Here is a 121,896-nt window from a genome sequence, read left to right on the forward strand (position 1 = left end):
TGTTGGGGAGGGACTTGCCCAGAGGCCAATTTAAGACTTGAGTGCTTAAGGCAGGTGCCAGCTGAGGTGAGGGGTCTGGGGCTGAAGGGCAGTCCCACTGAGACCTGTCCCTTGTTAGCTCTGGTTTGGCTTTTTCTGTGGACTGGTTCCGGAAGTTGAGGCTGATGGGGGCCCATCCATCTCTCTGAGTAGTAGGTCTTACCTTCTGGTCAGGGTCACACAGGTCTCAGCTGCAGTCATCACTGGGGACATTCTCCTGCTGCCTCAGTTTCCCTGAGACAACATGGCCCATGCAAGTCTTTGTTTAACATGCATGTGTCAGGTGGGCACCAAGTCCCAGGGATAGTAGGGAGCAAAGTCATCCTGTCTCTGCCCTCAAGAAACACCCAGTCCTGGGGGTAAAGGGGAGATGGTGATTAAAGTAACACAGTACTGATACATACTCTTCCTGGGATAAAGGGCCAGGCCAGGCCTGAGCCGTTTCCCTCAGGAAGTGACTTGTGGGCTGGGAGCTGAAGGATAGGGATGAGAAGCTAGTCAAGAAAACCCCTTCCTTAAAATGCCTCTTTCTGGGGACCATTCTGATGACCCACTAGAACCTTTGGCCCTTCCTGGACCAGGCAAATGGTCAGATGGGAAAAGAGTGAAAACAAACACCCGCCACCCCCATCCAAGCACGCAGGCTTCTGCAGGCTTCTACTGAGATCTGCCGCCTTCACTTGTGTCATCTGGGGACGTGCCCACACTGCGTCAGAGCCCCAGCCCCAGCTCTGGGGAAGGAGAAAGAACTTTCTAGGGAGGCAGCCAGGAGAAGCCTGCCCCTGGTTCAGAAAGGCCTCAGAGGGGCAGCCTCTGGGGCCACCAAGGAGTCTTGCAGTCCCTCTGCAAAGTGGGCCAGGAGTAAGCCAGTGGTTCTGAGGGCTCATGGAGCAGCCGAGGGCAGAGATTCTGGAGTTGGGCTGGGGACCCACCCCAGCTCTGCAGCTTGCCAGCTTTGGCAAATTACTTAACCTAAACCTTACTCTCGTGCCTATAAAACAGGGGCGATGATAATAGCACCAATCTCACAGGGTGGTTCTGAGAATTTAGTGAGCTAATACGTGAAACACCCTGGCACACAGTGGGCACCGAATAAACATAGCATTATTACAGATTCTTTCATTAGTTCCTTTACTACCAGGTTCTGCCAATTCAGAGCTAAGGAAACTGAGACCCAGAGAAGTTAAGTAACTTTTGTCAGGTTCCAGGATTCAAACCTAGGTTCCTTTGACTCCAGAATCTGTGCTGCTGGGATGTGAGGGGGTGGTCCCGGGTGCCCTGGCCATGGTGGGATCAGAGCAGGCAGCAGTGGGGAGGCAGGAGAGAACCACCCTGCCCCAGGGCAGGTGGGTGCTGAGGCCACCTACAGAATGCTGGCATGCCTTCTTGCCAGCCTGAGCCACACATCTCTGCTTACCTGTGAGCTCAGGAGTTTGTGGTGCTCGCTCCCTCGCCCACTTTGGCCCTTTGGGCTTGGCCCCATCCTTCTCTCCCCTTCCTTCCCGAATGCAGTAGTCTTCACTACCGGAAGTGACCACAGCAACTCTGGCCTGAATGTGTATGACACTGATGCTGGCCGGGTCTGGCCCAGTCAGTGTGCAAAGCTGAGCTCAGGCCCCTTCCTTAGTGCCACCTGCTCTCCTCCCCATGAAACACCCAAGCAGTAGGTGGGGGTAAGGGTGGAGGAGCAGTAGAACCTTCCCGGGCTCACCTGCTTCCTCCCCAGCTCTGAGAGGGTGGGCCAGGAGCTGGGGCAGAACTGGGCTCCAGGCCGAAGAGGGATGGTGGGCTGCAGAGTGTAGAAGACGCTGTCCTGTGGGCCTCGGGCTTGGGGGTGAGCCAGCGTGAAGGAAGGGAAATGTTGGCTGAGCTTCCTCCACTCTCTGTAGGCTCTGGATTCAGACAGACCAGGTTTGAGTTCTCACCCTGTGCATGAACAACTGTGACTTTGGGAAGTCATTTCACGTGTCTGAGCCTCAGTTGGCTCAACAGTAACATGGAACTAATTAAACTCTCATGAGATTTGTGGGGATTTAAAAAGAAAATGAATGAAAAATGCACGAGTAGAGATACCCAGCAAGCCCTCAATGCATGAATGCATGACCTCTGCCGCCGCTGCTGCTGCTGCTGCGCTGGCAGGGGTGCCGGTGAGAAGACAGTTGTGCAGAGTCTGGCCGGCCTCCTGGGGGTGTCAGCCAGGTCACCTGGGAAAGGCTCTGTTCCTGCCTGGTCCCACTGATAATAACACCAGGTCACTGGGCCTGATACAGGAAGCTCAGAGATTCTGGAAGGGAGTCACCCTCTCCCACTTCACCCACTGACAGCCTACCCCCACTTACCAGAACGTGGGTGTCCTGCCAGCCTGTGAGACGGGACCCCTTAGCCTGTGGCAGCCTGATTTCTCTTCCTTTCCTCTTACTGCTTCTCTGTCTTTAACTTTTGTCAGTGCCAGAGACCTGCTTTCCTGAGACAGCAGGAGAGAGGAGAAGGAAGGAGCTGGGGGGTGGAGTGAGGAGACACAGGAGCTTCTCCAATGTTTCAAGAGGAAAGCTCAACCTCTTATCTTTTAATCTCAGGCTGATATTGGGGACATTAGGCAGTGTATTTAAAACATCTGTCCCCACACCTTGCCACCCCCTTAGGAAAAGAGCTGTCCTCAAAAGCACGATGCTATGTGCATAATGAAAGTCCTTAACAAAGGAATAAAAATTAAGAGCATCAGATGCAGCAGTCCAGTTGGCCACTCTACACCCCATTTCCAGGCCTGGGGGCTGGTGCTCCCATATCCTAGCCTATGTCCTGCCCTTCTGCTGAGAGCAGGCTGGGGATGGGCCTGGTGGAGGGGAGCAGCGCAGGCTTGGATTCAGGTGGGAGCTGAAATCCTGCACTTCAGCCCTTTCCCAAAAATAATCGGCCTGAGCAGAGGCCCTTGAGAACCAGGGATCACTCCAAAGTCAGGTTCCTCAAGCAGGATCTTTCAGCTCCTCCCGCAGATGGGGCTCCAGGCTTCATTTCCAAACTCCTCCACTCCATCCCTACCCAGTTCCCCCAGAATCTGGAGATGGAAAAAGCCTGGACCTCCAGTATTCTGAGGGTCTGGAGAAACCCAGAGGACCTGGAAGTCCCCACTCCAGTCTTGCCCGAGGGAGCAGGCAAACTCGCCCCTGGGGTCAACCCTGGGTATGAAGCCTCCAGGCCTCTAGTGCTCTCGATCTAAGCTCCGATTAGGCTGGAATGTTCCCAGTCTGGTTCTCAGTGATGTCCGAAGGGAGATGGTGTGAGGGCGTCTGGCTGTCCCAGGTTCCTCAGGCTTGGAAACTCATAGGCCTTGCCTTGAAGGCCTGTGAATTCTCGCTCATACAATCCTCTTGCCTCTGCCCACCTCACCCCCCATTTCTCAGCAGTCCTTGAAGGACTTCGGCTTCCCTGAGCCCTGGTCATAGCGCCTGCTCTTCCCCTACCACCTGTCATCTCTTTTGTCTCACTAATTAATTTTTATTCTTTCTTTAGGACTCCCTTCCAGGAATCCTGGTTGACCCCTCCCAGTCTCAGGTTAGGCCGGTTGTCCCTCCATGTCTCTGTCTCTAGAGTGCTAAGTTTCCGTCCCCTCTCACCACGGCAGCCTGCCCTAGGACAGGGACAGTGCCACTGCTGGGCCCCGGGACACACACACACACAGGACCTGCATGTGGAAGGCACTCAATTGGAGTCAATCAATGAGTCAACCTTGTAGCTTTGAGTCCATAGTTCATGGGAGATGCAGGAGTAGGGGGGGCATGACTCCTGCCCTCCAGTGCTTTTTCCACGCCAGAGGCTGCCTCTCCCCTCGGTGCGTCCTGGATTTTAGGCCCCCTTTCACTTCTGCTCAAACCCACCCACCTTGTCACAGCCTGATAAGGGCTGTGGAGGCAGTGCAGCAGAGGAGTTAACATGGGGCCACCTGCCAGCCAAGGGACCTTGACCCAAGTTTCCTCTTCTGTAAAATGAATAATTTCATCACCTTGTTAGGGTGGCTTTAAGGAGTAAATGTAATAATCCCCATAAAGAGCTCCTTTCCTCCCCTTGGCCACACGGGACAAAGGGCAATTCTCTTTCTTAAAGGTCCATGATCTCCTCTGGATAGGGGAGGGCAGATTCGGGTACTGGCTTGGCATCCTATTTGCAGTTCTGTACCCCTCACCTCCACCCCATTTCCTTCCACAATGCAGAAGACAGGAGGGCAGTTCTAGGAAGTGGCGGTGGTGTCCAGGGGGATCTCCTGGGCACACAGGACAAGCGAGTGGCTTCAGTGGCAGGTTCTCTGCCCACATGTTTGTTTGGCTTTGGGTTCAGGGGGTGCCTCTGGCTTTATGGGCATGTCCTCAATCTTGTGACTGACTGCTTGCAAGGTGCCAGAGCCTGGGAAGTCACTACTTAGGCCCAAGGTGGGGATGAGGGTCAGCCCGGGCATCTGTGAGCTTGGCCATCAGAAACATGGAATCTTTGAGCAGGCCAGCTGTTGCCTTGACATCAGGAGGCCTCATGGCCCACCCCTGGGCCACCCTCCCCAACACAAGGAAGACCATCTGTGCGAAGGCAGAATAAACTTGGCCAGGAACAAGGCCGGCCTGGCACTTGCCCCTTCTCTGCATGATAGAAGGCACGAACCCTGGAGGCAGACAGGTCTCAGTTTTAATCCCAACTTGCTGTGTGTGACCTCAGGCACATGACTTCATTTCTCCAAGCCTCAGTTTCCTGAGCTATAAAATGGGGATAACAACAGCAGGTCTTCCTTAGAAAGTGATAAAGATTAAATAATAAAATCCATGTAATGCATTGAGCTCAGAGTGCACATACTACATGAATAACAACTGGTAGTACTGCCATTATTATTATCTGTCCCTTACCGTGTGCCTAGCACCTACCCAGGATACTTTAATGCTGCTGTCTAACCTAACAGAGTTTGAATCTGTTGAACATTTATAAGACCTTAAAGAGGAGCTCAGTTAACTGCAATGAGAGGAGAGAGGCCCACCAGGTTCTAAGGAAGGGGCTGTTATCTTCTTCTGCCCCCACCCCACACTAGGGCCCCATGTGCTCCTGCTGTTTGTCTTTGCCTCTTCATGTCCAAAAGCTCAGGGGGGTCTTGCTGCATCTTCCCCACATGGAAAACTCAGGCAGGTGGGCAGTCCTGCCACCTGAGGACTGAGTGCCCTGGCCTGGAGGCCATGGCCTCTCCAGATGCTTGAGAGTGGGGAGGGCGCATGCCTGGCCAAAAAAAGTGATGACAAGGATCACACCTCAGTGTTATCCTTCAGTCCTTCCAATGAGGATTCTCGAAGTTTTGTCTCCACAGAGCTGACTCATGGGCAATGATACCAGCAGCAGCAGTAGTTCCTTTCTCTATGCTGGGGGGCTACAGGGGCAACCAAATCCAGCTACAAAGCTTTGTAGCCACTGTAAATGCGGACTGTCCGGCAGAGGAAGGGAGAGGCTGAGAGACCCACATCCCCAAAGGCCTGGGCCATGGAGCAAAGCAGGTGCTACGTCCCGGGCACTGGCCTCACCATATGGAGTCATGCAAGGGGTATCACAGCCCCACCCCCAATACACACACCCCAGTCTCATCCACATCTATTAGGACAAAATGAAGCAAAATGCAGTAAAGCTGCCAGAGGGTCTAAGCTCCTTCGTCTCCATAGGCTGCTGCTGGTTAACCTGTGGCAGCAATATGGGCACTTAAGTGTCAGCTGAGAGACCCTGGTGTTCACAGGCAAGCCACCCTGGAGTTCTCTCCAGATGAGGCCAAGAGGAAGGACTGAGGCCAGTTGGTGGCCCTGGCCACATTATTGCTCCTTAAAGCTGAGGCCAGAGTCAAGCTCTCCACAGTGTACAGCACCCCCCTACACACACACAACCACCAGCAGGTGCTGGCACCGTGGTGAGGAACTGGCCCTACTGAGGGGCCCTGCACCCCTACTCAGAGGGAGCATAGAGATCCTCAGCCTTCTGTAAGCCATGGGTGCGGTGGAATGGAGTGGCCATGGAGGGGCTGCCTCCTGCCTTAATATTGGTGTTCCCGGGTAAGGCCCCCTGGCTGCCTGGCCAGTACAGTTCTTACCTGGAAGCAGGGTAGCTGTCCCCCCCCAGACCCAGCCAGAATGTGGGAGAGAAGCCAAAGTCAAGTGAATGCAGGCGTCTGGGGTGCCTGTTCAGTGGGATAAATCCCAGTCTGGGGGTTTTGCTGCCTCACCCCTCTCCTGAGGGATGAGGCAGGGGACCGAGCCTGGTCAGACCTGCATAGTAAGAAGCCAGAGAATGAGTGGAGTGGTGGGGCTGAGGGCTGAAGGGTGCGAATGTCACTGTGCCAAACCTCTTCATATTTTTCCTCGGGTTCTTTCATTAAATGCCCCAATCCCAGATCTTCCCATGGAGGTCAGGAGGCCAAAGCGGGCCCCACAGCCAGAAACCCCACCGCTTGGCTGTCCTGGAAATTTCAGTGACCACATGGGGCACTGCAGACTCCTGCCACCAATCCACAGGCAGCAAGGAGAGGTTCCTGGCGTCCTCACAGAGGGCCACAGGGAGGGGCTGGCAGATTTCCTGGGGGAGGGGTTAGGGGTAAGGGATAGGATATATGGAGGGAACTTCTTGAATCTCCGAGGTCAAGTTTCAGGAGGAAGATAAGCACCATACCAGGTTCTGCCGGGTGTGTGACCCAGTCGGTCCCCTCCTTCGGCCCCTCCCACACAGACTGGTTCCTGCTCTGCCCCCATTCCGTACGTGTGCTCGAAGCATCCTGTGATTTTCTTTACCATGGTTTATAATTCTGTATTTGCTAGACGGTTTGATCATGTCTGTCTCCCCTACGGACTGTGAGTCTGCAGGGTGGTACTAGTGGGATGGCTGGGTTTATGCTTATTTTCATCACTCTCTTCCTAGCACTTAGCACAGGGCCTAGCACATAGGAGGTGCTTAATACACATTTGGTGAATCAACGAGTTAAAGAATAAATTCCTCCATCAGACACCATGAGCTCTCCAAGGGCAGGGACCGCTTCCTATTCATTTTGGTATCCCTAAACCCTGGCACAGTGCCTGGCACAAAAACAATACCCCTAAATTGTGCGGGGATGGAGGACTCATTGGTTGTAACGGCGGACCACAAGAAGCCTTCGCAGGTATGTTCATGGGACTCATGTCTCTATCACTTCCCACCGCTGATGCCTTCTCTAGGTAGCTCTCCTGGGAACAAAGGGGTCCCCAGCAGGGCTGAGAAAGGGGAGGGGTAGTGCCAACTCTAGAAGAGGATGGGAGGTGAAGCCTCAGGTGGGCTGAACCGGAGGTGCTCTTCCAGGCTGGTTGCTGTATTCAGGTGAATAGGGAAGCTCTGTGGGAGTCTTGCCTGGCAAGCATTCTCCACCCGGAAAGCTCCCAGAAGGTGTAGGGTAGGCAACAGGGCTCCCCCAAGTGCCACTGTTTAGACACGAGAGCCTTGTGGTCACATGGGGCTCCGGACTGTAGGCCACTCCTTGCCTTCACCCGGCCAGGATGTCTCAGACACAGGGAACTGAAGCACAAAGGGCACTGCTGTGGGGTCTTCAGCTGGGCTCGGAGTAGACCCCCTGCACCGTTAGCAGGCAGAGGATAGCTGGTGCCATGTGCCGGGAGGTGAGCAACAGTCACCCAGGGCGGTAGTCACCCAGGCCCTCTGACCTGAGGATAAACTTCTGGGCCCTTCTTCCACGTCCAGACGGCCTGAAGAGGAGGTGGCATCTCCAGGACCCAGGTCTGGAAGTCTGAAGTCTGGAGTCTGCAGCTCAGCCCTGCATGTCAGAGTTTGAAAGAGACCTAGGCCGTGCAGGGATGAGCCCTCTCAGTGGACACACCAGGTCCTGTCTCAGGGATGCGTAGTTGGCAGGGCGAAGGCCGGTTAAGCATGCCCTCCCCCAGGGGGCTGTCTGAGCATGGACCCCACCAGCAGGGATTGGAATACAGACTGGTACAGATACCAGCCCTGGGACACCTGCTGCTGAAACCTGGGCTAAATGTTAGGGCTTGACACCAGCGCTTGAGACATACTTTAACCTTTAGCTGTTGCTTTGAGGTTGCAAAAATCCCCAAACCTAATTCAACCAAATCAAAACAAAATGCAAGTGACTGACTGGCAGTCAAGTGGAGGCGTACTATTTCAGACTCCCCTTGAAATGAAATATAAACTTGACTTCTTTTTATTCAATGGTAGATATATTTGCCTAGAATAGATGTTGGCTAGTGTGTGGGAACAAAGAGAGTTTTTAAAAACTCACACAAAAAGGTTTATCACCAACTCTGGCAGCCCCACGTTTGGAAAAAGTCTGACTTGGGTTCCAAAGGACGTAATCATACTAATTTCCTATGGAAACGGCATCTCATCAAGTCGAAAGATACAGTGCCCAGGGCGGGGACTCAGGGAAATAAATAATGGTGGGGTGGGAGAGGTGGGGAGCAGGTCTGGTCGGGGTTGCAGCCCTAGAGACTTACCGACTTACAGTCCTCATCACGAGCTGACCCAAAGAGGAGACAACAGATACAATTGTAAACCTTTTTTTTTTTTTTTCTGTTTTGTTTTCGTTAATCCAAATGTGGCCCTTTCAGTAGGGGACTGCAACCAGGGTGGTGTGGATCGTGGAGGTCGGCTCGCTCACACCAGGTAGAGGCGCTCTGACTGGTGCGGGTACGGGGTGAGTGCGTCCGTCAGGCCTCTCGCGGGGTCGGGGTCTCTCCGCAAGCACCGCCGACCAAGCCCCAGGACGCGGAGACCTGCCTGTGCACCTCCCGCTGCCGCTTTTTCGGCTTGGCTTCTCGAGGTGGGGAGAAGGCAGAGAGCCAAGTTGTCTCCTCTTTCGCCTTCTCCTTAAATTCCTCCATTTGCGGCACCCCGGGGCGCGGCCTACTCGATCTTCCGCCCTAAAATCGGGGGCGGCTGTGAGAGCAGAGCCCGGGCTGCCAAGAGGACTGTCCCGCGTCGCGGCGGGCCCGTGGGCAGTGTGCCCTGTGCGCGCCGAGCAGGCTTGCTGTTGGCCGGGCCATCTGTGCAGGCGCACGGAGGCTGCGCCCTTGCCCAGGCCTGGGGTATCCGGAGCCACCAGGCTGCCTAGAGGGCGGGGCTGGAGTTAGCGGCCCTGCGGTTCTGACGCGTCTTCCCTGGCTGGGCCTCTTCGGAGTGTAGCGCAGCGCAGCGCCTGCAAGCCAGGTGTCCCAAGAGCCAATGGGGACCCCATTCGCCCCCTGGCGGCGCCTGGGACCTGCCAGTGGTGCCGCCGCCCTAGCCCCGCAGCTGCAGCCACCGCCACCACCACAGAATGAGCTGTCCACAGCAGCACTGGGTGCCGCCGGGGTCACGCCACGAATCTGTCCTGGAGCTGCAAACTCGGAGGCAGGACACCCGTAGGAGTAAGGAGGGACGGAGGAACAAGGCAACCGTAAGGTCAGGGGGTTCCTCTGGGTCCACCTCCTCCATACCCTGCATGGGCTTCTCCACCAGTGTGATGACTGATACCCAGGGACCTCATTCCAGGCTGGTCCTCTCTCCTCTCACTCAACCTCCCTGGAAAGAAAAGCCTTGTTTACACCCATTCTGGGAAACGTCCCCATATCCTCCTTCCTTCTGCAGTGACCTGACAATGGTACTCTTGACAGTGGTACCCAGTCACATCCAGACCTGCCACTCCTCAGAGGTGGGCAGGCAGAGGCCTCTGAGCCAATGCTAGCAGGTCATTAGAGAGGGTCAGCATTCAGCAAGTCCAGACTGCCTACCCAGGCACAAGGGTTTGTAGGAGGTGAAAGTCCCTGCCCTGCAGGTACTTCCAATCTCAGAAGGCAAATGCACTCAGGCTACTGGCCCAAAAGTGACCCAGCAGCAGGAACCTTGGGGGAGGGCATGGTGGGGATGGGCTGGAACATGAACACTGGGGCCATTAGAACTTGCCAAGTGGACAGGATTTGGAAGTGGGGGACGGGAGAGAGAAGGGGTGAGGGAGGGAAGGTGGGAGAGAGATGGAGAATATTCTTGGTCCAGGCTGGAGTGCAGTGGAGGAATGGTGTCAGGACTGGGGTGGAGTGGGGGGGGGGGGTGGCAGGGATCAACCAAGAGGCCCACCCAGTAAAGGTGGGGTCTGCAACAGGAGAGACCGGGAAGCAAGAGGTGGAGGCTGGAAGATCCTCTGGGAAGCAGCAGCAGAGTCTGCTCGGAGGTGCTGGCTGCGGGAGGCTGCCACTTGCACAGCTCCAAGGGCAGTAGGCACAGGTGGGAAACCCAGGCTTCCTGAAGAGGTTGGGTCGTATGCTACCAACCCCCCAAAACAAACAAACAAAACACATGTGGCTTAGATTCAGAGGTTTTTGTCACGAGGAAGAAGCCCAGGCTATGGAAGGGAGAGGGAGCAGCTGTAGGCTAGACCCAAAGGAAACAAGATTAAAAAAGTGTTTGTGTGTATGTGGTAGGTGGTGGTGGTGGTGCTGTCGTGAAGTAGTTTCTGGGACCAAAAGGACCAGTCCGCCTCCAGGGGAGGAGGTAGCCAAAGGGTGGGAACCTGTCTGAGAGGCCAGCAGGGGGCCTTAGAACCTGTCTCACCAGAGCTGGCAGTAGCTGACAGTTTGGCCGTGTCAGTTTCTGCCCATTTCCCACTCCATTTTCCTTACCCAAGTCACCTCAGATAACTGGGGAGACCCTTCCCACCCAGCCTCTGGCCTTGTGCAGATGTGGCAAAGCCAATGAAACTTTCAGGCTTGCGCTCCCGCCCAAATCTGTCCAGGTCTTAAGGCTTGCTTCTGTCTTTGACTTAAAAGAACCAATGCTGTCTTTGGCAGCTGGAGACAGACAGCATTGGGTCCTGTCTCAGTAGTATGTCTTCCCTCTTGGCCTTGACTTCCAGAATGGCCTGTCCACACCTGGGGCTGGGCTGCTTAATGGTAACCCCCTGCCTTGACCCTGGGCAGAGATTAAGGAGCCCAGATATCCGGGCACTGGCCATGCTGGCACTTCCACAGGGAGTACTGACACCCAGTCGATGAGCCCAGAGTCAGGGGCTGGCTGTCCAGAGCTGGCAACCGCCAAGAGGACTTTGGGCAATGGGACTCTCCTGCAGCCCAGTGGTCAGACAGGACAGGCTGTGAGATGCTCATCGGCCATGGCAGCCCCAGAGGAGACAGAGGGAGAGGAAGAGCACTGTCACCGTATCCTGCCACAGTAGTGGTTTTGTCAGGGTGCTCCAGAGGAGAGAGCCGAAGGAAGCACCATTTGGAAGAAGGGCTCAGATCTATACCAAACGTCTTTGGGTGTAAGAGTGGGGTGGGGCTGTGTGTAGGGATGGGGTGAGAGGAGTGGGGAGGGGTCCTGGCATGGTAGAAACCGCATAGGCCAGTGCTCCTTTGCCCAGGCCAGGTTTCCTTCCCTTTCCAATACAATCACAGATGAAGGACAGCCTCCATTTACTCAAGGTCTGCTCGAATTCCTCCAAGGTCAGCCACTCCCGCTTTCTCCCTCTTCTACCAGGGACCTGGTGAAAACAGGGAGAAGCACGCCTCATCTCATCTGTGAATGTGCCTGAGGGTCTGTGTCCCCTGCAGCACCCGCTAACCATCACCCTTTGCTCCTCTGGAACGTGCTCCAGAGGTGAAGACTGTCTCCCAGCCACCTCTCCCTGCCAGTCCACTTACAATTTACAAACACAGCTATCACTTTCCAAGTCCCTAATATATGCCAGGAACTGTGGTAAGCGTGCTAGGTGCTTGGCCCCATGTGCTCCTCACAGCAGCTCAGAGAGCCGTCGCCTCCACTTTTTGACTGGTTCTGCTTCCCAATCCCAGCCAGGCACAAGTGTTCCCTGAGCTGATATGGAGGACACAATCCAGTCTTGGCATCACTGTGTAGTGGCTCAGTAAATATTAATTAACTCTGAGGACAAGCTACACTTAGACTCACCTCTGGCTAATTAAATAAACCTGCCATGTAAATCAGCAGAGGAGAGAGAAATTAGATTGTGCTGAAAAGAAATTGGGCTGAGGGACAGTAGGACTACTGACCTTCAAGTAGAAATCGACCTTGACCTGTGTTAGGACCAGAGTGGTGGGGATAAGGAATGACTCACCTCTCAGATAAAGCCTTACCTGTGAAGTACTGGAGAACTGGGAGGAGGGAAGCGGAGTTCACATGCCCACTGGGTCCTGCATGCCTGCAGGACTTGAGAATTCTTTAAGGAACTAAGACAGAATTCCCCCACCCCTGCCACTCCCTCCCAATTTCTGAGGCATCATGTCCCAGTGGGCCTGGGTCAGCGGTGGGACACCTGGGGTCCAAGAAAGATGTGGTGCGAAAGCGTCTTCCAATGGTGCCTGGAAGTTTTAGACTGTCAGGGCTGGCAGGTACCTTACTGGGCTCTGCTTCCTTCTACTCCTTCCTGAAGAAAATGAGCCATGGCAATGTCTCAAGTCCCCCAGGGGCCCGGCTCCCTCTCTGACCAACTGGGAGGCCTGGAACAGGCCACTTGACCTCAATGAGCCTGGCCCCTACTCTGTCAAAGAGGGAAATAGCAATGTCAGTCTTGCAAGGAGGCTGTGCACAAAGTAAAAGGTCAGTAAGTGCCAACTATTCCACGATGGTGAGGATGATAATATTTAGTTTGTAACAACCTCTTGTATTCCCCAATAATACTGGGCTGTCTTGAGAGATAATCAGGAGTAGCTACTGTGTTTGTGCCTAAGCTATCACTTTGAAGGTAGCTATTCTCTGTATGGAAAAAGAGAGAACATCATCTCAAAATGTCATGGAGTTAACATGTAAGAGTGAGGGCAAAGGCAGGGTGACCTGCTGAGAAAGGACGCAACAGTGTGGCAGCACGCCTGTGCCTCTTCCGCTCCCCACCCAATCCCACTTTGCAGCTATCTGAGTGCCCTACCCGTCAGAGCCCTCATCCCTTCTTCTCCCCTGGACTAGTGTTCTGAGCATGGCTCAGAAGGTTAAGACCGACTCTGGGAGCCTGTGGCTTATAGCAGGTAGTTCCCCACTCTCCCCTTTCCTAAGGGAAGTCATAAATGTCATCACAGTGGGCTACAGGAACCCTGCAGAGTCCCCTAGAGCTGCCAAGCAGGCACAAGACAAGGATTTACAGTCAACACATTGGAACAGATCAAATGTGGTTCTCAAAGAGCTTAGACCTGGAAGCTCTGGAGAAGACCCAGGTTTGGCTCCTTTTAACTCCCAAACAAATTCTTGTGGGATGTTGCAATTACTTGTGACAATCCCTTTCCCTGTCTGGGACTTTGATTTCAGATTTAGACATGCAAAACTGGGTGGCTGGCTAAGTCTTGAGCAACTTGGCGGTGGGGTCAGGGAGGGTAGGTGTGGGATGGCCAGGGAAAATTCTTCACAGCTTATTGTGTTTGGAAGTGAGATCTCGAGGAACCAGACACTGTAGCTCTGTTTGTGTTACCAGAACTTTTTAGCCACTGTGGCAGATTTTCTGCCCCTGAAATTGGTTCACTCTGCTGGAGTGGCTCATTCTGTCCTTTGAAACTCAAATGTCTAGCAATCATTTTCTGTAATAGTTTTATGGTAAGGTAACTTTCCAATTGCTGTAACAAATTCCACAGTCCTTACTCAAAATCTTAAAATCGAAGCAGCAGGTGAAGATTTGTCAAGACTACGGGGGATATATTAGTGGTAACTCAGGCTGATCTGGCCCCAGAGAAGCCTGGAAGCCGACGAGGTAATGCAGAGACAGCCAAATGGATATAGAAACAGGAGAGGAACATGGCTGGGCCAGCATGTTTGGGTGGCAGGGTTCTGTGGCCTTTCTGGGTACTTGTGTGTATATGCAAATGCTCTGGGCAAACCGCCTATTCTTTGCATTGTTATTGTATCTGACCTAAAAGCACACTTAGCTATTCTCCTGGAGAGGTGGGGACCTGGACCCTGGTTCACATTCTTGTTTTCCTACTTTCTGGCTACCACACTGGTCTGAAAGCCCATACAACTCTAGTTCTGGCCCTTCTGACTTTCACACTGGCAACAAAAAAGGTGGATACTGCTGTTCCTGAAAGAGATTTGAACAGAAGAAGGGCTAGGGCCTTTTTGCTTCAATCCTCGGTCTTTGGCAGTCAGCCTGACCTAGAGGCCTGCTTCTTGAGGCTGATGCACAAGACAGATACCAGGGATCAGAAATGGCTAGGAATTCCTAGATTCTCTGTGGAGTTCAGGCTGGTGAGTAGAATCATAGGATGGTACCCAATGGCAAATCTGGGATGATAAGCTCATGCCTTTAGTGAGGGCAACTGGTGTATAGAATCACTAACATTGCTATTCCCTCGAATACCCTGTGAGCTTTCCACTCCTTCCAACATATTATCTTGTATGGATGAAGCTTATAAATTACATGAAACAGCCTGGCCAGTGTAGCTTAGTGGATTGAATGCCAGCCTGCAAACTAAAGGGTCAACGGTTTGGTTCCCAGTCAGGGCACATGCGTGGGTTGTGGGCCAGATCCCAAGTAGGGGGCACATTAGAGGCAACCACACACTGATTCTCCCTTTCTCTCCCTCCCTTCCCCTCTCTATACATAAATAAATAAAAATTTTTAAAAATTACATGGAACAAACTGAAAAGAGAAAAGGTCAGAATGAGGGATTATGTTTGAAGCTGACCAGATTCTCAGGGAAGTCCAGACTAAAGACAACATTGAGCTGCCCTACTCTAGATCAGAAATACTGGGATTCCTGAGCAGGCAAGATGAGAAGGGCGATTCTGAGAATGGGAAGTAAAGGCTGGGGAAAAGAGACAGAACAACTCCCCTGAAGTTCTTCTGGGTCTTGGAAAGATAAAGCTTGGAATTGCTGATAAAAAGCAAATGCTCAACTGTTTCATTCATCTCTGAGTGGAAAAAGGGGATGAGTAAGCTAGAACCACAGGACACAGTAACACAAGGATCGGGTGGCTCACTGCCCCGGACAAAAACGCTGAGGGACTGCAAGGGTTAGAAGTGAGTATGTCTCTCCTACAGGCCTTTGGGAACATAGTTGATAAAGCACCAAAACCTCTGACTCAAAAAATCTGTGGGGATGGTGGCAAGATAAACTCCCAGCCTCACAGGAGAATTCGTTGGAGAGACCCACAGGGTCCTAGAATGTACACAAACCCACTCATCCTGGAATCAGTGGCAGAAGGGCCGAATTTGCTTGTGGGTAGTGGGGGAAGTGTCTGAAAGCTAGCCAGAGCACAGCAAGCGGCATTTTTCCCTACCTGACCCCTCCCCCACATACAGTGCCACAACACAGGGTTACCTGGTGAATACCTAAGGCTCCACTTCTTACAATGTAATAGGCCTGCCCCAACAAAAAAGTATGGCCCAAATGAAAGAACAGATCAAAGCTCCAAAAATAAAACTAAGTGATGAAGAGATAGCGAACAATCAGATGTGCAATTCAAAACACTGGTAATCAGGATGCTCACAGAAATGATTGAGTATGGTTGCAAAATAGAAGAAGAAGTGAAGGCTATGCTAAGTGAAATAAAGAAAAAAATACAGGGAACCCACAGGAAAGGGAAGGAAACCGGGACTCAAATCTATGATTTGGAGCAGAAAGAAGAAATAAGCATTCAACCAGAACAGAATAAAGAAACAAGAATTCAAAAAAAATGAGGAGAGGCTTAGGAACCTTCAGGACAACTTTAAACGTTTCAACATCCAAATCATAGGGGTGTCAGAAGGGGAAGAGGAACAGCCATCAGTGGAAAACTTATGTGAACAAATAATAAAGGAGAACTTCCCCAATCTGGCAAAGGAAATAGACTTCCAGGAAATCCAGAAAGCTCAGAGAGTCTCAAAGAAGTTGGACCCAAGAAAGAACACACCAAGGCACATCATCATTACATTAGCCAAGATTAAAATGAAGGAGAGAATCCTAGAAGCAGCAAAAGATAAGGGGACAGTCACCTACAAAGGAGTTCCCATCAGACTGTCAGCTGATTTCTCAAAAGAGACCTTACAGGCAAGAAGGGGCTGGAAAGAAGTATTCCAAGTCATGAAATCCAAAGACCTACATCCAAGATGGCTCTATCTAGCAAAGCTATCATTTAGAATGGAAGAGCAAATAAAGTGCTTCCCAGATAAGGTCAAGTTAAAGGAGTTCATCATCATCAAGCCCTTGTTATATGAACTGTTAAAGGGACTTATCTAAGAAAAAAAAGATAAAAAAGGAACAGTAAAATGACAACAAACTCACAACTATCAACAAATAAACCTAAAACAAAAACAAAAGAAACCAAGCAAACAACTAGAACAGGAACAGAACCACAGAAATGGAGATCACATGGAGGGTTATCAGGTGGGATAGGGAGGGGGCAAAATGGGGAAAAAGTATAGGGAATAGGAAGCATAAATGGTAGGTACAAAACAAATAAACAGGGGGAAGTTGAGAATAGTATAGAAAACGGAGAAGCCCAAGAACTTACATGTATGAACCATGGACATGAATTAAGTGGGGGATGCTGGTTGGAGGGGGTTGTAGGGTGAAGGGGAATAAAGAGGAGGAAAAAATGGGACAACTATAATAGCATAATCAATAAAAATATATATATATATTTAAAAGAACATAGTTGAGACATCCTGTTTCTAGATGAGAAGACTCAATGTAAAGACATCTACTCTCTTCCAATTTAATTTATGTAATCAATAAGATCCTAACCGAAGTCTTAACAGGACTTGTTAAATAAAACTTGACAAGATGATTAGAAAATACATCTAGAAGAAAAAAATATGTAAGAATAATACAACAATTTGGGGGAAACAAAACAAAGGAGAAAAATACACTGCATCAAAACATACTCAAGCCCTGGCTGGTGTGGCTGAGTGGATTGAGCATCAGCCTGCGAGCCAAAAGATTGGTGGTTTGATTCCCAGTCAAGGCACATGCCTGGGTTTTGGGTCAGGTCCCCAACAGGGGGTGTGTGACAGGAAACCACACATTAATGTTTCTCTTCCTCTCTTTCTCCCTCCCATCCCCTGTATAAAAATAAAAAAAATAAAATCTTTACAAAAAATAAAAAGTACTTTAAAAACATACTCAAAAGCTACAACAATTAAAATGGTGTGGTTCTGGTATAAGGAATATAAAAAAGTTTAATGCAACTGAATAAAGAATCTAGAATCAGGTATTTACAAAAGTTTGAAAATGAGAAGAGTAGTATTTCAAGTCGCTGGAGAGAGGGTGTAGAATAAATAATTCTGAGCAGCATGTAACCCTCTGCAAAAAAAAAAAAAAAAAAGAGTTAGATTCCCTAATTTACATCATACCTGAAAACAAATTCCAGATGGATTAAAGAATTAACAGAAATACAACTATAAAAGAAATACAAAAAAAAAGTACAAGGAAATATGGGAGAATGTTTATTCTGGGGAGATAGAAATCTTTAAAAACTATAAAATACAAAGCCATAAAGGAGAGGACCTATACACTTAATAAAAATAAAAAGCCTCTGTATAGCCCATGGAACCATTAATAAGGTTAAAGGACCAGCTGGCTTGGACTGAGGGGTGGCTTGTTTTGCCTAGAAGCAGAGTGGAGACCAGATGGCATTGAAGGCCTGTCTTTTCCTTCACAATTCCTTCTCAGAAGATCAGGTTCAGGAGGAAGTAAATAAGCACTGGAGGGTGACTATTCCCTATTCATCATCCCTAGAATCCTACAATCAAGAGATAACTCAAGTCATAGTTATTAAGAGCCAGTTCAAAACAGTTGGATTAAGTGGTACAAGGTGCATGACAGGAGTGTTGAAGCAAGATGTAAGGAGTAAAAACAGTTTTGCTGGTTCTGGGTGAAGAGTGGGAGGAGGGCTGCCTCTCTGTCAGACATCATAGTCTCCAGTCCTTACGTCCATCTTCACAGAGCAGATGTGGCTCAGGCAGCTCTTCCTAAGACCTCATTTTCTCTGTGTAGAGAGCTTTTGGGAAGAGCATATGGGTTTAATCACCTCCATGAGACCCCTCAGCTCCGTGTGGATCATTGCAGCCTTGGGATGATATTTCTTTCAGATATCTTCCAGGATTTGTAGGCTGAGGAGTAAGGAGTAAATAAGGACAGCTGGGGATAAGACCAAGGCACCTGACCCCTCATGAAAGGATGCTACAGAGGAAAGGAGAAGCTACTGGCCTCTGGGAAGTTAAAAAATGGACTATGGAGCTTAGATTCATGTGTCCAAAAGGAAAGGAAACAACTCCATATCAATGCACAAACTGGCTAAATATCAAGTAGGTACCAAGCATTCAAATGAGGGCAACATTAAAGAGACCCCAGTGAAGTCACCCAACCCTCATTCCTACCTCTGAGATGACACCAAACCAGTACCCCCCTCCAATCTGGCACAAAATATGGCAGTTTAGAGTGCCTTTTAATATTGAAATCAAATTTTGGGCAAAATATGAGATAGGTCCAGTACGGACGGTAACTCTCTTTCCTTGAAGCTTAAGCAACTAATAGTCCTGTTGATCAATGAGGCTGAAGGATGCAGCCTCTTAGAGACTCCTTAGGGGAGGGTTCCATCTCTCATCTCAGATCAGGACCTGTGATTTTGAACTTATTGGGGCTGTAACTTGAAAGTTTTGAAGAAAACTATAGATCCTCTTCTCAGAAAACTGTACCTTGAACATAAAGGTATACTCTTATGAAAAATTTTAGGAGCTTTATACACTGCAAAAAGCACAGGTTTAAGGATTTCTGCCATAGGCAAACCATTCCTTTTCTTACGCAAGACCTGTTTCCTGTAGCTGATTAACTGCTATCTTAGATGACCAACAGGTGAATTAATATTCAGCATTGACCTCTAGTCATCCCACACCATTGGCAGATGGCAGAGTCTATGCTGTTGCATGTAGCCAGAAGGAAGCAAAGTCCCTAGAATGAGACCGAATTTTGTTTTTCAAAAGAGCACTCTCTTCAGTCACCAGACAACCTCAGCCACCCCAGGCCTGGAACAGAGACGCTAAGTGACAAACCAAAAATAAATCAGGTCCAGTATACAACTAGGCCTGTGGAGAGAGAACCACAGACTGAATCTTCCTTGGGCTCCCAGGAGAAAGGTATAAGGGTAGGCCAAAAGTTGAATAGCAAGGGATCAGAATGGGTCCCCCTCCCTTCAGTCTAATGCAGACTAGTTAATCATTCTACAGAGGCTTCTGCTGCTTTCCTGGTTCTTCCACTGGGAATGCATCGGTTGCTGGAGGCAGTGTACCTATTGACCACTCAGGTTCCACATTTGTCTTCCATTTTTCCAACAAGAAGGATAATGATGAGAACAGCATTTGTTGAATATTATTCTGGGCCAAGAACAGTGCTATAAGCTCTTGACAAAAATTATTTCATTTAATATTCTGGACACTCAAATGAGGTAGGCACTCATCCCATTTACAGATGAGGAAATTGAGAGTAGGGAAGGTTAGGTAGAGATATTTAAGGCCACAGAGCTAGTGAGTGAGAAAGCCTGGATTTGCATCTAGGCCTGATTTCAAACCCAATACTTTTATTTAATCTCCATCTCCATGCCCTTCTCCAAAAATCAGGACTCAAATTGAGGCCTTGGAAATCCTCCAGAGTGATGATCTCCCGGTTTTCCCTCTGCCTAACATGTAGCAGCCTGGTTCTCGTCAGGGACTCATTTAAAAATATATATTTATTTATGTTTTAAGAGAGGGAGAGAAACGTGATGTGTGAGAGGAATGTCAGTCTCGCACATGCCCCAACTGGGAACGGGGCTGCAACCCAGGCAGGTACCCTGACCAGGGATGGAACTGGCAACCCTTCAGTTTGCAGGCTGGTGCTCAATCCACTAAGCCAAAGGGCATCAGGGACTCACTTTATGGGGAGCTGGCTGGAAACTCTCAAACTCTATCTCCTCTCTCTGTATGACCTTGCTATTTAAGTTCATATTCCATAACCCTAAATTTATTGTGGAGCCTAAATTTGTATTAAAGATTTTATTTATTTTTAGAGAGAAGAGAAGGGAGGGAGAAAGAAAGGGAGAGAAATATCAGTGTGGGAGAGATACATTGATCAGTTGCATCTTGCATACTCCCCACTGGGGGCCTGGCCAGCAACCTGGGCAAGTGTCCTGACTGGGAATCAAACTGGTGACCTTTTGGTTCACAGGCTGGTACTCAATGCACTGAGCCACACCAGCTAGGGCTGGAGCCTAAATTAATTTTTTTTAATTTATTTTTTTATTGATTATGCCATTACAGTTGTTCTATTCCCCCCTTCATTCCCCTCCACCCTACCCCCCATCTCCACCAATACCCCCCCTTTAGTTTATGACCATGCGTCTCGAGTTCTTTACATTCTATATTTCCCATACTATTCTTGTCCCCCATCAATTTTCTATCTACTGTCTATGCTACTTATTTTCTGTACTTTCTCTCCCCTTCTCCTCCTCCCCCTCCCCTATTGCTAACCCTCCTTGAGGTCTTCATTTCTATGTTTCTGCTCCTGATCTAGCTGTCCTTTTAGTTTGCTTTTGTTTTAGGTGTGGTTTTTCATAACTGTGAGTTTGCTGTCCTTTCACTGTTCATGTTTTTTTAACTTCTTTTTCTTAGATAAGTCCCTTTAACATTTCATATAATAAGGGCTTGGTGATGATGAACTCCTTGAATTTGATCTTTTCTAAGAAGCACTTTATCTGTCCTTCCATTCTAAACGAAAGCTTTGCTGGATAGAGCAATCTTGGATGTAGGTCTTTGGATTTCATGACTTGGAATACCTCTTTCCAGCCCCTTCTTGCCTGTAAGGTCTCTTTTGAGAAATCAGCTGACAGTGTGATGGGAACTCCTTTGTAGGTGACTGTCCCCTTATCTCTTGCTGCTTCTAGGATTCTCTCCTTCATTTTAATCTTGGCTAATGTAATGATGATGTGCCTTGGTGTGTTTCTTCTTGGGTCCAACTTCTTTGGGACTCTCTGAGCTTTCTGGATTTCCTGGAAGTCTATTTCCTTTGCCAGATTGGGGAAATTCTCCTTTATTATTTGTTCAAATAAGTTTTCCACTGGTGGCTGTTCCTTTCCCCCTTCTGGTACCCCTATAATTCGGATGTTGGAGCATTTAAAGATGTCCTGGAGGATCCTAAGACTCTCCTCATTTTTTTGAATTCTTGCTTCTTCACTCTTTTCTGTTTGGCCATTATTTGCGTCCTTCTGGTCCATTCCATTGATTTGAGTCCCAGTTTCCTTTTCATCGCTATTGGTTTCCTGTGCAATTCCATTCATTTCAATTAGTTTCCCCTTCATATGTTTGTCTAATTTGTGGCTATAATCAACCAGTTCTGTGAGGATCCTGATCACCAGTGTTTTAAACTGTGCATCTGAGAGTTTTGCTATTTCTTCATTGCTTAGATTTATAGGCTCTGGGGCTTTGAGATCTTCTTGAGCCATTTGTGGTCTGTTTGTGCCCGTTAAGTATGAGGAGCGGAGCCTTGGACTCCCAGGTCGCTGGGTTGTGACATTGTGGGGGCCACGCCCCGCTGTCCTGAGCAGAACCTCACGGGCCACCAGGTCGCTGGGTTATGATGCTATATGTGGAGGCATGGTCAGAGTGGGGAAATGGCGGCGCCCTGTGCTACCGCTCGCCATGGTGCCTGCTCAGTCCTGTAGTCTCATGGCCCACTCCCTCCCTTGTCTATCTGTGCAGGAAAGCGAGACCACAGTCAACCCGCAGCCCTGCTCCCTCGCTATTTCCCTGCGGTCACTCGCTGAGTCACTTACTAGGTCCAACCCTGCGCCTGGGTTCCTCGCGCCCGAGTCCCCAGTTCTGCCAGCTGCTGGTTTCGCCCCTCTTACCAGTCAGGCTGAAGAATTTGTTGTTATCAGACTTCCGAAAAGTTCAATTTTCTGTGTTCTGGCTGTGTTTTCTGTTGCTAATATTTAGTTGTCTCTGAACTTGGTTGTGTGAGAAAGCACGGCGTCTCCACCTATGCCTCCATCTTGACGGAATCCTAAATTAATTTTAAACTCAGCTGAGCGCAGGCAAATCATTTCCTCCTCAGGTTTGGAATCAAAGAGGAAGACTCTTTTTCACTTCCTCGGAAAGTTGTTGGAGGAGGAGCCAAGGAAGAGAGAGAGAAGAGCCAGGATATGGTGAAATGTCATCAGTGACATTGGTTGCTCTAGGGAGGCCATATTTCTCTACATACCTTCTGCCCTTCAGCATTCAGAAACAGGGCATATCACCCCTTGGATAGCTAGTCTCCTCCCTTCCCTCAACTAGTGGATACAGAGAGAGTAGGTAAGTGCCCAGCTTACCAAGGGAAAAGCCCAAAAGAATGCTGCCCATCATAGCCTTAGTGGCCAAGGGTCCCCTCGCCGCAAAGTGCATGCTGAATGGCCAGAGCCCCAATAAACTGTGCTTTGGGGGGCAGTTGGGGGCTGAGTGGGCATTTAGCTATCTATTGTGTCCAGGGTTATCACTGTTCTTTCCCCAGATCCTCATCTGAAGATGAGATAGCTACAGAGAGGACGTGCTTAGGCCCATACAGAGGTGGGAGATATAGGAAGCAAAGGAGGGTTGGCAGGAGGCAGAGAAAATCATCTCATATTCAGAGCCCAGTCTCTCCCATCTGTGGACCAAAGGTGAGATAAAACAGAACGATGGTACTTGCATTCAAGGTGGATGAGAAAGTCAGCTCCAGAGGCACAGCTAACTCCCAGGAATGCCCTGGGATCACTGGGGTCCAGTCACTTAGCGAACAGATGTTTATTGAGCATCTGCTGTGTGCCAGACCAGTCTGAGCACTGGGGATGTCTTAATGAGTCCCACTCTCACAGCATTAACTCATCAAAAGAAGAACACAGAAAAGACAATTTTGGACAGTGACAAGTACTAAGAAGACGACTGAATCAGAGCAGTGAGGGAGAGTGATTGGAGGGGCCACTTTAGTTTGGGTTGTCAGAGGAGGCCTCCTTGACGCAAGAACATGAAAGTTGGGGCCTGTTTATATAAAAGGGCCAGCCATGTGGGATCTGGAGGGAAATACATTCCAGGCACAAGGAAGAGCAAAGCCAAAGACCCTTAGGTGGCAATGGGCTCTGTGTATTCAACATACAGAAAGATGTCTAGTATGGCTTCAGAGAAATGAGTAAGATGATGAGAGAAAGGAGAGAAAAGTGGAAAATTAGGCAGGGGCCAGATCACTACACTTACAAGCTGGCTGCTGTATGAAGAATGGGTTTCAGGGGGCAAGCAGGGCAATAAGGAGACCAGTGAGGAGGCCGTTAGGTGAGAAAATGGGTGACCGTAAAATCTGTCATCCAAACCAGGATACTTGTGCAAGTGAATGGGGATGCTACACACAATTAATCAGGGACGGCAGGCATAAAACCAGGACTTGCCGCTAAGTTCTAGCTGCAGTCGACACGCCCCAGCCAGGACTGTCATGGGAAGTTCAGCAGTTTTTAGCAGTTCTGCCCTGACACAGAACTCCCAGCTTCAGGAGAAGGAATCACTTTTCTATTGGGTCCCAGGTTCCTGGCCTGGTGCCCCGTGCCTGAGCATTTGGTTTCTGTGTCAGTGCCAAGGGCTATAGTTACAGCACATACAGGGAGCAGCAAGTCCTCTTCTCTGGGCTGTCTGGCGCAGGGGCTGCCCACTCTCAGCGACAACCAACAGCACACAGAAGAACAAATGGGGAGTATGTGGTCACCCCTTCTCCAAGTGATGTTGAGAGGGTGGACGCCACAGAGCCTTGAATAATCTCTGCGTTCCAGAGCAGGGATTCTTAACTTTGACCTCAGGGGGTTTGTGAAGCAGGTGAGAGGGCCCCAAGCTTTCATCAGAGTCTCAAATCTGACTCCAAAAGAGATAACCTTTTCTTTAGGGAGCAGTGGTTCTCACACTTTAATGTGCATCAGAGTCACCTGGAGGGCTTGTTACAATGAAGATATCTGGGCTCTAACAGGCTCCAATTCAGTTCACTCTGGAGTGAGGCCCAAGCATTTACATTTTTAATAATTTCCAAGGGGATGCTAATGTTCTTGGTCCAGGGGCCACCTTTGAGAACCACTTCATTAAAGGATACAAAAAACATGAGGGGTTTTAGTTTAAATGATAATATTTCATTTTCAAACAAGAGTTCTAACAAATGCCACAACTCTTTAAACCACCCCTAAATCCCAAGGAATTTAATATTTTATTTTTGGAAAAAGCCCCTGGAGAACGACAGACTCTCTGGACCTCCCCTCGGAGGTCAGGAAGCATCTGGGAAACAGTATGTTAGAGGACGCAGAGAAATGCCTGCAGAAACATAAAAGCCCAAGCAAAACTCTGAGCTGGGAACTACAGGGCTGGTCCCAGCAGATCTGGGCAGACCCAGATGTTCTAGAGACTGCCTCCTAACTAAATGGGCCAAGATAGGAGGTCTGCTGTAAGGAAGGCATGGTGTCTGCTAGGGAATATAATCTGGGAAAAAGAAAGAAACCAACAACTCCACTAGACAGAATTCAAGAGCTCCATTCACAGAGCCCTTTGATCGGGCCATCCTAGTGAGGGCCGGAAGAGGCAGGGTCCATACTCAGGGCAGCGCTTACTTTAAGCAAGAGCAGTGGAAAGAGACCTGGAAGGGCCATTTGCCAGCTTTCTTCAGACCTGCTTTATATCACTCCCTCATGAAAGTGGAGGGGCAACATGAAAATGTGAATTCATTCATGACTCAAATTTCAAAACAGGAATTGTGGCTTTTGAGCTCTACAGCGAAGTCCTCATTTGCTACGGAGAACATTGGCTTTGCCATCCAGCTAAGTACACCCTGAGGTGAGCCAATACCAAAGTCAGGGAGACCCTACAAGTTAGGGGAAGAGGAGGCAGAACCTCACAGGGAAGGCAATACACTAGAGTGGTGGAGACCAATGATGTGCTTTGGTATCAGCCTGCCAGAACCCATGACCTGAATTCTGACTGTGTGACCCCTGGGGGGTGTTACTTAATTTCTCTGCCCTTTAGTTTCCTTTTCTGTAAGATGGGGATAATTAATAGTGCCTATCTCCTAGGGTTGTGGTAAGAATTAAAAGAAATAACCTAGACAAAACATTTAGCTTGGTGCCCTACATATTTTAAGCACCCAAAATCAGTTTAAAAAAAAAGGCGGGTGGGCTCGGAAAAATTTAGGATGGTGGCAATACAGATTCACCTGGGTGTGATAGCCAAAGCCAGGGAAAGAAAGCAGAGCTAGGTTGGAGCTACTGCCAATATCCCCGGGAGGCTGACGGAGAAATTCCTGCTCCCTAGGGAGAGTTTGAGGTATGAGTTGGGCACGCAGGGATAGTCAGGATTCTTAGGATGGTGGGGTTAACTGGACAACCCTGCTGGCTATACAGTGGGGATATCCTGCTTTTCTAAACGTTGCAACATTCAGCGAGTGTTTCTGTGACATTTTCTCACTGCCAACCTAAGTGCCAAATGACCTGATTTGAACAACTCAAGATGAATGAAAACCAATGTTGGTAGGAAAACTGGAATGGCATTATTGAAAATGCTCTGGAGATTTGCGATAATAAGGTAGAATCCTCATTTCCAGGGGGAAAAATGGCTCCTCCTCCTCAGGTTCTAGAAGGGTGTAGGGGATAAAGCTGTGGTGAACGCAGTTGTGACGTGTACTGGTCTTGGCGTTAGCAAGCAGTCAAAGCCTGAAAAAGAGATCTCTCTTAAATTGGATCCTGAATGAACAGAGCTGTGTCCAAATCCAGTTCCCCAAATCAAAAAGTCCCGCCTGCTTAGAAAGTTGTTACTGGAAGTGGGAATAAGGACATTTCTAAGAACCATGCAAAAGAGCTAAAAGAAACGACATACCACATACCTAAATAAAAGTTATCAACAGGAGGTGAGGGTAAGAAGATACTGACAATTATACCATTTTAGAAAGGAAAAGAGCTAAGTAAAAATGACAAATAGTTCTGTTGAACATGCTGGGCTCCTTACTTAAGGGGTCCCTGTGGCTCCACAAGCCTCACCCTATTTCAAGTCTGGGATGTTCCCCTGCAGACCTGTATTTGGAGTCTTTAAAAGATTAAGGCCATAGGACACTTAGGAAGGGGCCTGTCTTCTGGCTTTTCACCTGCTATATGTAACTGCAAATAATGGCTAGAATTTCCATTAAAAGCTCCTGTACTTGAGAGTCCTCTTGGACAGAGACCCAAGACAGAACAGGGAATCTAGTCTCCTCTTCGAGTACCCACCTGTCTTGAGTGTTCCCCAAAACCAGAGGCACAGAAAAACATAGAAAACTAGTTTCTTAGCACCCCACCTACCTCCCCAAAACAATGGTACACTTTAAGTTTTCATACAGCAAAATTTCTACATTATTTTTTATTGGAGTTCGTGGTTGTCAGATGTGGAAGCTAATCCAATAGCTAGTCTGCTATTCTCTACAAAGAAGGAACTTTAAAAAAAAATTATTGATGAGAAAAACAGAGATCAATTTGGTTTTTTACTTATTTATACATTCATTGGTTGCTTCTTGTATGTGCCCTGACCAGAAATCGAACCTGAAGCCTTGGTGTATTGGGAGATGCTCAAACCAACTGAGCTACTAGCCAAGGCAAGAAGGGATATTTTAACAGGAAAAAAACCCCAAAAGGATAACAACAGTTTCTTGGGATTCACCTGGGGAAGCCTGGAACTATGATACTGTAAGATACTTCAATGATCATGCATCAGTTTTTAGAATATAATCACTGTCATACACATTTAAAATAACACTGAAAAATTTTCCATAGTATAATTTTTGCAAGAACCCTACTCCTGCAATTACTTGTTCCAAGTCTTCCCATATCCAGCCTAAAGGTAAGTAAAAGCACCAGGAAAGATTAAATGAGAATGCCACAAATAACACTTTCAACTCCATTACTGAAGATCAAGGAAATATACATCTGAAGCCTTCACTGATTTTTTGAGTTAGAGGCAAAAACTGGGATGGTTCTTCCTGGTCATATGATCTAATCTTCTATGAAAAGGTCCCATTAAAATTATTCTGAAGGATCATCCTGTGCCACATTTTTATTGGTAACTTTAGTCACTATCTACCACTCCACTCACTAGAAAAGCAGTTTTAAAAGATCTTATTTTCAAGCACAACTTCTATTTTCTGCAGAAGATACTCTTCATCTCCTGTCATATTCACATTTATTTATTTTTAGAGAGAGAAGGAAGAAAAAGAGGGAGAGAAAGATATGTGAGAGAAGCATAGATCAGTTGTCTCTCGCACACCCCCAGCTGGGGACCTGGCTGACAACCCAGGCATGTGCCTTGACTGGAATCAAATCTGCAACCTTTCAGTCCACAGAACAACGCCCAACCCACCGAGCTACACTAGTTGGGGCATCATATACTCTTTTGTAACTCTTCCATTACCCCAAACCAACTTCAAATTTAAAACAACGGAAAACAAAAACCTTCCACTGGTAAAGAGGCATATGGGGAAAGTTTTTCTTTCTCTTCAAATTGTGACATGATTAAATCATGCCATCAGAGAATTTTTAAAACTGACTCAAGAAGCAAGATGAGGAAGCCATTCACATAAAATCTTTAAAATATAAACTTGTTTGAAAAAATAAGTTTTCCAGTCTGAGAGAGCACACTTAATGCTTATAGCCAATTAATTATCAGGCAAGTATACCTGTCACTGAGTCCTAAAAATGGTTTCCATCCATCAAATATTAAAAAAAAAACAAGACCCAAGAGCAATCAGACCCGCCCCCGCTCCCCCCAAAGGCACTGAAACAAAAGACTGATCTGTTTATATAGTCACATGAAAAATAAACATCTTTATTTTTTGCCTACTTTATTTCATTTTTTCAAATAAAATTTAAATCTGTACAAAGTATACTGTTACAGTATATATTTTGTAAGAATCAATGCCTAAAAGAATCACAATACTTCAATAAGCAGTACAGCAGACCTTGCTAGTTTCAGCTTTGATATTGAACAAACTCAAGCCAGCTGATGCACAACACATTTGCTTGGTTTCCACATGGTGAGTTCCCAGCACTGAGATGGGAGAACATGACAGCAAGTATGGTTTATATTACAGCCTGACACACTGCGCTTCTTCGTGTGATAATAACTGCACATATTTAATACAGAATGCTCAAATTTACTTTTTAAATTGCATTTGCTTACTTCTTAGTTGGCAAAATTAAGCATTCTTAATGGGGTCCCCAAACAGTGCAAATTAATGATATTCTACTGTATAATTGGCACATCTCCAATAAGGATTAACTTGTAAACTCAAAGAAGAATATCACAACTTTGTCCTAAATTTTAACTAATGTACATCTGGTCCATTTAACCAAAGTCATTTTGGAAAGATATTAAAGAATAATTCTATTTCTGAAAGGATATTGTTTTGACCATTCTTCAAAGAAGATTAATTTTTAAATTGTCATTAAAATGTTTCACTATAAAAATTTTACAAACTTGATTAGAAATTTCAAGATGATCCACAGCAGACAAATACAAACTGTTTATATTCCAACAATACCTACTTTTAGACTTTCAAATAGAGTACAACCATGTCAGCTGTGTTAACTAAAATTCTGAACAATGTACTAAATTTGTAAGTGGTGCTGGGTCTAGCAAGTGTAAATACACAGTATATTTTAATGAAAAGAATTGTCTTCTTTATACTTTATTTGTTTTCCCATAAGGAAACATTAATGTTTACATTCTTTAATAAAGTTAATCTTACATCAGAATATAACTTAATACTGTCAGCAACAGGAACCACACACAGTAAATAAGAAGCACATTTAAAATAAGTCTAAATTCACATAGATTAACATTTGTTGGTTAATAAAATATCGACAGTATTACAATCTTACAATATTTACAGTAAGAAAAATCTAGAGTAATATATACCTTTCACAGCAGGATTCCTTTTTTTTTTTTTAAATTTCTTCCAGTTTGGGATTGTGTATACACAAAAAGCTCAAATAAAGCAACTGTGCAATATAATCTTAAAATAATGGCTACTGGGGGGATTTCTATCACAACCATTGAAAATAATGGTGACATTTCACGGAGTCTGTGGCATCTGAGAACTCAGTTAATTAACCAATGTCTTGCTCAAACCAGCCGCAGTTACCCAGATTTAAAGCTGCAGAACTCCGGTCTTCCCTGACTACTGAAAACCCAACAGATTTTCTCAAAATGCTCTAAGAAAAGAGGGAAAATAGGTTTCAGCTCACACCTTATGGCTAGCACATTCCCCAACTTATGCTAAAAGAGGGCCAATTTCATCCCCAAAGCATTCCAAGAGTTTACCCTCCAACTACAGGGTACTTTGAGACGGAACTCGCTCATTCCTTAACTCTTATGCAATTAGGATAAGACATGAACTTGGCCTATATAATACATACCAGCATCTTAGAGACTTGGGACGGGGGCAAAAAAACAGACTAGGTTGGCTTGTACTGAGATCAACAGGGAAAATGGGAAGTGATGCACATTTCCAATTAGAATGGCAAGAAGACCCACATCCCTAAACTGGAATTTTGCCAGGGCATCAGAGTTAGCACCCCCTCTCTGAGTACCACAAGCAATTAGGATGTGTGCTCTGGGCCTCCTCCAAGAGAGAGCAACTACAGTAAGTAACACCATGTGGGACATTAGTTCAGTGATGACTCCTGAAAAAACAGATACCATTCTTGAAGCTGGGGCTGTCCACAGCACCTGAAGGCACTCATCTGAACTGTGACTGGTCCCAACCCTGCCTACTTTAAGAGATCTATCTGATGGGCACAGAGCACTCAGGGATACAGCTGCTGGCTACTTTGGACTCTAGATCTCACAGGTAATCAACAGGTATCAGAGACTGAATTAGCAAACTGTACCATAGCTCCTTAAACAGACACTGTCAGGTTTGAAATCAGGTGAAGTATGAATCTTCACTGTCAGGTCAAAAATCAAAGTGGGAGTCTTCCCACATCAGCCAAGATAATTTTGTCAACCTTAGAGGAGTTGGACAGTTTTTCATATTGCAAGTGATTAGTTTACTTATTTTAGTCAAGCTGGATTGGCAAACCAGACTGATCTCTTTAGTTAGCTTTGTTCTGATTCTATGTATGTGTAAACCCAAAACTGTTGTATTTGGGCTAAATACACTGACAGAGAAAATTCAAACAACAAAAGTTTTCAGCAAACTTCTGTGGCATTTTCTTTTTGGAAGTCAATGCAAGATCTAAAGGTATTTCTACCCAACAAAGTCTGTTTAAGTGTTTCATGTTATTTCATTTTTGGTCCTATACAGAATGTTATGACTTCTATATAGGTCTGAATGCTGCTCCATGTAGATTCCTTTTGTATATCTAAAAATATACACTTTTCAGTAGTTCAATACATGGTTAATCTTCCCACAGAGGAAGATTTTCATAATCACATGTTGCAAAGTAGAAAAACATCTCCTTTCTAAGAAAGGAAATATACTTTCCTATTGTACACTTTTGAATAAGCCCAAAGGCATGCACCAAAAATCATTATTAAAATTAATACATGCACTAAAATGGTGTAGAGTTACACTTAAAGTGCTGCTTCTCAATTTTTAAATTTGGAGAAGACATCCTGTCAGTTGTTGACTCAAAGATCTCCCCCCACTCCACCCACCCGACTCCATGGCATCGAGAGAGAAAAGAAGTATGAATAAATATTTAAATTATTCTTTACATTGGGGAAAGGACAGATATAATAGCTATCCTAATTGTAAACTGGATTCCCAGTTTTAAATAAAACCAATATTTACTGGTAAAAATTGTCAAAGCTAATACATCCAAAGAAATGTTACTAGTAAATAATGTTCTACATAGAGAATAATTTACTTTGGTTTTATGCACTTTCTCAAAAATAATACTGGTGTTCCATATATCACCAAACTGATGTGTTCTAGCAAAGTTGTAAGGCAAATCTTTTTTTTCCCTAGTGACATTTTGTTTCCAAACAGACAAAACTAAAATATTTTGGTGGGGAAGAGGTTAAGATAATGGCTAACCCCTTGGCATCCTGAGCATTGTGGTTTATCAAACTCTACCCTGCTAGAAGCTATCAGGCACCCTGACCCCTGCCTTGAACCAGGAATGGCTCCCATGTCTAGAGATGCCCTGACTCCTTATGAATAGCTCTCAGAACTTCACTTCTTTTTCCTTCTGTCTGGATGTTAAAATGTCTAACAAAGCTGGTTGCAATGTCACATTTTGCTAGTAGGGGCCACCATCTAACAATAATTCCAATCTGAAATGTTTTAGGCCAATAACTAGTTCCTAATTTTATCAATTAATTGCATAAAAATTTTCTCTATAGAGTTTACTTAAGAGCAGAGATCCTTAACTTGCTATTTCAGAAGATGGGTGATGCCCCTGAGGTTGTTTGCGAAATTATCCATGTGCATTTTTCTGGGGAGAGGGTCCATCACTTTCATCAGATTATCAAAGGTATTTATGACCCCAGAAAGGGGTTACAGGTACTTAGAGGGATACCCGTAATTCATTTTATAGCAGGATTGGGAAATGGGGGCAGAAAACTAAAAATGGCCTCAAAAAAGGGGGGAGCCAAATTGCTAATCTTTCCCCTTATTCAAAATAGTGCTTCAAATTAGGAAAAATAATTAAGCTGATTAAACTCTATTAAAAAATAAAGCCACTTTCTAAAAATTTTCTCTTTTTCCATATATGGTAAATTTAGTCTCCAAGAAAAGGTTTGGAGACTGGATTTTTCTCTTTCCTCAAAGGAAATTTATACATATAATGTTGATCATCATCCACATTTAAAGTTCTGACAACATAAAACTTAAGACAAGTCTAGTAATGTAAGCCTTTCATTTATGATTTTGAGTAAAGGTATCTGGAGTCATATACAACTCTGTCAACTCATTTCCCAAAATTGGTCCATACTTAGACAACTACTGGGCAAAACTCTACTAGGTAAGTCTAAAATCTGAACAATGGAAATTTAACTTTCTACCCAAATTAAAAGCAAAGCTAAAAGGTTCCAGCCACAAACATCCATACTATGTCAGAGGACTTTCTCATTTCAAATACATCACTGAATTTAACACAATTTACTGACATAAGATCCAGAACAACTAGCAAAACATACTGAGAAGAGCATGTCAAGAATTAAAACACTACCCCCTGCCCACCCCTCCCAAACCAGAAACACACTCAGGCATTCCAAAAATAAACCAGATCTAAAGAGAGGCCTCTCACTTGCTGGGTTTAAGTATGAAGTGCCTAAAAGGCTATGGGAAAGGGAATATAAAATGAAACAATTAAATAACTTACAAAAATAATTTTAGCCAAAACATTTCTGTTCTATTGACAAAACCATCAACCTTTTTTTTTTTTTGCAATTCTGAACCTGTTACACAATCTCACTAAGACAAAAAATATGTTCACACGTATATTTTTTGTTCTCTTATTCTTTCTAGAGCACATCTTGAGGTTATAAGAATGTCTCTAGTTAAAATAAAGTCTTTTATCCCTTGCCACGCCCCCTCAAAAAATGAGTCAACCTTGAATTCCAAAAAGGAATATTCATTTAATATAACTCTTTCTATACCAGTAATATCACATAGATCATGAGAAAACTCTATGAGCATTATGGAAAACTACATGAAAGAGAGAGTGCCACTTGCTACCCACTTCACTTCCAGATTTTAAGCCAACAGCCAGCTAGACTCAAATCTCATTGACTTGAGTGAAAACAAATCACTCCAAAACCAGTCCATCTCAGGCTGGAAGCTGGATCTCAAAGAATATATATATTCATTCATATATACATATATACACACACACACACATACATATCTCAAAGAATATATATATTCATTCATATATATATATATCCTAATCTTTCACTTTGTCTATTCAAATAGCTTAATAAAGCTCACATTTACAAAGGATTTTATTGGCAAATAAAGGCCCATATTAAAAACTTCATCAGAACAGTTTTTCTACATAGCTAACACTAAAAAATTCTTGGATTTATAAAGAATATTTAATTGCATATAAGCTTGCTTTGGGTGGGATATTGAAAACATAACTCTAAGAAATCAGAAAGACTAGAAACAAAAGTGAAAGTGATTAGTCTTAACTTCCAAAAAATCAAGTGCAAAGGTAAATAGTGCAAATAATGAAAACTAGAAAATTTATAGGCAATTTTACAGAGTTTTTCCTGTTTTTGCACTTTTACATATTGACAATTTTATAAACCCTAACAACTATGCAGCATGGAAATGGGCTATCACTTATCTCCATTGGCTAGATTCACAGAAGCCTTTCAGAGACATTTAAATCACTGGTTCTTGACACGGATTTGGGAATTCACTTCTTTTGAAACAATTACTAAGGGTGGGGGCTATTTAAGAAGGCTCTGGACTGACTTGTAACTATTATAATTTCAAATCTGATACATAATGAATTGTGAAAATTATATTGTCAACTCTACAAAATGTTATAAAAACAATTCTGATGTTAATAAACTTGACAAAAATTACCTTCCAAATACAAAATCAAAATTCTTCATTTAGCTATCTGTAAAGAGATTTTATCACTAATGTACACAGATTTGGGTAAAATTAAATTTGAAAGTAATCTGTCAAAACATGAGTTAATCTAAATATACTTGAATTATGTCACTTTAAAACAAATATTATAGAAATTCTTTATCTTAAATAACTTAAAAGGTTTTGGGAATATTGGGAATGAAAATATAAACACAATCAATTCACTCTAACAAAGGGCATAAGAACTCCCAAGATGTATTAAATTATATTATTAATATCTTCCACCACTGAACTCTTGGAAATTCTACAATTTTAAAGTAATAGAAGTGAGAATACAAACTTGAGTTTGGGAGGGGGTTATCTAATTTCAGAAATGTAGTATTCTGAGGGTCTCATAAGGTTCACAATTTTAAATGGTTCTCAGGAATGCAAATGTAGAATAGGAAAGATACCTAATATTGTAATTTAGTATTTTTTCTGGTTTGTTGTCCTCTTCTAAGAAATTCATGTGAACCAAAGGCTCAAGATTCTGTAAAAGCAAGGCATAATAAATATACTGTAGATCTCTGTGGATGGCAAAATCAGATGATTTTGATCTAAGGACCATTTTGAAAAGTAAAGATAAGCTCAGGAAAACAAATACTACATATGATATATATTCCTCATAGTTTAAAAATTATAACTGTAAAAGAGTTTGAAATTTTACCTTCTCTAAAAGTAGTAAGTCCCCAGTACCAATTTGCCATGACCAAAAAAGTTGCCATTCCACAATTATTCTACTTAATTTGTCCAGAAAAGAAAAAATCCTACATGTGAAAACACGTTTGTATAATGCATCATCATCATAACATCTAGTTACAGGCCAACAGCTTTCTCACAACCAACAAGGTACCCATTTTCTCTAGCTTTATTGAAACTTCCTTAACAAAAATCAGCTTCACTGCCCTTAGCCAACAACTCTTATTTAAGACTCTACCTTAGTATCTTTTCCTATCTCCAATAAAAATTTCTCCCACTTTTCCTCCAAACCTTTCCCTTATATACCTCTTACACTCCCATACTCCAACATATCAAACGGCTCTCCTTTTCTGCTCTCAGATTTCCAAACCAGTAAGTCTCAGTCCCCCCCAGTAACTTACCTAAAATATACATACTTCTTACTCTCTTCAATTTACAAATTTCTTAATGAACAATACTGCTATATTTCAAATTACTAACTTCAGACTACGGGGCAAACACCAGTCATAAAAACTGCCTGATTACCTCATAATACAAAAATGTTTCTGGGGTCAGTTAGCTGTTAAGGTAGGAGTCAGCAATTTCTCTACTTCCTTCTCAAGGAGGTAAGCTTTAGTGCGGCTGGCAGGCCTATGGCAAGAATAATAAAGGAGAGACAAACAGGAAGATGGGTGAGAGAAAACGCCAAATGTATTTTGTAGGGAGGTAGGTCACATGCCACCAACTACCTGCACAGAAAACTGTGAACCCACTCCAAGTGAATGGGAGTTTGACCCATTCCCAACACATGTCTAATAATTCATTAGCTGATGGTCATTACTGTTGGACTAAATCAAAGTGAATACATAAGTCACCTGTCCCATTAGTTTGACTGCCAGTTTACAATAAGGACATCTTAAGTCCTCTTAGGATCCTTCTGCGTTAATCCAGTTTAGACCAAAACACATGCTAACAAGAGTATTTCCATGTTTCTCAAGATTCTAGAACATAAAGATTTGGTCCTTGAACTTGGAGGCGTCTTGAATTATTAAAGTGCACCCTAAATCAAATAAATTAAACTTTTTAGTTTAAAATTTTCCCATGGAATGTTATAAAAATATAATAAGCAAATTATTAATAATCATTGAAACAATGTATTCATGAAAATGCAAAAATCTTGCAATTCTAAAAGGAATAAAATACTTTTGATCAGTAAGTAATTTTATTTTACATAGAGTATCACCACCATGTTTCCACCTGTCAAACAAGACAATTTTCCACAAAAGCAAAGCACATTGGTAAAAAAAAAAAAAAAAATATATATATATATATATATCAAACATAATATGGGGACAAAATAAAAATAAATGAGTAGCCATGAAATTCTTTTTAAAAAAAAATGTTTTTAACAGGTGACTTTTGCCACAAACTTTCCTAAAGATGTAAACTGCCTAGACTATTCAACATCAAAATTTGACAATCAGTTTAGCAGCTGAAAGATGACAAACTGTTGGCTTGAAACCAATCATCTTTCACTTTTCATCTGGTTGTTCTTGCATCAAGAAATTCTACTTGACTCATGCTAATTAATGCCAATCTAAATGATTTTCACTTAGCCCATAATAATTAGATTTAAGTTCAAAAAGAGCCTGTCAAATGACTTAGGCCTTGAATTTAGGTTTTGTTTTAGGATCAAAAAATTTTCAAACATTGAAGTCAGATGCTCTTAAAAATATATTATAAATTCTCTACAGTAATTAATGCTGTCAGGTGATTATTGTATAATTAATACAATAATACAGTTATTGTATTAAACAATAATTTTAATCGCAGTGGTCACTTTAGTTTTATAGGGTACTTCATTATGAATGGCCTCTATTCAGTTAACTTGCAATGAAAAAGACCAGAAATATTACAATGTCTGATTTAAAAACAGGTAAACTTTAACAACTTTGCACAAATAATTTCAGTATATTTATTCACTTAAGCAACTCCAATAATTATTTTCTATTCATTCCACCGTCATGTGGAAGTATATATCGCTCCAAATTATTAAGGTATTCAAATTTAGGGGTAATCAACAATAAATGTTATATTGAGTTATCACCAATTGTTTCAAATCTAGGTTTTTAGCTAAAATTCCCTTGTTTTAGCAACCTTTTAATTAGAAAGCAGGATCTCATTCTGATATTGAAGACTCTGAAAATGGAAAAGTAATTAGATTTGGTATCTTATTTTTGGGGGGGAAAATCCTAAAAATATGTTCACATGTATAATAAAATGAACTGTGAAGCTATGAAAGCCACCAGAGCAACAATTTCAGAAATTTCCATTCTAAACTCATCTGGAATGTATGTATAAGTAATATATAAAAAAATTAATGGGAATATTAAGAACAGAGGGTGAACCACTGAGGGAGATAAAAATAATCATGCCCATGGTAGGGTCCACCATGGCTGGCAGATAACTAAATGTCCTAAAAGTGTGTTTAGAAAGTTTCAACAGTGCCAAATGAAAATGTTAAAGCACAGACACAGTGAATGAGATAACCCCCACAAACATCAATTTCCATAAAAAAACAAGAACAAGAACATTGATGTAAGCATCTTTCTTAATATACCAAATCTTGACTGACTTAAAAATTACGTGAAGTGCTTGGGCCATAGTACCCACCCAGATTCTCATTATCAACAAACTTATCTTTTCCCCTCCCTTCCACCCAAATTTAGTTCAGTTTTCCTGCAGAAAAAGTACAGCATTCCTATAGTAATAAGAAATGAAAACAGTGAGTACAACTGATATAGATCCATTGACTTTTATTACAAATGTACTTGATCACTTGGCTTCAAAAAGTTTAAAATCAATACCCTATTTTCTGTATGCCAGTACAAAGCAAACTGTTTTACAAATTAAATACCTAAAAATTTGACAAAAATATTAAAATTTGATGAAAAACAATTATAAAAATCCTTAATCTCTCTTCAAAAAAGGAGGCAGTCTTCCCAGTCCTATTGTACAATATTAATAATATTCACCATTTTTAGAATAGGTAGCTAAATTATATTTTTCTGTTAGCATACAAAACTCTTAGACTAATAGATTTTATTTGTATATGCTCCAGTTAAGTTTGTGAATGCCATCTGATTGCAATATAATCAACTATCTTTGAGTCCTAATTTACACTTGTTTAATAATTTGCATAGTTTAAAAGGGATAAAAGTTATTCTACAACTAATTTTCATAGGCTATTACAGTGCTATTTTTCAAGGCAATAAGTATTTGCTCCCAAATGAAATTATCTGTCTTCTTTAGGCAGGGGTTAAAATTACTAGCAGCTTTCTCCATTACCTGAAAAACCAAATTGGAATAGTTATCCATCTGTAGATATGAAGACCTACAAAACACACTGATATATTTTCCACTTTGAGTCAAATTTCGAACCCTGCATGGGACAGCTAGAAAGTGAGACTTTCAAGGTTTTTTATTTTCCCTGTTTGTTTTGGTTTCTACTCTCCATGGCTTTTGAGAAGCTGGAAAAGTCTGTCTTTCCTGACTTGTATTATTGTTTTTTCCATTTGGCAAATATTCATTTACCTCCAATCTTTATCTAGTGGAGGAAAAGCCGACATGGCTTTTCTTATAAACTTCCTTTGTTGTCAAAGGCATGTATAATGATTTCTACAGTTCTGGTTAGTTAACTTTAGCTCCCTCTGTGGCTGGATGACTACTGCTTCTAACATCAGCATGATAAATAGGAGGCACAAATAAAAAGTAGCTTAAAAAAAGATTTGGTGATTTAAAAGAAAAACAAACAACACCAAACACACACACACACATATGGGCATTTTAAATCTGGTGGCTGATCTCTAGATTAAATTACTTGACAGTGTCTCTCATTTTAAAGAATGTCAATATTGCAATGCATTTCAAGTTTTCCTTTATACTTAGGCAAATAATAGTTTAACCAAGCTCTTGGACCTTAATTGTAAGACAAAGCAGATCATTAAAAATAAGGCATACTTGTCGGGAATTAAGTTTTGTTTGTTTGTTTTTTGGCACATTTGATCATACTGTCTTTTATGAATAACACATATGGTCAAATATACCAACCATTTCCTTTTTTTGTTTCAGCACAGAGTTTACCAACTAGTAAAATAAAAACAAGGAAAAACTCCAACATAAAACACTGAAATATAGACCTTGGTAAAGTACCGAGCACCTGGGGGAAGGGTGGGGAAAAGATGAAATAGTAGAGGGGAGAAGGGAAAAGGTTTGGGAGGGTGCTTGGGGAGGTAAAGTGAGATGCAAAAAAGAGCATCTTTACAGTCACTTTAGTCTTTTCTATGATCATCTCTTAAGTCTTAAAAGATCTGCATGTGGATTTGTTTTTAAACCCACTGACCATAAATCAGACAATGGTTTCAAAATCTTAGTAAGATTGTGTTTAACTGTTATAGTGTAAAGACAATTGCACAATACATGTGCTTCTTGATCCGGTAGGATTCCAAGCAGAATCTGAAGTCTATAGGTAAGAAAGGCTTCACTTTAGGTACCTCTGACCCTAAAGAAAACCTCATTAAAGAACTCACATCTCAAAGAAAGGACACTTTGCCTAAGTTTGCTGTGTTTTTGTTGACCTGCACTACTTATTGCTGGCTACTATGAAACACTGATCTAGGAGTATTCCAACAACCTGTAGTACAAGGCATAACTTTAAGAAGCTATAGTAAACAAGAGACAAAATCAAAGCAATTCTCTTTCCTAACTAGTAACAGCACAGAGAATGCAGTCTTTTCCATATCACAGTTAAAGTACGGTGAACAAAACAGCTCAACAAATCTTAAGACAAAAAAAGTGCAGGTTATTAATGTTTACATGCAGTCGATAAGCATTCCAAATGTCACATTATGCACTGTAAAAGCTCAACTTTACTATATGGAAATAAGAAAAATGCACCTTGGGGAAAGGGGGAAAGCAATTTAATCATTTCCAGTGATTTTGTAAAGAAACTCCTAACTATTGTACGGTCACCTCATATTTAACATTGTATGAGTATTAAAAACAAACAATTTAATGGGAAAATGCACAGTACAATGGAAATAGCTTGTTATTCAACACATACAGTAGATCTAAAAAACAAAGACAACACACTCAACCAGGGAGCTTAAAAATATCAAATCAAACCCAAAGAACCAGCAGAAAAAAAAATCCTTCAAAAAGACAACTGTTTCACCTTCCTAGGCCAATGCTTTACAATATGAGAAGCACTGACACCTTCCAGCTCCTACAGGTGATGTCTCCTACATACAGCAGTTAGATCTATATGTCTGGATTTGCCAAGAAACAATTCCATCCCCAGAACTCTCTCTGCAGACAAGATCTTTTTTTTTTTAACCAAAATACTTTCTACAGAATTCCAAACCAAATTGTACTGTTTAAGGCATCTTTTTTTATAACATTTTCTCTTCACTCAAAGATGATAGTCATGCAGCAGTTTAATGATAAAAATATATTAATATTTTACTATACAGCAGCAAGAAGTTAGTTGTCAATTAAAAGCACACAAACATTTTTAAATGAAAACCTGTAAAAGACTATCATTACAAACAATTTCAGTTTGGAGGACACCAGCTTGGTAAAGTGCTCTCCTAAGCTTTCCATTTTCATACCCTAACACCTTGAATATATGAATTATAGAACATACTTTTGATAGAAGGCTTGTACACTTGGGGAACACAAATACACTTAGCATATAATGTAGCCAGTAATAACTAGCACCACAGCTACATGGAAATCCTTTACATACACCAACTTAACTTGACTTTCTTTTTTAAAATGAAACTCAGAATCCATGGCTCAGTAGGATAACTGTAATTGTGTTGCTCTGCTTTTAACAGGTCTATATAAGTTAATAGCACTGGCGAAAACCAAAGGATAGCTTCGGACCTCTTACAAGTTTAGGAGACAGTGCTAGTGACCACAAATAGACTCACTACCTGATGTCCAAGTACAGGTTCACTGGAAATTGCTGCACGTAGGTTAAGTTTTTAAAATCCTTCTACACATAAAAAAAATATATTATGAACGATACAAGTACATCTCATATACACAATAATGACAAAACGCCTACTCAGTCAAAGCAAACAGATGCAGAAAAATATTATGGGAGATTTCCTTTTTCTCTCTTTCTTTTTCCTTTTGCTATTTGAATAACTTTGGTTCCAACCGTAAAAATCACAACTTAGCAAATTTCATTTAAATGCCTTTTTTAATAATTTCTTCATGTTCACAGAAGTTTCACTGACCATTTTTATATGTTTAAGGTCCAGATGCAATGCATATTGTATAAAAGAGAGCACTTATTTTTTACCTTGCATGAATTAAACCTACGTACCTTTAACTCTACAAACTTCTGCATAACATTTAGACAAAGCTCAGACACACGGCATGCCTAGCCCTCATATATATACACATCTCTAATCACAGGTATATAGGGTGTCAAATATACTATAATAACCTCCATGTAAGGTTTGAAATTTGGTAACAAAATGAGAAAAACTAAAAATATTATTTTACGTGTTCTAAAATATCTCTTTTTTTTGTGCTAAAGTCAAATGTTAGCTCAACATGAAAAGGACTTTTATATAATTCAGCAATATTATAATCTTGACCATTTTGCAAACACTTTTAATAATAATAGCTTAAACGTGTACAAAAGTTCTTGGTTAATTAGGGAAATAAACACTCAGTTCTTTATATTTTTTAATCAAGTAGGAAACACAGTTCATATAATGTTATTACTTTTTCTATTTTTTGTTTTTTGTTTTAGCAGCTGCTTACTGTTTTATATGGTGGATAAAGTGGACAACATCCAGCGATGGGTGGCAAGTCAAGAAGAGAAACTGTCAGTTGGTGGAGGTTCTGTGGGTGGTGCTCCCTTGGAGTTAAGTTTTTTTTTTAACTTTTTTAACTTTTTATTTTCTCTCTTTCTTTACAGTATATTTTCTGTGTGTGTGGCTGTGTGTGTATGCATGTGTGTGGGTTTTTTTTTTCCATTAAGTCTGATCAATCTTCTTCCCCTTCTTCCTCACCCTGCAGTAGCAGGGTGGCAGCGGCGGTCTCCTCCTGTTGTTGCTGCTGCTGCTGGTGGAGTTGCTCACAAGCAGCTCGCTTTTCCCTCTGCTTCTCTTGAATCTTCTTCATCTCCTCCGAGTATTTGCAGAAGGTGTGTCCGAACTTGGCCCACACCTTGTAGGGCACGGTGATGGAGTTGCGGTAGGTGGGCTTCACCTCGCTCACTCGCATAAACACACCGTACTTGTTGGAGCCCACATCGAAGAAGAAGCGCTTGTTGTCCACAGTCAAGGAGGTGCCCTCGGGCAGCTCGGCCGGCTCCTCCTCCACTCCGTAGTCGTCGATGAGCTTGGCCAGAGCGTCACGGAACTCGATGAGCCCCTGTGCGGGCAGCGCAATGGTCTGGCCCTGCGTGGAGCCCAGGCCGGGCCCCCGATTGACCGTCTGGCGGATGCGCAGGAAGCGGCCGCGCTGGTTCTCCTTGAGATCCATGTAGTACTTGCGGTTCTCACGCACCAGGAACTCACTCTTGAGCGCCCGGCGCGGCTCGTCCTGCGCCTGGGCCAGGTCGGGTGGCTGGCTAGGGCCCAGCTGTGCGTAGTGCTCGATGAAGTCGCCCAGGTAGTCGCGGAACTCCACGGCCACTGACATGGAGAGAGTGAGGCGGCTCTTGTTGCCGCCCGCGCCCACCTCAGCGATCTTCAGGAAGCGGCCCTTGGCGTTCTGCTTCACGTCCAGGTAGAAGCGCTTGTTCTGGATGTCCACCCGCTTGGAGGCCAGCTCCTGCGTCTCATGCTGCAGCCCCCCCGGGGCCCCTCCGCCGCCGCCACTGCCGCCGCCGCCCCCGCCGCCACCACCGCCCCCGCCGGAGCCCGAGCCTGAGCCCGGGTGCCCCAGGGAGCCGCCCGAGCCCAGCGCCGCACCACCCTGCTCGCTGCCGCTGTCTCGGTCCGCCATGATGCTGCGCTCCGCCGCCTCGCCGCCTCGCCGCCGCCTGCCGCTCCGCCCGCCGCCGCCTCAGTCGCCTCAGCCGCCGCTGCTTTCCCTCCCCGGCTCCGCCTGCTGCCGCCGCAACCCCCACAGCCAGTCAGCCACTCTCGCGAGATCTGCGGGAGAGACGAGACAGACGAGACCCGGTAACAGGGCACAGGCTCCCCAGTACAGTAGCAGGGTGCCCTACTGTACGCGCCCACCCGCTCGCCCGGCACGTGACCTGCGCCCCCTCCCCACTGCCAGCCCCCCCGCCCGCCTGCCCGCCCGCCAGGCGGCGCCCACCCGCTGGCCCTCACCCCACACCCCTGGCTGGGAAGGGGGGGAGCAGGACGCGCCGCGTCGCAGCTGCTGCCACCACCACTGTGGCAGTCGCTGTTGGCCAGACCCTGGGCGGCCTTGGCCCGGGGAGTTGGGGTGCTAGGGGTGAGAAGAGGGCTGCCATACTAAGCATAGGGAGTGGGCCTGAGCTCTGCTTTCTAGTGACTCCAAAGAGAGATATGGGGACAGGGGCCTGCGCACCAGAGCAGAGCCCGCTGCACAGAGGGACACCGAGTCACGGCCACCCCCTTCCCTGTCGGCCCCAACAAGACCCAGATCCAAACCCAGAATGGCCCACACGCCGCCAGGCTACGCTGTCTCCTACCGCAGAGCCCTGGCCGCAGAGGCGAGTGAGGAAGAGGAGAGGTGGTGCGGCAGTAACCCTTAGCTGCAGAAGGGGCTGCCCGCGATGAGGCTGGGGCGCCGGCAGCAGTGGCACGGAGCAGCAGACACCTAGCCGGTCCCTCCCCTCGCTCCAGCCGCTCCCCCTCCCAACGCAGCGACTCTGGCCTCAGATGATCCCGCTCCCCCCTCCCCCCAACCGCAGCCCCGCACTGTCGGGCGGGCGCACTCGCTGGCTGGGGGTGGGGGTGGGGGGGAGCTGAGCAGAGGATGGCAAGCAGCCGCACCAGGACCGGGGTGCCCGCAATGCCTGTTCCCTTGGGCTCTGCCCTTCCCCCCACAAGCAACAACCAAAAAGAAACCACACTCACCCCCAAACCTTCAACCAGCCCCCTTTGGGACCAAGACTGCGCGCCTGCCTCCCCCTCCTCCTTCCAAGATTTGGGAAGGGGGGCAACCCTGCTCGGGGCTGAGCCCAGCCTGGGTTGCCGGCCAGCTCTGCAGATGAACCAGGCCCTGCGGAGCCTTCAGCCCCTAGCCCACTCTTCCTCTTTGGAAGGACCCAGAAAGGAGGAGAAAACCAAGCAGGGTTTAGGATATTCACGAGCTAAAAATGCCAGGAATTTCCTGGGAAACGCAGTTCCTTACGGGATTCATTAACGCAGGTTCACTCATGCATTTTACCCCTCCTAGAAACTCCTAACTCAAGCAGAGCCCCCACCTCTCAAAAAGTAAAGCATTAAATGATCTCTGGTTTTTAGGCAGATAGCTAGGTTACCGACCATTAGTTAACTAATGAGTCTTTAGACAGTGACACCTGAAGGGGTTGTCGCTGGTCTCAGAAATCATTGATTTTTTTCTTCCTAGATATGAGGCGTAATCTAAGGCCTATTTTTCTTCTCCCAGATATACAGCGAATGCTCATAACTACCTCACTGCAGTCTGCAGCCCTAACAGCTGTGGGAAAGCTAAGGCCCATCTGCAGAGGACCCCCCCCCCCAATGCCCCATCACCTTCTTTCTACAGGGGTCTCAGAGGGTACAGCTCTCAGAGCGCTATACCTGACTTTCTCAAGCAGAGAGTGCTGCCTCTATCCTGAAAAGAGGGTGCCTATCCCATCTCTCCGTTCCATTCCCGTCTCACACCCTCCACCCCTCAAAGTACGGAGACGTGCCTCCTTCGCTCTTAGCCCCAGAGACAACTGAGTACATGGTTGCCCAAGCTTCCTGGAAAAGAGAGGGATGAAAAGAGGACTAATAATCAAGAAACCCAGACCAGTCCAAGGCATAATCGTTGTCAATACCTGAGCCCTCAAAGCCCCCTAATATTTCCCTTCACTTCCTGGACAAACCTGCCTGCTATGTATTCACAGCTTCCTTTTACTCTTAGCAAGGGTCCATTCTAACCAGCATTAGCTACTTCAGCTTTGGGCTGACGTTTACTACTCCTGTTAAAGAGCAAGAAACAAGGCAAAGCAACCTGGCTATCAAAATGTAAGCTGGAGTAGTCCTGTAAGTCAGCTCTATTATAACCCACCTGTCCAGTGGTCATCAAAACAACTCCCTAATGGGGAGGCCCACTAAGACGTAGAAATCCAGACATTGGGCACCATAAAGCATTTCTCCTTAGTTTGAGAGGCATTCTCTAACTAAAGAATTTCCCCTTAGTTTGAGGGGCACGTAGTACCCCTTCAGTGCTGATTTTTCCTGCAGTCCCTCCCATCAGGAAGGGGACACAGAAAACTGTTAGCGCACTTCACGCCACGCAAAAATAAATAAATACACGTGTAAAAAAGCTCCTTCAGGCTCCCATAGTAGCGATCAGGACCCTGGATAGACTCCGGCCCCAAACGGGGACGCATAGGCGTAGTGGCAAGGTCTCCGCACAGAATCCTGCAGGGCATTGCGGTTCCACTTATAGGCTGAAGCTAAGATTTGATGAAGTCCGATCTAGAAGAGCCGCTGCTCTTCCTCAAGGGTTTATCTTGCGCTGTATCAAGACTTTGCCCCCCCCCGCCCCGCCCCGGGAGAGGGCAAAGCAATAAGGCCAGTGGGACTGCAAAAAGTGGGCACGAGCCTGCCGGTCTGGCCATTCTTTCATGCTAATAATGATCTCTTCCCCATGACAAACAACAAACTACGGCTTTAAACTGCCAGCCTTCTTGGACCACCTTTGGAGTCTAAATTTCTTGCCCTCTGTCCCAAATGATCATGTCCAGAGGTTCTGACGTGGTTTTAGTTTGAGAATGCTCTGATTTTCTGATAAAGTGTCCCCAGGAACCGAGTTCTTAGTTGCCCAGTACAGAGGCAAATGAAGTTTCTAGACAAAACACAGGTTAAATATCATTTCCTCACTTAAACTGGGAATTTTACGCTCAAATCAAACAACGGAGACCTGGATCTCTCCGCAAAAATACATACTAATTTATTTAATGATATTTATTATATATGTAAAAATTTTCTGCTGTTATAAACTAGACTCTTATCTACTTTTTAAATGTATCTAACAAGCAAACAAGAGTAATGATGTCTTTTCCAAACTAATTCAATGATAAATTGGATATTTAGTGTATTTTTCACTACCCAAATAAGACTTAATTTCAGGATAAGCCTGTAAATCTGGGCTTTTGGTTAGATTGGGCGGGAGGTGGTGAAAAGTAGCTTTCCTTAGGTTACAGAATAGAGTAGCCTTAAAAGAGGCAGCCTGGGAAAAATGAATATTGACTCAGAGAAAGTCTTAAAACAAAAAGTTTAGATCCTTAAATATAATTTCAAAGTTAGATTTGCATCCTAACATTGAAAGTCCATTAGAAAATTTGTAGATTTAAATTATGCCTAACCATTTGTTAACTACTTAAACAATATACTACCTTGGTAAATGAAAAGCCAATTTTAGTGTCTAGCTGTTTGAATATGTAATTTTAAAACAAATAGTTGTAAAATTAAATTTATAATTTCAATACAATGTAAGAAGGAAAAAGGGAAAACGAAATATATTATTATGCAGCAAAATCTCCATATTGATAAAAAATAAAATATTCCCTTTCTCAGTTTGCTTACATTTAAAAAAATGATGTCTCTATATTTCTTGTGCTTTTATTAATACTACACACATATTTTGAAAAGAATACATTGCTTTATTTTTAATCCTATTATCTCGATGTCTTTAACAAACTCTTACCAACAAAAACTTGATTGAAAATGAAACAGACATTAGGTAGACAAGAAGGGAAAAAAGCCTCAATTTTCTTCAGCCTGAGCTACGGGTTCTGAAAAAACCTAATTCAGCTCTGGTTTTTAAAAGTAAAAATTAACACACATTTATAAAATCAACTTGGAAAGAAGGAATCTACTTCTGGGTAATAAACCCTTTTTGAATACAGTTTCCAGTAGAAACAATATGCTGATTAATATTTCACAGAATCACAGATTTCCAAAATAAAAAGAACAAGAATATTAAAATTTGTGTTTACGTGCTGCTCAGGTTAAATGCCTGTTTTAAACCAGACAATTACCTTCAGTACCTAAATCATTAAAACTAACTGCAATGTTTTACTAAAAGTGTTCAAAGTGGAGGAATTATCCACTTCTCATTGCTATCTACCAGAAAAATTAAGGGAAACTCTCAAGTAGATGTTATCGTTTAACGACAACAAAGACTAATGGTAACAGTATTTCCCCAGTCATTTTTAAAAATGTGTATCCCCTTTCTATAGCTCACCTGAACTTTAAAATTATGTCTCTTCAATGCTATTTTAATATTTAGGGTTAAAGATATGAATTAAACATTCAAAATGTGAAGAGAACAATCCAGGTGATACAATCCTCGCACTTCACAAAATGTTTCCATTTTAAGCATTTCCAAAAGAGTTAAATAAACGTATCATATACTCCAGAGTCTATAAAATTTTTTAGAAAACCCGACATTTTTTGTAGCCAAAAGGTCCAAACACAAGCGGAGCAAATGTCAATAGCTCCCTCTCTTCCGGCTGATACTTAAATGGTTTTACTAGTACTCGAAGGAATGAAATCAGCAACTCTCCACACACTAGCCAACATTCCAATTTTCAAAGCCGCAATTCGCAAACGTCAGTTTGGGAAGGGAAAACTCGGGGTGGGGGGGTCTTAAAATAATAAAAAATTCCTTTTTTTCTCTCATAGTCTACCAAAAGGTGTCAAGCCAAATTCTGCCTATTGTAATACACTGGGACCTCCCTTCCAAGGACACTGGACACAAACATAGACACCGATGCAAAAAGCTGCCCAAAGCGCCTACCTAATCCGACAGAAACGTAAACGGTCCAGATAAGAACGAATTAGAACCCTCAAGAAGGTCCGCAGAGACAGCGAAAAGAAGGTGGCATTTACTTGGGGGTAGACAACAACGAACCAAAGAAAGTTGCCCCAGTTGGGTTCTTGGGCCTTTTTCTAACCAAGTTCAGGCTCAAGGCAGATATGTTTGGGGGGCGGCGGCGGGCCCTTCCCCTACAGACATCTCTGCCGTCTCTGGCATCCATTGTCGCTCAAAGCCCCTGCAGCTCCACAACCCTTCCTTTTGGTCCCGGACTAGGGCAGAGGAGGCTGTTGAGCTGACCCAGCTCTGTGGGGCAGCAGATATGCCTTGCCCGCGCCACCCATCCTTGGGCCTGGCTTCATCTGCGATGTCAGCATCAATGTATTATTTTCAATTTTTACAATGCATCCTGGGCGGGTGTATACATCGCGGGGGGGGGAGGGGAGGTTGAACTCAGGAGAGGAGGGGTTGCTAGTGGAGCTTAGAACCCTCCTTCTTCTCCCCTCCTGCCAGGTTTGCTGTGCAGGGAGTGTCGGCCACGCTTGGCGCACTGTCCCAGGCCCCGGGCGAAGGTGGCCAGGGAAAATGGGGCTTAGGGATTGCTAAGCAAACGGCACCATTGGTGGTCTCCAGCGCCCGCGGAGGTAGGATTGTCTTCTTTCTTTTAAGGGGCGTGTGATTTTGTTCTTTTTTGGAGGTAGGAGGGAGGGAGGGAGTTCGTGCGCTACGGTGTTGGGGGGGGCGTTGCTGCACTGCCAGGGTCCCCGGAGGGAAGGTGCGGGGATATCTACAATGGTACAGTAATTATTCCTGGGGCGTAAGAGGGCGATTAGAGGACGGGGTGGGCAGCACCTCGAGCTGTGGCAGTGGCAACAGGAAAGGTCGCGAGGGGCTTACCCGGGCGGGCGGGCGCTGTCCTGCCGCAGGTGAGGGAGGGCGCGCGCTAGGCAGGCGCGAGGAAGGGGGGGGCAGAGAAGGAGGAGGGCGCGCGCGCGCGCGCACACACCTGTCCTGGACAGCGGCGCGAGTCGAGCTGCGCCTCACTCAAGCTCTGCTAGCCGAGGAGGGAGGAGGGCGGGCCGGCAGGCGGGGGCGGGACGCCGAGGGGAGGAGGAGGAGGCGGCTCGGATGGCTGGCTCGGCTCGCGCTCGTTCTCCCTCCCGCGAGCAAGCCACGCTCACACCCCGCTTCTGCCGCTCACTCACAGCCCCCTTTGCTCTCCCTCCTCCTCCTCCTCCTTCCCCTGCGGGATCCGCTCGCCGCCGCCGCCGCCGCAGACGGCAAGTCGTGGCAGCCAGACGTCGGCGCGTAACCCGGCGCTCCGTGCGTGACTCCGGGCGACGTCAGCGCGCGCTCCGCGCTACCCACCATCCCCCTCCCTCCGCAGCCCCCGCCTTCCGTGGCTCGCGCCCTCCGCCCTCGCGTCCCTCGGTGTTAGTTGCCGCGGCGGCCGCCGCGCGCGCTCCCTCCGCCCCCATCCGCGCGTGCGCGCGCCCTCGCCACCGTTGGCTCGTCAACAGTCGGCGGCCCAGGCCTCGAGGCGCGTCTGAGCAAGGGGCTGCTTGCGGCCTCTTTGCCCGCACTCCTTCCACCCGCCCCAGGTAGCGGACTCTGGAGGACAAGTCTCTTCTTGGGCTTTGAAGGCCGAAGCCAGGCTCAAGCAGTAATACAGCCCTATAGGGCCTGCGTCAGTTCCAGATTTGGGCCCTTGGCGTCGTAGTTGGTGCCGCTACCACTGCGTCACCTCCCCCCCACGCCCCTCTCTGGCCCTTGTTCCGCGCCCCCCCCCCCTTTCAGGAGGCAAAGGGCCTTTTATCTCCTGACAGGGTCTCACCTTGGCCTTCAGACTCCTGCCGCGAGGAGCTAGAAAAACAAAATTAGCATAAAGAAGAAAGTGGCTAAACCACATTCAGGCTCTTGCCTCAGGAATCCTTGACAGGAAGCGTGGGGTTGCTGCCCAGCCTCCCACGCAGTGTAGGTGAAACTGGGCCCCTTTGAGGGACTGTGACTAAGGACAAAACTCTGATAAATATTATTTATGCGTCCTTGGGCTAAGAAGGAGAAAGTAAAAGGGGAGACTTAATTTTCATAAGTTACTATGCGAAATGCAGAACTATAAAATGTTCTTAAGACAAGGTTTTTGATGCATGGCAACTTTTTCCATCGCTTTGTACACTGTCACATCTCCATTCTGCAACACTGAATATATAGAGGAGGATCAGTTAAAAACTATCGACTGCAAACTAAATGGAATCTCAGAGAAGTCAATCTGAGATTTAGGAAAACTTAGTCACTGTCATTTAATTTAGTGTATTTCAAGTGACTTTGCAATACACCCTAAGATACACTATTAGGCAATAGTAGACTTTTAAACTCACTTATGATAGGACCTTTTCCAAAAGCTTATCTAGTTAACCTGCGAGGCAAGTAGGAACAAAGTGACATTAACCCCATTTTATAGATAAGAAAATTGAGTTACAAAAATGCAACTTAATTCAGGTGCAAGCAGTCTGTCACTGGTAGAGGGGAAACACCCTATGTGTACTATCACCTACTTTATCCACTAAACCAGAAATCCCTCAAATGTTTACTTCCAGGTATCTATCGATGCCCTCCCCCCCCCCCCCGCACTATCTGCCATGGTAGGCAGTGCCTAATGTCTGAGGGAAAAAAATGGGGAGATATTCCTGACTTTAGATATCATAGAGTACTCTAAAAGGTTTGAAATTTTCTACCATTGAAAATTGCAGCTCAGCACTACAATTCAAACAATTGAATTGCAAAACAATTCAATTTCCATACTAACAAAATTTTTTATTAATCCCTAGTTAGACGTGAGAAAATGTTTGACACAGGTTTAAGAATGGGTCATTTCATTTGAATTGCTTCTTTATTCACCTCATCTTTAGGTGGCAGCACTACTTTATAAATATGTTTTATACTACAGTCTTCTACAACTTGATACCCTAAAGAATGTTTTGTCCTAAATGCTTCCAACTATATTGTGGAAATTAGAATCCAGTGAAAATAGGAAATCATAGCTGAAAATTGGAATACTTAGGAGGTTCTAGAAAAGGAAAAATAGAAAAGCTTTCAGAGTAATTATTTAAATGCATGGACATATTAAGGAAAAAGCAGAAAGTTTCTCCAAACCCCCTTTTTAAACTGTATGAGAAGCAAGCATTTTTTTTACTGTAATCCTAATCTGTCATTGAAGCAGCACAAGATTTCCTTCCAAAGCAAGTATAGTTTCTCTATACCGCATACTTATCAAGCATTTACAACTCTAAAGTTGCTAGTTGTATAGTTGCTCATATTTTAACTACAATTTAAAAATTTAGGTGCAGTTTTCCTCATTAAATTGCATAAAGCTTATGAAGATCCCAAACAGGACCTTATTGTTGAACCTGTGGAAGAGAGCTCTTCCTGGATTCTCTTCTCACTTCCTAAATTGTTCGTATACAAAGTAAAGGATCACTGAAATTCACAGCAGTGAGAACACAAGCTAAACCAAATGTAAAATAATAGCAATTTACAGATATTTGATAGCTTAATTTCTCTCACATTCTGAGGGTAATAAATTGTGATATATGGGTGTTATTTGGAGCAAAAACTTTCTAACTAGAACTTTAGCATAATTAATTTAGTTCTCCTGTACCTCTTTACCGAAGCAACCAAACAAAATTCAATTTACATGCATTACAAAATAGACTGCATTAGATTCACAGCATAAACATAACCATCAAGGAATATAGAGGTATGACTGTCAGGAGTGGGAAATCAAATTATTTCTGGATAAGAGGATAAGTCTTATTAAAGTCTTTCTTGATAGCAGCTTTCATCTTTCTCAAGTCATATTTGGGGAAGAAGTCTCAAGCAAATTGATAGAATTCAAGCTCAGCAGTATTATGTTAAGATTTTTTAAGCTGTCTGGTGCCAGCAAACCATGCAGCCTGGGGGCCTTGGCTCCAAACTTCTGCCAACTCCATTTTGGCAATAGTGTTCTGTTAAACAAAGTTTGCACGTGTTTGGGGTGTGAAGTGGTTCCTCAGGCATTTATCTGGTTTTATTCCAGTTTTGGGACTTGAGGACAAGGGTCAGAAACATGAGACTTGTATAGTTCATCTGTACCCTGACACAGACCATGCTAGTGATCTTGAATTTTTCATTTAAACAAGGGCAGCTTTTTCTTTGTTGGTGTAGAAGTTATTGAAGTGGACCTTTTGGTATACAACTTAAGTGCTAACATTATATTGAGCCAGTCTCAGGAGCAGATAAGCAGGACTCTTTCTGCTGAGGGTGTAGAGCTATGGAAACTGATTCCTCATCCTCCTATCCACAATACTGCATAAACATATTTATTCAGATGAAACTCACTAAATAATATGCAACTTGAGAACAAAGGGGCCAGTAATTATTAAAACTTCATCTCATTGTTAGATTATAACTATGAGCCTCTAATCTTTCTTGGTTTGAGTTGTCTAGCTTCATCTCCTTTAAACACATCCTAAAGTCATTGGTTAAGAAACAACACCTGGCCCAGATGTATGTGCACTAACTTGTCTTATTTCACGGGTCCCTTTTCCTGAGGGAAACATAATATGGTCTCAATTTCCATTATTTTTTCAAGTAATTCTAATAGAAAATCCCTGCATGATTTGTGGTAACATAGTTTGAAAGACATTAAAGTGCTATTAGAACATTCTATTATTTTTGTTTTTTGGGTTTTTTCCCCCTGGTTTTAAGAGCAATGAAAAGAAAAAAGTACAAAGTAAAAGTAACAGTCATTGAAATGATTATCTTACCTCTAACCATGATCAAAAGAATGCCAATTTTTAGGACACAAGTTAGTAATTTGAACATGGTAGTTATTCTTGATATTCTTTTTAAAGTATATTTTATTGATTATGCTATTACAGTTGTCCCATTTTTTCTCCCCTGTATTCTCCTTCGCTCTGCACCGCTACTCCCTCCAGCATTCCACCCACCTTAGTTCATGTCCATGGCTCATACCTATAAGTTCTTGGGCTCCTCCATTTCGTATACTATTCTTAATCTCTTCTGTTTATTTTGTACCAACAAATTATGCCTCTTTATTCCCTGTACCTTTTTCCTCATTTTCCTTCCTCCCCCTCCCCACTGATAACTCACCATGTGATCTTCATTTCTATGATTCTGTTCCTGTTCTAGTTGTTTGTTTAGTTTTTGTTGTCTTTGTTTTTTAAGGTTCAGTTGTTGATAGTTGTGAGTTTGTTGTCATTTTACTGTTCATAGTTTTGACCTTCTTTTTCTTAGATAAGTCCCTTTAACAGTTCATATAACAATGGCTTGATGATGATGAACTCCTTTAACTTGACCTTATCTGGGAAGCACTTTATCTGTCCTTCCATTCTAAATGAAAGCTTTGCTGGATAGAGCAATCTTGGATGTAGTTTTTTGGATTTCATGACTTTGAATACTTCTTTCCAGCTCCTTCTTGCCTGTAAGGTCTCTTTTGAGAAATCAGCTGATAGTCTTATGGGAACTCCTTTGTAGATAACTGTCTCCTTTTCTCTTCCTGCTTTTAAGATTCTCTCCTTACCTTTAACTTTGGGTAATGTAATTATGATGTGCCTTGGTCTGTGCTTCCTTGAGTCTAACTTCTTTAGGATTCTCTGAGCTTCCTGGAGTTCCCGAAAGTCTATTTCTTTTGCCACATTGGGGAGGTTCTCCTTAATTATTTTTTCAAATAAGTTTTCCATTTCTTGCTCTTCCTCTTCTCCTTCTGGCACCCCTATGATTCGGATGTTAAAATGTTTAAAATTGTCCCGGAGGTTCCTAAACCTCTCCTCCTTTTTTTTTTTTTAAATTCTTGTGTTTTCATTCTGTTCTGGTTGAATATTTATTTCTTTCTTCTGCTCCAAATCATTGTTTTGAATCCCAGTTTCCTTCCCATCACTTTTGCTTCCCTGTGTGTTTTTCTTTACTAGCACTTTACTAGCACTAGCATACCCTTCAGTTTTTCCTTTGTTTTGTGACCATACTCAACCATTTCTGTGAGCATCCTGATTACCAGCATTTTGAACTCTGCATCTGATAGGTCGGCTGTGTCTTCATCGCTTAGTTCTATTTTTGGAGCTTTGATCTGTTCTTTCACTGGGGCCATACTTTTTTTTTTTTTTTTTGGCTTGGAGTGCCTTATGTTGTAAGGGGTGGAGATAGTTAGGTATTCAACAGAGTAGGGCAACCCAGTCACTGAGTTGTGGTGCTGTATGTTAGGGAGGGACATGAGAGGGAACAATGCCACTCACTTGGCTCTCGCTCTACTTTCAGTCACTTCCACTGCTACCCACAAGCAAATTGGGCCCTTCTGGTACTGATTCCCAGGTGGATGGGTTTGTGTTCTACAACCTTGTGGGCTCTTATAACCCTATGGGCTCTTTCAATGGACTCTGCTGTGAGACTGGGAGTTTCTCCAGCTGCTGCACCCACCCATGGAATTTTATGACCAGGGGTTTTGAGGATTTATTTCCCTGCACCGGAACCCTGGGTTGCTCAGTCTGTCTCCCTCCCCAGTTCTTTCTAGTTTATCCACATGCAAATGTGGGACAGCCAGCTGCCGCCTGCCTGCCTGGTCCTCCAATCTCTGCCTTGCCACGTGTCCTCTGCCTTGCCACATGTCCTCTCTGCCCCTCCTACCAGTCTGGATAAATGTTTCTTCTTTAACTCCTTGATTGTTGGACTTCCATACAGTTTGATTTTCTGGCAGTTCTGGTTGTTTTTTGTTTTTAAATTGGTTGGTGTCATTCTTTTGGTTGTGCAAGGAAGCAAGCTGTATCTATCCATGCCTCCATATTGACTGAAAGTCCCCTTATTCTTGATACTTTTTCCAAGAGTGTGTTCTAAATTCTTACTGTACCTTTCATTTTTCTTTCCTTTTTTGTAAAAGCAATTCCCAAGTCACAACTGATATATGAAGGAGGTTAGATATGGAGAGGTTAGAGGTGGACCTTTCCCAGAGTGGGTCTATCTGAACTGGGAAGACTTGAACACTGTTGCACATTTTATGGTGCCATTTTACTATCTGGAGCATGACTAAATACATATATGTATAAGTAGGTATGTATACACAACAAGATACCACTGCTTTCTGAAGCTAATTTAGGACGTTTGTATAACTGAATGTACTAGCACTTTGCAAATAGATGAAGATCAGATAGTTGGGTTTCTTTCTATGGTGAGTAAGATGTTTTGTTAGGAATATGAAGTAAATTTTTTAATGTTTTGTGCTATAGTATTTTTCTCTTAAGTATATTTTTCTTCTTGTTTACTTAAATAATTAAAATCAATTATTAAATGTAAATGTACTATACATATAAATTTGATGATTAGCTTTTATTTCCTAGATAGTAAATCAATATTTACTTGATAAGTATGTATATAAAGAAGAAGTGTTTTTTAATTACTAGTTTGGAATGCCATTAATATACATATTACATAAACATACTATAGCTGATGTTTAGATGACTTTTTTTTGGCTTAAATTTACTTTTTGAAGTAGGTGTTACTTGCTATATTAGGACTAGTTCTTGGGACTCACTGCTGTTTATATCAGCCTTATTTTCTTGAGTCATTTATTGAATAGTATCTATCAAATGCCTATTTGCCAGACATTGTTCTAAGTGCTCAAGCAAAACAAATCCCTGCCCTGATGAGTTGCCAGTCTAGTAAGAGAGATAAATAAATATCTATTATAATTCAGGATAGTGTTAAGTTCTAAAAAGAAAAACAAAGAAGAGGTGAAAGAGTTTTATATGTGATTGTGTGTGAATGTGTGTGTGCATGCCCCCCACCCGGTATTTTAAATAGTGTCATCAAGAAAGCCTGTCTGAAGAGGGAGTGGCATTTGAGCAGAGACCTGAAATAGTCAGTCATAGGGACATATGGGGAGATGTTTCAGACAATAGGCATTGTGCACAATTCATGGCACATAAAATCCCGGAGAATAAACCAGGTAACAGAACATGTGAAAACTACATATACATCTTATTTTTTAAGAGAAAAAAACTCATTAGGTTTTCAGGGAAAAAGTTCATTTACTATCACTATTGCTCTATATTCCCCATTATTATTATATTATTTAATACCATGAAATTTGTGGCTCTACCGACAAAGCTTCACAATAATGTACTTGCAATTCCTAAATTCAAAGAATGTTTTCTTAATTTGGTGACAAAAACTGGAAATAGCATGACTCTAAAGTCTTCGTTTATTCTAGTTGGTGTGACTTTTGATGCATTTCATTGTGTTTGATTAAGGACTGAAATATGTGTTTGATTAAGGACTGCTGCCCAGGACAACACATGTTAAGTAAAATATAGACAGCATAATATATTAAATTCCTAAAATATTTTAAAATATTTAATTTAGAAACTAATCTGGCCCCAAGGATTTGGGATAAAAGATTGTATACCTGTGTCAGATTTCTTCTTTTTTAAAAAAATATGTTTTATTAATTATGCCATTACAGTTGTTCTATTTCCCCCCTTCATTCCCCTCCACCCTACACACCCCTACCCCACCATTCCCCCCCCTTTAGTTTATGACCACATGTCTCAAGTTCTTTAGATTCTATATTTCTCATACTATTCTTGCCCTCCCCCTACCTATTTTCTACCTACCATCTATGCTACTTATTTTCTGTATCTTATCCCCCCTTCTCCTTCTCCCACTCCCCTGTTGTTAACCCTCCATGTGATCTTCATTTCTATGGTTCTGCTCCTGATCTAGCTGTCCTCTTAGTTTGCTTGTGTTTTAGGTGTGGTTCTTAATAACTGTGAGTTTGCTGTCCTTTCACTGTTCATCTTTTTTATCTTCTTTTTCTTACATAAGTCCCTTTAACATTTCATATAATAAGGGCTTGGTGATGGTGAACTCCTTGAATTTGATCTTATCTGAGAAGCACTTTATCTGCCCTTCCATTCTAAATGAAAGCTTTGCTGGATAGAGCAATCTTGGTTGTAGGTCTTTGGATTTCATGACTTGGAATACTTCTTTTCAGTCCCTTCTTGCCTGTAAGGTCTCTTTTGAGAAATCAGGGGACAGTCTGATGGGGACTCCTTTGTAGGTGACTGTCCCCTTATCTCTTGCTGCTTCTAGGATTCTTTCCTTCATTTTAATCTTGGCTAATGTAATGATGATGTGCCTTGGTGTGTTCCTTCTTGGGTCCAACTTCTTTGAGACTCTCTGAGCTTCCTGGATTTCCTGGAAGTCTATTTCCTTTGCCAGATTGGGGAAGTTCTCCTTTATTATTTGTTCAAATAAGTTTTCCACTGGTGGTTGTTCCTCTTCCCCTTCTGGTACCCCTATAATTCAGATGTTAGAGCGTTTAAAGATGTCCTGGAGGTTCCTAAGCCTCTCCTCATTTTTTGAATTCTTATTTCTTCATATTTTTCTGTTTGGTCATTTTTTCCCTCCTTCTGGTCCACTCCTTTGATTTGAGTCCCAGTTTCCTTTCCATCACTATTGGTTTCCTGTGTATTTCCCTTCATTTCAATTAGTTTAGCCTTCATATGTTCCTCTAATTTGTGACTAAAATCAACCAGTTCTGTGAGCATCCTGATCACCAGTGTTTTGAACTGTGCATCTGAAAGTTTGGCTATTTCTTTATCACTTAGATTTATCGGCTCTGGGGCTCTGAGTTGTTCTTGAGCCATATTTTGATCTGTTTGTGCCTCTTCTGTATGAGGAGAGGAGCTTTAGGTGTTCACCAGGGCGGGGCCACCCTTGTCGCTGGTTTATGACGCTGTATGTGGGGGCGGGGTCAGAGAGGAACTAGGAGGGTTCCCTCTGCTGCTTCCTGCCACTGGGGCCTGCGCGACCCGTCTCACTGCTAGCTCCTTCACCGGTTTATCTGTGCGAGAATGTGTGACCTCGATCAGTTCTCAGTGGGTCCACCCGCTTCTCCACACCTGGGATCCGCCCACAGCTGCTGGCACCCAGGTTGGTCCGGTGGATCTTTCCTGCCTGACCCCGCTCTGCTGCTGGCTCTGCCCCTCTTACTGGTTTGGCTGAAGGGTTCGTTGTTGTCAGACTTCCGTGTAGTTCAATTTTCTGTGGTTTGGCTGCTTTTGCTAAAACTTTTTTTTTTAAGATTTTATTTATTTATCTTTAGAGGGGAAGGAGAGAGGGAGAGAAACATCAGTGTATGGTTGCCTTTCGTGCATCCCCTGCTGGGAACTGGCCTGCAGGGAACCAGTCTGCAACCCAGGAATATGCCCTGACTGGGAATCGAACCACGATCCTCTGGTTCACAGGCCTGTGCTCAATCCACCGAACTACACCAGCCAGGGCAACTTTGTTGTATTTAAACTTAGTTGTGCGAGAAGGTGCAGTGCTTCCACCTATGCCTCCATCTAGGTGGAAGTCCTTATCAGATTTCTTCTTGATTCTTTGATTAAATATTGCCATTGATGTTAATCTTTAGATAGCCTTTATTTAAAAATGAAATGTTTATATAATGCTCTTATTATGTACTTGGCACTTAGTAAATAGTTCACGTATTAGCTCATGAAGTCCTCTTAGCAGCCTTATAAGTAAGTTCTCTTGTTTTGCTGATGAGAAACTTGAGGCACAGAGAGATTAAGAAAACCTGCCAAAATCACCTATCCACTAAGTGGCACAACTAGGAATTGAACCTAGACAATTTTCTTTTATAGCTTGCACTCTTTACCATTAAACTAACTCTTCCTCTCCCTACCCTTGTCTCCCATACCTTGGAGGTTTTGAATATTAATCCTTCTAAGAGGATAGTTTTTTCCTCTACTCTGAAATATCACACATCAAAACTTTACATTTCTTTACAAATATCTTTCTTTTTTAATCTTTATTGTATTGTTTTTTCATTATCATTTAGTCACTTTAATATACCACTGCCCCCCCCCAAAATCTTTCAATAATTTTTTAAAATTTTACTTTTTTTGGTACTGCTATAATTGGAACCATTTTCATTTCCAGTTGAAATTGGAGATTTATTTATCCCAATTCTTAGTCTGATAAATTTTCATGTTAATATTGTGTTTTGCCATCCTTTAACTTTGCTCTGAAGATTCTTGGGTAATAATGAGGCACCTCCCTTATTACTGTGGCCTTGTCAGATGTCAGATCACTTTAAAAATTTGGATCTAGTTTAGTGAGCAGTAGCATTTGCTAAATATATCTCTGTCACTGTTTTGTGGGTTTCTCTCAATGAATTGCATAACTTGCTTCAGATCACTTTATTCTAAGCATATTAATTTAGCATTTTTGAGTTGGGATTGATTTTGTTTTCATTAGCTTGTCCTCAGGTAAGAATTCTTCCATAAATAACTAGAAACCAAAATAGTTTCTGTTCCCAGTTATCTGCTTGTTTTTGACTATATAAAAGCAAGATCGATTGAATATATATCATGAGGTTGGATGAAGACTCTATTATGTGTAACTGTATAACATAGATAAGGTCAATCTGAGCAAGTATAATATATTGAACTTTCCAAGCATCTATTCTTGATCGTCCCAGAGATTCATCATGAGGCCCTAAACAAATCACTTTAGTCATTCCCTGTGAAAATTAATGTGTTGTCCTTGAATACAAAGATGAAGGTTCTGACACATACTCAGCAAAGCATTATCTTTTGTGAAGTTGATAGACTTGTTCTGAGCCAAACACAGTTTCTCTAGGGTCATTTGACAACTCATGTTTGCTAAGTTTAGAGGTGCAGTTCATGGCCACCTGAGCTAAAAAGGAATTAAAACTATCAACTTTATCTCATTACCATATTGCTGAACCAAATGATCCCAAAAAGTCAGTTATTAACTTGCTGAGAAAAAAATAAAAGAGAGACAATAAATCTTATTGTCTTAGTGAACATACATCCACTGAGGTTGGCTATAAAACACATCAGTTTATTATTGGAGAAATCAAGGGCTTTGCTAAGGCTTATCTGAATAACTATCTATCTCTGCCTCCAGAGGGGTCAAAAAGATCAGATTTTTCTCCAAAGACCATGATCCTGGAGACACAGCTTTTCTATGCTAGTTTCTCTGCAATATTCTACATTCATAGTGTCCAGTACAAAACTGTTGAGGCACACCATTAATATTTACCAAGGTTTAAGAATATCTTGGGATAAAAATTTAATATTTACAATTTATCTAACCTGTATATAAACAAACTTTAATGAATTTATGTGATGACAACTTTTTCTAGCTCTTCTCTTTTTCCCAACTTTTATTTAAAAAATGCCTTGGCAGGTATGGCCCAGTGGATTGAGTGCTGGGTTGTTAACCAAAAGGTCACCAATTCAATTCCTAGTCTAGGGCACATGGCTGGGTTATAGGACAGGTCCCCAGTATAGGGTGTGTGAGAGGCAACCACACATTGATGTTTCTGTTCCTTTCTTTCTCGCTCCCTTCCCCTCTCTAAAAAGAAATAAAATCTTTTTTTTTTTGAGAACTGACTGTATTTTTATTTACATGTCTGTTTCCATCACAAAAAGTGGGCTCTGAGGTCAGAAAGAGCATCGTATTTGTCTTTGAACTCTAATTCTTTTTTTTCTTTTTTTAAATATATTTTATTGATTATGCCATTACAGTTTTTCTATTTCCCCCCTTCATTCCCCTCCACCCTGCACACCCCTCCCCCACCATTTCCCCCCTTTAGTTTATGACCACGTGTCTCAAGTTCTTTAGATTCTATATTTCCCCTACTATTCTTGCCCTCCCCCCATCTATTTTCTGCCTACCGTCTATGCTACTTATTTTCTGTATCTTATCCCCCCTTCTCCTCCTCCCACTCTCCTGTTGTTAACCCTCCATGTGATCTTCATTTCTATGGTTCTGCTCCTGATCTAGCTGTCCTCTTAGTTTGCTTGTGTTTTAGGTGTGGTTCTTAATAACTGTGAGTTTGCTGTCCTTTCACTGTTCATCTTTTTTATCTTCTTTTTCTTACATAAGTCCCTTTAACATTTCATATAATAAGGTCTTGGTGATGATGAACTCCTTGAATTTGATCTTATCTGAGAAGCACTTTATCTGCCCTTCCATTCTAAATGAAAGCTTTGCTGGATAGAGCAATCTTGGTTGTAGGTCTTTGGATTTCATGACTTGGAATACTTACTTCTTTTCAGCCCCTTCTTGCCTATAAGGTCTCTTTTGAGAAATCAGGGGACAGTCTGATGGGAACTCCTTTGTGGGGACTGTCCCCTTATCTCTTGCTGCTTCTAGGATTCTTTCCTTCATTTTAATCTTGGCTAATATAATGATGATGTGCCTTGGTGTGTTCCTTCTTGGGTCCAACTTCTTTGAGACTCTCTGAGCTTCCTGGATTTCCTGGAAGTCTATTTCCTTTGCCAGCTTGGGAAAGTTCTCCTTTATTATTTGTTTAAATAAGTTTTCCACTTGTGGCTATTCCTCTTCCCCTTCTGGTACCCCTATAATTCGGATGTTGGAGCGTTTAAAGATGTCCTGGAGGTTCCTAAGCCTCTCCTCATTTTTTTGAATTCTTGTTTCTTCATATTTTTCTGTTTGGTCAATTTTTTCTTCCTTCTGGTCCACTCCCTTGATTTGAGTCCCAGTTTCTCTTCCATCACTATTGGTTTCCTGTGTATTTCCCTTCATTTCAATTAGTTTAGCCTTCATATGTTCCTCTAATTTGTGACTAAAATCAACCAGTTCTGTGAGCATCCTGATCACCAGTGTTTTGAACTGTGAATCTGAAAGTTTGGCTATTTCTTGGTTGCTTAGAATTATGCGCTCTGGGGCTTTGAGTTCTTCTTGAGCCATGTTTTGGTCTGTTTGCACCTGTTATGTATGAGGAGTGAAGCCTTAGGTGTTCACCAGGGCAGAGCAACTCAGTCACTGGGTTGTAACGCTGTATGTGGGGGCGGGGGCAGAGCAGGGCAATAGCGGTCTCCTCTGCTGCTTCCCAATGCTGGGTCCTGCACGGTCTGTCCTACTGCTCGCTCCTTTGCTGGTTTATCTGCCTGCGAATGTGTGACCGTGGTCAGCCTGCTGGTCAGCCTGCTGTCTTGCGCCCTCAGTGGGTCTGCCCGTTGCTACTCCACACCTGGGATATGCCCACAGCTGCCTGCATGCCTGGGTTGCGTGCCCAGGTCAGTCTGGTGGATCTTTCCTGCCCGATCCCACTTCACTGCTGGCTCTGCCCCTCTTACCGGTTTGGCTGAAGGGTTCGTTGTTGTCGGACTTTCATATAGTTCAATTTTCTGTGTTTTGGCTGCGTTTTTATTACTAAAACTTTGTTGTCTTTAAACTTGATTGTGAGAGAAGACACAGTGTTTCCACCTATACCTCCATCTTGGCAGAAGTCAAGAAATAAAATCTTAAAAAAAAAAAGAAAGAAATCCCTCTTGTATAGTCAAGAATTGGACTAGGTAATCCAATCTTCTAGGTCCAAAACTGTACTTTCAAATTTCTATGTGACTTTGGGCAAATTACTTAACCTCTATAGGCTCCAGTTTCCTCATTTATCAAATGAAGATAATACCCACTTTCACATAGGTGTATTATGAGGATTACATTAGTTAATTCACAAAAAGCATTTAGAATAGGATCTGGCATGTGGTGAGCAGTCCATAAATGTGGACTCCCACCTGCTGCTGCAGTAACTCAAGCCAACTTCTCTCTTCTTTCTCTCTCTCTCTGCAGATTTTAGGCTCATAATTTTATGCCTAAGATTAAAATTGTCCTCTTCCTCACTAGATCTATCAACTGCATTGTTTTGAAAACCTCCAAGTACTCTTTCCTTTTCTCAGTATTGGGCCATTTTACTCTCTTTCTCTCTCTGAACATCTTTTTTATTGGTTCTTCATAGGAAGCAGTAAGTCTTCCATTTACACATTGAAAGGCTTTTCTGTGATAACTAGAGTATGAGTTCCTTGAGAGCAAGGACTGTGTCTTAATTATCTCTATTACTCCAGCTCTTTTCCTCACCCTGCTGCAAATCTATGCTAGAGAAAGTTTTGTTTAACAAATGAATTCATTTACTTAGCCATCGTAATTTTTGCTCACGTTATGGTAGATACTCTATTTTGAACTTCCCGTTTTCCTGAAAATTTCCTTGCCCTTTACCTCTGGAAATTTTAACTTCATCTGGTGATACTGAGATTCCATTCTGGATCATCAGGCAGGTAGGGGGTTCAGTTTACCACATACTCCATTCATATATTAGACAAAAAAAATCCCACTTAATTCACCTAGATTTATTTATTTATTTATTTATTTTTAGATTTTTATTTATGTATTTATCTTTAGAGGGGAAGGGAAGGAGAGAGGGAGAGAAACATCAATGTATGGTTGCCTTTCGTGCATCCCCCGCTGGGAACTGGCCTGCAGGGAACCAGTTTGCAACCCAGGAATATGCCCTGACTGGGAATCGAACCTTGATCCTCTGGTTCACAGGCCTGTGCTCAATCCACTGAGCTACACCAGCCAGGGCAATTCACCTAGATTTAATTGTACTTACATTCTCTTGATTCCAGATAGACTAATTATTCTCTTTAAAATCTGTTAGTAGCTTTGAGAGGGGTTCTATTTTGCAGGACTGTTTTTGAAGATAGGGCCATACCACCCTCAGTTGCTTTATACGCAGAATAAAAATCAGGCTCTCTCACTTGAAGGAAGTGAGGATGAATTTTATCCATCTTTTTTTAAAAGATTTTATTTATTTATTTTTAGAGAGAGGGGGAGAAAGAGAAAGAGAGAAACTTTGATATACGAGATATATCAATTGGTTGCCACTTGCACGCCTCCAGCTGGGGACCTGGTCTGCAACCCAGGCAGGTACCCTGACTGGGAATGGAACTGGTGAGCTTTCAGTTTGCAGGCCAGCACTCAATCTGATGAACCACACCAGCCAGGATGAATTTTATCAATCTTTTAAACGTTTTCTTTCTTTCCTTATTTTTTTAAATCCTCACCTGAGGACATGCTTGTTGATTTTGAAGAGAGAGAGAGGAAGGGAGGGAGAGAGAGGGGGAGAGAAATATCGATGTGAGAGGGAAGCATGGATTGGTGGCCTTGTACACGCACCTTGAATGGGACTGGACCTACAACCCTTCAGTTTATGGGATGACCCTCCAACTAACTGAGCCACACAGGCCAGAGCAAAAAGTTTTCTTTTTAATGTATACAAAAAATATACATAACACATGACATTTAATAATATAACGAAATACCCAACTTAAGGGCAAGGGCATTTCCTAGTAACTTGTGGGTACTTTTCTGTTTCTCCTTTATCTCTTCCTCCTGCTCTCAGAAGTAACCCTACATTTTGTGATTATCATTCCATTGATGTTTTCCTTATAATTTAGGTTTGTGACAAATGTACATATGCTAAAACAATATGTTGCTTAATATGTGTTTTTTTAAAGAGTAACTGATTTTTTAAATTGTTTTTAGAGAAAGGGAAAGGGAGGGAGAAAGAGAAGGAGAGAAACGTTAATGTGTGAGAGTCACATGGATCAATTGGTTGCCTCTCTCACATCCCCAACTGGGGACATGGCCCACAACCCAGGCATATCCCTGACTGGGAATTGAACTGGTGACCTCTTGGTTTGCAGGCCAGCACTCAATCCACAGAGCCATACCAGCCAGGGCTGCATTAAAAATTCTTTTTTAAAAATATTTTTTAAATTTATTTTTAGAGAGGGGAAGGGAAGGAAAAAGAGAGAGAGAGAAACATCAATGTGTTGTTGCCTCTTACACACCCCAAACGCGGGACCTGGCCCGTAACCAAGGCATGTGCCCTGACCGGGAATCGAACCAGCGACCATTTGGCTCACAGGCCTGTGCTCAATCCACTGAGCCACACCAGCCTGGGCTGCATTAAAACTCTTATGCAAGCCTCCTGGTCACACATGCAAGTGTTTCTCTTGGTCATATACTGGGAGTAGGATTGCTGGTTTGTGGAGTATGAGCATATTCAACTTTGTGAGATAATTAATGCCAGATATTTTCCCACTCTTCCACAGTTTATAAGAATTCTACTTACTCCTCAATTATTTGTTACTTTTACATTTAATTTTTGCCAGTCTAGTGGGAATAAAATGTTAGATACCTATTTTTTTTTGGTGGGGGGAGACTGGAAGAGTTATCTTTACCTAAAGCTTTTAAAACTTTTTCTTTTTCTATTAAGAGTTTGCTGCCTGATTTGACATTACTGTGCTAGGGATTCTGTTAAGAGGAAATTGTTTATTTGTGTGGTAGTTTGTGCTAAGGGTATAAAAGCTGATGGGTTGGTTACTCAGTAGAGACTGCTAACTGGGTTGTTTGAAAGTTGCTTTTAAGTTGATCTTATATAAATACCAAATTATACACAGTTAAAAATTTCTTTTTAATACTCCAGAGAAATGGAAATGTGTTAAATTATATTATTTGCTATTGGCCCATTAAAAATTAATCTTGTCTTGAGTTTATACCTGTCTGTAAAACTAGTTTCAATAAAAGTCTCCTTCAGTTTGTTGATCAGGAGTATTTTCACCAAATCAAGTTTAGTAAAGCTATCTTTATATATTTTCTTGTATTTTAATTGTATCAAAGAGATTCAACTTAACCTCTCTTGACACGATTATATGAGCCAACTAATAGACAAATTAGTCTCTCAAAAAACCCACAAAACTCCAAATGTTCATCTCACTACTGTTAGCCACTGAATTTATACACACATTGAACAGGAAAATAAACCCAAACAGAGGGTACTACTATATTGTGCCTAAAAATGTGTGGGGTTTTTTTTAATTGAAAAGCCATCTTGTGTATAATGGTTTTCATCAATAACTAAAAACACATGGAGACAGAGAAAGAGAAACCAAGATGAATGGCTATATATATATATATATATTTTTTTTTTTTTAGAGAAGAACTTTGATAGCTCCTAGTGTTTATTGTCTTTAAAAACAAACACTAGTTTGTCATTTGTCTATTTTTTCTTGCCTTTGAATGAAAGATTTTTCAAGGAAGGAGCTGTGTATTTGTTTTATGTTTCTTTATTGTGTTGTTAAGTATAGTGTCATATCCCAGAGGGGAACTCAGATATACATTGACTGCAAAAGTCCCCTTTGTACCATCGATATTTGTTGACTGACAAAATGACTGAGTGAATATTCATGACCAAAGCATAAAAAAGCTATAGTTTACTTTCTTTATAATCTGTAGTTATTATTGGAAATAATCATTCATTAGGGTGAATATATATATATATGCCAAATGGGTGCTTTTCAACTTTGTATAGCTAAACTGTGTTTAGTAAAGTTGCTATCAGTGTTTGGTTTCTTTTTATGTTCTCTTTTCAAGCCATGTGTTAATTCTTATTTCCTCATTCCCATAATGCCAGATATTCACCTCTATACTGATCAAGGAGCTGCTGAAGGAAGACTGACTCCTGCAAAGCTCCCTTCAAGTGGGGTCTTTTTCTTTCTATCATGCAGTGTAAGTAAGCTTTTTGTTGTTTGCTTCCTTTTGTTATTTTGTTGTTTGCGTGCTTTTGTTATTTTGTAAGGGGTTGTCTGTAAGATAGGAGGTTAAGTCTTTACTTCTCACCTGGATTGCAACATGACCACATCCTCACCATAGTAGGCAGCCTCCAAGAAGGCCCTTAGTGATTTCTGCCTTCTGGTATTACTACACTGTTATATAGTCCTCTCCCACATTCTATAAGCAATGGTCTGTATGACCAACAGAATACAGCAGAAGTAGAGGTATGTCGCTTGCATAATTAGACTTTGAAAGACTTCAAGGACACAGAAACCACAGTCCAAATTGGAACCTCAACTAGTTTTAAAGGGAACTGTTTCTGAGGCTGTAAGGTAACAACCCGGATCCCAAGCCAAGAAGGTCTGGGTCTTTCATGGATCTAGAAAAAGTGAGAGAGAGAAAAACCTAGACATGTAAATAGAAATAAATAGGAATTTCACTAACTGATAGTGGGGAAAAATAGAGAGCACCTAATAAAAAGACATGTTGTTATATGATCTAACATGGTCACACCTGAAAAACATGCTAAGTGAAAGAAGCCAGTCACAAAAGACAAGCTAATGTATGATTCCACTTATATGTAATGATTATAATTAGCAAATCTATAGAGACAGAAAGTAGATTGAGAGTTGCCTAGGACTGGAGGGTTGGGGGTGAAGCTGGGTGTGATGGCTTAGATCAGGATTTCTTTGGAAGTAATAAAAATGTTCTAAGACTGATTGTGGTGATGGTTGCAAAACTCTGTAAATATACTAAAGCCATTGAATTACATACTTTGAATGGGTGAATTGTACGGTTTATGAATTATATCACAATAAGGCTGTTTAGGAAAAGACTGTGGCTTCTATCTTGGGCTTTCTCTCTCTTCTATTGCTTGTTCTGGAGGAAGTCAGCTGCTGTGTCTCAAGGACACTCAGACAACCTAACTATGGAAAGACTTAGGTGGGAAGGAACTGAGGTTTTCAGCTACCAGTCAGTGACGATCTGAAGCCTGCTAAATAAAATAACCTTGTCAATGATCTTTGCTAATCCTGTACAGGTGGAAAGTGTTGTCTAATGGTTTTAATTTTTACTTTCCTATTAAGAGTGATACTAGGTATATTTAATATGTTTAAAGGCATTAAGCCCTGGCTGGTGTAGCTCAGTAGATTGAGCGCCGGCCTGCAAACCACACAATTGCGGTTCGATTCCCAGTCAGGACATGTGCCTGGGTTGCAGGCTGGTTCCCTGCAGGCCAGTTCCCAGCAGGGGACGCACAAAAGGCAACCATACATTGATGTTTCTCTCCCTCTCTCCTTCCCCTCTTCCCCTCTAAAGATAAATAAATAAAATCTTAAAAAAATAAATAAAGGCATTGGTAGGAGAATAAGAAATAAAAACATGAATGCCATCTTCAGTGACATGAGGAAACATCTTTAAACTCAAAGCATCAAATATGAAAGTTAAAAGTGGATGAAGAAATGACAAATGACTTAAGTTAGAGAAAGGTAAAAACCTAGGTACTGCAGAGGAGGAGAACACCAGCAATAAGAACACAGACTTGTCCCGTGGAACCTCAGAAAGCACAGGAATTAGAGTGGTAAAAAAATATGTGCAGGGAGGACTTCTGGCCAAGATGGAGGCATAGGTGGAAACACTGTACCTCCTCACACAACCAAGTTTTAGTTGTTGTAGTAACAACTAAAGACAACTAAAACTAAAACTTAGTAACAACTTTAGTAACCAACTAAAGACAACAAAGTTTTAGTAACAAAAACACAACCAAAACACAGAAAATTGAACTGTACAGAAGTCTGAAGACAACAACGAACCATTCAGCCAGACTGGTAAGAGGGGTAGAGTCAGTGGCTGGTGGAGAGGGGTTGCACAGGAAAAGGTGGCTGGCTGACCCAGGAGTGAAGGCGGCAGTTGGCAGATTCCAGGTGTGGGATGGCAACAGGTGGACCTAGTGAGGGTGCAAGGCAGCTGGCTGACCATGGTCACACATTCACATGCAGACAAAACAGGCAGAGAAGCGAGTAGTGAGACAGACCACACAAACCAGGGCCCCAGTGATGGGGATTAAAGCCTAAAAGCACCAACTGGAAAAACTTTTGGGAGTCGAGGTTCCAGGAGAGGCTCCCAGGCTCACAGAGAGTTTGTTGGAGAGACCCACAGGGTCCTGGAGGGTGCACAAGCCCACACACCTGGGAACCAGCACCAGAAGGACCCAATTTGCTTGCGGGAAGCAGCAGAGGGGACTGAAATCTGAGAGAGCAGAACAAATGCCACTGCCCTTCTCTGACCCCACCCCCACATACAGCATCACAACCCAGAGACTGGGTCGCTCTGCCCTGTTGAACACCTAAGGCTCTGCCCCTCATACATAACAGACACAAACAGACCAAAACATTATGGCTCAAGAAGAAGAACAGCTCAAAGTCCCAGAGCCAATACTTCTAAGCGACCAAGAGATAGCCAACCTATCAGATGCACAGTTCAAAACACTGGTGATCAGGATGCTCACAGAACTGGTTGATTTTAGTCACAAACTAGATGAACAAATGAAGACTAAACTAAGAGAAATGAAGGGAAATGCACAGGGGACCAATAGTGATGGGAAGGAAACTGGGACTCAAATCAATGGAGTGGATCAGAAGGAAGAAAAAAAATGACCGAGCAGAAAAGAATGATGAAACAAGAATTCGAAAAAAATGAGGAGAGGCTTAGGAACCTCCAGGACATCTTTAAACACTCCAACATCCAAATTATAGGGGTACCAGAAGGGGAAGAGGAACAGCCACAAGTGGAAAACTTATTTAAACAAATAATAAAGGAGAACTTTCCCAAGCTCGCAAAAGAAATAAACTTCCAGGAAGTTCAGGAAGCTCAGAGAGTTTCAAAGGTGGACCCAAGGAGGAACACACCAAGGCACATCATCATTACATTAGCCAAGATTAAAATGAAGGAGAGAATCCTACAAGCAGCAAGAGATAAGGGGACAGTCACCTACAAAGGAGTTCCCATCAGACTGTCCCCTGATTTCTCAAAAGAGACCTTACAGGCAAGAAGGGACTGAAAAGAAGTATTCCAAGTCATGAAATCCAAAGACCTACATCCAAGATTGCTCTACCCAGCAAAGCTCTCCTTTAGAATGGAAGGGCAGATAAAGTGCTTCTCAGATAAGGTCAAATTCAAGGAGTTCATCATCACCAAGACCTTATTATGTGAAATGTTAAAGGGACTTATGTAAGAAAAAGAAGATAAAAAAGATGAACAGTGAAAGGACAGCAAACTCACAGTTATTAAGGACCACACCTAAAACAAAAACAAACTAAGAGGACAGCTAGATCAGGAGCAGAACCATAGAAATGAAGATCACATGGAGGGTTAGCAACAGGGAAGTGTGAGGAGGAGAAGGGGGGAGAAGGTACAGAGAATAAATAGCATAAATGGTAGGTAGAAAATAGATAGGGGAGAGCAAGAATAGTATGGGAAATATAGAATCTAAAGAACTTGAAACAAGTGGTCATAAACTAAAGGGGGGAATGGTGGGGGAGGGGTGTGCAGGGTGGAGGGGAATGAAGGGGGGAATAGAACAACTGTAATGGCAAGATCAATAAAATGTTTTAAAAAATAAAAAGTCCTCCTGGCTGGTGTAGCTCAGTGGATTGAGCGCGGACCTGGGAACCAAGCAACCACAGTTCGATTCCCAGTCAGGGCACATGCCTGGGTTGCAGGCCAGTTCTCTCCCTCTCTCTTTCCTTTCCCCTCTAAAGATAAATAAATAAAATCTTTAAAAAAATAAAAAATAAAAAAAATAAAAAGTCTTGTGCATTTTGTTATTTTGTCAGCATTCTCATTTTTGCTGTCCCTCCATTCTTAACTTTTATCTTAGAAATAAATATTTTTATTTTTTCCTTTTAATTTCACATGAGTTTAAAAAATAGCAACATACTGGTTAAAATTGTGCTAAAATAAAAATCAATAAGCTTGAGCTGAGAGAATTCCATATGACAAAATGAAAGACATTAAAAACTTTTGACATCTTGTTTGGATGTTCAAGGGTTTTTTTCTTTTTTGTTTATTATTCTATTCTAGATTATCTAGTACACTATTTGATAATTAGAAAGGCAACATAGAGCTTTCTAGGTTCAAATCATGGCTAGCTCTGGGCTTTTGAATAAGAATCATAAATTTTCTGTGGCTCAGCAAAGTGAGAAATAATAATATTTACCTGTATATTTATATAAGGTTGGTACAAGGCATAAATGGTTTAATACATGGAAAACATTTAAAATAATGCCCGGAACATATTAGTACTCAATTTTGACTTTTGTTATTATTACTATATTCCCAGATTGTTCTTTGATGTTCTTTAAGTGCATGATGAACATAGACGAAGATAGATGGTTGAGGCCATATTTAAATTTCCTTGTATGTTATGTTCAGTACTATTATTTTTCTATCTTTTAAGTAGGGAGATTGAGTCATAGAGAAAGGAAGTGGTTTACTCAATTATATAAAACTGTTAAGGAACCATACACAAGACCCTATGCTGTTGAACTTTCTTTACAGATTGGTTTTTGATAGTATGTGATTATTGAAATACATTGAGCCCTGACTGGTGTAGCTCAGTGGATTGAGTGCGGGCCTGCGAACCACAAGATTGTGGTTTGATTCCCAGTCACGGCACATGCTTGGGTTGCAGGCCAGTTCCCAGCAAGGGACTCATGAGAGGCAACCATACATTGATATTTCTCTCCTCCCCTTCCTCTCTAAAAATAAATAAAATCTTTAAAAATAAATTAAAAAAAATAAAGTTTAGAAACCAACAAAAAAAACTAAAAAGAAAAAGAAAGAAATACATTGAAAACATGGGTTTCATAGCTAGTGGAGTGGTTTTAGATGTACCATTCATATGGCACTGTATTTCTGCCTCATTTCATTGGTTGTTGAAGTAGACAACAGTATCACTACTATGGATTCACTCATACCCATATTATCTTGACATATTATAAAGATGGACCATACTGTAAGAAATTCACTTGTTCATAGCGTAATGATTTCTGTCTCAAAGGCTACATATTTGAGAAGTACTAAGTTCTAGCTACAACAGAATGACATAGAGGGTAAGCACCCTATGTCCCAGAGCCTAAGAAGTCTGAGACATAATCTCATTTTTGCTCCTGTATGCTATTTTGCCAAAACAAATTACTCTTTCTGGTGATTTTCTCCCTTGAAAATTAAAAAAAATTATATGCACCAAATAACTTTTATTATGCCCCACATCTGTTTTAAAGACCTTTTCTTTAGTGGTTCCTCATAGGGTAAAGTCTTTACTTTTTATTTTTTAATATATTTTATTAATTATGCCATTATAGTTGTTCTATTTCCCCCTTCATTCCCCTCCACCCTGCACACCCCTCCCCCACCATTTCCCCCCTTTAGTTTATGACCACATGTCTCAAGTTCTTTAGATTCTATATTTCCCATACTATTCTTGCCCTCCCCCCATCTATTTTCTGCCTACTGTCTATGCTACTTATTTTCTGTACCTTCTCCCCCCTTCTCCTCCTCACACTCCCCTGTTGCTAACCCTCCATGTGATCTTCATTTCTATGGTTCTGCTCCTGATCTAGCTGTCCTCTTAGTTTGCTTTTGTTTTAGGTGTGGTCCTTAATAACTGTGAGTTTGCTGTCCTTTCACTGTTCATCTTTTTTATCTTCTTTTTCTTACATAAGTCCCTTTAACATTTCATATAATAAGGTCTTGGTGATGATGAACTCCTTGAATTTGACCTTATCTGAGAAGCACTTTATCTGCCCTTCCATTCTAAAGGAGAGCTTTGCTGGGTAGAGCAATCTTGGATGTAGGTCTTTGGATTTCATGACTTGGAATACTTCTTTTCAGTCCCTTCTTGCCTGTAAGGTCTCTTTTGAGAAATCAGGGGACAGTCTGATGGGAACTCCTTTGTAGGTGACTGTCCCCTTATCTCTTGCTGCTTGTAGGATTCTCTCCTTCATTTTAATCTTGGCTAATATAATGATGATGTGCCTTGGTGTGTTCCTTCTTGGATCCAACTTCTTTGAGACTCTCTGAGCTTCCTGGATTTCCTGGAAGTCTATTTCCTTTGCCAGCTTGGGAAAGTTCTCCTTTATTATTTGTTCAAATAAGTTTTCCACTTGTGGCTATTCCTCTTCCCCTTCTGGTACCCCTATAATTTGGATGTTGGAGTGTTTAAAGATGTCCTGGAGGTTCCTAAGCCTCTTTTCATTTTTTTGAATTCTTGTTTCTTCATCCTTTTCTGTTTGGTCTTTTTTTTTCTCTTTCTGATCCACTCCATTGATTTGAATCCCAGTTTCCTTTCCATTACTATTGGTTTCCTGTGTATTTCCCTTCATTTCAATTAGTTTAGCTTCCATATGTTCCTCTAATTTGTGACTAAAATCAACCAGTTCTGTGAGCATCCTGATCACCAGTGTTTTGAACTGTGCATCTGAAAGTTTGGCTATTTCTTTATCACTTAGATTTATTGGCTCTGGGGCTCTGAGTTGTTCTTGAGCCATATTTTGATCTGTTTGTGCCTGTTATGTATGAGGAGTGGAGCCTTAGTTGTTCAACAGGGCGGGGCCACCCAGGTCGCTGGGTTGTGATGCTCTATGTGGGGGTGGGTCAAAGAGAGGCCCACCCAGGTCGCTGATTTGTGACACTGTATGTGGGGTTGGGGTCAGAGATGGACAATGGCGGTTCCCTCTGCAGCTTTCTGCCACTGGAGCCTGTGAGGTCCATCTTACCTCCAGCTCCCCCACTGGTCCATCTTCGTGCAAATGTGTGACCACGATCAGATCTCAGTGGGTCCACCGCCTTGTGCTCTCAGTGGGTCTGCCTGCTTCTCCACACCTGGGATCCGCCCACAGCTATTGGTGTACCTGGGTCACACGCCTGGGTCAGTCCAGTGAATCTTTCTTGCCCAACCCCGCTCTGCTGCTGGCTCTGCCCCTCTTACCAGTTTGGCTGAAGGGTTCATTGTTGTCAGACTTCCGTGTAGTTCAATTCTGTGGTTTGGCTGCATTTTTGTTGCTAAAACTTTATTGTTTTTAAACTGGGATGTGGAGAAGGTGCAGTGCTTCCACCTAAGCCTCTATCTGGGCGGAAGTCCTCTTTTTTTTTTTTTTTAAGATTTTATTTATCTTTAGAGGAGAAGGGAAGGAGTGAAGGAGAGAAATATCAGTGTATGGTTGCTTCTCATGAGTTTCCTGCTGGGAACTGGCATGCAGCCCAGGCATGTGCCCTGGCTGGAAATTGAACCTCACTCGTGTGATTCACAGGTCTGCACTCAATCCACTTAGCTACACTAGCCAGGGCTTGTTTCTCTTTTTCTCTTTCTCCCTTCCCTCTCTCTAAAAATAAATAAATAAATAAATTTTAAAAATGGACAAAAAACTTGAACAGACATTTCTCCAAAGAACATATACATGTGCCAACAAGGACATAATAAGATGCTTAACATCATTAGTCTTTAGAGAAATGCAAATAAAAAAAGAGGTACCACTTCACAACCATTAGGATGGTCATTAAAACAAAAGAAAGAAGAGAAGTGTTGGTGAGGAGGTGAAGAAATTGGAACTCTCATGCATTACTGATAGAAGTGTATGCAGCCCACTGTGGCAAACTGTTTGGTAGTCCCTCCAAAAGTTAAATATGGAATTACAAATAATCTGATAATTTCACTCCTGGATATACTTCCAAAAGCATTGAAAACAGGTGTTTAAACAATAACGTGTACACAATGTTTATAGCAACCAAAAGATAGAAACAATCCAAAAGCCTAGCAATAGATGAATGGATAAACAAAATGTGGCATATTCCATACACTGGAATATTAGTCAAAAAGAAATTAAATACTAGTACATGCTACAACATGGATGAAGATTTAAAACATTCTGCTAAGTGAAAGAAACCAAGCATAAAAGCTGAAATAGTATATGATTCTATTAATATGAACTATCTAGATAAGGCAAATCTGGATACTGAGATAAATTAACCTTTATAGCCCAGTAGAAACAGAAAGTGTATAAGTGGTTGCCAGGGAATGAGGGAATGAGGGAGTAGGAAGTGACTGCTTAATGGGTACAAGGTTTTTGTTTGGGATGATGAAACAGTTCTGAAACTAGCTGGTGGTGATGGTTGCACAACCTTGTAAAATGTAGTTAATGCCATTGAATTTTATACTTTAAAAAGTTAAAATCATAAATTGTATGTTATATAGAGACAACAGTAGGTTTACATTTGTTCATTTGAAAAACAGTACAATAATTAATAAATAATACCAGAATAAACTCTGTTTTACATACTCACAACTGTAAACCTACTTTTGCCCCATGCTGTATGTATTTTACCACAATAAAAAAAATAGTACCTTATGCTTTGACCCAGAAATGTCCATTTTAGGAATTCACCCAGAGGAAATAATGGGATGGATACAAATATATACCCAAAAGGATGCTCTCTGATTGGTTATTTAGAGTGGTAAAAAAAAATTAGGGCAGTTCAGAAGTAGGGAGTTGGCTTAGTAAATTATGATACCTCCATATTATGGAAAAATACACAGTTATCAAATTCATATTGGATAATACCGTACTTATGGACATGGGGAAGTGTTCTGGATAATATGTCAAATAAAAACGTAGATCACAGAACAGATGTAATGATCATCTTTTTAACAAGAAAATAATCTGTAAAGGACAAAAGGATATACAGTGAAAGGTTAGCAATAGTTATTTTTGTATGTTGAGATTATAGGTGAACTTTGATAGTGTTTCTTTATGTGTTTTTCTAAGTTTTCAAGAAAAAAGATTATATTTATTTATTTATAGGGGGGGAAGGGAGAAAGAGAGGGAGAGAAACATTGATCAGTTGCTTCTTGCATGTATCCTACCAAGGAACCAAACCTGCAACACAGGCACGTTCCCTGACAGGGAATTGAACCCATGACCTTTTACTTTGCAAGACAATGCCCAACCAATTGAGCCACACCAGTCAGGGCTATTTTCTAAGTTTTCTGCTTTGAAAATGAATACTTTTGTAGCTTGATAAAAATAAACAGTGCTATTTATAGCAAGAAAAGTAGCCCGGGATCATTACAAAAATCTAGAAAAATAATTTTTGATGTAAAAAATAAAAATCATCTAGTATCCCACTACTTTATGAAAAATACCATAATTATTTGGTGTGTTTTATTTTTACATGAATTAGTGCTTACTCTTGCAGTCATACTGCATGTATTTATAATATATGTGAAGTACTAAATCCACATAAATATGAAGTATATTAATTACTTCAGATATTATATTACAATCACTATAATCTTTAATATAAAAAATTACATGGCCATTGTAAAAATTTAAATTATTACAGAAGTAATTTATGAAAGTCTATTGTTCCCCTAATCCTTATTCAATCCCACTCTAAATGAATAACTGCCAATATTGGCATTGTTCCAGAAATTAAAAAAAATATATTATATTGATTATGCAATTAGAGTTGTCCCATTTCCCCCCTTCATTCCCCTCCACACCCCTTCCCCCACCATTACCCCCCTATAGTTTATGTCCATGTGTCACAAGCTCCTTAGATTCTATGTTTTCTATACTATTCTTGCCCTCTGCCCTGTCCATTTTCTACCCACTATCTATGCTGCTTATTCTCTGTACCTTCTACCCCTCTCTCCTCCTCCCATTCCCCTGTTGCCAACCCTCCATGTGATCTCCATTTTTATGGTTCCGCTCCTGATCTAGCTGTCCTCTTAGTTTGCCTTTGTTTTAGGTGTGGTCCTGAATAACTGTGAGTTTGCTGTCCTTTCACTATTCATCTTTTTTATCTTCTTTTTCTTACATAAGTCCCTTTAACATTTCATATAATAAGGTCTTGGTGATGACGAACTCCTTGAATTTGACCTTATCTGAGAAGCACTTTATCTGCCCTTCCATTCTAAAGGAGAGCTTTGCTGAGTAGAGCAATCTTGGATGTAGGTCTTTGGATTTCATGACTTGGAATACTTCTTTTCAGTCCCTTCTTGCCTGTAAGGTCTCTTTTGAGAAATCAGGGGACAGTCTGATGGGAACTCCTTTGTAGGTGACTGTCCCCTTATCTCTTGCTGCTTGTAGGATTCTCTCCTTCATTTTAATCTTGGCTAATGTAATGATGATGTGCCTTGGTGTGTTCCTCCTTGGGTCCACCTTTGAAACTCTCTGAGCTTCCTGAACTTCCTGGAAGTTTATTTCTTTTGTGAGCTTGGGAAAGTTCTCCTTTATTATTTGTTCAAATAAGTTTTCCACTTGTGGCTGTTCCTCTTCCCCTTCTGGTACCCCTATAATTTGGATGTTGGAGTGTTTAAAGATGTCCTGGAGGTTCCTAAGCCTCTCCTCATTTTTTTGAATTCTTGTTTCATCATTCTTTTCTGCTCGGTCATTTTTTTTCTTCCTTCTGATCCACTCCATTGATTTGAGTCCCAGTTTCCTTCCCATCACTATTGGTCCCCTGTGCATTTCCCTTCATTTCTCTTAGTTTAGTCTTCATTTGTTCATCTAGTTTGTGGCTATAATCAACCAGTTCTGTGAGCATCCTGATCACCAGTGTTTTGAACTGTGCATCTGATAGGTTGGCTATCTCTTGGTCGCTTAGAAGTATTGGCTCTGGGACTTTGAGCTGTTCTTCTTCTTCTTTTTTTTATTAGGATTTTATTTTATTTTATTTTATTAAATTCTCAGTACTTTATTGAGAGATGTTTTCAGTTTATATCTGATTTTTAAAAACTTTTTATTGATTATGCTGTTACAGTTGTTCTATTCCCCCTTTCATTCCCCTCCACCTTATCCCCCCATCCCCACCATTACCCCCCCTTTAGTTTATGACCATGTGTCTCAAGTCCTTTAGATTCTATATTTCCCATGCTATTCTTGCCCCCCTTCTATTTTCTATCTACTGTCTATGCTACTTATTTTATGTACCTTCTTCCCCCTTCTCCTCCTCCCACTCGCCTGTTGCTAACCCTCCTTGAGATCTTCATTTCTATGTTTCGACTCCTGATCTAGCTGTCCTTTTAGTTTGCTTTCATTTTAGGTGTGGTTGTTAATAACTGTGAGTTTGTTGTCCTTTCACTGTTCATGTTTCTTTAACTTCTTTTTCTTAGATAAGTCCCTTTAACATTTCATATAATAAGGGCTTGGTGATGATGAACTCCTTGAATTTGATCTTATCTGAGAAGCACCTTATCTGTCCTTCCATTCTAAATGAAAGTTTTGCTGGGTAGAGCAATCTTGGTTGTAGGTCTTTGGATTTCATGACTTGGAATACCTCTTTCCAGCCCCTTCTTGCCTGTAAGGTCTCTTTTGAGAAATCCGCTGACAGTCTGATGGGGACTCCTTTGTAGGTGACTGTCCCCTTAGCTCTTGCTGCTTCTAGGATTCTCTCCTTCATTTTAATTTTGGCTAATGTAATGATGATGTGCCTTGGTGTGTTCCTTCTTGGGTCCAACTTCTTTGGGACTCTCTGAGCTTCCTGGATTTCCTGGAAGTCTATTTCCTTTGCCAGATTGGGGAAATTCTCCTTTATTATTTGTTCAAATAAGTTTTCCACTGGTGGCTGTTCCTTTCCCCCTTCTGGTACCCCTATAATTCGGATGTTGGAGCGTTTAAAGATGTCCTGGAGGTTCCTAATACTCTCCTCATTTCTTTGAATTCTTGCTTCTTGACTCTTTTCTGTTTGGCCATTATTTGCTTTCTTCTGGTCCACTCCATTGATTTGAGTCCCAGTTTCCTTTTCATCGCTATTGGTGTCCTGTGCAATTCCATTCATTTCAATTAGTTTCGCCTTCATATATTTGTCTAATTTGTGGCTATAATCAACCAGTTCTGTGAGGATCCTGATCACCAGTGTTTTAAACTGTGCGTCTGAGAGTTTTGCTATTTCTTCTTCGCTTAGATCTATGGGCTCTGGGGCTTTGAGATCTTCTTGCGACATTTTTGGTCTGTTCTCGCCCTTTAAGTGTGAGAAGCGGCTCCTTGGACTCCCAGGTTGCTGGGTTGTGACGCTGTATTTGGGGGCGTGGTCAGAGCGGAGATGTGGTGGCAACCTCTGCTGTTTTGCACCGCTGGGTAGGAGCAGAGCCTTAGGTGGTTCACCTGGGCCGGGCCACTCAGAGTCACTGGGTTATGACGCTGTATGTGGAGGTGGGGTCAGAGCAGGGAGATGGCGGCGCCCTCCACTGCTGCTTGCCACAGGGACCCGCCGGGCTCCGGTCCAACCACCCACTCCCTCACCTGTCCACCCGCACACAAATGCACGACCACAGTCAACATGCAGCACCGCTCCCCCGCTGTCTCCCCGGCGTCGCTCGCTTGGTGGCTCACTAGGTCCAACCCTGTGCCTGGATTCCACGCGCCTGAGTCCGTCTGACCGAGTCCTCCCGTGCAAACCCGCTTCACAAGCCGCTGGTTTCGCCCCTTACCGGTCAGGCTGAAGAATTTGTTGTTAATGGACTTCCGAAAAGTTCAATTTTCCGTGTTCTGGCTGTGTTTTCTGTTGCTAATATTTAGTTGTCTGTAAACTTGGTTGTGTGAGAAGGCACGGCACATCCACCTATGCTTCCATCTTGGCGGAAGTTCTTCTTCTTAAGCCATAATGTTTTGGTCTGTTTGTGCCTGTTATGTATGAGGGGCAGAGCCTTAGGTGTTCAACAGGGCAGAGCGACCCAGTCTCTGGGTTGTGATGCTGTATGTGGGGGTGGGGTCAGAGAAGGGCAGTGGCATTTGTTCTGCTCTCTCTCAGATTTCAGTCCCCTCTGCTGCTTCCCGCAAGCAAATTGGGTCCTTCTGGTGCTGGTTCCCAGGTGTGTGGGCTTGTGCACCCTCCAGGACCCTGTGGGTCTCTCCAACAAACTCTCTGTGAGCCTGGGAGCCTCTCCTGGAACCTCGACTCCCAAAAGTTTTTCCAGTTGGTGCTTTTAGGCTTTAATCCCCATCACTGGGGCCCTGGTTTGTGTGGTCTGTCTCACTACTCGCTTCTCTGCCTGTTTTGTCTGCATGTGAATGTGTGACCATGGTCAGCCAGCTGCCTTGCACCCTCACTAGGTCCACCTGTTGCCATCCCACACCTGGAATCTGCCAACTGCCGCCTTCACTCCTGGGTCAGCCAGCCACCTTTTCCTGTGCAACCCCTCTCCACCAGCCACTGACTCTACCCCTCTTACCAGTCTGGCTGAATGGTTCGTTGTTGTCTTCAGACTTCTGTACAGTTCAATTTTCTGTGTTTTGGTTGTGTTTTTGTTACTTAAACTTGGTTGTGTGAGGAGGTACAGTGTTTCCACCTTGCCTCCATCTTGGCCAAAAGTCTGTTCCATAAGATTTTGATTATAAACATACATCACACATACTGTATATATGTATATATATTTAGTTTTACTTAAATTGGATCATACTATTTATACTGTTCTGAAATGTATGTTATTTTATAATGTTGGAAATATTTTCTTGTTTATATACGTGTTATTCTGTTTAATAGTGTCAGAGTTTTTTTATTTATTTTTCTTTAAAAATATTTTATTTATTTATATTTAATTTTTTTAAATTTTTTTGTTGATAATGCTGTTACAGTTGTTCTATTCCCCCCTTCATTCTCCTCCACCCTACCCCCCATCCCCACCAATACCCCCCCTTAATTTATGACCATGTGTCTCAAGTTCTTTAGATTCTACATTTCTCATACTATTCTTGCCCCCCATCAATTTTCTATCTACTGTCTATGCTACTTATTTTCTGTACCTTCTCCCCTCTTCTCGTTCTCCCATTCCCCTGTTGCTAACCCTCCATGTGATCTTCATTTCTATGGTTCTGCTCCTGATCTAGCTGTCCTCTCAGTTTGCTTTTGTTTTAGGTATGGTTCTTAATAACTGTGAGTTTGCTGTCCTTTCACTGTTCATCTTTTTTATCTTCTTTTTCTTAGGTAAGTCCCTTTAACATTTCATATAATAAGGGCTTGGTGATGATGAACTCCTTGAATTTGACCTTATCTGAGAAGCATTTTATCTGTCCTTCCATTCTAAATGAAAGTTTTGCTGGATAGAGCAATCTTGGTTGTAGGTCTTTGGATTTCATGACTTGGAATACCACTTTCCAGCCCCTTCTTGCCTGTAAGGTCTCTTTTGAGAAATCCGCTGACAGTCTGATGGGGACTCCTTTGTAGGTGACTGTCCCCTTAGCTCTTGCTGCTTCTAGGATTCTCTCCTTCATTTTAATTTTGGCTAATGTAATGATGATGTGCCTTGGTGTGCTCCTTCTTGGGTCCAACTTCTTTGGGACTCTCTGAGCTTCCTGGATTTCCTGGAAGTCTATTTCCTTTGCCAGATTGGGGAAATTCTCCTTTATTATTTGTTCAAATAAGTTTTCCACTGGTGGCTGTTCCTTTCCCCCTTCTGGTACCCCTATAATTCGGATGTTGGAGCGTTTAAAGATGTCCTGGAGGTTCCTAATACTCTCCTCATTTTTTTGCATTTTTGCTTCTTCACTCCTTTCTGTTTGGCCATTATTTGCTTCCTTCTGGTCCACTCCATTGATTTGAGTCCCGGTTTCCTTTTCATTGCTATTGGTTTCCTGTGCAATCCCATTCATTTCAATTAGTTTCGCCTTCATATTTGTCTAATTTGTGGCTATAATCAACCAGTTCTGTGAGGATCCTGATCACCAGTGTTTTAAACTGTGTGTCTGAGAGTTTTGCTATTTCATCATTGCTTAGATTTATAGGCTCTGGGGCTTTGAGATCTTCTTGAGCCATTTTTGTTCATTTGGTCCCGTTAAGTATGAGGAGCGGCTCCTTGGACTCCCAGGTCACTGGGTTGTGACTCTGTATGTGGAGGTGGTGTCAGAGCATGGAAATGGCGGCCCCCTCTGCTGTTTTTCACAGCTGGGTGAAGAGCAGAGCCTTAGGTTGTTCCCCGGGGCAGGGCCACTTAGGTCGCTGGATTATGACGCTCTATGTGGAGGCAGGGTTAGAGTGGGGAAATGGCGGCGCCATCCGCTGCTGCCTGTTGCTGCGGCTGCAGGATCTCGTCGAATTGCCCACTCCCTGGCTTGTCTATCCACACACAAATGCGAGACCACAGTCAACACGCAGCCCGGCTCCCTCGCTGTTTCCCCGAGATTGCTTGCTGAGTTGCCCACCAGGTCCAACCCTGTGCCTGGGTTCCGCGCGCCTGAGTTGTCTGACCGAGTTTTCCTGTGCTACCCCGCTCTGCCAGCTGCTGGTTTCGCCCCTCTTACCAGTCAGGCTGAAGAATTTATCGTTATCAGACTTCCGAAAAGTTCAATTTTCTGTGTTCTTGCTGTGTTTTCTGTTGCTATTATTTAGTTGTCTCTAAACTTGGTTGTGTGAGGAAGCACGGCGTCTCCACCTATGCCTCCATCTTGGTGGAAGTCCAGAGTTTTACATAGTATGTATTTACCATAGTGTATTTAACCAGTCTGCTAATAATGGACATTATGTTACTTCCAAGATTTTTTTATATGGCTATTAGAACAGTGATAAGGGAGTCCTTCTGTTTTTTATATCTCCGCATTCTTATCATAGTATTTCTCTAAATGAGTATGACATTTTAAAGGAAGAAATGATAAGGCTTGGTGACAAATTGGTCAGAGGCTTGATTTTTGTCAGTTCAACAAAGAGTTGAAATAGGCGTCAATTCATACAAAGCTCTGAATTATAAACCAGAATGCTAATTCATTAAATTATAGTAAGAGGTGTATCTTTTTGAAAATGTATACCATTGTCCAGAGCACCCCCTTTTTGGTTAACAATTTTCCAACAACCAGAAAGTTGATTCAAGATCAAGGTATTTTAAAATAAGGAGGGTAAAAGCACTACAGGGATTTTTTTCAAGCTGTGAAGGATTGAGTCATCCTTCACTGAAGGGTGGAACTATCTACCTGTCATGCAGATTGCACAGTTCACACCCTCAGTTTCTCTTAGTGCAGGAGGCATGGTAACATCTTCTTACTTATCTGTTCTACTCTTTAAAACATCTCTATAATGAACTTGCCCTTGCTGTTTATGATATCAGGTTCCATCATTCAGGGTTACATCTCATTTTGGACTGGTAGTCCACTGTCTGCTAATTGTTTCTTTAGATGAAACTCTGTGCAGTGTTCATACCAGTGTACTCCTTTCCTTTCCTTAGTTCTTTCAGCTCCCAAAGGGGATGAGGGAGGATGAGGAGCAACCCTCATTCCTCTTCTCCCTTTTAATTGGTTCTTCATTCACTTCACCTCAAATGGAGAAATCAGTTAACTGGAACCATCAGACCTACCACCCTTTAAGTAGTGGCCTGAAGGAGGAAAAGATGGCAATTTCAGCTTTTAGGAACTCTTGGCTCTGATTTCTACAAGAATGGTAGAGGAAGGGGATGGCTATTTTAGTCATGAGTGATTATGTTCTTTAAGGCTAAGTCTATAAATATTAAACGCCAATTTTTGTGGCGGTAAATGCCACCAAATTAGATTGCCTTTAAAACTACACATAAACCCTGGCAAATATAATTTGAGCTCTTTTCTCACATTGTGGTATCCTTTTACTTACACCATACTTTGACAGAAAAAAGAATGGAACAAGCTTCATTTTGATTCATGAATGTTGTTTTTATTCTAAATGCCCCATGTGAGGGGAATGCAAATGGACACAAGATATATGCAAATTCACTTGCATACCCAGAGAAGGCAAATGAGGCTTAGTTCTTAGATTCCTTGATCAGGCTCCCTGGGTGAGAAGGCTAAGGAAAGAGGTGTCTGTAACTGAATTACACAGAACGTCATGTTTGAGGAGGGAGAGGAGAGATGTTGGCTGCCATACAGCTCCCAGCATTCCAGAACCTGCATATAAAAGTGAGTGCAGCTGCCAAGGAAAGTGAAGGAGCTCAATGAAAGAACGGCCTTCACTAGCATGAGGGTACCCAGGGTACAGAATACATAGAGCAGAATAAAATGGAATCTCCAACTTTTATGCTTTGGTTCTTGACCCCAAATCCCTGCAGTGTCTTTAAACCACTGATTATTTCTTCCTGCCTCCTCTCCTTTCTTACAGCCCAGGCCATGACAAGGGTGCAGTGAATGAGGCACAAAATTTAAGGGGAGCCAAAAATTCAGTAATCAAGATGTTTTAATGTAATCTTTTTTAAAATTCAAATTAGTGCAAAAAAAAAACCATGATGAAAAGAAGTCAAACTTTTAAACAGACAGAATTCTGTCCTGCACTTGTCACTTTACTCTAAACCTGACCCCAATTCCAATAAAACTTTATTTGCAAAGCAGGTGGCTGACTATAGTTTTCCAATTTGATTTTAAAAACTCCTGTATTAAAATATTATTTATCTTGATTACTGAAGGGTTTTGTTTTGGTACCTATGAAATTTGGTTCCCAAGGGAAGTGCACTACTTACCTTACCCTAGTTCTGACCCTGTTTGAATTTCTCCTTTTTTTTCTATTTTTAACATTATGATGTCACTGTGAACTAGCTCTCTGCTCAACTTTACTTAATAAAATCAGAACTGGGAATATGCAGGATGTACTAGTTTTTGCCAAGCTTTTTCATTTTACCTTCATTCTTTGCCTTTTTTCTCTGAAATCAGTTGCCTGATAGGGCACTTTTTTTTTTTGCTTAAAACAACAAAAATTTGTTGTCTCACAGTTTTGAAAGTCAGAAGTCCAAAATCAAGGTGTCAACAGGGCTGGTTCTTTTGGGGTCCTCTCAGGAAGAATCTGCTACATGCTCCTGGCAGTCTCTAGTGTCCCTGGGCTAGTAGATGAAGCAACAATGATCTGTCTCTGTGCCTCCTCTTCATCTTCTTTTTTAAAAAAAGTTAAGTATATTTTTAAGTATATTTAAGTATATTTAAATATATTTAAGTATATTTTATTGATTATGCTATTACAGTTATCCCATTTTTCTCCCCTTTATCCCCCCTCTGCCTTGTAGCCTCCAGCATTCCCCCCACACTCACACACACCTTAGTTCAAGTCCGTAGGTAGTACATGTAAGTTCTTTGGCTTCTCTATTTCCTATACTATTCTTAACCTACCCCTGTCTATTTTATGCCAACCAATTACGTGTCTTATTCCCTGTACCTTTGCCACATTTTTCCCTTCTCTCTCCCCATTGGTAACCCTCCATGTGATCTCCATTTCTGTGATTCTGTTCCTGTTCTAGTTGTTTGCTTACTTTTTGTTTTCTAGGTTAAGCTGTTGATAGTCATGAGTTTGTTGTCATTTTATTGTTCATAGCTTTTTATCTTCTATTTCTTAGATAAATTCCTTTAACATTTCATATAATACGGGGTTGGTAATGATGAATTCCTTGAACCTGACCTTATATTGGAGGCACTTTATTTGCCCTTCTATTCTAAATGATAGCTTTGCTGTATAGAGTACTCTTGGATAAAGGTCCTTGCCTTTCATGACTTTCAATCCTTCTTACCAGCCCCTTCTTGCTTGTAATATTTCTTTTAAGAAATCAGCTGATAATCTCATGGGAACTTCTTTGCAGGTAACTCTCTCCTTTCCTCTGGCTGATTTTAAGATTCTCTCCTTATCTTTAATCTTAGGTAACTTAGTTATGATGTGACTTGGTGTGTGCTTCCTTGGGTCCAATTTGCTTGGAACTCTCTGAGCTTCCTGGACTTCCTGGAAATCTATTTCCTTCACCAGATTGGTGAAGTTTTCCCTCATTGTTTGTTCAAATAAGTTTTCTCTTTTTAAAATAATTAAAAATATATATTTTATTGATTATGCCATTACAGTTGTCCCATTTTCCCCCCTTCACTCTCCTCTGTCCTGCACACCCTCTCTGACCCACATTCCCCCACTTTAGTTCATATCCATGGGTCATACATGTAAGTTCTTTGGCATCTATGTTTCCCATACTATTCGTACCCTCCCCTTGTCTATTTTCTACCTACCATCTATGTCACTTATTCTGTGTACCTTTTACTCCTCTCTCCCCCTCCCACTCCCCTGTTGATGACCCTCCATGTGATCTCCATTTGTATGGTTCCACTCCTGATCTAGCTGTCCTTTTAGTTTGCTTTTGTTTTAGGTGTTGTTAATAACTGTGAGTTTTCTGTCCTTTCACTGTTCATCTTTTTTATCTTCTTTTTCTTAGGTAAATCCCTTTAACATTTCATATAATAAGGGCTTGGTGATGATGAACTCCTTGAATTTGACCTTATCTGAGAAGTGCTTTATCTGCCCTTTCATTCTAAATGAAAGCGTTGCTGGGTAGAGCAATCTTGGATATAGATCTTTGGATTTCATGACTTGGAATACTTCTTTCCAGCCCCTTCTTGCCTGTAAGGTCTCTTTTGAGAAATCAGGGGACAGTCTGATGGGAACTCCTTTGTAGGTGACTGTCCCCTTAGCTCTTGCTGCTTCTAGGATTCTCTCCTTCATTTTAATCTTGGCTAATGTAATGATGATGTGCCTTGGTGTGTTCCTTTTTGGGTCCAACTTCTTTGGGACTCTCTGAGCTTCCTGGACTTTCTGGAAATCTATTTCCTCTGCCAGATTGGGGAAGTTCCCCTTTCTTATTTGTTCACATAAGTTTTCCACTTGTTGCTCTTCCTCTTCCCCTTTTGGTACCCCTATAATTCGGATGTTGGAGCGTTTAAAGATGTCCTGGAGGTTCCTAAGCCTCTCCTCATTTTTTCGAATTCTTGTTTCTTCATTTTTTTTCTGATTGGATGTTTCTTTTTTCCTTCTGGTCCACACCATTGATCTGAGTTTAAGTTTCCTTCCCATTATTATTGGTTCCCTGTATATTTTCTTTTATTTCACTTAGCATAGCCTTCATTTCTTCACCTAGTTTGGGAACAAATTCAACCAATTCTGTGAGCATCCTGATTACTAGTGTTTTGAACTGTGCATCTGATAGGTTGGCTACCTCTTCATTGCTTAGTTTTTGTTTTGTTTTGTTTTTTGTAGCTTTGATCTGCTCTTTCATTTGGGCCATTTTTTTGACTTGACACACCTGTTATGTACGAGGGGCAGAGCCTTAGGTGTTCACCCAGGCAGGGCAACCCATGTCACTGTGTTGTGACTCTGTATGGGCAAAGGAGTCCAAGAGGGAACAGTGGCGCTTGCTTCCCTCTCTGCCAGATTTCGGTCACTGCCCTTGCTTCCCACAAGCAAATTGGGCCCCTCTGGTGCTGATTCCCACATGGGTTGGTTTGTGTACATTCTAGGACCCTGTAGGTCTCTCCATTGAAATTTTCTGTGAGGTTGGGAGTTTCTCCTGGCACCTCAACCCCCACAGGTGTTTTCAATCAGTGGTTTGAGGCTTCATTTCCCCAAGATGGGTTGTGTGGTCTGTCCTGCTACCCAGTCTTACCTGGTTTATCTGTGTGTGAATGTGGGACCATCTGGTCTGCCAGCTGCCTTGCACACCGCACCCTGTTCCACAATCTGCCACCTTGCTTGGTCAGTCAGCTGCCCCGGGTCTTCCAGCCGCTGCCTTGCCTCCAGTCCTCTCTGCCCCTCCTACTGGTCTGGATGAATGTATCTTCTATAACTCCTTGGTTGTCGGACTTCCATACAGTTCTATTTTTGGTCAGTTCTGGTTGTTTTTTGTTTTTAAATTGTTGTTGTCCATCTTTTGGTTGTGCAAGGAGGTACAGTGTGTCTACCTATGCCTCCATCTTGGCTGGAAGTCTCAAATAAGTTTTCAATTTCTTACGCTTCCTCTTCCTTTTCTGGCAGCCCTATGATTTGGATGTTGGAACACTTAAAGTTGTCCCAGAGGTTCCTAAGCCTCTCCTCATTTTTTTTTTTTTTTGGTGTTGTTGTGTCTTTATTCTGTTCTGGTTGAATGTTTATTTCTTCTTTTTGCTCCAAATCATTAATTTGAGCCCTGGCTTTCTTCCCTTCACTGTTGGTTCCCTGTATATTTTGCTTATATCACTTTGTGTAGCCTTCATTTCTTCCTTTATTTTTTTGACCAAGCTCAATCAATTCTGTGAGCATCCTGATTACCAGTATTTTGAACTCTGTATCAGATACATTATCTATCTTCTTTTTGCTTAGATTTTTCTAGAGTTTTGATCTGTTCTTTCATTTGGGCCATATTTCTTTGTCTTGGCAGACCTGTGAAGTTGTTAGAGGGCGGAGCCTTAGGCATTCTCCAGGGTGAGGCAACCCTCTTTGCTGTGGTGCTGTTTTGGGGGGAGGATCAGAGAGGGAACAATGCTTCTCACTTACTCTGCTCTAGCCTCACTTTTCAAGAACTCTCCTATGAGGCTGGTAGTTTCTCCCACCTTCACAACTCCCACAGTATTTATAGCTAGAGGTTTTGAGTCGTTAGTTTCCTGGTGAGCCAGCTTCTCCTGGCCTGCATGGTCAGCCACCTTGCTGTGGGTCCCGTCCACTTGCCTGGCTGCCTATCTCCCTGCCCCTCCTACCAATCTGGATGAATGTTTCTTTAAGTCCTTGGTTGTTGCAGTTCTATGCAGGTTGCTATTCTGGCAGTCTAGTTGTTTATTGTTTTAAGATTGGTTGTTATCCTTTTGGCTGTGTGAGGAAGCAAAGAGTTTCTACCTACACCTCCACCTTGGCTGGAACTAGAGCACTCTTAATTGTCCTTTCCTGTCTTCTTTTTGCTTTTCTTTTCTTTTTCCAAACAGTGTCTCTTAAATTTCTTTCTTTCTTTTCTTTGTATAAAAACATGTTTTTCTTTATTAGGAATGTCCATTTAAGTTTTGTGTACATGATTCTATAATTCTTTAAATGACTATTTTAAATTTTTATTGTATTTTTTCCATCATCATTTAGTCCCCTTATACCCCCTCCCCCTACAATTACCACACTGTTGTTCATGTCCACGAGACCTTTTAGCAAAAATGAAAAAAGACTCCTAAATTTCTTGATTCCAGCTAGCTAAGATCTGTCATGTGTCATCTCAGAAAGCCCATCAATTTCTGTACTGACCTTAGACAACTAGGAGGAAAGAGAAATTTGCTCTGCTTGTGACAGAAGTTCTTATGCCTGAATCATGACTACCACTCAAAGGGTAGGGTAAGATGGCTTGCTTAGAAGAATAGGCATGTGTACATGCCATGTCAGAGACATGTCAAAATATCTCTGAGGTACTTATGCCTGTGCTGTGTTTAGAAAAGGGGATTTATTAATGGTTTTTACTTTGGATTATGTAAATGTTTATGTTCTGTTCTAGGTTTGCATTACAATGGAGTAACATCACAAGTATTTTTAAATTATGTATATTCAACTATACAAGGTGAAAGGGAGGGTGGAAAGGAGAGAAAGGAGAGGGAATTTAAATTTTGAAGATAAAACTGAGTCATTTCCCAAAATAAGGATATATTCCAGAGTGAGCATGAGAAGGGAGCTATGAATCTGTTGTTCCCTTACAAAGCTGTGTCTATAGAACTGTACTTGATGAACAGCTTTAAGGACTTTTAGAGTAATTTATCTATGTTTAGTTTTTTCCTTATGTGTTGAAAAAACACAATGCTATTCTATCAATGCTATTACAGTAGATAGTAACAAATGATTGTTGTGTTTTACTATCGTGTTTGTAATAGTGTTTTTCGCTTGTTTTCTCATCCCTAATATTGGGATAATACTAATACTGACCTCATAGGGCTATTAGGAGGATTAAATGAAATAATACATGTAACATGCCTGGTGTTTAGTAGGGATTTGATATACATTAGCCATGACTATACTAGGTCTGGGGTTGCATGTGTGGATGAAAAGAGGGACCACATACTAAAGTTGACAAACTCAGGAGAGGCCTGCATGGTTGGCCTTACAAATTCAGAGATGGACAGTAACCACATAGGATGGTCTGAACATAAAAATGGTGGGTCCTAGACTTGTAACTTCCTTGACAAAGGTAAATCTTTACATTAAGTGGGCCTGTTTATTGTCTTTTTGCATCTAAGAACAGATCTTTGAACTGTCAGAGTATTCACCTTTACAGAGGGGCACAACCACTGTAGAACCCCTTGTGGTTACTCGTTTTACCATATCTATCTCTATGTGCTGCTGCAGATGTTAATTATTAACTAACTTGTACCAATATAAAAAAATGTGTCTCTCTGTTTTCACTTTTTATCCAATCTGAGAGATTTCCTCACCTTTGCTTTCTCCTGCCTCCTTTTTCTAACACCAATAGATTTCATGTACCCCTCCTCACTTCTCCTTTTATTCTAATATATAAAATGAGTCACAAAATTGCATTCTTTGGAGTGATTTCTCAATCTGTTGAGACTTCGGTTCCCAGCAATTGTTGTCAATTTGGCTCAAATAAACTCATAAAAATTCTCTTCAGGTTTGGACATTTCTTACATAAACACCTGGCTGCATGGGAAGTCGATAGTTTGAGGAATTGCCACGAAAAACAATGACTTCTGACTATAATGCTAAGATCTAATCAGGCTTCCTTCTAACAGCATGTTATGAATTTTTTTCATAACATTCTGTTTAGTAAGTTTTTAGATCTGAACAATTACTAACTGTTAAGGGCCACAAAGAAAATGTAAAATAGAGCAAAATGTTAGGAAATAGACTCAAAGTTTGGGTCACTTTTTAATATCTATTAATAGTTATCAACTACATTTTAATTCCTTGTCCTCTTTCCATATATTAATGGAAAATATCTTCCTTCCATCCTTAACAAGCTTGCTTTGCATGTTTAAAACACCAGTTCTGGCACTGGTGCTCAAAGATTTTAGCAGTTTGGTAAAAAGACCCTAAGAGCAGTCTTCTCCTATTTTTGGTTTTCTTATTCTCTTATCTGGTTGGTACTCAGTCTTTATTCTATTAGATTTCTTAGGAAAAAAGTCCCATAAATCTTCCAAATGTTTAATTTCTCTTCTATTCTTGGCAAAAAAAACTTATAGGAAAATATAAAAAATCTATTTTGCACATACCCTTTTGTAATCAAGGATATCCTTGGTAGTTGGCTTTGCAGCAGTAAGCCGAGAAATCCCCCAGCTTCTATCACAATTTCTAATCATTGTTTAATACTCTGAAATAGATTTCTCTAGAACAGAAGTTGGCAAGCCATGGCCCACAAGGCCTGCTGCCTATTTTTATAAATAAAGTTTTATTGGAACACGGCCAGGTCTATTTGTTGACCTATTATGTATGGCTGCTTTCCTGCTATAAGAACAGATTGGGGTTGAGAACATATGGTCCAAAAGCCTAAGATATTGATTGTCTGACCCTTTAAGAAAATGTTTTATAGACCCACTACTCTAGAGCATCTAGAGTTTTCAGCTTTATGTGTAGTTATCTATTGCTGAATAACAAATTACCCCAAAATTTAGCAGCTGAAAACAAATATTTTCTGTTTCACAGTTTCTGTGGGTCAAGAATTCAGGAGTGGTTTAACTGAGTAGTTCTTATTTAGGGTTTCTTGTGAGGTTGCAGTTAAGATGTTGGTCAGGACTCCAGTTATCTGAAGATACTGGATTAACTGGAGCTGAAGCATCTTTCCAAGCTGGTTCATTCACATGGCTGCTTGTAGAAGGCCTTGGTGCCTTACTAGCTCTTGGCAAGAGGTCTCAGTCCCTTGCCACATGGACCTTTCCATAGGACTACTTGAGTGTATTCACAAAATAGCCATTGGCTTTCCCCAGGAAGTGATCTGAGAGAGACGAAGAAGAAGGCTGTAACATTATTTATGACCTAGTCCCAAATAGTCATACACCCTTATTTACACCATACTCAACTTGTTAGAAGAAAGTTACTAAATTCAGCCCACACTCAAAGACAGGGGGATTAACCTTCATATTTTAAGGGAAGGTATGTGAAAGAATTTATGGACATATTTTAAAACCACCAAGTTTGATTGCAAACAATTTTAAGGTATTTTTTAAAGCCCTAAACTGAGTTCATGATTTTTCAGTAAAGAGCCAGTTAGTGAGGTCTTTTGGCTTTGTAAGCCAAATGGTCTCTGTTGCAACTATTTAACTGTGTATCAGTAAAGTAGCCATAGATTATAGGTAAATAAATAGTCACGGCTGTGTTGAATAAAATTTTATTTACAAAATAGTCAAGGAGTTGTATTTGGCTTGTGGACTATAGTTTGCTGACTCCTAGGCCAGAAGGTTATTTTTCAAGAACACAAAAATGTCAACTCACATAGAAGACTCATAATTTAAAACAAGAGATCTGTGCACCTTTGACCCTTTCCTGTCAGTTCATAAGCTCCTCCAGGATAAGAACCATGTCTTATCCAGGGCTGTCCAACCTGCAGCACATGGGCCTCATATAGCTCAGGATGGCTATGAATGCGGCCTAACACAAAATCATAAATTTACTTAAAACATTTTTTGAGTTTTTTTGTGTGATCACATGTCATAGTGTATTTAATGTGTGGCCCAAGACAACTCTTCTTACAGTATGGCTCAGAGACACCAAAAGGTTGGACACTCCTGATTCTCCTTCAGTACTTAATAAGATTCTGGGCATGCAGTTGTTATTTAATTAATAAGTGTTTATTATTTAATGGGTTCATACTATTCCATTGTATGATTACTCTATAATACTTAATAAATTGTTTCTGGTCTTTGTTAGTACAAATAAGTTGCAGTGTATATGCTTCTATATATATATTTGTATACATGTGTGAGTGTATTCTAGGAGAGACTCACAGAAATATATTGCTCAAAGACCATGTGTACTCTTAATATGACAAATATAGTTTAAAATTAATGTTTAATTTATTTTGTGTACTACATGTACAATATTTTAAGACAAAGAAAAAGCTATATAAGGTAACTTCAACTTTCTTTGTAGGCTGTGATCTTTGTAGAATCCTGTATACCCTTTCTATGTAAAGTAGTACAGTGGAAAGCTTATACCAATGTACCTATTATTAACCTGGGGTCTGTAGGCTACAGAGTAGGCAGAAATGAAATATGTTTCCTATATCCATGGGAAATTTTGAAAAATTTCTTGAGATGCCTCATAGGAAGTCTAGATTTCCCAGAACATAATATAGAAATCACCACTAACCCCTGCCATACCAAAAATTCCAATCTTGGAAGTCCATGTTAAGATGCAAATATAGTCAGAATGCAGTGTATTCCTTTATCTGTCATGTCAGTGCATCCTATGGAAAGTCTCAAGGGATTTGCCTTACATCAATGCACCAAGAAAAGGATGACATTTTGAGTCATTCTCAACTAAATGAAACATTATTGTGGGGAAAGGGTGAAATGGAGCAAAATGTATTAAGTACTTACTAAGTAGAAAATTTTTTACTCATGTTTCCTGTTAAAGTAGATATCATTACTCTCTTTCACAGATGAGGAAACATATTCAGATGGTTTATTGACTTTCTGGTAAAAAAAAAAAAAAAGCCTAGTAAGTGATGGTCAGAGTTGATTTGCATTGAGGTCTTTCTAACTCCAAAGCTGGTTTTACCATATTATACTGCCTTCCAGTGTGTTCAGAATGCATTGATATCATCATGATAGAGACACAGAAGACTTCAGGGCTTTGATTCCCCTAGTCTGGCCTTAAGACATTTCAGGAAAATTGTAGTCATTGTTCTGTTTTGCTCTGGTCCAAGAAGAAAGAAGCAGGGGCCATCTATCTAAAAGCAGACTTTCTAGTAGGTAATGTGAGCTAGCAGAAGAGATAGATGGGATAATAAGAAGGAATGATCTTGACCTAGAGTTAAAAGAAATTATTTAATTCAGTCATATTCTCTGGTTATTATGCTATTTAGAGGAAATAAAAAGGGGAAAAGAAAGAGAAGGCAAATAGAAAGGAAAAGGGTGGTGATTGGGGGAATACCTGAGAAGAATGAAACTATTTGCTATTAATGGTTCCGATGTGACAAAATCAAAACTGAAACTTCTTTGCTGTGCCTCTTTATGATTTTAGTCTAGAAGGAAAATCTATTTCAGTGTAATTTAGCTTCTCTACCTAAAATACATACATATATATATATATATATATACACACACACACACACACACACACATACATACACATACACACACATATATATATATGAAACAACTTTTGTGATTTGAATATCTACTTCTCTCCCTGACCTAGGAGATTGTCCATGGACTGTATTTTTCTTAATATATAATATGTATAGGCAGAAATTAAAATATAATGAAAGGCCCTTCCTGTGCACACCCAGACCCAGCAAAGGCAGCCACAAGCTCCAAACAGGTTGCTGAGGGCCAGTCACAGGCAACATCTTACATTGGCCTGTACCACAGTCTCTCCCAAGAGGCCTAGAACTAACACACTCAGTAGCCAGCTTCAGATAACATGAGAGCAGAATCCAATAAGTTTCACAGGCAGCATATCCAAAGGGAGATCTCGGTAGGCACCAAACCCTACTAGGGTGAATTCTACTTTGTGTGATCAGCCCCTGCACAACAGCTCATACACCATGGTTGGTGTTGATCTTCACAGTCAGCCATCCTGAGGGTTGATCCCACACAAAAACAATCCATTAGCAATCAAGACTAAGTTACAACAAGAGGGGCCACACAACCCACACAAGGGACATTTCTGGAGCACCCAGCTTGGAAGATCAAGGAGACTGCACTACTGGATCCCACAGGACACCTACTATATAACACCACCCCACAAAAAACTGGTAGTCATAGCAGATCTATTTAATACATAGAAACCAACACAAAGAGGCAGCCAAAATGGGCAAACAAAGAAACAGGCCAGAAAGGAAAGGACATGGGGAATTTACAGAAAAAGGGCTAGAAGAAATGGAGGCAAGCAATTTATCAGATATGGAGTTCAAAGTAATGGTTATAAGGATACTCAAAGCATAGAAACCATAAAAAATTACCAGTCAGAATTAAAGACCTTGTGGTACAATGGTAGTGCATCTGACTCCAGATAAGAAATAAAAACTACAATATCTGAAAAGAAGAATACACAAGAAGGAATAAACAATAGGTTGGATGAAGCATAGGACTGAATCAGTGATTTGAAAGACAAGGCAGAAAAAATACACAATCAGAGCAACAGAAAGAAAAAAGAATTTTTAAAAATGAGGATAGTTTAAGGGACCTTTGGGACAATATGAAGCATAACAACATCCACATCATAGGGGTACCAGAGGGAGAAGAGACAGAGCAAAGGATCAAAAACCTATTTGTAGAAATAATGACCCAAAACTTCCCTAACCTGGTGAAGGAAAAGACACACAAGTCCAGGAAGTACAGAAGTCCAGAACAAAATGGACCCAAACAGGCCCTTACCAAGATGCATCATACTTAAAATAGCAAAGGTTAAAGACAAGGAGAGAGTCTTATAAGCCACAAGAGAAAGACAGTTAGTTGCCTACAGGAAGCCCACATAAGACAGTCAGCTGATTTCTCAACAAAAACATTTCAGGCCAGAAGGGATTGGCATGAATATTCAAGTGATGAAAAGCAAGGACCTATAACCAAGATTATTTTAAAGACTATCATTTAAAATTGAAGAAGAAATAGTTTCCCAGATGAGAAAAACTAAAGGAGTTTGTTACAATCAGAGTAGAATTACAACAAATGTTAAAAGACTTGCTTTAAGAAACAGAAAAATTAATAAATATGTACCTATAAATAATAACTTTAAATGTAAATGGCTTAAATGTTCCAATAAAAATATACAGGGTAGCTGAAAGGATAAGAAAACAAGACCCTTATATTGTTGACTGCAAGAGACCCACTTCAGAATGAAAGATACATACAGACTAAAAGTAAAGGGATAGAAAAAAGATATTTCATGCAAATGGAAATGAAAAAAAATAGCTGGGATAAGGTTAGTAATACTTATGTGTGATAAAAGAGACTTTATTTTTAAAAAATTATTGATTGATTTTAGAGGGAGAGGGAGAAAATTGAGTTACTGTTCCACATACTTATGCATTCATTTGTTGCTTCTTGTATGTCCCCTGACTGGAGATTGAACCTGCATCCTTGGTGTATAGGGATGATGCTGTAACCAATGAAGCTACCCAGCCAGGGCTGACAAAATAGAATTTAGAACAAAAGCTATCATAAGAGACAAAGAAGGACACTACATAATGATAAAGGAAGCTATCCAAAAGAGAATATAACCCTTATAAACATTTATGCACTCAACATAGGACCATCTAAATATATAAATCGAATCTTGGTGGACATAAAGGGAGAGATTTACAGTAAAACAGTCATGGCAGGGGATTTTAACATCCTGTTGACATCAATGAATAGATCTTCCAGACAGAAAATCAACAAGAAAACAGCAGACTTAAATGACACACTAGATAAGACAGATTTAATTAATATCTTCAGAGTATTTCTCCCCAAAGCAGCAGAATATACATTCTTTTCAAGTGTACATGGGACATTTTCTAGGATAAAACATATATTAGGACACAAAACAAATCTCCATAAATTTAAGAAGCTTGAAATCATGCCAAGCATCTTCTCTGACAATAATGGTGTATAACTAGATATCAATCAAGAAAAAACTGAAAAACACACAAAGACATAGAGGCTAAATAACATGTTACTAAATAGTGAGTAGCTTAACAATGAGGTCAAGGAAGAAATCAAAAGATACCTTCAAACAAATGAAAATGAGAACACAATAATCCAAAATCTATGGGATATAGCAAAAGCAGTCTTAAGAGAGAAATTCATAGCATTACAGGCCTACCTTAAGAAACAAGAAAAATCTCAAACAGTCTAAACTTATACTTAACAGAACTAGAAAAATAACAACAAAAAAGGCCAAAGTGAGTAGAATAAAGGAAATAATAAAGAGTAAAGCAGAAATAAAGACAATAGTTAAAAAAAACTTCAAAAGATCAATGAAACCAAGAGCTAGTTCTTTGAAAAGATAAGCAAGATTGACAGACCTTTAACCAGAATCATCAAGAAAAAAAGAGAAAGGACCCAAATAAATAACATAAAAAATGAAAGAATTTTCATTCTTTGCACCAAATAAATGCAAACGATTGTAAGAAAATATTATGAACAACTATATGCTATCAAATTGGACAATCTGGACAGAGTGGATAAATTTCTAGAAACATACAATATTCCAAAACTGAATCAGGAAGAATGAGAGAATCTGAATAGAGATTACAAGTAGTGAAATTGAAGCAGTAATCAAAAAATTTCCAAGAAACAAAGGTCCTGGACTGGGTGGCTTTGCAGGTGAATTTTACCAAACATTCAAAGAAAAGCTAACATATATCCTTATCAAACTATTTCAAAAAATTAATAGGGAAGACTCCAAAGCTCATTTTATGAGACCAGCATTATCCTAATTCCAAAACCAGACATAGACACTCCAAAGAAAGACAACTATAGGCCAATAAGCCTGATGAACATAGTTGCTAAAATCTTCAACAAAGTATTAGCAAACTGGATCCAACAATACATTAAAAAGATCAACACTATGATCCAGTGAAATTTATTCTGGGGATGCAAGGTTGGTACAATATTTGCAAATCAATAAACATGATATATCACATAAAATGAAGGCTAAAAACCACACGATCATATCCATAGATGAAAAAAAAAGCATTTGATAAAATCCAGCATCCATTTATGATAAAAATGCTCACCAAAGCTGGAATAGAGGGAACATACCTCAACACAATAAAGGCTACAAGTGACAAACCACAGCCAACATCATACTCAGTGGTCAAAACCTCTGGGCATTTTTCTTAAGATTGGGAACAAGACAGGGATATCCACTTTCTATCCACTACTGTTATTTCAGCATAGTACTGAAAGTCCTAGCCATAGCAATCAATTAAGAAGAAGAAATAAAACACATCCAAACTGGAAAAGAAGTATAAATGTCATTATTTGCAGATGACACGATACTGTATATAGAGAACTCTAAAGACTCCACCAAGAAAACTACTAGAACTGATGAGTGAATTCAGTAAAGTAGTAGGATACAAACTTTTATAACAGCAATTATTTATAAATGCAATTATTTATAGATGCAGTTACATTTTTATATACCAATAATGTACTATCAGAAAGGGAAACCAAGAAAAAAGTCCCATTCACAATTGCTTCAAAAAGAATAAAATACCTAGGAATAAATTTAACCAAGGATGTGAAAGATCTGTACTCAGAAAATTATAAGACACTGAAGGAAGAAACTGAAGAAGATACAAATAAGTGGAAGCGTGTACTGTGTTCATGGATAAGACTTAACATCATAAACATGCCCATACTATCCAAGGCAATCTACACATCCTATCAAGATACCAATGGCATATTTCACAGATCTAGAACAAATACTCTAAAATTTTATATGGAACCACAAAAGACCTTGAATAGCAACACCCATCTTGAGAGAGAAGAACAAAGTTGGAGGAATCACACTACCTAATAGCAAACTGTACTACAAGTCCATTGTAATCAAAAGAGCATGGTGCTGGCATAAAAACAGGTGTAGATCAATTGAACAGAATAGGGAGCCCAGAAGCAAACCCATACCTTTATAGTCAATATTTGGCAAAGGAAGCAAAAATATACAAAGCGGTAAAGATAGTCTATTCAATAAATGATATTGGGAATATCAGACAGATATTTGCATGAAAAAAAGAAACTAGACCACCTTCTTACACCATACACAAGAATAAACTCCATATGGATGAAAGACTTAAGGATTAGTCTCGGAACCATAAAAATTCTAGAAGAAAACACAGGCAATAAAATTGTGGACATTTCTTGTAGCAATATTTTTTCTGATATATCTCCTCAGGCAAGGGAAACAGAAGAAAAAATAAACAAGTGGGGCAACATTAAACTATCAAGTTTTTGCACAACAAAGGAAAACATCAACAAAATGAAAAGACAACCCACTATATGGGAGAACATATACACTGGTATATCTGATAAGGGACTAATATCCAAAGTTTCTAAAATACTTATAATTTTTGACACACATACACACACACACACACACACACACACACACACACACACACACTCCAATTAAAAAAAGGGTAAAGGACCTGAATAGACACTGCTCCAAAGCGGACACACAGATAGCCAATAGGCATATGAAAAGATGCTCAACATCACTAATCATCAGCTGAATGCAAATGAAAACCAGAGTGAGATATCACCTCTTATCTGTCAGAATGGCTATCATCAATAAATCAGCAAAAAAATGTTGGCAAGGGTATAGAGAAAAGGGAACTCTTGTGCACTATTGGTGGGAATGCAGGCTGGCGCAGTCACTGTGGAAAGCAGTATGCAATAACCTCAAAAAGTTAAAAATAAATCTGCTCTATGACCCAGTGATTCCACTTCTAGAAGTTTATGCAAAGAAATCCAAAACACTGATTTGAAAGAATATATGCACCCCTATGCTCACTGCAGTGTTATTCATAATAGCCAAGATTTGGAAGTAGCTCAAGTGTCCATCAGTTGATCAGTGGATAAAAAAGCTGTGGTACATTTACACAATGGAATACTACTGAGTCATAAAAAAATAAGGAAATCTTATCTTTTGAAAGAGCATGGATGGACCCGAAGAGCAATGAAATAAGCCAGTCAGAGAAAAACAAGTACCATATGGTTGTACTCATATGTGGAATCTAATGAACAAAATGAACTAACAAGCAAAATAGTGACAGACTCATAGAGAGCAGGCTGAGAGCTGTGGGGCAGTATGCTGAGGGTGGAAGGATTGAGCAAAAAAGAAATAAACAGAAAAAAACTCATGGACATGGACAACAGTGTGGTGATTGCCAGGATGTGGCGGGTAGAGGGAAGTGGAGGAGGGTATTGGGGAATAAAGCATATATATATATATATATATATATATATATATATATTAAAAAGCTAGAACTTTTCATTCATTTGGACTCTGATAACTCAGCATTTTTAATAAAAATCAGTCATAAACCATGCTGAAATTTGTCATTGGGAATATGATCATGTGTCACCTAACAATGGGATGCATTCTGAGAAATGTGTCATTAGGTGATTTTGTCATTGTGTAAACATCATGGAGTGCACTTACACAACCCTAGATGGTATAGCCTACTATATACCTAGACTATGTGGTATTGCCTATTGTTCCTAGGCTACAAGCCTGTACAGCCTGTTATTGTACTGAATACTGTAGGCAGTTGTGACACAATGATATTTGTGTATTTAAACCTATATAAAATATAAAGGGCACAGTAAAAATACAGTATAAAAAATAAAATGCTACACCTATATAGACACCATAACTGGGGCTTGCAGAACTGGAAGTTGTTCTGGGTGAGTCAGTGAGTGAGTGGTGAGGGAATGTGAAGTCCTAGAACATTACTGAACATTATTATTAGGCTTTATGAACACTGTACACTTAAGCTACAGTACATTTATAAAATATTTTTCTTTCTTCAGTAATAAATAATTTTAGCTTACTGTAACATTTTACTTTATAAACTTTTAATTAAAAAATACTTTTCTACTCTTTTGTAATAACACTTAGCTTGAAACACAACACTGGCTGGTGTGGCTCAGTGGGTCTAGTGCCGGCCTGCAAACTGAAAGGTTGCTGGTTCAGTTCCCAGTCAGGGCACAAGCCTGGGTTGTGGGCCAGATTCCCATTTGGGGGTGTGCAAGAGGCAACTGAGTGATCACATTGATATTTCTCTCCCTTTTTCTCCCTCCCTTCCCCTCTCTCTAAAAGGAAATAAATTTTTAAAAAAGAACACAAACACATTATACAGCTGTAGAAAAACTCTTTCTTTATATCCTTATTCTATAAGTTTTTATCAAGTATTGTGTATTGTAGGATTGTTTATACCAGCATCACCACAAACACATGAGTAATGCATTGTGCTCAGACTTTATGTAACTTCATCACTATGCAATAGAAATTTTTCAGCTTCATTATAATCTTATGATACTACTGTCTTATAAGCTGTCCATCATTGACAAAAATGTCATTATGCAGTGTATAGCTGTATAGGTCTTTTTTAAAAAGACAATGAAGTCATTAAAAAAACAAATGGTGATAGTCAACTCATTTAAGAGAGTCAGTTACCTATAAATAATTTAACACCTATTCGATGTTAACTGCTTCAGTCTGAATTCAGAACAAAAAAAAGTTGAAGTTATTCAGCAGAGAAATTCTTGTTTACATGACATTAAATAACAATTGAGTTAATCCCTAAGGGAATACTATATAGCTTTAGACCAGCCTCTTGGAAAAGTTGCAAGTGAAAGGTTAAAAAATAATTTTTGTAAGGAAGGGTTATGCCAAAAGGAAGTAGAGAATTAAGAGTCTAGAGGATAGTATTGGAACTCACACGGTTGTACTCATGTGAGTACATGGCTGTCAAAAAACCTCTCTCTGTGAGAGGTTTTTTGGTGACACCCAGAGGTTAGTTGTGGTAGTGTGGTGTGAATGGAAGCAAAATTTCCGTTTTAAGGAATGCTTAATAGTGAGGAAATGGTGGCTCCTAGAGAACACTTACTCCAAACATTTGGCAGGGATATAAAGGAGAAGAATAGTAACAATGGGGGAAGGGCAATAGGTACAAGTGAGGATCTCTGTAAAAAGTGGGAAATTTCTGCATGATTGAAAGAGAAAGAAGACTGTCCTAGAAAAGAATCCTGGGAAGGAATAGGATTAAGAGGTTGGGTAGAAAAGAAAAAAATAATAAATTAAACTTTGCAACATGCAAAAATTCTGCTCTTTGATCAACACTCTAAAGAAAATGAGAGGAGCCCTGGCTGGTGTAGCTCAGTGGATTGAGCGCGGGCCTGCGAACCAGACAATTGCGGTTCGATTCCCAGTCAGGGCACATACCAGGGTTGCAGGCTGGTTCCCTGCAGGCCAGTTCCCAGCAGGGGATGCATGAAAGGCAACCATACATTGATGTTTCTCTCCCTCTCTCCTTCTCCCCTTCCCCTCTAAAGATAAATAAATAAAATCTTTAAAAAAAAAAAAGAAAATGAGAGGACAAGCCCCACACTGGGAAGAAACATTTACAAAACATATATCTGATAAAGTATTGGTAACCTGAATATGTAAAAGACACTCCGACCTCAATAATAAGAAAACAATCCCATAAAGAAAAAAATGGGCAAAAGATTGAACACTTTACAAAAGCTGATATACAAATGGCAAATAAATACTGAAAAAGGTATTATATTATCCGATGTTAGGAAAATGAGAATTAAAAGACAATGAGATACCACTACACACCTAGTGGAATGGCTCAAATGAAAAATAGCAACAGCTGATTGTGTCAAATGTTGATGAGGACGCAGAACAACTAGAAATCTCAGCGCTGCTGGCCGTAAAGCAAAATGGTCCAGCCACTTTGGGGGGCACTTGGCAGTTCCTACGAAGACTTATACCCAGACAGACAGACAAACAGGCAACCTCTGTAGGAATATTTGTAGCAGTTTTGCCCATATTTTTCAAAAACTGAAAATATGCCAAATGTTCACTAACTGGTGAAACAAATTATGACATAGCTATATAATGGAATACTGTTCACCAATACAAAGGAAGATGAATGCAGCACCATCAATGAGTCAAAAACACCATGCTCTGTGAAGAAAGCCAGATTCAAAACACAACATACTATATTATTCCATTTATTCAATATATGACATTTGGAACAGGAAAACTATAGGGACAGAAATCCAGTCAGCAGTTGCCAGATGGACAAGGGAAGGGAGGTACAGAGGTATGAGGGAATATTTTTTTTGTAATAAAATACTACATATCTTGATCTTTGCAATGACAACTGCGTAAGTTTGTCAAAATTCATAGAATTTTACACTTTAAAAAGGTGAACTTTACTATATGTAAATTATAACTCAATCAACTTAAAAAATTCTTTAAGAGTTGGATAGAGAATATGTCCTTAACAAGAGTAGAAATATTTGATCATGCATGTTCTTTGTTGCTTTAAAGAATTTGCATACATGTTTCTTCTACTTGAGTCTCTTCACCCATTTTTTCTCTCCCTAACTCTTTATTCTCGTTTAGGTTTCAGTGAAGCATTATTTTCTCCAGAAAACTTTCCCTGATCCTATAAATTAGGTTAATTTTTCTTGCTACATGCTCCTAATAACACCCTTATTTAATTCCTGTGTTGAGGTATATCATACTCTATTGCATCTGTTCGTTTAATTGTCTTTCTCCCTCTTTACTCTGTAAGCTGCATGAGGGCAGAAATAGCATCGACCTTAGTTAACTATTACAAAGGTATTTGCATTTAGCACAGAGGCAGGAAGAATATTTGTTGAATGGATGGGGAGAAAACAGGTTTGGAATGGCTCAATGAAAAAAATGAACATTAAACTGATAAGGAATGAAAAATATGTTATTCCTACAACTACATTTCTAGTACTGACCTCTAACCTATGTTTCACCACCATAATTCTTATTTTCTATGACATATCTTCACATGGATGTCCCACTGTTACTTCAGCTGTAATAGTAGTGAAAGTAATTTTCCCTCCTCAATTTTATTCAAACTGAATTCTTTTCCCAATTATTCAATTTCGGTCAAGTGATATCTTTTTACTTTCAATTTTCCAAGAAGAAACCTGAAGATTACATTTAACTTTTTCATTTATTAATACTTTCTCTCTCATCTACTTTGATATAAAAATGTGTAAATCCTTCTTTTAAAATGTTTCTCATTCACATTTACTTTTCCATTCCTACTAATGTTCTTAGGAAGCCAAATCTGGTCAGAGAGGCAGGCATTAAACAAGGAAACACATATTCCAATATGTAATTATGACTTGTGATAAGTACATGAAGGAAATAAACAGAGTGCTATTATAAAAAATTATGGGATGGAGAGAGCCTAATCTACATAGGAAGGCAAGAGAAAACTTCTTTGAGAAGAGTATATTTAAGCTGAGAAGAATGAGAGAAAGCTAGCAATAGCCAGAATTGAAGAAGATAATACTGAATTGAAGGAAAAGTGTGTGGCCAGGATTTGAGGTGGGACAGAAATTGGTATTCAATCACAGCCTGTCCCAGGAACCGAGAACTGATTGTAGCTGGAGGGCAGTGAGCAATGGGGAAGAACAACGCACAGGGAGATTGGAGGAGCAGGCAGTGACCAGACCATGCTAAGTGTATGTACTATAGCAAAGGGTCCAGATATTCTTTCTAAGGTGAAGCTACTGAGGAATTTTAGTCAAGGAAATAACATAATGTGAGAAATTAAAACTAAAATACTAGATTACAACAAATGAGCAAGACAGGAGGGAGGGTGATTGGAGATAAAGCTTTGTAAGGCCCTTGATTACTCAGGATGAGAATAAATTAATTTACTTTAAACTTTCTAATGATCATGTTGAAAAGGCAGAGATAATTACCAAGAGCCTATAAATATTGGCCAATAAGTAAGATGAATAAATAAAACCAGATCAATCCAATAAAAAGCATGCAAGGAGGGAAAATAAAAAATAGGATTATAAATATAAAAACATATAGAATTGTAGAAATAGGTCCAAATATGTTAATAATTTTAACATATAAATAGATTAAATTTGTCAGTTAAAATCTGAACTGCACATGTTAGATATTTAAAAATCTAGCTATATACTGTTTATCATAGACATAGCTAAAACAAAGGCATAAAAGGGTTGAAAGGAAATGAATGGAAATACATGTTGGGCAAAAATCACCCAAAAGAATGCTAGTGTAGTAATATTAGTGCCAGACAAAAGAAGCTCTAAGGTAAAAAGCACTGTTAGGAGCAAAGACTTTTAAAAATAATAAAGAAATAACTTATCAAGGAGATATAACAATTCTGAATCTATATGTCATAATATATTTTCAATAGATATATAGCAGAAATGCCATTGACAGAATTGCGATACATGAACAAATCTTTGATTACAGAGGGAGATTTTTTTTACCACATTTTCTACAGAAACAGAAAAAGCTGACAAAATGTTAATAAGGATATAAAAGATATGAACAACATAGTTAACCAGCTTGATTTCAGAATTCTTCACCTAACAGAGAGTATATGTCCTTCTCAAGTACACACAGAGGAAAACTTACAAAATTTTACTGCAAAGCCAGTCTCAAGAAATAACAAAATAATTGATACAAATCACATTATTTTTTACCATAATATAACAAAACTGAAAATAAACAAAAAGCCCACACCCTATAATGCAGTGACTTTTTCTTTATGCCTTAAGCAATTAAGTGTATGGTAGCAGTGCTGTTTACTGAGATGGGGAAGCTTGGGGAAAAACAGATTTTAAGCTGGGTGGATATGGTGTCAAAAAAAAAAAAAAAGAGGAATCTGCTCAGAGATGTCTGGCGACCTAACACTTAGTAAGACAGATGTATCTGAACTAATTCACCAGCTATAGATTTAATGGGCTCGCTATGACCACGGCTTCTTTTTAAAGAACCCTCTTTCTATTTTGGGATTTTGCGAATTTGTTTGAAAATCACCTGTTTAAATTAATATTGCCAACTAATTGGTTTTTCTGCCATCTGGTGGTGTACTTTAGGATAGCAGAATATGTTTTGTTTATTAGATGAATTCCTGTACACTTTTTAAAATTAAACAAAGCAAGGATTATAAAACCATTGGTGTTATTGTTCAGAATATTGCCATTCTTATCTCTACATTATGCATTCTTATTCATATTCCAAAATATTAGTATTGCCTTTATCTTAAACTGTTATTATCGCAAAAGTTTAGACCTCCCCAAATGGAAAAAGCTTAATGCACAAAAATTATACAAATAGCTGATATTTATTGAATGCCTACTGTGTGTGAGGCACCACTGTTAAGTTCTTTCATGAACCTCTCACTTAATATTCACAACAACCCTATGAATACTATTATGCCTGAAGAGGAAACTGGGGCATAGAAAGACAGGTAATTTACAAAGCTTCAAAGGGAGTAAATAACAAAACTGAGATTTGCATATAAGTAATATGCTTCTACAGCTCTTAAGCTTAACCATTGCAAACATTGTTTAAATTAGGAAAAGTTGAAAATAATATAAATGTTTAACAGTAAGGACATGACCTGGTGAACTCTAGTGTCAATTGGATAGTGTTATGCAGACATTTAAAATGATAGATTAAAAGATTAGGTAATAACATGGGAAACCATTAACAATGTGAAAAATACAGCCAAGGTGAGAGGTTGCAAACATAAGAAAGTACCAGGAACATCCCTATACTCTTTATAAAAATTCACCTATTGTTATCATTTGCTTTATCATTTATTCTTTCTCTCTTTACATGCACATGCACACATTCACACACTTTTTCCGAACTATCACAGTTCTTTATACCTAAATACTTCAGTATGTATTTCTGAAAAATAGGGCTTTGCTCCACAGTTCTTGACTTCTTCATACTTTTACATCAGTGTAATACTTCTATATAATTTACTGTCCATGCTCCAAGTTTTTTAGTTAATGTAATGATGACCTTTATAGGGTTTTCCTCTTCTAGTACAGGTTCCATTTTAAGCTCAGGTATTGCAATTAGTTGTCATGTATTTTGAACCACCTTAAATCTGGGACATTTCCTAGTCTTTCTTTGTCTTTTTTGACATTGACATTTTTAAAGAATAACTCCTGTACACTACCACCTTTAAAAAAAATAGAGCATTTTCATTTTCTGCTTGTTTTCTCATGATTATATTGAGTTCATCCACTTTTAGCAGGAAAATTGTGTAGACAATGTTATGACCTTCTCAGACTATTACATCTGGAGGCATGTGACGTTTGTATGTCCCTCACCTGTGATAGTTTTGATCACTCAGTCAAGGTGGTGCCCAATCTCTCCACTATATAATTTTTTTCTCTTTCTTGAAACTAACAAGAAGTCTGTGGGAGAGATACTTTAAGACCATGTAAATAACTTATTCTTCACCAAAAATTTCCCTTAGATTTAATATCTATTGATGATTCTTGCAATGAAGCTTTCAAATGATGATTTTAACACACCACAGCCATCCCTCCTGGGGCCCCATGGTGACTTTCATGAGCCCTGGCTCTTTTGCTTTTGTGGTTCCCATTCTCCATAAAAATTTTAAATTATATTTTATGACTGTGTTGGTATAAAGATGAATATGATCTAAGCTGGATTTATTGTTATTATATTATTTTTCTTCTGATTTCTTTTAAAAGAAATCAAAACGAAAACATTTTTATGAGCCTTTAAAAGTATGATGGGCTTTAAATGCTGCATCTAATGGCAAAGTTGGCTCTGGGCCCTCAGTATTCTGCTCTGAGCAAGAGACCTCCCTTCTTCCCCATGTCTGTCTGTCTGTCTGTCTCTCTGTCTCTCTTCCTCTTTTCCTCCTCTACCCCCTCCCTCTCCTTCTCTATTTCTCTCTTGATTACCTATTAATTATATGGACTTAAAATTTTCTATTTTCCAATTGTTTATAATTCATGTTTTTACTTAGTTTGGTGTTCCAATTGTCCCAGATTTGGCCAATGGGAAGCCTCTTCAAGCTGGCCTCCATGTCCTTGTGAAATGTTCCCATCATATTTTAGTGTGTATTTTTTGGCATAACAAGATGTTCCAGGATCCATTTGTACCTACCTGCCCCAGTCCTGGAATCAGCCATTTCTTGATGGAACTCAGGTTCTTTTTAGTAGGGAATGGTATGAGAAACCAAGTTCATGGTATGTTTCTAAAACACATTTCATTGTTTTCTGGTTTATCCTTCCTATATTTCTTTTTGCAATGGCAATGCACATTTTCTTATTTTCCTTTTTTTCTTACACAAAGGGCAGAATACTATACATACTCTTTTGCACTTTGCTTTTTCATTTTGTGTACTCTAGAAATTATTTTATATCAGTTCATAAAGATCTTCCTCATTCTTCCTCAGTAGCTGCATAGTACTCCACTGTATGGATGTACCACAGTTTATTCAAACGCCTTCCTTCACCTTAGATATTTAGGTAGTTTCCAATATTTTGAAATTATAAATAATGGTGCAATGCATAATCTTGCTCATGTATATTTTTATATTATTGGAGGTATAACTTTAGGATAAATTTCTACAAGTGGGATTCTGTACAAAAGGGTAAATTTGTATGTAGTTTTGTTATATTCCCTCCAGCAATGTATGAGTATCTGTTTTCTATACCCTTACCAACTGAGTGTACTGTCAAGCTTTTGAATTTTTTGCCAAACTACTGAATGAGTAACAATGTCTCAGTATGCTTTAATAATTTATATTTCTCTTATTATAAATGACATTGACTATCATTTAATATATTTAAAAACTCTATGTATCTCTTTGTGAATAGTCTGTTCATGCCTTTTGCCTGTTTTTCCATAGGATTTCTGGTCTTTTTTTTTTTTAACTTTAAGGAGTTTTTAAAGAAGTACATTTGAAATATTAACCCTTTATGATACATGTTGTGAATATTACATCCTACTTTGTCCTTTGGCTTTTGACTTTGCTTATGTTTTGCCATTCAAAACACTTATTCAAATTTATTAATACTTTATTTGTCCTGCCTCTGTATTTTATATTATAATTACAAAGCCTTTTTCCACACAGAGGTTAAAGAGGAATTAACCCATGTTTTCTTCTAGAACTTATCATTTTTTAAAATATTTAAGTCTCTGATTCATTTAGAGTTTATTCTTATGTATGGTGTGAAGAATGAGCCTAATTTCATCTTTCTCTAAAAGGCTCTAATATTTAAAGAAAGGAAAACACTTAGAGGGTAATTCTCTGAAATGTTAATAATAATTGGTTGGACTATAGGTAATTTAGTTTTATTCTTTTCCTTTTTTCCATATAAAGTTCTTGAACAGAACTAAGGTTAAGGAACAATATTATTATAATTACTATTCTTATTTATCATTGATTTATGCAGTACATGTTGTTGAATGCCTACTATGTGTCAGCCACTCTTCTAGCCTCTGGGAAAGAATATTAAAGCCAACAAAGTTTCTTTTCACATAAAACTTGCATTCCAGTGAGGAGAAACACAATAAACAAGAAAATAAATAAATAAGGAAACTACTATCCCTGAGTGAGAATTGCTATAATAAAAATAATGTGGTAGAGATTGATTGGGAGCTATTCCTCAAGTAAGTAATTATTTAAGATTTCTCTGTGGAAGTAACATCCAAACTGATACCTAAATGACAAGAAGGATCCAGTCATACAAAGGCCTGAGGGAAAGTATTTCAGCCATTGAGTATAATAAATGCAAAGGCCCTGAGGCCAATGCAAGCTTGGTGTGTTTAAAGAACAGCAAGCAGGTATGTGCAGTTGGAACTGAGCTAAACTATAATAAAGTGATAGGAGATAGGCCTGGGAAAGTAGGCAGAAACCAGGTAATATAAGATCTTACAGGACAGGGTAAGAAATTTTGATTTTATTCTAAATGCAATAGAAAATCTTGGAGAATTTTGAGCAAGGGGATGACATGTGATCTACTTTTTAAAAAGGTAGAAAATGTGGGTGCCTAAGAGTTGGTTAAAGTAGTCCATGGCAGAGGTGATGGTGACTTATCTAAGTGATGGTAGCAGATGGTAGCAGTGGAGAGAGGATGAAGTGGAAGGATTTGTAATATATTTTGCTGGTAGGGTTGACAAGACTTAGATGTGATGTAGGTGGTAAGGGAAAGAGTAGATTCAATGTCTTGTAGGATTTTGGTTTAAGCAACTAATTAGGGAATGGTGCAATTTACCAGAATGGTGAAGAATAATTTGGAGATGGGATTGGAAATCAGGGCTGTATTTTGAGAATGTTAAATTTGAGATGCCTGTTAGACTTCCTAGTGGAGATGTCAGGTAAGCAATAGGATATGTGATTCTGGAGTTCAGAGAGGAGGTAGGTGTAGATATGTGGGAGTCATTAACTCTTAAATACATTTATTTTATTTTTTTTAATATTATTTATTTATTTATCTTTAGAGGGGGGAAGGGAAGGAGAGAGGGAGAGAAATATCAATGGATGGTTGCCTCTCGTGCATTCCCTGCTGGGAACGGGCCTGCAACCCAGGCATGTGCCCTGACTGGGAATCGAACTGCAATCCTTTGGTTCTCAGGCCCGCTCTCAATCCACTGAACTACACCAGCCAGGGTCGCTCTTAAATATATTTAAAGCCATGAGACTACTTAGGGAGTGAGGCTAGATGGAGAAAAGAAGAGGTGATGCTGAGGGATACCAACAATTTGAGGCTGGTCAGAGGAGGACGAGCCAGAAGAGGAAACTCTAAAAGAATGACAGCGGGCCCTGGCCAAGCAGCTCAGGTGGTCAGAGCATTGTTTCAATAATACACCAACGTTGTGGGTTTGATTTACTCTCAGGGTGCATACAAGAAGCAACCAATGAATGCATAAATAAGTGGAACAACAAATCTATGCCTCTCTCTCACTCTCCTTACCCTTCCTCTCTCCTCTCTCTTTCTAAATATAGAGAAATAAAATATTTTAAAATAAAATAAATGAATGACCAGTGAGATAGGGTAAGTGTCAGCAGTGTGAGGTATAGCAGAAACCAAAAGAAAAAAAATCTTTCAAGAAAAGGAGCAATGAATTGTTTTGAATACTGCTGAGAGATGTATTGAGTAGGAAGATGAGGACAGGATGGTTGTTTAATTTGGCAACATGGAAGTCATTGGTGACCTTGACTAGAGCAGTTTAAATGAAATGGTGTGGATAGAAACCCTGTGGGAGTGGGCTGAGAGAAGAGCAGATAGGAAAGTGGAGAAGAGGAACCACAGGCAACTGATTCAGGAAGTTATGCTATGGATGGGAATAAGAAAATAGGACAAAGGGTGAAGGGGGTATGGGGTTGAAGACGTTTTTATTTTTAGGTTTATTTATTTATTTTTAGATAGAGGGGAAGGGAGGGAGACAGAGAGGGAGAGAAACATCGATGTGAGAGAGGACACCAATCAGTTGCATATCGCACGTGCCCCAACTGAGACGAAACTTACAACTCAGGCATGTACTCTGACTAGGAATGGAACTGGTGACCCTTGGCTTTGCAAAATGATGCCCAACCAACTGAGTCACAGTGGTCAGGACATGAAGAAATTTTTAAAATGGGTGATATAAAGTCATGTTTATATCCTGATAGGTGTGAGTCCATAGACAGGGGGAATTGATGATGTAACAGAAGGAAAAGGTAATTCAGCGAGTCCTTGAAAAGATGAAGAAGAATGGGATCTGGAACACAATCAGAAGTGTTGACTTTTGATGGGAACAGGAACGGTTTTGCCAGCGTAACAGAGAGAAGGCACAGTGTGAGTACAGGCATGGGATGGTGAGTATATGTGGGGGTGGGAAGTATGGGGAATGACTGTCGATTTTTTCTCTTTTACCACAGCATAGTTGAGTTCATCAAAACAAAATCCATGCCTGATATTATGTATAAGGTGCATAAAGGAAGTAAGCTATGTAGTCTCTAGATAGTCTTGCCTAAGATACTCTTTCCATTCTATTGCAACTTAACAAACTACTTCCAAACTTAGTGGCTTAAAATAACAATTTGTTATTTCTCACCATTCTTTGGATCTTCTGGTTCTTCTGCTTCACATGGTGTTGGCTGAAGTGCTAGAACGGTGTAATACCCACCATGGCCTCATTCCAAATGCTGGTAGATGGTGCTGGCTGCTAGCTGGAAACACAGCTGGGCTGTCAACCAGGGGCCTTGCCTTTCCTCTTTGTGGACCTTTCCACACAGTTGCTTGGGCTTCCTCACAGCATGGTGGACTCAAGGGATAAAAGCTTCTTACATGTTGGACAGTGAGATGTTTGGAGGGGATTTTGTATTAGAGTAGTTTCAGCTTTGGGGCCCACATTTTACAATTTACCCATACAGTTTCTAGCTGGGAAACCGTACCCATATTTTGTCTTGCTAATTAAAACTGTATGATATGGATCCTTAATGATAACAACCATAGCAAGAGCTGTGATTTTTATTAGACCTAGAAAATAAGCAAAGCTTTATTTCTCCATTGGTGACTTGAATTTCTTTTTCCAGGGAGAAAACTGCCACCTATCAACGATTCCACTTATTTTCTTGTGCATGTTACAGATTTATTGCAAGTGCAACATTTTAAAGTCCCATTCCTTTCCCATACCAGTTATGGCACTTTTCTGACACACTGTCAAACACAAAAAAAGGGAACGTGGAAAAAATGATTGCACACAGGAGCAATGAAGAGCTCTTGCTTCTGACTCCAGGGATATAAACACTGTTGGCATGAAATTATACTCAAAGCTTTGTGTTCCCGAGAGAATGGAGAAAAGGAAACCTGAAAAAGTGGTATGTTCAGGAGTAAGAAACTGTAGTCAGTAAAATATGAAAGATAAATATACAAATAAAATACTGGTAGATACAAAAAATGTAGCTTCTGGTTTAAGCTACACGGCCCATACTGATACATCTATAGTTTTCAGTTTCAAAAAAGTTGAATTATAAGCATTATAATTCATTTTAATGGATTTGTTTTCTCCTGGACTTATATCCCCAAATTGCAAACTAAAACATACCTGAAACTAAATATAAAGCTCCAGTGGAAAATGTCATTTTTGTGAGGAAGTGGTTATTAGTAGGGGAACCAGTCCAGGTGATATTGTAAATATTGCACCTTGCTTGTACCCTTATGTCTACTAAAAATTATAGTTCCTATTAGGAAAACTTTATTTTTGCCATGGCTTCTGTATTTTACAGCACTTTCCCTACTTTTACTCACAATCTCTGTTCTGCAGACCATTGGAGGCTCACATTTGAGGCTCCCAAAGGCTCCCTACAATGATAGAAATCATCCTTATTTTCACTGTTTAATACAGTGGCCTCTAGTCACATATAACTGAGCACTTGAAACGTGGCTAGTGCAAATGAGGTACAGAATTTTACATTTTATTTAGTTGTAATTGCTTACAATTAAAATTTAGCCACATACGTTCAGTATAGCTTCCATAATGGACAGCACAGCCTGATGTCTCACTTTTAGCTCACAGAATTCTGCTCGCCTCCTTTTCTCTAGGAGTTGAAAAAGACTGAATTTCAATATCCTTATTCACTAATAGGCATTGTCCTATCATATAGCTTTTATCTGTAGTAATTTGATTAATGTTTGTATCCCTTATTGTATCATAAACTCCTTAGGGACAAGGGCTGTGATTGTTTTTTTTTTTTTTCTCACTTTCATATTACACCCAGAACCTAGTCCGGTATCTGAAACATAATAGATAATTAATATATAAGTATATGAATGAATTTAAAAGTATCCCCGTACTTTTGGTATAAATGAGGACTTCACTATTCCCTCTGAGAGTATGTGAAAGAGAGAGAGAGAATTTGAAGATGTAGAGAGGAGACCAAGACAAGGTTGTTAAAGAAAAATCAAGTTGGCTGCAGAATACTTTGGAATCAGAACATTGGCTTTACTAACAAGACTCTTCTTTTTTTTTTTAATACATTTTATTGATTATGCCATTACAGTTGTTCTATTCCCCCCTTCATTCCCCTCCACCTTGCACACCCCTCCCCCATCGTTCCCCCCTTTAGTTTATGACCACATGTTTCAAGTTCTTTAGATTCTATATCTCCCCTACTATTCTTGCACTCCCCCCTATCTATTTTCTACCTACCATCTATGCTACTTATTTTCTGTACCTTCTCCCCCCTTCTCCTCCTCCCACTCCCCTGTTACTAACCCTCCATGTGATCTTCATTTCTATGGTTCTGCTCCTGATCTAGTTATCTTCTTAGTTTGCTTTTGTTTTAGGTGTGGTTCTTAATAACTGAGTTTGCTGTCCTTTCACTATTCATCTTTTTTATCTTCTTTTTCTTAGGTAAGTCCCTTTAACATTTCATATAATAAGGGCTTGGTGATGATGAACTCCTTGAATTTGACCTTATCTGAGAAGCACTTTATCTGCCCTTCCATTCTAGATGAAAGCTTTGCTGGGTAGAGCAATCTTGGATGTAGGTCTTTGGATTTCATGACTTGGAATACTTCCTTCCAGTCCCTTCTTGCCTGTAAGGTCTCTTTTGAGAAATCTGCTGACAGTCTGATGGGAACTCCTTTGTAGGTGACTGTCCCCTTATCTCTTGCTGCTTCTAGGATTCTCTCCTTCATTTTAATCTTGGCTAATGTAATGATGATGTGCCTTGGTGTGTTCCTTCTTGGGTCCAACTTCTTTGGGACTCTCTGAGCTTCCTGGATTTCCTGGAAGTCTATTTCCTTTGCCAGATTGGGGAAGTTCTCCTTTATTATTTGTTTAAATAAGTTTTCTACTAGTGGCTGTTCCTCTTCCCCTTCTGGCACCCCTATAATTCTGATGTTGGAATGTTTAAAGATGTCCTAAAGGTTCCTAAGCCTCTCCTCCTTTTTTTGAATTCTTGTTTCTACATTCTTTTCTGTTTGGTCATTTTTTTTCCTCTTTCTGGTCCACTCCTTTGATTTGAGTCCCAATTTCCTTTCCATCACTATTGGTTTCCTGTGTATTTCCCTTCATTTCAATTAGTTTAGCCTTCATTTGTTCCTCTAATTTGTGACTAAAATCAACCAGTTCTGTGAGCATCCTGATCACCAGTGTTTTGAACTATACATCTGAAAATTTGGCTATTTCTTTATCACTTAGATTTATCAGCTCTGGGGCTCTAAGTTCTTCTTGAGCCATGATTTGATCTGTTCGTGCCTATTAGCTATGAGGAGCAGAGCCGTAGTTGTTCACCAGGACGGGGCTACCCAGGTCACTGGTTTGTGACGCTGTATGTGGGGGCGGGGTCAGAGAGGGACAATGGCGGTCCCCTCTGCAGCTTCCTGCCACTGGGGCCTGCACGGTCTGTCTCACCACTCCCTCCTTCACTGGTTTATCTGCAAGCAAATGTGTGACCGTGGTCAGCCTTCAGTGAGTCCACTGCCTTGCGCCCTCAGTGGGTCCACCTGCTTCTCCGCACCTGGGATCTGCCTATGGCTGCCAGCATGCCTGACTCTCGCACCCCGGTCGGTCCGGTGGATCTTTCCTGCCTGACCCCCGCTCTGCTGCTGGCTCTGCCCCTCTTACCAGTTTGGCTGAAGGGTTCATTGATGTCAGACTTCCGTGAAGTTCAATTTTCTGTGGTTTTAGCTGTGTTTTATTGCTAAAACTTTGTTGTTTTTAAACTTGGTTGTGGGAGGAGGCACAGTGCTTCCACCTACGCCTCCATCTTGGTGGAAGTCGACAACAAGACTCTTCTTAAGCATTTACTTTGTGCCAGACAGTGTCTTACGTACTCCTCACAAGATGACCAATGGAATAAGTACTATTATTATCACCATGTTATCTGTGACATGGAGGACAAGAGGAATAACTTACCCAAGGCTGTACAGCTAGGACCTAGTAGAGCAAGCGTTTAAGTCCATGTAACCCAACTTTAGAGTCTACCTTCTTAACCACAATGCTGTCTTGCTTTTTGTGTTTGACTGTGCATATGGTAGTAGAAGCCTAGAAGCTTCAGTAAGCCAGCATGTCCTAGTGGCTAGGCCTCTTTGAAATGGTACAGGCAGAGGGGACACAGGAATACTAGGACCAAGAACAGTAGGATGTAAAAACCAGCACAGTATTCTTTTTCTCAAAAAGTTAAACAAATATATATTTTTACCTCTAGGATTTTTTTTTTGCCTCGTGCATAAGAAAGGGAAATGAAACCTTTTCTTTAGTAAACAAAACACAAAATAATCAACCTCCTCTTCCAAGTTTCTGGCATAGTAAGAAAAACTAATGAAAGCTAAAAGTTACTATAGTCTTAGTGTGAATTAGCTAGTTTTATTTCGCTTTCTCTCTTCCCTCCCCTCATCTATTTCACATGTTTAGAGCTCCATAGGTTGTCCATAATTGATATTCCTATTTAGTTGCTTCTCTAATTGTTTCTTGTAGGGGTATCTTATTTTCCCATGTTAATTATACTCTGCTTATCTGCTCTCACCCATTCCCACCCTCCAGATTCACTCTCCATCCTTTCTGTTCTGAACCCTGGTACACTGGCCTATATGGGTTACACCCCCCTCTTCCCTCTACAGAGGGTGACCCTGGTTCCCTCACCCTCTCACTTCTGATTGGTTTAGTAGAAGCTTGGCACAGGGGTAGAAAGACCAGCAGGAAGAAAGAGAGATTGGTGTATTTCTTCTCCCTTCCTCCCTATTTAGGTGCCATATTCTTGTAGTAGCTGTCTGACAGCCTAGGTGTTCCAGCACTCCCTGGGATCTGTAACACTTTCTTTGCCTTGCCCCTCCGTGTCTAGGGACTAGAAGTTTTGACAAACTCTTGTTAGTCCCTGGGTGCCAGTACATACTGTCGTTTCCTTGAACTTTGCCCACATCCTTATAAATAGTGCCTTTAATACATTATTTTCAGTAAATTGTTTTGAGTAGGACACTGCTTCGATATATTTCCCCTCTAGCAGTACTTTAAATTAAAGGCATGGAAGAGGCCTACACTTCCAAATAGGTATAAAATTAAATAGGCCTCAGGTACATTGTCCCATAAACTGGATTGAGAGATTTTATCACTCTGTTTCCAACACTATTTAGGGGAAAGAGACTTTGAATGTGACAGACATGTGTCCCCATTATATGTATCAGAGATAGGTCATCAGGCTTTTTCTTTTTTATAGCTTGAATGAAATGACCTCAAGTTTATTCATCCCCTTGGACCTAAGACTCTGACCATCAAGCAATCTTGTGATTACTGAATTGGTTTCCTCTGTAACTTGATTCAAAGAAAGGGGTACCTTGGAGGGTGGACAACGACATTCCAGACTCTGAAAAAATATAGACTTCTCTTATATTAATTGAATTGGTATTTTTTAAGAAAGAAAAGGAAAAGAATACACTTCCTACCTTCCCATTTCCATAGCATACTACCTTTCTTTTTCTTTCTGGCTTGTATTTCTTTTTTTTTTCTTATTCTTTTTAAAAATATATATATTTTATTGATTATGCTATTATAGTTGTCCCATTCCCCCCCTTCACTTTCCTCCATCCTGCACACATCCTCCCACACACATTCCCCGCACTTTAGTTCTTGTCCATGGGTCATACATATAAGTTCTTTGGCTTCTATATTTCCCATACTATTCTTGCCCTCCCCTTGTCTATTTTCTACCTACCATCTATGATACTTATTCTCTGGACCTTTTTCCCCTCTCTCCTCCTTCCACTCCCTTGTTGATAACCCTCCACGTGATTTCCATTTCTGTGGTTCTGTTCCTGTTCTAGTTGTTTGCTTAGTTTGCTTTTGTTTTTGTTTTAGGTGTGGTTGTTAATAATTGTGGTTTTGCTGTCATTTTATTGTTCATATTTTTTATCTTCTTTTTCTTAGATAAATCCCTTTAACATATCATATAACAAGCTTGGTGATGATGAACTCCTTTAACTTGACCTTATCTGAGAAACACTTTATCTGCCCTTCTATTCTAAGTGATAGCTTTGCTGGATAGAGCAATCTTGGGTATAGGTCCTTGCCTTTCATGACTTGGAATACTTCTTTCCAGCCCCTTCTTGCCTGTAAGGTCTCTTTTGAGAAATCAGTTGACAGTCTCTGATGGGAACACCTTTGCAGGTAATTGTCTCCTTTTCTTTTGCTGTTTCTAGGATTCTCTCCTTCATTTTAATCTTGGCTAATGTAATTATGATGTGCCTTGGTATGTTCCTCCTTGGATCCAACTTGTTTGGGACTCTCTGAGCTTCCTGGACTTCCTAAAAGTCTATTTCCTTTTCTGGATTGTATTTCTAATACATATCTTGTTTTTGTACTGTATGCAGATATTTCCGCTTTATTAAAACTCACATGGTGGACTTCTGCCAAGATGGAGGTATAGGTGGAAGCACTGTGCCTTCTCCCACAACCAAGTTTAAAAACAACAAAGTTTTAGCAACAAAAACGCAGCTAAACCACAGAAAATTGAACTATATGGAAATCTGACAACAACGAACCCTTCAGCCAAACTGGTAAGAGGGGCAGAGCCAACAGCAGAGCGGGGTTGGGCAGGAAAGATCTACCAGACCGACTGGGGCGCACGACCCAGGTGAGCCAGCAGCCCTGGGCAGATCCCAGGTGTGGAGTAGCGGGTGGACCCACTGAGGGCTGACTGCAGTCACACATTTGCTCGCAGATAAACTGGTGAAGGAGCAAGCAATGAGACGGACCTCACAGGCCCCAGTGGCGGGAAGCTGCAGAGGGGACCACTATTGTCCCTCTCTGACCCCGCCCCTACATACAGCATCACAAACCAGTGACCTGGGTGGCCCCGCCCTGGTGAACACCTAAGGCTCCACTCCTCATACATAACAGGCATGAACAGATCAAATCATGGCTCAAGAACAACTCAGAGCCCCAGAGCCAATAAATCTAAGTGATAAAGAAATAGCCAAACTTTCAGATGCACAGTTCAAAACACTGGTGATCAGGATGCTCACAGAACTGGTTGATTTTAGTCACAAATTAGAGGAACAAATGAAGGCTAAACTAATTGAAATGAAGGGAAATACACAGGAAACCAATAGTGATGGAAAGGAAACTGGGACTCAAATCAAAGGAGTGGACCAGAAGGAGGAAAAAAAGGACCAAAGAGAAAAGGATGAAGAAACAAGAATTCAAAAAAAGGAGGAGAGGCTTAGGAACCTTCAGGACATCTTTAAACGCTCTAACATCTGAATTTTAGGGGTACCAGAAGGGGAAGAGGAACAGCCACCAGTAGAAAACTTATTTAAACAAATAATAAAGGAGAACTTCCCCAATCTGGCAAAGGAAATAGACTTCCAGGAAATCCAGGAAGCTCAGAGAGTCCCAAAGAAGTTGGACCCAAGAAGAAACACACCAAGGCACATCATAATTATATTAGCCAAGATTAAAATGAAGGAGAGAATCCTACAAGCAGCAAGAGCTAAGGGGACAGTCACCTACAAAGGAGTTCCCATCAGACTGTCAGCAGATTTCTCAAAAGAGACCTTACAGGCAAGAAGGGGCTGGAAGGAAGTATTCCAAGTCATGAAAGGCAAGGACCTATACCCAAGATTGCTCTATCCAGCAAAGCTTTCATTTAGAATGGAAGGGCAGATAAAGTGCTTCTCAGATAAGATCAAATTCAAGGAGTTCATCATCACCAAGCCCTTATTATATGAAATGTTAAAGGGACTTACCTAAGAAAAAGAAGATAAAAAAGATGAATAGTGAAAGGACAGCAAACTCACAGTTATTAAGAACCACACCTAAAACAAAAGCAAACTAAGAAGATAACTAGATCAGGAGCAGAACCATAGAAATGAAGATCACATGGAGGGTTAGCAACAGGGGAGTGGGAGAATGAGAAGAGGGGAGAAGGTACAGAAAATAAGTAGCATAGATGGTAGGTAGAGAATAGATAGGGGGAGGGCAAGAATAGTAGGGGAAATATAGAATCTAAAGAACTTGAAACATGTGGTCATAAACTAAAGGGGGAGAATGGTGGGGGAGGGGGTGTGCAGGGTGGTGGGGAATGAAGGGGGGAATAGAACAACTGTAATGGCATAATCAATAAAATATATTTAAAAAACTCACATGGTTACTGAATAATTATTTACCTAAAGTATTATACATTGATCAAAATTTTACCATTTGTTATTTTTATGGATATTATTATTTCTTTTTTAGAGCTAACAATGCCTTCTTTTATTTTTATGCGTGTGTTTTTTTCTTATGGCTTCAGCCCTGTGTTAAAATAAAGATTCCTGTTACCCTACAAATTAATCTGTATCTCTACTCTGTTATTGTGCCCATTCTTTGTCTTCCTTCTTGTTATTATAGAAGAATCATTTTTCCTGCCAAAGAGCAGTTCCTCTGTCTGTGCTCTTGTGCCCGCCCTCTCCTGGCTTTTGAAGGGCTTCCCTCTTCATTTATCCCCTTTCTCCTACAATACTTTCTTCCATCTCACTGGAATATTCCCAGTAGCATCCAAACATACGCTAGCATCTCCAGTTTTGGTAAAAACCCTCCCTTGACTCCACATTCACCTCCAACTAGTACTTCATTTCTCTGCTTGTCAGCACAGCAAAACCTTTCAGGACAGTTGTTTATACTGGCTGTCACCACTTCCTTACCTTACACTGACTCCACTCTGGCTTCCGTCCAGGAAGCCATCACTCTACTGGAACAGCTTTAGTCAAGATCATCGGTGACCTACATGTTGCTGAATTCTATCACTCTTTCCTATCTTACTCAGCTTCTTATAAACTTTGGACACAGTTGACCAGTCTCTTCTGAAAATGCTTTCTTCTCTTGGCTTCCATGAGACCATTCTCTCAGTCTCCTTTCCTGACTCTTCTTCCTCTATTCAACTTCTAAATATTGGGTTGTCTCAGGGTTAAGTTCTAGACGTACATCATGTGTGTGTGGCTATAGAGCACTTGAAATGTGACTAGTCCAAAATGAGATATGCTGTAAGCTTAAAATACATTCTGAATTTCAAAGACTTAGTATGGAAAAGAATATAAAATATCTCTAATAATTTTACATGATTATATATTGAAATAATATTTTGCATATATTGGGTTATTAAAATTCATTATATCTGTTTCTTTTTGCCTTTTTGACATGGCTATAAAAAATTCAAAATTACATATGTGGCTCACATGTATTTCTATTGGTACATTCTCTTATAGATCTTCTTTATTATTAACTTTTTCTTTTCATCATCTAGTTTCATAGCTCTAGATAACATCGATAAGTTGACTTCCAAATTTAGACCTCTAACTCTGAACTCTCCTTTGAAGTCTAGACTTATATATCCAGCTAACTTAAATTACCATGTGAATGTCTAACAGGTATCTCAGTATTAACATGTCAAATTGGAATTTCCGCCCTGGCTGGTGTGGTTCAATGGGTTGAGTGCTGGCCCGAGAACCAAGGGTTGCTGGTTCGAATCCCAGTCAGGGCACATGCCTTGGTTTCGGGTTCCCAGTAGGGGGGATGGGAGAGGCAACCACACATTGATGTTTCTCCCTCTCTTTCTCCTTCTCTTCCCCTCTCTCTAAAAATAAATAAATAAAACCTTTAAAAAATGGAATTTCCCATTTCCCCTAGACTCATTATATTGCTTGCTAAGTTTCCCATCTCATTCAATGGTGGCATCATCTGTCCAGTTGCTCAAATAAAAAACTGAGTCATACTTGATCACTCTACCTTCCTTCCTTACTTCATCCAATCTTGATTAGAATTCAAATTATACTTTGAATTCCATCAATTTTTCCTCCTCTCCAGTGCCACTACCCCTGTCTAAGCCACTGTCACTTCTACTCAGACTACTCAGGCCATAGCTGCCAAACTGTTATCTTTGCTTCCACTCTCACACCGTCATAGATTCTGCTCTGTACTGCAGAGTGATTTATTTAGTTGTTTATTTAATATTAAGGAGCATGTTTATCCAACTGGTTCATTAATTCAATTTCTTGTTCAAATGTTATAGAGAGAAAAATCAGGAAAATGTACAGGATTTGTGCTACTGTGAGAACACAGACAAATGACTGAACACATCACCAGGTTCCTTTCCAGGTCACAGCAGAGGTCCCTGGGCCCCAGTGCAGTGGAGCAGCGCTATGACAAGGCAAGGATGAAATACTGCAGGGACACATCCCCATGGAGCAAATCAAAGTGAACCATCCTGTGACTCAGGACATTGCAGACGGCCTGTGTGGGGTTTACTTGTCCAGCAAGAAACTGCAGAAACTTCCTAATGTCTGTGTGTCCTTCCATCATCTGGTCTGGGTTTCTGTCCTGAAAGCATTTTCAGAGGCTAAAATGACAGGATTATCTTTGGATGTACCAAGGGACTTAGTGGAGGACTTCTAAGATCTTTAAAGTAAGTTGTAACACACATTGCTTCAGATTCTATTTTCAAGTCTCCATTAGGTTTGCTTCAATATAAGATGATAGCTGATGTTTTTCATTCTTTCCACAATGCTCATTATAGTCTTCAAGACTGGCAAATATCTATTAACATCAGAGTCTGGGACTGTGGTTCCTGTAAATTCTTCCATAGTTTCCTAGGAATAACCTTCATGATGATGTCATGGGTCACCATACGACTACTGCTCAACACAGATAACAGCTCTCTGGCGATTGTGATCTCTACGTAAATTTCATTGTTTTCCTTGGAGACACCATCTGTCTGGAATTCTCTGACGTTCCCCTGGGGAAGCTTGCAGCACATGCTGGTCCCACCACCTGCCACAGACAAAATTGAGCTTGTGTGGGCCCATGGCAGGCTTGGGGAGCTTGGCCACTGTGAAACTGACGTGCATGAAGGGGTTCAAACAGACCGCTTCCACGATCTTGGCCAGAAACTTCATGACAGGACTCAACCCGTAGGGGGACCATTGGTGGACTGGAGTCTGGCCCTGGCCCTCAGAGTAGAGTGACCTCTTTTAAATATAAACTAGAACATACCATTCTTTTACTTAAATTCTCCAATGACTTCCCATTGTACTTGGAATACAATCCAAACCTACCATAGCAAGGCCCAGCATAAATCTGATCTTATCTCCCTGCCCTCATTCATGCCACTCCTGTTCTAAGAATCTTTAACCTCTCTGGCTTTTTTCCCCCATACTTTGACGTCAAGTTTGTTACTGTCTCAGGCCCTCTGTACGGGATTCTTCCCTGTGCCTCAAATGCACTGCTCCCAGAGTTCTGTGTGGCTAACTCCTCTTCATCTTTCAGACCTCAGCTCAAATATTGCCTCTTTAAAGAGACAACCCTTGCAAGTGCCATTCTGTCCTACTCACTTTCAATCTAATCACATACACTCTTTCTTCTTCCTCTTTTCTTTATCTTACTGAAGTATTTTATGTATTTGTTTCCTTTTTGTGTGTCTGTGTTCCTTTAAGAGTATAACCTCTTCAAGAGTGGGATCAGCCCTGGCTGGGTTCAGTTGGCTATAGTGTCATGTCAATGTACCAACATTGTGGGTTTGCTCCCCAGGCAGAGTATGGACAGGAAGCAACCCATGAATGCATAAATAAGTAGGACAACAAATCGATGTTTCTCTCTCCTGCTTCCT

General features: G+C 41.1%; 2 protein-coding genes, 1 long non-coding RNA gene and 1 pseudogene across 4 annotated transcripts; 1 reads left to right on the top strand and 3 right to left on the bottom strand.

Moving 5' to 3' along the window:
* Positions 1–27,793: 27,793 nt before the first annotated feature.
* Positions 27,794–36,995, bottom strand: IGIP (IgA inducing protein). The gene is given in 2 exon segments (XM_037147661.2): positions 27,794–28,101; positions 28,103–36,995. Coding segments are annotated over 2 exon segments (162 nt in total). The 5' UTR covers positions 28,154–36,995; the 3' UTR covers positions 27,794–27,990.
* A 93-nt stretch (positions 36,996–37,088) lies between these two features.
* PURA (purine rich element binding protein A) lies at positions 37,089–42,344 on the bottom strand. The gene has a single exon (XM_037147592.2). It carries the CDS (start codon positions 42,321–42,323, stop codon positions 41,358–41,360), a length of 966 nt encoding a protein of 321 aa, XP_037003487.1. The 5' UTR covers positions 42,324–42,344; the 3' UTR covers positions 37,089–41,357.
* A 4,879-nt stretch (positions 42,345–47,223) lies between these two features.
* Positions 47,224–118,279, top strand: LOC119051026 (uncharacterized). 2 transcript variants are annotated; one of them, XR_005082857.2, is made up of 7 exons: positions 47,224–47,375; positions 47,826–47,956; positions 65,680–65,774; positions 109,945–110,110; positions 110,194–110,255; positions 110,851–111,135; positions 116,627–118,279. It is a non-coding gene; the product is annotated as an uncharacterized LOC119051026 (long non-coding RNA). The 2 variants fall into 2 exon arrangements; XR_005082856.2 differs by lacking the exon at positions 110,194–110,255.
* Positions 118,280–120,431: 2,152 nt separating this feature from the next.
* LOC119051025 (checkpoint protein HUS1-like) lies at positions 120,432–121,186 on the bottom strand (annotated as a pseudogene).
* Positions 121,187–121,896: the final 710 nt, after the last annotated feature.

Source organism: Artibeus jamaicensis, unplaced genomic scaffold (assembly GCF_021234435.1).
Source record: "Artibeus jamaicensis isolate MK-2021 breed Jamaican fruit bat unplaced genomic scaffold, CSHL_Jam_final contig_456, whole genome shotgun sequence".
NCBI lineage: Eukaryota > Metazoa > Chordata > Mammalia > Chiroptera > Phyllostomidae > Artibeus > Artibeus jamaicensis.

What these genes read in the sequence shown, in the direction of transcription:
- PURA (XM_037147592.2), bottom strand. Translation starts at nt 42,323, where the DNA reads ATGGCGGACCGAGACAGCGGCAGCGAGCAGGGTGGTGCGGCGCTGGGC.